A 144,179-nucleotide genomic window follows, 5' to 3' on the forward strand; every position below is an offset into this window, starting at 1 on the left:
TCACTCCTACACAACAGTGCAAGTCCTTCCCTCACTCCTACACAACATTGCAAGTCCTCTCGTCACTCCTACACAACAGCGCAAGTCCTTCCCTCACTCCCACACAACACTGCAAGTCCTTCCCTCACTCCTACACAATACTAAAAGTCCTCCTGTCACTTCTACACAACATTGCAAGTCCTTCCCTCACGCCTACACAGCCCTGCAAATCCTTCTCTCACTCCTACACAAACCTGCTAGTCCTTCCTTCACTCCTACACTACCCTGCAAGTCCGTCTTTCACTCCTACACAATGCTAGAAGTCCTTCCTTCATTTCTACACAACACTGCAAGTCCTTCCCTCACTCCTACACAATACTAGACATCCTTCCCTCACTTATACACAACACTGCAAGTCCTTCCCTCACTCATACACAATACTAGAAGTCCTTCCCTCACTTATACACAACACTGCAAGTCCTTCTCTCAATCCTACACAATACTAGAAGTCCTTCCCTCGTCTTCACAACCCTGCAAGTTCTTCCCTCACTCCTACACAACACTGCAGAACCTTTCCTCACTCCTCCAAATCACTGCATGTCCTTCCCTCACTCCTACATAATATGGCTTGTTCTTTCCTCACTCCTACAGTGCTACAGTATCTCTACAGTAGTCAGTAGATCAGATTTCAACACACTGTTATAATCTGTTTTAGTATTTATGTGGACGTATTTAACCAACACTTACATATATACAATACAACTTCCTGTCATGTTTGGTAGACTGAGTTATTTAGAGAATGTTCATCCTTTACTGTACTCTTGATCGTTTCTCTTGTTCATCTTGATGTTGCCTCGTCATCTGTACACCAAGCTATGGTCCTCATCCTCCCTGGAGTAGTATTTTCTGTTAATACCTGTAAAATTAAACTTTATTAACCAAAAATAGTTTTTTTTTGTATATATTGCAGAGAGACAAGAAGTAAAATAACTCTTTCTTCGTACTGTTATGCCAGCACTCCTCTTTATCAAGAATTTACCACTAGTTAAGTCACACGAGTGGTCACAACAACAAGCAGGGTAAACACTATAATGACTTATATTATCTCCACCACGTTCTCAATAATAACCCTCAGATTAGCTCAAAATATAGGTAACATGTTGAAGATGAATCTTGAAATGCATAACTTAGCATTATAAAGTTAAGAGACCACAAACAAAGGTCAAGTAAAGGAACAGTTTAAGTACAGTACAGATGACCACAGCCTAAATTAACCCAAACCCGAACCTCAGCGTCACCATACACTAGAAAAGTACAAAAATATACACCACTTATCTCCATATAAATATATCCTGAGCCCAGACATATTGTACCACACTTGCACCACACACTATCGCCAGCCAGGCTCGTCTACCTCCCTGCACTTGCCGTGACCCACACAATGTGGATACCATGCCGCCAATTACCATACTATTTTACCTAACAAATGAACAACGTTAAGCTGATTTACTTATTACATACTTATTATAAATTAATATATATAACATACTAGACAATGTTTACATAGAGGAAAATATACAAAATATAGCCCTACGTACTGAAGAAGCAGTGTAATTTACCTCTCAATCAAATATATTCAGTGCCTTATAAAACTCCCTCCCCAAACATAAAACACTTGTGTTTTATTTTCAGTTTGGTGAATGAGATAGAGCATTTCCTACGAAATTCTCTCACTCCTACACAACATACCAAGTTCATCCCTCACTCCTACACAATATTACAAGACCTTCTCTCACTCCTACACAATAATACAAGTCCTTCCCTTAACTCCTACACAATACTGCAAGTCCTTCCCTCACTCCTATACCAGACTGCAAGTCCTTCCCTCATTCCTACACAATACTACAAGCCCTTCCCTCACTCCTACACAATACTACAAGACCTTCCCTCACTCCTACACAATATTGCAAGACCTTCCCTCACTCCAACACAATATTGCAAGAACTTCCCTCACTCCAACACAAAACTACAAGTCCTTCCCTTACTCATACACAACCCTGCAAGTTCTTCCCTCACTCCTACACAATACTACAAGTCCTTCTCTCACTGATACACAACACTACAAGTCCTTCCATCACTCATACACAACACTACAAGTCCTTCCCTCACTCATACACAACACTACAAATCCTTCCCTCACTCATACACAACACTACAAGTCCTTCCCTCACTCCTGCACCACACTACAAGTCCTTCCGTCACTCATACACCACACAACAAGTCCCCCCCTTATTTCTACACAACACTGCAAGTCCTTCCCTCCCTCCTACACAATACTAGAAGTCCTTCCGTCACTCCTACAAAATACTAGAAGTCCTTCCCTCATTTCTACACAACACTGTAAGTCCTTCCGTCACTCCTACACAATACTAGAAGTCCTTCCGTCACTCCTACACAATACTAAAAGTCCTTCCCTCATTTCTACACAACACTGCAAGTCCTTCCCTCACTCTTACACAATACTAGAAGTCCTTCCGTTACTCCTACACAATACTAGAACTCTTTCCCTCATTTCTACACAACACCGCAAGTCCTTCACTCACTCCTACACAATACTAGAAGTCCTTCCGTCACTCCTACACAATACTAGAAGTCCTTCCCTCACTTATACACAACACTGCAACTCCTTCCCTCACTCCTACACAATACTAGAAGTCCTTCTCTCATTTCTACAACACTGGAAGTCCTTCCCTCACTCCTACACAACACTAGAAGTCCTTTCCTCACTTATACACAACACTACAAGGCCTTCCTTCACTCCTACACAATAATAGAAGTCCTTCCCTCACTCCTACACAATATTACAAGACCTTCCTTCACTCCTACACAATACTACAAGTCCTTCCCTCACTCCTACACAATACTGCAAGTCCTTCCTTCACTCCTACACAATACTACAAGTCCTTCTCTCACTCCTACACAATACTACAAGTCCTTCCCTCACTCCTACACAATACTGCAAGTCCTCCCTTCACTCCTACACAATACTACAAGTCCTTCCCTCACTCCTACACAATACTGCAAGTCCTTCCTTCACTCCTACACAATACTGCAAGTCCTTCCTTCACTCCTACACAATACTACAAGTCCTTCTCTCACTCCTACACAATACTACAAGTCCTTCCCTCACTCCTACACATTACTGCAAGTCCTTCCTTCACTCCTACACAATACTGCAAGTCCTTCCCTCACTCCGACACAAAACTACAAGTCCTTCCCGCACTCCTACACCACACTACAAGTCCTTCCCTCTCTCCTACAACACACTACAAGTACTTCTCTCACTCCTACACAATACTACAAGTTTTTTCCTCACTCATACACCACACTACAAGCCCTTCCCTCACTCATACACAACACTACAAATCCTTCCCTCACGCCTACACCACACTACAAGTCCTTCCCTTACTCATACACAACACTACAAATCCTTCTCTCACTCCTACACCACACTACAAGTCCTTCTCTCACTCCTACACTACCATGCAAGTCCTTCCCTCACTCATACACAACACTACAAGTCCTTCCCTTGCTCATACACAACCGTGCAAGTCCTTCCCTCACTCATACACTACCCTGCAAGTCCTTCCTTCACTCCTACACAATACTACAAGTCCTTCCCTCACTCATACACAACACTACATGTTCTTCCCTCACTCCTACACAATACTACAAGTTTTCTCTCACTCATACACCACACACTACAAGTCCTTCCTCACTCCTTACACTTACTACCGTCCTTCCCTCACCCCTACACCACTACAAGTCCTTCCCCTTACTCATACAACACTACAAATCCTTCTCTCCTCCTACACCACACACTACAAGTCCCTTCTCTCACTCCTACACTACCCTGCAAGTCCTTCCTCACTCATGCCTGCCTACAAGTCCTTCCGTCACTACTACACCACACTGAGGTCATTCCCTCACGCATGCACTACCTACAATTCCTTCCCTTGCTCCTACACCACACTACAAAGTCCTTCCACTCCTATGCCACACTACAAGTCCTTTCCTTGCTCTACACCACCCTGCAAGTCCTTCCCTCACGCATACACCACACTACAATTCCTTCCCTTACTCCTACACCACACTACAAGTCCTTCCCTTACTCCTACACCACACTACAAGTCCTTCCCTTACTCCTACACCACACTGAAAGTCCTTGCCTCACACATACACCACACTGCAATTCCTTCCCTTACTCCTACACCACACTTCAATTCCTTCTCTTACTCCTACACCACACTGAAAGTCCTTCCCTCACGCATACACCACACTACAATTCCTTCCCTCACTCCTACACAATACTAGAAGTCCTTCCCTCATTTCTACACAACTTTGCAAGTACTTCCCTCACTCCTACACAATACTGCAAGTTCCTTCCTCACTTCTACACAATACTAGAAGTCCTTCCCTCATTCCTACACAACTTTGCAAGTACTTCCCTCACTCCTACACAATACTACAAGTCCTTTCCTCACTTCTACACAATACTACAAGTCCTTCCATCACTCCTACACAAAACTACAAGTCCTTCCCTCACTCCTACACAATACTACAAGTCCTTTCCTCACTTCTACACAATACTGCAAATCCCTTCCTCACTCCTACACAATACTAGAAGTCCTTCCCTCATTTCTACACAACTTTGCAAGTACTTCCCTCACTCCTACACAATACTACAAGTCCTTCCATCACTCCTACACAAAACTACAAGTCCTTCCCTCACTCCTACACAATACTAGAAGTCCACTCTCATTTCTACACAACACTACAAGTCCTTCCGTCACTACTACACCACACTGAAAGTCCTTCCCTCACGCATACACCACACTACAAGTCCTTCCCTCACTCCTACACCACACTACAAGTCCTTCCCTCACTCATACACAACACTACAAGTCCTTCCCTTACTCCTACACCACACTACAAGTCCTTCCCTTCCTCCCACACAACACTACACGTCCTTCCGTCACTACTACACCACACACTACAGTCTTCCCTTCCTCCCCTGGCTACAAGTCCTTCCGTCACTACTACACACCACACTGAAAGTCCTTCCCTCACACATACACAACACTACAAGTCCTTCCCTTACTCCTACACCACACTACAAGTCCTTCCCTTCCTCCCACACAACACTACACGTCCTTCCGTCACTACTACACCACACTGAAAGTCCTTCCCTCACGCATACACCACACTACAATTCCTTCCCTTACTCCTACGCCACATTACAAGTCCTTCCCTTCCTCCCACACAACACTACAAGTCCTTCCGTCACTACTACACCACACTACAAGTCCTTCCCTCACTCATACACCACACTATAAGTCCTTCTTTCACTTATACACCACACTACAAGTCCTTCCCTTCCTCCTACACCACACTACAAGTCCTTCCGTTACTCCCACACAACACTACAACTCCTTCCCGCACACCTACACAACTCTGCATGTCATTCCTTAACTCCTACAGAACCCTGCATATCCTTCCTTAACTCCTAACCAACCCTGCAAGTCCTTCTTTCAATCCTACACAACAGTGTAAGTCCTTCCCTCACTCCTACACAACAGAGAAAGTCCTTCTCTCACTCCTACACAACATTGCAAGTCCTCTCCTCACTCCTACACAAAACTACAAGTCCTTCCCTCACTCCTACACAACCCTGAAAGTCCTTTACTCACTCCTAAACACTGCAAGCCCTTTCCCCTCACTCTTACACAAACCTGCAAGTCCTTCCTTCACTCCTACACAAGCCTGCTCGTCCTTCCTTCACTCCTACACAACCTTGCTAGTCCTTCCTTCACTCCTACACAACCCTGTTAGTCCTTCCTTCACTCCTACACTACCCTGCAAGTCCTTCCCTCAGTCCTACACATTACTACAAGTACTTCCCTCACTCTTACACAACCCTGCAAATCTTTCCCTCGCTCCTACACAATCCTGCAAGTCCTTCTTTCACTCCTACACAACACTGCAATTCCTTTCCTCATTCCTACACAATACTAGAAGCCCTTCCCTCACTCCTACACAATATTGCAAGTCCTTCCCTCACTCCTAAACAGTACTAGAAGCACTTCCCTCACTCTTACACAATACTACAAAACCATCCCTCACTCCTACACAATACTCGAAGTCCACTCATTTCTACACAACACTGCAAGTCCTTCCCTCACTCTTGCACAGCCCTGCAAGTCCTTCTCTCACTCATACACAACACTGCAAGTCCTTCACTCACTCTTACACAACCCTGCATGTCCTTCCCTCACTCCTACATAACATTGCTTGTTCTTTAGTCACTCCTACAGTAATACAGTATCTCTACAGTATCTCATTAATTTATACTTGTTATAAATTAATATATATATCATACTAGACAATGTTTACATACAGGAACATATATCAAATATAGTCCTATCTACTGAAGAAGCAGTGTAATTACCTCTCAATCAAATATATTCAGTGCCTTATAAAACTCCCTCCCCAAAGATATAACACTTGTGTTTTATTTTCAGTTTGGTGAATGGGATAGAGCATTTCCTACGAAATTCTCTCACTCCTACACAACATACCAAGTTCATCCCTCACTCCTACACAATACTACAAGTTCATCCCTCACTCCCACACAACATACCAAGTCCATCCCTCACTCCTACACAACATACCAAGTCCTTCCCTCACTCCTACACAACATACCAAGTCCATCCCTCACTCCTAAACAATATACCAAGTCCTTCCCTCACTCCTACACAACATACCAAATCCTTCCCTCACTCCTACACAACATACCAAGTCCTTCCCTGCAGAGTTAATCACCATCTATTAAGTCCCTGATTCTTGTTTTTCATTCTACTTCTGAACTGTAATAAATTATGGTCACTGTAAACTACAATTCTCTGGTAGGTGTTGCCAAGATATATGTTAAACTTTTCCAGTGCCATAAGCAGAGCCACAGCTTCTTTCTCTATAGTAGAGTAATTCCATTGCACCAGCCCCAACATCACTGGTAAAACATAAATTTTACTTACGAACCATTCAAAATCCTGTCTCTGCCTCGTCCAGTTCAACACGACTTCTGTCCATCTGGCAGTCGAACCCGAGGCCTCCATCAACCACAACAGGTACCTTGCCAGTGAGCCACCATACTGTGTTGAATAGTATATACACCAGTGTCAACATTAGATCGGGTCAAAAAGGGCATACATATTGTAAATTGCAATTTAGAATTTATAAGAGACTAGAAAAGTTGCTTCTATGTAAAGTTTATCAAACTCCAACACATGGTATTAGTCTTGTATTATTACAGTAAAAGATGGCACCAATTTGCAGCCCTTAACTAATACTACGTAGATCTATCCATACTATTAATACTGTGTATGGCAGCTCCTGTCGAGTTACTACCACTCTCTATCATCCATGAATCTCTCTAGCCTCCTTTTAAAACTTTCCAGCGTTCCAGCACTTACTACAAAGTTGCTAAGATTGTTCCACTCGTCCACCACCCTATTTGTGAACCAGTTTCTTCCTATCTCCCTCCTAAACCTAAACTTATCCAACTTAAATCCGTTGCTACGAGTCCTATCCTGCTCGGATACTATAAGAACTTTATCTATATCTCCTTTATTGATTCATTTCACCCACTTAAATACTTCTATCATATCTCTCCGCACTCTTCGACTTTCTAGGGAATGCAAGTTTAGTTTATTTAACCTATCTTGATATGGAAGGTTTCTAAGTCCCGGAATCATTTTCGTCATTCTTCGCTGCACCGACTCCAGTGAATTGATATCCATTCTATAATGAGGGCACCAGAACTGAACCGCATAATCGAGGTGCAGCTTGACTAGCGCAAGATATAGTTGCAATAAGACCTCTGCACTCTTATTACTTACACTTTTTGATATAAAAACTAATACTCTGTTTGCCTTATTTCGAACATTAACACACTGTTTTCTAGGCCGTAGGTCCGGGCTTACAAGTACCCCTAAGTCTCTTTCACAAGTCGACTCCTCTAGGTTGATGTTGTTAAGGCTGTATATATTGACAGTATTTGTTCTTCCAATATTAAGTACGCTGCACTTGCTGGTGTTGAATTTCATTTGCCATTTTTCTGACCACTCCTGCAGTTTATTTAAATCCACCTGTAGTGCATTTGCACCCTTCCCTGAATTAATCTGCCGCCCTATTTTGGTGTCATCCGCAAACTTACATTTGTCACTGCTGATACCAGTATCTAGATCGTTTATGTAGATTATGAACAAGAGTGAGCCCAGTACTGACCCCTGGGGTACCCCACTGGTTACACAGCCCCACTCAGATTTAACACCATCTACGCTGACCCTCTGTGTTCTATCGGTAAGCCATGATTTTATCCAATTAAAAACTTTCCCCTCGATGCCATGAGCCTTAACTTTTCTGAGAAACCTCTGATGCGGTACTCTGTCAAACGCTTTGCTAAAGTCTAAGTAAATAACATCATAATTTTCGTCATTATCTGCTACCTCGAAGACTTTCCTAAAAAAAAAGTCAGCTGATTTTTAGACAAGATTTTTCCCTTTGTAAACCCTTGTTGAGAATCGTATATTAATTTGTTCTTCTCTAAATGCAATCGGATGTTATTTGCTATAATTGATTCAAGAATTTTCCCCACTACTGACGTCAAACTAATCGGCCGGTAATTTGACGCTGATGTTCTGTAACCCTTTTTTGAATATGGGGACTACATTTGCCTGTTTCCACAAGCCTGGCACAACTCCCGTGTCTAATGACTTTGTAAATAAACTTGCGAGGGGTCCGCTAATCTGTTCCTTGCACTCTTTCAAAACTCGAGGAAAAATTTCATCAGGTCCTGGGGATTTTGTCTTCTTTAATTTATTTATCTTCCTAAGAACGTCCTTAAGAACATCCTCTTTTCTGATAGTGATATTCTTTAATTTCTCTTCTTCATTTCCCTAAATATCAGTGAATATCTTGCGAAGGTCACAAATATTTTTTCCCAACACAGTAAATACGGTGATAATGGAAAGTAAACTATTTATTTGACCATTATACTTCACTTGACTATGTAATAATTTATAGCACAAAAGTATAATATTCTACTTGTCGAAAATATCACCTTTACACTGGTGATTGGAGGTTGGCAAGTGAGTTACCTACCACCACCACAGACACTTCCCCACCACCACCATTCCTCCAGTGACCAACTGATGTACTCAAGATGGATCTGATTGTTCCTGGCCACAATATTTGACTGTCAGGTGAACAAGGTAACACCGCCTCTTACACTGGGATTTAAAACGCTCATAGAAATCGTGTTTGGTTTAAAGAAGATAAATTATGAAATCACTAAGATATGGCAGCAGCCCATCTTATATCACCTGAAGATTAACTACCCTCCCAACCAAAAGTGGCACTTCTGTGTATAACAAGTAAAATCTGATTGGGTGCCTAATCTTCACGTGATGGCTCATGTCGAGCTGTGTTTGGCTGTTCTGAGTGGTTAGCTGCTTATATTGTTGCATACGTTTTGGCCTAAAGGTGCTGTTTACATTTTGTTCCCGACAATCATAGACCACTTAGAACACTTATGAATACACCAATGAAGACTGAAGGCATAATGTACACAGTTGAGACTCTCTATTACGTCGACTGGGAACAACCACTTATAAGGTTTGATCATGGACACTATTAGGTGTTAATCTAATGCTCATAATCCTCTAAAGCCGTGTTAAAGGACTCCGAATAAATGCTAAACCGGATAATGGTCTAGGGGAGAAGGTCGGGTTAATCAGCGTGGGTGGTCGCCTTGTTCTGGTACCTAACCTTAAACTCCTACAACCAAATCAAGTTGAAATGGATTTCTACCCCAGTGAAGCTGTCAAGATCATTCAGAATAATTGAGTCCCAGTCATCAACATTTCTATACAATTAATTGGCTATCGAATTGACGTAGAATGGAGAGAGAAACAAGTTGTAAGGGAAATATACACAGCGACATACCTTATATTTTTCAACATCAACACACACATGATGGCGTCTGTATTTTATAATCCTTGACAACTGGATGTATTCATTTAGGAGCATTTTGTAAACGTTAACTTCCATCACACATCCACCAATCGCCTCGACCGTCTCACTACTGGCCAGCTCCCTCCCTCCACGTCTGGCTGTCCTTGGTCTAAAATTCATCCACATCTCCACCACACACTGAACCATCTCCAGTACGAACATACGCTCTTGTGGTGTTGAAGCACATGATATAAAGCGTCACTTGCGAACCTTAGTAATAACACTTAATCGGATGGCTGGCGTGGCCATCTTTGTTTTGCTTAATTTGACACCACAAGAAAGTCCTGATACCTTCCAAAGTGACAACTGAGAGCTCGACTCCCAGACACTGAACCACCCGATCGAAACTTCTATCTAACCGACGCTCTTGTAATGATAAGGACCGGATATTACATGTAAATGCTCACTAACAGAAAAACTGAGTTGCTTCTGCAGGAAATAACGGGAAACGTTTTTTATTCAGCTGATCAACAAAAATCACAGATGGTTCAGAGAAATGTGGCTCCAAGCTCGACTCCTGATTCAGCGCTTCGTTTGTGGTGCCCAGCCACTCAGAACTCTCGATACAGATTCAGCGCTTCCTTTGTGGAGACCAGCCACTCAGAACTCACGATACAAACGACAGGTTGACATATTCCCAAAGGTAGAGGTTCTGCACGATGAATACATTCTGAATATATTACACGTAATGTCATGTAGATAATCAGAATTTATTGCATATGCCAAACAAAGATTTTTATTTGGTATATTACGATATATTTATTTTTATGAGAAAATCTACAAAATGGCGTAAACGAACCGAAATAACCACTAATTTGTACCAACTGACACTGCTGGTAGTCAAGGCGGGCGGGGGAGAGGGCTCAGGGGTGGTAATGTGTGGTGTGTATGATGATGGATGATGATGAATGATGACGATAATGATGGCGTATATGTGATGACGACGATGATGATGAATGATGATAAATAATGAATGATGGTGATGGTGAATAATGATGATGATTGATGCTGCTGAATGATCCCCAGTTATTATAAGACAATTCATCATCACTACAGACACACTTGGTTTGATGTACAGGGGTTAGGTTAGGTTTCATTTCACCCCACATTATGGCTTCGTCCCCGTGCAATAATAACCTACCTCAGAGTTCCTCATTTATTATTTATGAATGTTCAGTCAAACTAATTCCCTCAGTGGCAAACCTCTGGATGAAAGGCTAAATATAAATTGATAATACACGCGTAGTTGCTAGTGGCGTGGTTCCTAGGGGATGGAAAGAGAGAAGGAGGAGGAGGATGGAAGGAGAGGGGAAGGAGGGAGGAGAGGGGAAGGGGTGAAGGAGAGGGGGAGGGTGGAAGGAGGGAAGGGGGTAGAAGGAGGGGGGGGGGGAGGAAGGAGAGCGGGTGGAAGGAGAGGGGGAGGGGTTGAAGGAGAGGGGAGGGGTGGAAGGAGAGGGAGAGGGGGGTCGATGGAGAGGGGGAATGGGAGGAATGAGAGGGGAGAAGAGGGGTGGATAGAGAGGGGGATGGGGTAGAAGGAGAGAGGTTGGCTCTTGACTGTCAATTAGTGCTAAGTATACTGTACATAGATCGTCATTATAGGCATCAAACACATAGGCTATTATGTGGGTATCAATTAAGTTACACATGAGCCATGATGTGGGTGTATCCAAGTTGATCAGTTCATCACAAGAGGATCATATACACTTCGCCTTCATGTTTCAAGTTCAGTTTACATGTAGTTCTGTAGCTGTTATACCTTTGATGTCTTTCTGTGATGAAATTCTTTAAGATTTAGAAGAATAGGTTATATCAAGGCCATGGTACACTTATTCTATATGTTTTTGTTATTGAAAAAATAAGTGAAGTGTTTACTAACCATATTCTTAAGAACTGACTGACAGAACAGACTTCAGTACACATAACATGGTGACATCATGTTAGTTTTCCTAGTGTAATTAATTATCTCATCCTTTGGTTTTAGGTGCACAGGATGGGGCCGTTCTGGTTTGGGCCATTTTCTCCTGCTACCTCCAGTGACGGGAATATACTGAAGGAGACAAACTGTAATGTTAATTTACAGTATTGTGAAATTTAATGAGTTCATTGATGATACCTATACTTGATATCACTTTACATTATATCCTCTAAAATAGGATGAAATTGACTTAGTATGTAAAGGACCTAAATACACGTTTATACACAATGTATACACTAATATGAGGTCCACCCACCTTGTGCATCACTGACCTTCTGCAGCTTCCTAGGCATTGAGTTGACAAGGTTCATGCAAATATTGGGGCAATGGTGGACCGTGGATGACTTTTCACACCCTATGTTCTGTCACCTCGATAACTCCCGATTTGCACTGTCAACTCTCCACTCGTTGACACATTATGGACCACAGGTTCTCAATAGGGTGTAGATATTAGTATCTCTATTTCAGGGTGTTGACGAAGCCAAGCAAAACAACCCTGGAGGTATGGATTGAACTTCTATCCTGAACAAAGATCACTATATCAGGTGCAGGAATGGCCATGGGACGGCCTCTAAGTAATACCATTTCCTCCAGGATGTTGACGTAGTGGTGAAACGCCCAGTAATATTAACCAACTGATTCTCCTTATGTGCAGCAGTAAGCATACTCTTCTTGGCTGGGGTAAAACAGTGTACTTGCTGGTCGTTCCAGTATCTGACATGTTTTTACATAAACAGTAACGGTGACAATTTCCAAGACAGTTCTACTGGACTCCCACATTACTATGATTTGACCTCGGTCGGCTAAGACCTCCGGCGCGTTGGCCCTTCCTGTTACCATTTCTGTCTAAAATGCACTGAGGGCAGTAAGGCATGGGAAGTAAACTACGTGAAATTAAAGAATTCATAAATGGAAGAGAATGAATATGAGGAATGAACCGTAATGCAGAATGGTCCGAGTATCTCTTCTGGCTAGGCAACAAGTTCAGGCGCCATCTTTTGTGCGTCATTCTACAGTAATGGCTTCAGCGAGGAAAGTTCAAGGATTTTAGACCTCGGTTGGATACTGTTGCCTTCATTTATAACTGGTACAGTGGCTGTCGTGTATTGTGAGCTGTGGTAATCTATGAACATTGTTTATAGTGGACAGATGGTAGTGTGGTAGTGAAGGAACACGACTAAGAGATGGTACCTTATTCCTGACGTTACGCCACAAGACAATAACCACACAGGATATGCGCGCCTTGACAGATAGTGGGGTGGTGTGGGGGCTGTTTATTTACCATCCTTGGTCTGGTTACTATAGTGTGGGTAGTTCTGCCCATTTTGGTAGTTTTACTGTGATGTAAACAAACAGTGGTGCCACACCCACAAAACACGCCAGCCACTGTACCCGTTAGTAATGGAGGCAACTTACACTGCGCAGTAGATGTTTGTTGGGTTTCTTTACCTTAAAACTCTTCTGTAGTGTTTGAAACCACAACTGGCTGAATACAATTTACAATGATGTAGAACAAGTGCAACAAACTCCTAATATGACACTACCTGTAGGGTGATGTCAGCTTTCGCCACAGAGACGTTTGTTGTAGTCAAGTTTCAACAAGTGATAGATATTTGTGGTAAATTATAAAGATTGAGGAACACGAGAAAAAATCATCATCTCTTAAACAGCTTTTATTGCTTAAAACAACGTAGTTATATACACTATACAAAATTCTTGATCTCCTACGTCCCTATAGAGTGCCTAGCAGGGGGGTGGGGAGGGGGGAGGGCAAGTAAGCCTCGTGACGGTAGCACAAGCCGAGGGAGGGAGGGAGGGGAATGGTCTGGGGGTTGGGGAGGGATGGCCGTCGCGCCCTCAGGGTAACGCTTGGGGACGTGCCTTACCCTGGAGGCGTCAGGGCAGGGGAGGGAGGAGGGCGGCACGGGGTACCTTCCTCCATTCGGCAGAACAAAGGCGCCCGTCCCATAGAAATCTGGCTTCCCCGGCCAGATAATAATAAGACAAAAATAAGAAAAATAACAAAGAAAAATCACACCCAATTAAAGCCATAATGACCCAATTGCTACATTCGGGTCGGGCTTTGTTTGGGTGGATGTGTCTGGCGCGGGGAGCCAGGTTGGACCAGCTCCAACACTGGTTTGGGGGAGAAATAGGAAATCATTGAGCAGTGAGTTCCATCACGTAGCATACTTGATGAACAGAGATAGCCGTTTTTTAGTTTTTCTTATCATATTCCATGTAATATATATCAAAGCCCACTATTTTTTTTTTCATGCGCTCTACATTAATAAGAAACAACTCAAATACTGTTCACTCAAAATTCAAGATAATAAAAAAATAATGACATGGATGTCCGTGTAAAAGGGGTTAATATCGCTTGAAATTGAGAGCTGGTAGTCCAGTTCTCTATGAGCACTCCAGAGCGGTAAATTATACTAAAAGATAACAGCGATTCTTGGTAGTTTGTGGCTGTGTCTGTCCCAACGACTGGGAGAAAGACAACAAGTATCAACTTTTGTTGGTGTCTCACGCGGCGAGGCTTCCCAAAATGAGAAGCCTCAGGTTGAGTCTCAGATCGGAGCTTCCACTATTGAGGTAGACAAAAGAGAAGGAACCAATGGAGCCTCATAAGAAAATCGAAAATATTGGAAATTTCGAGCGTAAAATTTGTTCCAGGGAGAACCTCTTGATGCAGTCGACGTGAACAAAAAGCTAACTAAAAACTTGGTGAGGGTGAATTAACACAACAGACCCAGAGAGAAGGGAAATTCCACACTTAAGATTCAGTATCAGTCTTGAAATCTTACTAACTAAAAATCGACAGTAATAAAAAAAATAAAAAAAAATCCGTTGTCTTATACATAACGAGACAATTATATAGTTCGCAAGAGTAAACCGACAGACAGACTACCTAAAGTACACCCTGACACTAAATATTACCAAGTCAATTAAAATAATCAGTTAAATTAAAATAAGAGATTTTCCGATGAAGTGTTTTAACAGTTATGACTAACATGAAGGTCGAGGTACTGTATTAAAGTGGTGGTTGAGGGAGACATGACCCGTTATGAAGGGCTCAACTCAGATATACTTCATCTCACTTAACCAGCAGTCTGACGCAGCAAATACTGAGGATTTTTTTTCTGAAAAGTAAAATGACTCGGGTGGAAGCGATAGACCAAACCTAAGAGCAACAGATACTGGGTTTTATATATTATGTAGTACCACATAAATTATAAAACTGAAAATCCCACTGTAAGAGAAGATAATACAGAGAAAACATTGTATCTTGACTGTAACCTACGGTCCTCTCCCGCTGAAGAAGACTATAGGGTACAGTCAAAATATATAGCGTTACTCTTACTGAATACTTTAATCGAAGTAATCCATTACTTGAATCAATATTCGTAGTTGCTTGTTGTTATAATGTTATTACTGCGCTCCAACAACTAGGTAACAAGGTTAGTAATTAACACCAGTCCAACAACAATTAAAAATTATGAGATAAAACTCTTGGGTTTGTTGCTGTTACTTACGTCTAACATAACTACTGATGACTCCAAATAAACCCTTTTTATATGCTACTGAATAGTTAATTTAAAAGAAGTGATTACTTACATTTAAATAAAGTGTTCTTAAAGAACATAGGCTATTATCTACTTCCACACAGTTCACAATAGTTATTCAGGAAGGAAACTAAAATGATACAGGTCCTCACTATAAGCAAGCTCGTACTCAGTTTAAATACAAATAAATTTTCCTTTAAAAGTTGTACATAGAAGAAGCTCCTATTCACGCATGGGATCGGATTATTAAGTTGAAGCTGAATACTCGATGTCTCAGTATTGAATAAGCTGCCAGCGAAGAGAGAGTTGGAAGAAGTGTGGCGTCATGTGAGACCTTCCTTCCCGCCACAGTAAACAGATGGTTGTTGAGGGAGGCAGACTGTTGTAGCATGATTGTCACTTTCGTAATGCTTACTTAAGAACTGAAATAAGTAGCCTGTACAGTCGCCAGTGCGTGTGTGTGTGTGTGTGTGTGTGGAGTATAAAATGCTACATAGACTCATAAGTCATGGGCGTATACAAGTTAACGTACAGGAAATAGTCATGAAAGTAAAAGCCATGTATGCGAAGTGGTTGTGTGTGTACGGATGAATGTATACCAAATAGTGGTGTGCACAGAAGAGTATTGAGCACAATGTATGGCACAGAAACCCAGAAGTGTGGACAGGAACCATTGAATGTAACAAGAAAACAACCCGTAACAGCTTCTTTGTCTCTTGTTAAATTATATTGCGGCTTAAAACAAAAACAAAGCAATACAAAAATTAATACAAAATAATGCATTAAATCTTTTGCCACCCACAACTAATGAATATACCGGCAAAAGGGGGGCGATATTGTTGGATATTTTGTGTTTAACAATTAACTGAAACATCCATATCAAATTGTAAACTCGGATTGTGGGTGAGGTGTTGACGCGCCCACAAGGACTTGGGTGGATGGCCTTGTTGTGTTACTCCATACAAATCACCGCCGCCACTCATCACCACACGACTGCTCAGGTCATCCGCTATAACAAATCTCTATAAACTTTCACTAAGATGCACACAGTCGCGGAGTCACAACACCATAGTAGGCAATAAAAACAGTAAAGAAATTATGGCGGTTGGCTGGTGAGTGTGGTGGAGGGAACGGAGCCGTGTGGGCGGGTGAGCTGGTCCCCGACGAGCGGGAAACAGGACTACAATGTTTAAGTCATCAGAGTAGACTACGGACTTGACCGACTGTTGACACCAGTGTGAGATTGGTTATTTTTCTAGACCCTGAAGGGATTTCACACTCATCTTTACTCGATTTCATTATCAGTCCCAAAAATGTGTTGTAACACATTTACAAAAATACTTAAAACAGGAAGTGTTGAAATGTTGTGAGTACCGAACAACCTTGAACGACTTACTCAAGCGATAATGTAATGATGTTGGAAATTATACCTAAAACTGTGATGCTTTGTAAATCAAGAAGGGGGAACTGATACTGTTAGATTCGTCTACATCCTCTAAAGTTATTTTTTTTTCAGATAGGTAGTTCTAACAAACAAACACTAGATAATAAATCTATTCCTAAATTAGAAAGCCTTTTAGCATTTACAGCGTACGCGGCGGGAAGTATATGAGATATTATTATAGAAACCCAGATCTAACTTAGTCTACTGACCCGAGTCACTGTCAGCCCAGCGTGCGGGGGTCTCTCCCAAGCGGTGTGTTGGAGGAGCTTCAGTGACACTCCGCTGGTGGTGTGACGGAACTTTGAGACAGTTAGAAGAAGTTTTCTATAGTGAAAATATAAAACAATAATAGATGAACTTATAGACACAATACACGTCTGGCCTTAGGGCACATTCCCTCTCATCATAGGGTCGTAGCCTCCACTGATTTCCCGTTTCAAGAATTTTCTATAACTTGCGAGAGCCTCTATAGCGACCGTTCTTTCCGTTTAGCCTTATCATTTGAAGCAAATATTTGGTTATCTCATCTACAGTATCAAAATATTCATGTTCTGAAAATCACACACACACTTGCGCACTACAAATTTCTCAATAGTATCCGTATTCTTTGCTATGTGGAAATTCTGAATAAATAAAAAGCAAAGGAACTTCCTATTCTTCAAGATAAATAGGGCAATATATATATATATATATATATATATATATATATATATATATATATATATATATATATATATATATATATATATATATATATATATATATATATATATATATATATATATATATATATTATGTAATGGATGAATGACGTATGTCTTTCTAAATGGATGATGCCCACATTTGTTTGTTATCTTGTATCAGTTCTGTACTGTATAGTTTTCATTCAGTAAAACATAGTAACAGCTCCTGTATTGGATCCATGTTTCATCCTACACTTCACTCTATAAAAACACTGATAACATGAGCCAATTTGGCCAGTCACTTAAAAATTGCAAGATTCAGCTGCTGGATTAGGCAAACACCTTATCACAAACAAACAAACGAATACAACACACAACGAAGAAAGAGCTTACGATATATTCAGCTCATTTAAGCATCATCGTGGCAAATAAAATCTTTCGCAACAGACACGTATAAATGGATTGAGAGGAGAGGCTTGTTATTTTGATTCCACTAACAGTACAGACATAGCGGGTAGCGGGGCGGGGAGTTTATGATCCAAGCACTCGCCTCTTGAGATGGAAATATTACAATTATTTAGTTAGCTGTGTTTTCTGAATCAGGATGTCACACTCAAGTTTTTAATGATCAAAACTTAACCAGTGACTTGAAATCAACATTACGTGTCTATCTAAATGTTGATAACAGATAACACACCCGCGAAAAAATGAGTTATGAAAACTTAGACTTGACAAGAACCATCAGCGCTTGTGTTTCTTAGCAGTTAAAGGTACCATGGCATTGATAGGAAAATCCAGTACCCGTAACCTCTTGAGTACCACTTAAAACTAGCCGCGAAACTTTATCAAGGCTCACGCAATATACTGCCTCAACCAAGTCTAAAACAGTCAAAGACCCCCAAGGGTTATATAACACTGTTAGAGAAAACTGAAGAGCTAATGATTATGTAACCGAGATTAATCACACCATATAAAGATATCTTCGCAATGATACAATGCTTCGTATAGTCTCTTCTCTTTAAAAATACTTTTAATTCCATCAGGAATTGGGCGCATTCGAAAAAGAATCCCTGATCAAGCGAACGATTCGCTGACCTATCGGAGGGCTGTCAGAAGCTAGTGGCACACGCTGGGAGTTCTCTGACTGATCAAGGAACGATCATGTTGATAAAGAATTCAGCTTTCGGAGGCACCTGAAGACAGAAGCATGAAGCAAGCTCCTCGGAGCAGGAAATGCTAGGTAACTTACACTCGTTAAAGCATAATAACTATCCAAGACCAAATGAAATGCACTAATACTTGTGAGCAAGACAATAGAGAGTTCTTCTGTATCTCTTTCTCTTCATTTAAAATAATGTTCTATTGTCCATGCTAATAATGAAAAGACAAGCACTGCATTCCACCAGGCGTCTACCCGAGCAAGCCTCTTGCGTACCGGGGGGGTGACGCTCCTCTCGCCTCACCCGAGGAGTGCCATCAAGTATGACCTTGAGCATGAACTCCAAACCATGTAATAATTTACATACAAATTTACTTAATACCTATTTATATATGTAAACATATGAAACATGTCGCTAAAGTTCGCACCTATGAAAACTACAAATATCTAATCATTATCCTGATTGTTCTGTTCTGGCCTGACATACACATGATCGCGGTGGCCTGCGTCTGGAGCGAGCTCAGCCACGCTCACCACAACAAAGAAACAACAAAAATGTTAATATTGATTTTCTGGCAATACGTGCTCCACTTCCACGATTATCTGCGACACAGACACTCACACATGTATACACTGATACATATATAACACTCACGAATCCACGGACACTCGTTCTTGCCACCAAAATTTCTCACACCCACGGAGGCACACGTAAACCATCGCTGGCTCTGCTGTCTGTCTTGAGCAGTGATGCCAGAAGAGTTGAAGGTTAGAAATACTTATTCATTTTTGGTATAACGAATATTAAAAACAAGGATATACACCCTCTGTGTACTGGGTATACCTCATGACATCTTTGTATTTTACCGTTGTTATAAATGTGATATATATATATATATATACTGTATGTGTATATTTTTTTTTGAAGGGGAGAATAATACATTTGAGAAGCTTACACAACAGGGTGAGCATCTTCAAGTTGTCCATCATGTGGAAAATACGGGTTAAGGGTATTACAGGTAAACTCTCACAGACACCTGGCGGTCATCACGACGAACCAGGAGGCGGCTGGGACCCCAAATGGACCCTGAGGACCCTAGAAGGACCTCGAGGACCCACAAGCTGAACTGCAAGGAATCTTGGAAAGCCCCGGAGGACAATCAGAGGAACCCCGAAGGCTCCAAGACTCCAAGAAGACCCACAAAAGAACCCTCAGAGGACTCCAGAGTCTTAACAGTGTGTGTGTGTGTGTGTGTGTGTGTGTGTGTGTGTGTGTGAGGACTCGTTGCCTCACCACCCATAATACTGATTTAACACAACCAAAAGCACAAATACAGAATTGGCACCATGATAAAAGAGTACTTTGAACCTTATATATATATATATATATATATATATATATATATATATATATATATATATATATATATATATATATATATATATATATATATATATATATATATATATATTCTCTTAAAATATTTGGTGTTGTGTCAGCGACCATTGCACACGAGATATCACATTTCTTTATTTCTTTCCTTCATTTTCTTTATTTCTTCATCTCTTCTAAAGCACGAGAGCAATTGTTCTTTTTCTCATGCTTCTTCCATAGAGAGGAAATGAGAGGGAGAGTGTGAGAGAGGGAGAGAGAGAGAGAGCAAGTGAGAGATATATACACAAGGGTTTACATCCTTCAGCATCCTGGGACTTCAATCTCCCTCGTTACCTACACACCTCCACTCCAGTGTAAAAACATTTTCATTTTTTATCAGTATTTTTTTTTTTTGCATTTTACATTATACACGTTGAACTCCAACACGATAAAAGTTTTCTCTCTTCACTTCCCTCTATATGTGTCAATAATCTTATCCTGGTCAACGTATTCAAATATATGAGGAGCATCCATTAGTATACCAATCGTCCCGGCGGTGGTCACGGCGAAGAAGATATACAATTGGAGACGATCAATCACCATGGCGACGTATTTCCAGTCTTCTCGTATCTGAAAGACAAAGATAAAGAGAGAAGAAAAGATGGAAATTATACACAAATGAAGAAAATACTGCGATAAACATCAACAGTGACCCAAAAAAATCGGATACTATTTTCTTCTAGACTCTGTAACCTCAAATGTTACGTTGATTGGCGTTCATATACACATCTTTTATCAGGGATCACATGACTTGAATGATTTACACACAGTAGTATTGGTGACCCTCACTACACCCCACCATCAGACAATATCTCATCACTTGAAGATTAGACACCCCAGCTTATTTCACCGAAGATTTGACACCCCAGCTTATTACACCCTTAGATTAAGTACCCAGCTTATTTCCCTGGAGATTAACAACTATAATGCTAACTTAACCTAACCTAACTTAACCTCCAGAACTTACCACCTGACACTCACCTAGATGTACTCATACCTCCAGCACCTGACACTCACCTAGATGTACTCATACCTCCACCACCTACCACTCACTTGGATGTATTCTTACCTCCAGCACCTGACACTCACCTAAATGTACTCATACCTCCAGCACCTGACACTCACCTAGATGTACTCATACCTCCAGCACCTGACACTCACCTAGATGTACTCATACCTCCACCACCTACCACTCACTTGGATGTATTCTTACCTCCAGCACCTGACACTCACCTAAATGTACTCATACCTCCAGCACCTGACACTCACCTAGATGTACTCATACCCCCACCACCTACCACTCACCTGGATGTACTCGTCTTCATTTCTCAGGTGCTCAGCTATGAACTCCACCGCCTCTGTCGCTTTGTACGCCTCCGGAGTAATGAACAGCGAGTCTGAACTCTCAGACTCGCGACGCGGCATCTGCAACAGTGGAGACTACTCCATTAGGACCAATATCTTACCCGAACCTGTAGGACCATGCCCCCCCCCCTCCTCCCCCCTCTCCTCAACTATCCTACAGCTTGTTAAGTGTTATAGCTTCTGTATGTAAGTTAGTGTCGAAACATTGTCAAGCCAATTCTTTCAATTCTTCTAATTTACATTTTGAATTAAATAGCAATTAGGTTTATTTCTTTATTAAATGTAACGATTCAACAAATAGTAAAGATTTACACCTAAGCGTGGCGTTATGATCACTGCTTACCTCTCTGTTGATCTTGCAATTAGGGTGGTGGAGATTGGAGAGCTCCATCTGCTCGATCTTACTGGTTCCTTTGTCGACCTCTGGGGAGCCGTAATGGTGATGTGGGGGAACTCCTGCCGTGACGGAAGGATGTTCACATTTAATAGTATCTTATAATTCTAAGGGAAGTTTAAAAAATGTTCTGCTATTAATTGTCCACCTTCCAAAACAACAACACCAATATTTTCGGAAACTGGAATCGGTTGCATAATTTATGTATTCAATAAAGGCGTATAAGTGTTTTATTGATGGTCAACGTGAGAGCCTCTGTTTTTAACGTTATAAACAGTTGTGTTCATGATACCAAAGTAAATGCTTGTCTCAATATCTATCATCCGTGGACTCAATGTTTTACACAGTGTGAACAGTTACTTTTCTGAGATACTATACCATCGATATATCAGTTATTGTCACTCATTACATGTGATCAGCTGCAATGAACCTTATCAATAAGCTCCTTACGGCAGTATGATCAGAGACTTTTACCTGACTAACGATACTTCTAAAAACAGCAAGATATTGGGATCACCTGAAGATTAGATATCCTAACTTATTTCACCTTATTTTAACTGACGAGTGAACACCCCAACGCTAACCTAACCTAACCTAACCTAACCTAACCTAACCTAGCCTAACCTAACCTAACCTAACCTAACCTAACCCCCCATCCCAAGTGGCTTTAGGTTGTTTATTATTTAATCATTAGATGAAATAAGCTGGTGTGTCTAATCTTCAGGTGATGTGGGTACTGTTAAATGAAGCTGAGTGATATAAGAGTCTCACCATAGCTGTATTTTCTAAAGTATATTCCACCATCTAAAAAAAAATAAAAATAAAAATAACTCCTTTTATGCCTACTGTTTTTTTTTTCATAGAGGCTGTCAAGCAGTAGAAAATTTGATTTTTTTTTACCCCTTTGTAAAGTTGTCACGGGGGTTCCATACCACCAGCCGCCTAGTTCACGTTTCATCCACTAGACAAAGCCGCTAAAACTGGCATAATAGAATGACAAAAAGGTGATAGTTGAGTTGCTCTATGATGCTGAGAATCTAACTCGTGCATGATTCTAACGAGTATATGATGATTCTAACTTGTGCAAAATTCTATCTTACACATGATTCTGAACCTGTGCATGATGCTAAACTCGTGTGCTTGATGTTGTGAGATTACTGACCGGTCATCTCATTCATCCAGTGTAGGCGAGTCTTCTTGGGTCGCTTCATAAACAACATGATGGGAAGGTACTTGAGAAACATTACCCTGATCCAGTTGGGCATTCGATGAGTCCTTGGACCTCTGTAGGGAGAATGTGTGGATTAGAACGACAGGAATGATAATTAACTTGCTATTCTCATCTGTACGGTACATTCTCAGACAAATGATACATTATTAATGATAACTAACAATCTGTAGACTTCTCTGTCCCTCACAATCAATATTGTTTCTTCCCTTCTTCCTCCCTTTATCCTTTTTTTCCTCCCCTGTCTCTTTCCCTTCCGTAACCGTAACCCATCTGAAGCAACCTTTGTCCAATTCCTTTCCTTCCTCCCTACTTCACTCCCTCTCTCCCATGCGCCGTAACCCACCTGAAGAAACTCTCGTCTACTCACCTGAAATTCCAGTTGATGATGACGACGGTGACGAGGATGGAGACGGTGTTCATGACGAAGGTGAAGAGGAGATATTTGGCGATCAAGGGAAGCACCAGCGATGTGGGGGGCAGGATCTTCGATACCAGCAACAGGAACACAACCAGGGAGAGCAAAATGGAGATACCCAGCGTCACCTGTGGGTGTAATTTGGTCCTGTTAGAGGTGTTGAAGGGGAGAGGTGAAGGTCTCGAAAATTTAGTGTATCTGGCAGCGAGATGAAACAAGTACTTAAGAGGGTTGTGAGTTTATGAGACACGAACAAAAACAAAAAGGCATCTATATACAAGAAGATATATTGACATCCACCAGTATCTGTCAGTCTCAACTTCCTTCCCACAAATTAAACAACAGATGTCCACCATAAAAAAAAGAGATAATTTTACATGCTTCATAATTTGTATCTTTGGATTAACGAATTATAGTTTCTGTCTTTCTTAATTAAAGGTGCACTCATCTAGAGGTAAATGTAAAATCAGAATTATTGAAAACTATTAAGATTTGATTTCTGTAAGGAAACCCCTGTTAATCCTTTTGAGTACCTTCCCACATTACCAGACGGATTGGGTCATTATATTTAAGGAATTAAGACAATGTACTCAAGGGATTAAGTTATTGTACTCAAAGGTTAAGTCATCCTACTCTATTGATTAAGTTATAGTAATTAAGAGGTTTTAATAACTTAATCCCCTGATATATCATATTCAAGGGATTAAGTTATTGTACTCAAAGGGTTAATATATCGTACTCATGCACTGGTCATTGTACCCGGAAGGTTAGGATATCGTACTCAAGGGGTTAAGATTTCGTACTCAAGGGTTAAGATATCGTACTCAAGGGGTTAAGCCCACAGCGGTAATACTGTTCTGAGGTGATGGACTGTGGCTGAGATAAATATGCGAGTCTTCCATAAATAATGTTTGATAGTGGTGACTCCGTCCTTCCTGTGAGCCATAGTGGTGACTCTCTCCTTCCTGTGAGCCATAGAGGTGACTCCCTCCTTCCTGTGAGCCATAGTGGTGATTCTCTCCTTCCTGTGAGCCATAGTGGTGACTCTCTCGTTCATGTGAGCCATAGTGGTGACTCCCTCCTTCCCGTGAGCCATAGTGGTCCCTCCTTCCTGAGTGGTGACTCCCTCCTTCCTGTGAGCCATAGTGGTGACTCCCTCCTAGAGTGAGCCAGTGGCACTCCTTCCTGTGAGCCATAGTAGTGACTCTCCTTCCAGTATAGTAGTGACTCCTCCTTCCTGTGAGCATAGGTAGTGACTCCTCCCTCCTGTGAGTTAGTGGCAGACTCCCTCCTTCCTGTGAGCCATAGTGGTGACTCCCTCCTTCCTGTGAGCTATAGTGGTGACTCCCTCCTTCCTGTGAGCCATAATGGTGACTCCCTCCTTCCTGTGAGCCATCGTGGTGACTCCCTCCTTCCTGTGAGCCATAGTGGTGACTCCCTCCTTCCTCCCTGTGTTCCATCTTAGTCTGGAGGACAATTATCTTTAATGATGTCCTCTTTAAATTACTTCTCTGTGGTGCGGTACACTGGCTCTCTCGCTCTCTCTCTCTCTTCCCTTTTCTCTGGAGGTATTCTTCTTTTCTTAATCTTCCTATAATTATTCACCCCCTTCTGTATTCTTTCTCGTTTGCCTATTCCCTTCTCCCTCTCCGTCTCTTTCCTTTCTCTCTTTATTCCTTATTTATTATCATATTATTCTTAAACTGTTCTTTTATCTTTCTTTCTGCCCATTCCTTCTATTCACTAGCTGACTTTTCCCTCCCTCTCTCTCTCTCTCTCTCCAACTTTTCTCATCGTATTTTCCCTCTCTTCCATTCTCCTATTTCTAGTGTCTCTTTCTCCCTCTTTACTTCACGGTTCTTCCTTTCTCTCTGACCATATTTCTCTTTTTATTATCTTTACACTCTCTCCTCCTCTTCCCCCTCTTCCTTCCTTTTCCATGTTTCTTGGTTCCCTTTTCCCTCTCTTGTCTCTCCCTCCTTCCCTTCCCTTCACATTTCTTTCATTAGTTTTCATCCTCTCCCACTCTTTCTTCTTCGTTCTGTCTTTCTCCTCTCCCTCACCTCCCCTTTTCTCCCTCGTTCTTCCCGCATCTCTTCTCCTGTACCACTGTTTTCCTAATCTCTTTCACCTTTCCTCTCCCCCTCACCTTATTTCCCTCTCACTCTCTCCCACTCTCCCTCGCCTATGTTGAATCGGGGGTTCTTGGGGACATTCTTGCTGTTTCTCCCAAATTTGCTAGGCCACACTGATTAGTCTTCAATTAGAATATGACGACCAATGTATATGAACCACTGTCTTGCATGGCAGTGAACAGTGACATTACCCACATGATTCTGACCTATATGCACTGTCAATAAATATGATGTATTTCTTTGTGTATGAACCTCTGTCCTGCGTGGCAGTGAGAAGTGACACCAACTGACTGAATTACTCACAATAGGCAAACTGTACTCCAAGCTTTGTCAATAAATTTGTTAAACTAAAACTTAACTCTCCCTCACCTCACATCACCACTCCTCACCATTTCTCTCCTTCAACTCAACTTCTCTCCCTCATCCCTCCTCACCTCACCACTCCTTACCCTTTCTCTCCCTCACTTCACCTCCCCCTCTCCTTTACCTCACCTCACACTCCTTCTCTCCCTCACCTCACCCTCCTTGCCTCACCTTCTCACCAGCCTCAGCAGGGAGGTAGAAGACGAGGATGCAGAGGAAGGAGATAAGCACAGTAGGCAGGATCAAGTTGACGGTGTAGAAGAGGGTCTTCCTCCTGATGGTGATGTAGAAAGTGATATCTGTCTCCGTGGGGTGAGGCGTGTTGTTAATTACGTTCAGGAATGCCGGCACCTGCAACATAAAGTAGAGTGTTAGTTGTTTGTGTTACAGTCATTGTTGTTTTGGTTGTTTGGTTACGTACATGAAATAGAATCTCTCTCTCTCTCTCTCTCTCTCTCTCTCTCGTACCTCTACAATATCCCAGGTGCCGGACTTCCAGTAGTCGGAAAGGTCGACGAAGTTCTTGGCGTTGTAGAGAGAGAGGGACACTTGATCCCCGTTGAACGTCCACGAGCCGAACTTCATGAGGCAGGTCTGTTGATCGAAGGGGAAGTAGGTGACGTCGATGGTGCAGGAGCTCTGTGGAGGAGACGAAGGAGTTAGTGATGCTGTGGGCAAGGGAGGGCAGGGGACGGGAGGGGAGAGGAGGTTGTCATTATTACCACCACTACCACACTTCAACTCAGGCGTGAAACGGAAGCTTAAAGACAACAACAACCAACAAAAAACACCCAGAGAATATCAACAAACCTGACTGTACGTTTCAAGCGGATCAGAGCCCACGAGGTCAAAGGGAGGGAATAATGGACGGGAGATGAGAGCCTACAGGATTAATTCTTCCTTCGGTGGACTCCCTAAAGACGACCTACTTCACTAAATTCTTCCTTCGGTGGACGCCCTAAAGACGACCCACTTCACTAAATTCTTCCTTCGGTCGCCCTCACAGTAGAGTCATGATGGTCTGGCACTGATATATTAATAAATAAAAATCAATGGGCGGGCCAAAACAGAGTCAAAACAAGGGATCCATTAATCATTTACCCCTGAAGGTAATGAAGAATGGGAACATGTCCTGCTGCCAGGGATTTAGGGCGGCCACTCACCGAGCATTGATAAACAATCCCTCCCTCCCAGGCCACCTACCGAGCATTTTATAAACACCCATCCTCCCTCCCTGGTCATTCTCTGGCTACTCATCAAGGATTTTATAAGCTCTCGTTCTCCCCCTGGTCACTCATCGAACCTATATAGACCTCCCTTGGTCACTCATACAGTTTTTCCATATCCACTGGCCACTCACTGAGCCTTTCATACACATTTAGTCCCTCAACTGTCGTAGCTAACTGAGGCTAGTCACCGAGCTTAATAGTTACAGCCATATTAATAAGGTTAATAGATGTAACCAGCTAGGGAGATCAAGCCTGAGCCTGTCCTTGTCACCGAGCGAACTCAACCAGCCCGGGCCACTCAGTGAGCCGAACCCTCCTCGACCACTCAGTGAGCTGAACCCTCCTCGACCACTCAGTGAGCTGAACCCTCCTCGACCACTCAGTGAGCTGAACCCTCCTCGACCACTCAGTGAGCTGAACCCTCCTCGACCACTCAGTGAGCTGAACCTCCTCGAGTGAGCTGAACCTCCTCGACCACTCAGTGAGCTGAACCCTCCTCGACCACTCAGTGAGCTGAACCCTCCTCGACCACTCAGTGAGCTGAACCCTCCTCGACCACTCAGTGAGCTGAACCCTCCTCGACCACTCAGCGAGGTTAATATAACGGCTTTGTCAAAGAAGTCAAGAGGTGGACTTAAGACCGCCTTATAGAGCCACGGAGCTGAACGAACTCTTGGGTCTCACCGCAAGTTGTGGCTACTCGCTCCTCCTCATCTCAGAGATGAGAAGAAGAGTCTAATACAATTAATCTCAGCTGGAAGTGAACTTTGCTCACACCAGAAACTTTTGAAATTAACTCCGGGTTGAGATGGAGCGGAGAGCGTCTTGTGTGGGTACTGGGCTCCTGACGACGGCGGTATTACGGCGCGTGAGGGAGGGAGGGAGGGAGGGATGGATGGATGGATGGATGGATGGATGGATGGATGGATGGATGGATGGATGGATGGATGGATGGATGGATGGATTAATGGATAGGTGGGTAAATTGAATAATGGGTGAATAGAAAGATAGATTGACATGAATAATTGGGTAGCAAGGTGGCTAGATTGATAACTTAATAGATGGCTGGATGGGTGGATAGGCAGAATAAATCTAGTAGAACGACAAGGGATAGGTGAGGTGAGGTGAGGTGAGGTGAGGTGAGATGAGGTGAGGTGAGGTGAGGTGAGGTTAGGATTAAATTAGACTAAGTTAGGAAGGGATTAGGTTAGGACCAAGTTAAATTAAGTTAGGTTAAGCTAGAAACAAGATACATAGATAAATTAAGATTAATTATTTTTAGGATTAGATAAGTGAATAAGTGACTTATACCTCAGTAGATAAGTAGCTAAGTGACTTTTACGTCAGTAGATAAGAAAATAAGTGACTTTTACCTCAGTAGATAAGTAGCTAAGTTACTTTTAAAGCAGTATATAAGTTGATAAGTAACTTTTACCCCCATTAGATAAGTTTTTAAGTAGATGATTTACTTAACAGAGTAGAAGAGTCGATAAAATAGCCCCATTAGACGGGTAGATGACTGACCTGGTAGATGGCAGGAGGCACCCAAAGGACCTCGCCGTGAGGGTAGATAAGTACGTTGCTCTTGTACCGAACCTCGTAGTTCCCGTCGGCGCTGTGGACAAAAGACACGCATTAACCCATGACGTAGTTGGGTATGTCTTAGGAACCCATGACATTGCTGGGTGTGTCCTAGGAACCCATGAAATTGCTGGGTGTGCCCTAGGATCCAAGGCCATTGCTGGGATCTTGAGAAAAGGTGACTAACGGGGGATTCCTCACGATAAACGCATAATTAATTACCCTGATGCTAACCTAACCTAACCTAACCTAACCTAACCTTCCGTTATAACTTCCATTTTTCATACCGTAAGAACAATAAACACTAGCACACACCTGACACACAGCAACACACACCTGACACACACACACACCTGACACACACAGCAACACACACCTGACACACACACACAGCAACATACACCTGACACACACAGCAACACACACCTAACACACACACAGCAACACACACCTGACACACACAGTAACATACACCTGACACACACAGCAACACACACCTGACACACACACAGCAACACACACCTGACACACACACAACAACACACACCTGACACACACAATAACACACCTGACACACACAGCAACACACACCCAACACACACAACACTTACACACCTGAAACACACAGTAACACACACCTGAAACAGCAACACACATGACACACACAGCAACACACACCTGACACCACACACCTGACACACACAGCAACACACACCTAAGACACACAGTAACACACACCTGAAACAGCAACACACATCTGACACACACAGCAACACACACACTGAAACAGCAACATACATCTGACACACACATCAACACACACCTGACACACGACACCACACACACACAGCCCCCCCACCCCCCCTGACAGCGTCCCTTGACTTCCTCTATCGACCATCCGGGACCGCGTACGTCTTGGCTCTACCTCCCACTGACACTAATTTGAGGCCACTGAGCTCTCTCTACCTCTGAGGCTTGACCTCCTAAACTCTGAATCTCTGGAAATTACAGAAATGACTCCACGGTTGATCAGAACAACGATCGCCATTCACTAGTACAGCTGCGGCCCTGACAGTCCCTTGGCACCATCTGGTTGATAGTTTGGTGGACGATATCAACCACAAAATCACCGAGACAAAGAAAAATATGAGGAAATAGACAATGAAATCAAAACCCTATTACTTACACGACTCCTCCCCCCCGCACCACCCCCAGGGAGACGCCATAACTCAGTCTTTACAAATGAAAGTTTGGAGTGAATTATCTTTTTTTTCTTCAAGCTGTGGAATCGAGAACAGTATTAGGCTTCAAAATATCCCTCGACAAAATTTAATCAGGAACAATGGAGGGATCCTACACACGCTACTGGCCTCCTCCCCTCGGCCTGAACACCTCTAGTGGAAGGACCATTAGGTAAATAGGTAAGGTAAGGTAAAATACTTCCTTACATAGATGAACAAGAATTCACATCACAATATAACCAGTTGCATTAATGTTGCGATCATGTGTACTCGACAAGGACTCCAGTATGGATTATTTTAATAACCTTTTGTTTATTGATTCGTGTTTTCCTGACCCCTGACACCTACTATCCTGATACCTACTACCCTTTGCACCTGACACCAAGTTTCAGGTCAGCTTCAAGTTTACATGATGGTGTCTTATCTTGGTTCGTGACTAAATTTAGTTTCTTAGGGAACATAACCTTGGTCAGGCCGCGAGAGGTGAACTGGCACGCGCGTCTCTGTGTCACCCACCCACTGTGTTGTGTAGCCAGGTGTGTTGTGTAGCCAGGTGTGTTGTGTAGCCAGGTGTGTTGTGTAGCCAGGTGTGTTGTGTAGCCAGGTGTGTTGTGTAGCCAAGTGTGTTGTGTAGCCAGGTGTGTTGTGTAGCCAAGTGTGTTATGTAGCCAAGTGTGTCGTGTAGCCAAGTGTGTCGTGTAGCCAAGTGTGTCGTGTAGCCAGGTGTGTCGTGTAGCCAGGTGTGTCGTCTAGCCAAGTGTGTCGTGTAGCCAAGTGTGTCGTGTAGCCAAGTGTGTCGTGTAGCCAGGTGTGTTGTGTAGCCAGGTGTGTTGTGTAGCCAGGTGTGTTGAGTCTTGCCCACAATATACTGCTCTGTCTCCAACAACCAACGTTTACTGTACACATGAAATAAATATATAATGTGTACTCTTAATGTTATGTTGTGGTAAAGTGAGTAACGTCTTTACATTAACTAACGCTATACTAAGATATATATTAAAACTAATAATATACCACAAAACAACCCGGGTCAAGTACCGTATGACCTTTGACCCATAGGATGACCCCTCACCTTAACTCTGCCACAAGTAAGAAGAACAAATTCAGGTGTTCATGTAAGAGGTCAAGAGGACAATTAAAGGTCAAAGGTTAAATATATAACCTCTAGTGTTTGACATATATATATATCGCTATACGCTCAGTCATAGTGTGTCAGGTGGTGGGTCATAAATCAATAAGTGTCAAGGTCTTGTCACTCACAGCTGCCGGTTATGTCACTCTAGAACTCAACATTATAGTAAAAGAAATTATTTGTTTGGTGAGCCTGTGTGTGTGTGTGTGTGTACTGGGGGTGTGTGTGTGTGTGTGTACTGGGGGTGTGTGTGTGTGTACTGGGTGTGTGTACTGGGACTGTGTGTACTGAAGGGACACACACACACACACACACATTTGGTGTACAATATTGCTCTTGTCCAAAAACTCAAACTGTAACCTATGTCCGTATTAACAACAAGAGCTCTTATACTATAGGAATATATATGTCAAACTTTTATACTTTCTCTCTAACTTTTATCTTTTAATATTATTGCGCTCGGAAAGTAATATTTTGAATATTTTTTTTCGATGGGAGTGAGCTGTTTGAACGCGTTTATTGCTTGCTCTCTCTCTCTCTCTCTCTCTCTCTCTCTCTCTCGCTCTTTCTCTTTCTCTCTTCTTTGTGTTTTTGTCATATTCTTTATTGTATTTTATTTCTAACTCTTTCCCGTTTTCCTGTGTTATCATTTTCGTTGTTCAGGAGATTTTTTTTTGGGGGGAAGGAGGGAGAAGGGAAGGAGGGAGAGGGAGAGGGGGAAGGAGGGAGGGGGAGAGGGGGAAGGGGAGGAGGAGGGAGAGGGGGAAGGGGAGGAGGAGGGAGAGGGGGAGAGGGAGAGGGGGTGGGGTTCACATAATTAATCGTCTCCCCCATAACACCACCCGACTCCATGCTATCCACTCCTTCACGCACACTGTTGCTTCCTGGCTGTCCACCACCCTCACCATTATCCTAGGCGCCTTTATGCTTATTACTTCCATTCTTGGTTTCTCCCTCTTCTTCCTTTTATTCATCTCTTAATTTTATACAATCTTCTGACCCATTTTTCACTATATTTATTCTTCTTCTCCATCTTTTTACCCTTTTTTCCCTACCATGTCAGATATAACAAGTGTCTAGGGATTTTTTGTTTTGGTAACATTGGGATAGATTCGTGTCGCGTTATCTTCTACCCTCCCCACAAACAGAGGGTCATAAGGTCGAAACTCACTTGTTAAACAGTACGATGTCCGGCTTCCATACTTTATCGGGCGGAAGGCGAAGCACTTTGATGCCACCATAGTCGGCTGCGTCCCATCTAAGCTGGTAGTCTTTCCATACCTGTAAGGAGGAAGACAGTGTTATTCAGAAAAGCTGGACTCACACAGGTGAATACAGGTAAGGGCAAGAGGTACAAGCATTAATTAGGTAGTTGATTTAGGTCACCAGGTGTTTCTTGTGACCGAAGCTAACTAATGCTAACTTTACCTCACCCAACATTATGTAATCTAAATTGATCTTATTTAACCGAATCAAACCTCTCCTAACTTAATGTAACCTAACCTAACCTAACCTAACCTAACCTAACCTAACCTAATCTAAACTAAACTAACATCATGTAACCTAACTTAACATAGTCTTATATAACTTAACCTCACGTAACTTAATCTACTCCAAGTACCTAACCAAACCTAGTCCAACTTTACCTAAAACTAATATAACGGAACCTAACCTAACCTGAACTACCTTAACCTAACATAAACACAAGCACATTAACCCAAGTATTACCCTCGTGTCTGCAGGTTGGCGACCCCGGCCCGGCCCTCCACTCCAAAAGTTTTCGGATTGTCCTGAGCTAAATTTTTAACACCTTTACACATATGTCGCATAAGTAAGTGGCAGACATTATGCGACGTCCTGAAGGTGTTGGTTAGTTACGCAGAATAGTGACGTTTTGAAAACATTGGTGAAAGAAAATAAAAAATAATTTGTTTGGGAATAAAAAAAAAAAGTTGGTGATTTTTTTTAAAAGTAGAAATGTCTCATAGGCTGTAAGACACTGAATACTAAACCTCGGTGCAGAAGTGAACACTGAGGACCGGTACGGCAATTTTCAGCCTTCATTTTTCCCAACTGTAAAATGACCAATTCACAGCTGGGTGAACTGGAGGTGCCACGGGCGGGAAACAACGACACTTAAGACAGGAGGCGACAACTGTACCTTAATGGACAAGTTAAATAAGACGGAAAATCGATCGTAAGGACAAAAATCTTCTCCAGTTCCCAATAAATTTCAAATCTGTATTACTGGAAATTGTAGTCTGGTTATAATTATTCATGAATGAGAGAGAGAAAAAAAGCAGTAAATAAAACACTTGCATCAGGAATTTTTACCTCATTCATGATTTATTTTCTCTGCAACAGTTTGCAAGACGTTGGGAAAAAAATCGCAAATTGACAAGGGTCAGCTTTTCGCAATGATAATTAGTAGCGTCAGAAAAAGGTGAGTTTTACCCAATTTTAATAGTTGGTTCATGAAGCCAACAATTAGGACTCGCTATTGAGTGACAACAATGGCGGAGAGGAACAATGATAGTGGTCGTTGGACATATAGAAAATAATACTTTTAAAGCTGATCATTAACTTCCATAAAGGATCAATGAGTGTCACATAAATCAATATATATATAAAACCATTCAATAATTCTATAATATTTCAGGTTTGTATCGTGAATATACGACAGACAAGGGAACCATATTCACGTGCCCACAAGGTGTTGTGTCGTCAGCTCATACAACAGTTGGCAGGACTCCCAGGGTAGGTGACCGGGTCCTGGGGCTGAGGACTGACACAGGACCTCTTCTGAGATATCCTACACCGCCTTAACCCAACGCTATTCTTAACAGTAGGAGTGACATGGTGAGATAGATAGATAGATAGATAGATAGATAGATAGATAGATAGATAGATAGATAGATAGATAGATAGATAGATAGATAGATAGATAGATAGATTTACTCGTGAATTGAGCATAGTCCAGATTATTCACTATTCATTCATTTTTAACAAGTTTTTCCTCTAGTATGTAACACAAACACAACACAGAAAACAACACAAAAAAAGCAACTCGTATGTTTCTCTATATAGGAGGAGGGGCATTTTGTTTTTTATTGAAGATATTTTGAAAATTTCTGAACGCACGTACGGACATATATATGAGGGAAGAATGGATGGAAGGACTGACGGAAGGACTGACGGAAGGACTGACGGAAGGACTGACGGAAGGACAGACAAACAGATTTACTCCATCTTCCTTCGGGTTAAAAGTCTCTGTCGAGGGATAATAAAAAAAGTCCCTCTTAAACATTAAAAGAAATTCATAATCCCGACGGGAACAGAACGATGGTTTCCTGGACCCCAAAAGAAGGGTCTCTCCTCCAGTAGGACTAGGCGAAGGACACTCTGGTCACAAAAAAAAAGATCTTTCAGCGAGTTAGAATGGTATAAGGACTCTCCAGGTTCCAAGAGGGATCCTTCACCCAGCAGCGGCAGGAGGTAGATGGTGGAGGGGGGGGGGGGGCGATCCTGGGTTGTGGTTCCTGGGACACTACAGTAATAAGGTCTCACTGGAAGGACATCAACACCAGCTAGGACTCCTTAAAATACAGCCGCTCTTATTACTAAAGTTTGCCCCCGTTTTCTATTGATACACAAAGAGAGAAAATGGGAAACTTAATACGACGAACTTGTAGTGGATTCCTCCCCTACAAGCGCCGTTTGTCACTCAGCCGACCCTTTTCGAATTCCCCAGCCTACGCCTCCAGCGCCGCCTGACGGAGCGGGGGTCAACTATCAACCCACGCCTACCCCCACCTTATAAGACCTCACCCCGCTGTGACCAGCCTCATTCTAACTACTGCCACCAGCAAGCAACACCTCCTCCTCCGCTCCAGCCTGGCGGCTCCCGCTCCCGCCGGCGACCTTGACGGCCCTCAAGCCGCGTGCCCTCCTCTGGGCACCCTCACCAACCAGCTCTCTCTACTCAACGCTTATAACCATGCTGCTTACCCAGTATCAAGCTACATTGTACATCCAATACAATATGTATACAGAGAGCACAATGTGAGTTTCCTTTCTCCATCCCATCCTGAGTGTGAACCAATATCTCATAACCCCACAAACTAAGTGGATGTGCATGAGACTTCTGTTATCTTATATCGGACGAGTCTTTAGAGGAGTGCTGTTTCCTGGTTGAATTTCTTTGCTTAATTAATTTACGATCTATCAGCACATATATCAAGTCACTGCTTACACTAGACAACAATTAGTAATTAACTCTGGTGGTCTTTCACGAGGATAATAATTCATGTACCTTTGTCACGTCTGGATTAGTTGAGGCTGTGAAGAAGACTATTAAATATAAAACCCAAGTGTTTAAAAAATCCCCCCATTTGTTTTACTTAACCATATTGTAATGATTTTTAATTTCAATACAAGTAATTATCACTACTAATTGACCATTTTGAATTATTTTATTACACTCGGTTAGCTTTGTAATTCCTATCCACATTTATGTAAGTATATCACCCTATTGAAATATATTACTCAAAAATATACTTCACATGTGATAGATATATCCCCCCCCCCCCAAAAAAAAATACCCAACATGTGAAAATATATAACATGAATGAAAAAATATCACACCAGAAAAAAAAAATATCGTTCAGAGGGACAAAAACATCGCGTTCCAAAGTGAAATTATTACACCCCAAAAATAGTAAACGACATTTGTAGGTGAGAGACTTGATCGAGGAATAAGCGATCATAAACATATACAATAAAGCAGAAAAATAAGCCAGAGGAGAAAAAAAAGTTTGGCCAGAGGTGTTAAACTGCTCAAGGTGTTTAAAGGGGAAATAAACTAAAGAGAGGGCGGTAAAGTTTCGAGTGGCTGTGAAGTTCTTCCTTACCACACTAATTAAAACTTCAGCATTTAATTTTTTTCGTGTTTTTTTTTTTGGGGGGGGGGGGGGTGATTTTCCGATCTCTTCTCATTCTTGTTTATCGTGATTCTCTTAATCATTTATATCTTCCTTCTCTCTATTCCTCTTTTCTCTCTCTCTACGTCCTCTCTATTCTATCATTTCCTTCTCCTCCTCTTCCTCTCCTTCCCTCAATCTCTCTCTCTCTCTCTCTGTACCCACATTTTCCTCTCTATGTCCTTCCTTTACTTAACTAACTTCCTTCCTTCCTTCCTTCCCTCCCTTCTCTTTATCCCTTTCTCATTCCCTCACCTCCCGGTTTCTCTTTCTCTTCCTCTCTTCTCTGTCCCTCCCTTTCCTCTCTCTGCCCATCCTCTTTCCCTCTTTCTCCCTTCCTTTCCTTCTCTCCCTCTTATTTTTTCTAGTTTACAGAAATAGAACACACACACACACACACACACACAGCACTAAGACGGTAAAGTATTAGTGTACATGACTGTATGATAACCACCATGTACACAGAGAAACAGTACAGGTTATTACAGTACATAGTAGATCTTATCATTGTACTGTACAACGTTTTGTTAAAGATACGATTGTCTTGTTTATTGTAGATAATAAGGCGTTCACTTGGTTTAAGGCGTTCACTTGGTTTAAGGCGTTCACTTGGTTTAAGGCGTTCACTTGGTTTAAGGCGTTCACTTGGTTTAAGGCGTTCACTTGGTTTAAGGCGTTCACTTGGTTTAAGCGTTCCACTTGGTTTAAGTTTACTTGGTTTTACTAGGTTCCTTGGTATTGTTCGGTTTACGTTCACTTGGTTTATAAGGCACTTGGTTCACTGTTCGGTTTAAGGCGTTCACTTCGGTTTAAGGTATTCACTTGGTATAAGGCGTTCAAGGCGTTCACTTCACTTGGTTTAAGGTATTCACTTGGTATAAGGCGTTCACTTGGTATAAGGCGTTCACTTGGTATAAGGTATTCACTTGGTTTAAGGCGTTCACTTGGTATAAGGTATTCACTTGGTATAAGGCGTTCACTTGGTTTAAGGCGTTCACTTGGTTTAAGGTATTCACTTGGTATAAGGTGTTCACTTCACATAAGACGTTCGCTTGGTATAAGACGTTCACTTGGTATAAGGCGTTCACTTGGTATAAGGCGTTCACTTGGTATAAGGTGTTCACTTGGTATAAGGTGTTCACTTGGTATAAGGCGTTCGCTTCATATAAGGCGCTCACTTGGTATGAGGCGTTCACTTGGTATAAGGCGTTCACTTGGCACAAGCGTTCACTTGGTTTAAGTTCACTGGTAAGATAAGTTCACTTGATATAAGGCGTTCACTTGGTATAAGGCATTCACTTGGTGTAAGGGGTTCACTTGGTATAAGGCGTTCACTTGATATAAAGAGTTCACTTGGTACAAGGCGTTCATTTTATAGGCGTTCACTTGGTCAGTTCACTTGGTATAAGGCGTTCATGGTACAAGGCGTTCGGTAGGCGTTGCCCAGTAACATAAGTTCACTTGGTATAAGGCGTTCACTTGGTATGAGCGTTCACTTATATATGGCGTTCACTTGATATAAAGGCGTTCACACTTGATATATTAGGCGTTCGTTGGTATTAGGCGTTAGCGACTTGATATAAGGCCTATTCTAATTTGGATTCACTTGAACTGGGTTCACTTGGTATGTCTTCACTTGGTATAAGGTTCGGGTATAAGCGTTCTTAGTATAGGTTCGGGTTTAATTCACCAATGGGTATATATTCCACTGGTATAAGCGTTCACTTGCTGGTAACATAAGTTCACTTGATATAAGTTCACTTGGTGTAAGGGGTTCACTTGGTATAAGGCGTTCACTTGGTAACATAAGCTCACTTGATATAAGGCGTTCACTTGATATAAGGCGTTCACTTGATATAAGGCGTTCACTTGGTATAAGGCGTTCACTTGGTTTAAGTTCACTGGTAACACAAATTCACTTGATATAAGGCGTTAACTTGGTATAAGGCGTTCACTTGGTATAAGGCGTTCACTTGGTATAAGGCGTTCAGTTAATATAAAGAGTTCACTTGGTATAAGGCGTTCACTTTGTATAAGGCGCTCACTTAATATATGGCGCTCACTTAATATATGGCATTCACTTGGCATAAGGCGTTCACTTGATATAAGGCGCTCACTTAATATATGGCATTCACTTGGTATAAGGCGTTCATTTAATATACAGTAAGGCGTTCACTAAAATATGCCCTCACTTATCCTGGTAATAACAGCATTTTACAAATATAAAAATATCACAGAATAATGAATAATAAATGCCATTCACTTATTAATGTCTCTTTTACACTCTACTTCCACGTAAATTCATAATATATAGACATTATTTTGCATTATACCACCGCATCATGACCTTTGACACCATCTCATTATAGGTCGATCATTCCATCAGATTACACCGACAGATCACCACAATTCACAGTCAGCCGTTGGTATGAAGATGGGCGTCTCGAGCAACAATAAAAAGTTGTCATAAAAGATTAAAAGGAACAGACGAGAAAACAATTATAAAATATGCAAAGGAAGTGAAAAAAAAATGTGTAAATGGTGATAAAAAATAAGACAATTCTCCAATAATAAATCAGACGAAAGTTAAGTGAAGAGGGCTTACAAGGGACAACCAAAATACCTCCTCTTCCCCCTCTTCCTTCTCTTCTTCCTCTTCCTCCTTCTCTCTGCTCCTGGGTCAGATTCACCGTTTTACAGAAATCCTAAGACGTCAGCCTGTCAGCCTCTCGAACCAAGCAGTCTTAGGGAACCTCTTTCATCTTATCCATCACCCTCCTCTCTTTAATGGAAGCGGCAAAAAAAAAAATCCTTTGGTATTATGCCGCCCTGATATTATCGTCGCTCCACACACACTCACACAGACACCGTAGTCATGCACATCAATACCGCCACCACTCCAGTGCAAGCTCCAGCAGTTACAGTGGGTGCCCAATGCCCATCCTCTCCAGTTAGTGCAGTCTGCCAAACTCCTGGGTGTTACCATAGACCACAAACTGGACTGGAAGGCCCATGTAAACAACACAATCAAGGCAGCCTCGTACCGACTCTACATGCTACGACGACTCAGGTCACTTGGGGCACCCACGCCACATCTGAGGACTATCTACAACGCATTTATACTCCCCAAATTAGCGTATGCGTCACCAGCCTGGTCGTCTTCTCTCAACTCTACCCAACAACGTCAGTTAGAGAAGGTACAGAAGAGGGCCTGCAGAATCATGCTCGGCGCAGACTACGACTACAACAACGCTCTCTCCACCCTGGAAATGCCATCCCTCAGTGACCTCCACCACCACGACTAGTAGGGTTTGGTAGTGGACTACTGCACCATCCTCGTCATCGCCACCTACTGCCACCAGCTGTCCCCCGCCCACCTTGCGCAGTCCGCCACTACAACAAAATTCAGCCCATAAGAGCCGCACCGATAGAGATATAAGAATAGCACCATCCCATCTATTGTTAAATTAATAAACAGCTCCTGATTTATGTACTGTGCAGCCCTGTATATGTATTGAACGTATATCATTATGTCAAAATCACATGTAAGTTTGTATATTTGCAGCCACCGGATGCAACTCTATTAATAAACCGTTTATTATTATTATTATTATTATTATTATTATTATTATTATTACTATTATTATTATTATTTTACACACACGGACACCTTCCTTCCTTCCTAGAACTGCATTCATGACCCTCGTTTTCTTCATGAGGGGAAAACTGAAAAAAAATCTCTGTTCTTATTTTTCTTCCCTTTATTATTCTATGCTCGTCTTCCTCTCTCGTTTATAATAGTTACGGCCCCAAAAAGAAAACAAAATATATTAAAAACAACAACAAAAGTGTAAGTATTTCAAAGTAACTAAAGTTATTATTGATTGTATGTTGGGTAGAATTATTCGTTCGTTTTGTTTGCATCTATCTATCAATTTGTCCCTTATTCGTCATTGAGAGAGAGAGAGAGAGAGAGAGAGCTCGTGTTTAGAAATGTTGTAAGTGTCTTGCAAACAAATGGAGGTAGAGGCGGCGTGCTTGGGAGAGTTGAAGAGAAGGGAGAGGGATACTGAGGTGTGTGTGTGTGTGTGTGTGTGTGTGTGTGTGTCTACTTGTTATAGCACTCTTCTGTCATTTTCTATACTGTCTACTTACTGTCACAGCACTTTCCTGTTCCTTTCTACGATTATCCGGCAAGCTCTTACTTTTTATTCCTACTTGTAATCATAATACTCAGTAGTTTTCAATATACTTTCTCTAATTTTTACCTTGGTACTTCCCTCCCACTTTCTATACACTACTGTCTTGACACTTCCCTCTTGTATTGCATCTCACACCCTCCCTTATCATCTGTACTAATAAAAATAATCTTACTTTCGGTCTTATCACTGTTTGGTATTGGAATCGATTTAGAAAGCTAATCAACTTTCTCCAAGAGCACATGTACATAGATTACATGTACTTAGTCACATATATACTGTTTATATATGTTAAATATTATTATACATATATGACACAATGTTATTCATTTCTTACGGTACAAAAGTCTCCATAGAGTATAAGATGAAGTCTCGTGTTCATTAAGGTGAAGAACCGTGTTAGCGTGTGGTAAGTTGAAGCCCCGTGTTAGCGTGTGTTAAGTTGAAGCCCCGTGTTAGTGTTGGCCTGTGTTAAAGTGTGTAGTTGAAGCCCTGTTAGCGTGTGTTAGTTAGCCCCGTGTGTAGTGTGAATGAAGCCCCGTGTTAGCGTGTGTTATTGAAGCCCCGTGTTAGCGTGGTGTTGGAAGCCCGTTAGTCGTGTGTTGTTGAAGCCCCGTGTTAGCGTGTGTAGGAAGTGTTATGTGTAAGTTGAAGCCCCGTGTTAGTGTAAGGTTGGCCCCCGTGTTGGCGTGTGGAGTTGAAGCCCCTGTTAGCGTGTGTGTTGAAGCCCCTGTTAGCGTGGGTGTTGCCCCTGTGTAAGGTTAGCCCTGTAAGCTAGCGTGTGTGTTGGCCCCTGTGTTGAAGTGTGAAGTGTGAAGCCCCGTGTTAGGCGTGTGGTTGTGAAGCCCCGTAGTAGTGTGTGGTGTTAGCCCCGTGTTAGCGTGTGTGTTGAAGCCCTGTTAGAAGTGTGTTGAAGCCCCGTGTTAGGCGTGTGTGTTGTTGGCCCGTGTTAGCGTGTGTTAGCCCCGTGTGTGTTGGCCGTGTAGTGTTGTAAGCGTGTGTTAGCTGTGGTTGAAGCCCCGCGTGTGTAGTGTTGGAAGCCCCGTGTTAGCGTGTGTAAGTTGAAGCCCCGTGTTAGCGTGTAAGTTGAAGCCCCTGTAAGAAGTGTGGTGTTGAAGCCCCGTGTTATGTGTAGCCCGTTAGCGTGTGAGCCCTGTTAGCGTGTGGTAAGGTGAAGCCCCTGTAGCGTGTGGTAAGGTGAATGTTAGCGTGTAGTGTTGGCCCTGTTAGCGTGTGGTAAGGAAGCCGTTGTGTGTAAAGGAAGCCCGTGTTAGCGTGGTAAGTCCGTGTTAGCGTGGTAAGGTAAGCCGTTAGCGTGTGGTAAAGTGAAACCCGGTTATGTGAGGAGTAATGTTAGCGTGTGGTAAGGTGATGCCCTGTGTCCGTTAAGGTGAAGCCCGAGCGTGTGTGGTGTGAAGCCCCGTGTGGTAAGAGAGGCGTCAAGTCACCAGGCTATGGAACACATTCCTACCTGGTTCATCATCGTGCCAATATTGGACTCTCCGGCACCTCCAAGTCACAAACTCCCAACACGTCTCAAACTCGCGTGTAAGTTTGGGAGAAATGTGTCGGATAGGCAGGCGTCTCCCACATACCAACCGAGGCGAACCTGAGGGGGTTATGGAGGAGGGGGTGACTTTTGTGTTTACTGTTCTTAAGTTATATAGTATTAAATATATATCTCTATACATAATTAAATATTGACAAATTAACTTTACAACCCCTATATAAGAGAAGAGTGTTGCTGTTAACCGTGACGTCTCCTTGTTAAAAATGAGGATATTTGGAGTGGAGGTTTTGAGCAGTAGGCGGTTGTATGGCATAGGACAGACAGTGTTTGTGCAGGTGGTAAGGAGTTCAACGCTGTGTTATTCCGGGGAGTACAGGTAAAGTTTTGGTATTCAAGATGTCCTCGACGGCCTATGGCAAGTGTGTGATGGCACGTTTGAGTGTCTTGATGGTACTATTGTAGTTCGGCACAACACTGACTGTGAAAGTATCTAAAACACACTCAGGGTCATTATTATTGATTGTTTTGATGAGCTTTCTCCTGTACCGAGTCGAGGAAGTAAAGTACCCCAGCACCTCGGCCAGCCTAACAGATGGCCAACACGATATACATAAACGGCTACCCCAACTGTTCACCAGTAGAGTAGCGTCTGGCTCTGAACACGAGTCCAAGCTCTACTGTAACAAGTTCGACCAGAGACTTGACGAACCTTGCTTTAGTAACACTTAGAGAGGTAATATGTCTCGATGCCGTGTGATGCTGGGATGATGCTATGCGATGCTGGGATGATGCTGGGACGATGTTGGGAGGATGATGGGACGATGTTGGGATGTGTGTTGTTTACAGTGGTGCTGAAGACCATTATGTTGGACGCACGCCACTAAGCTACGTGTCTCAGGTCTTACTATGGGGATGAGGGTGTCCGTAGGGTATAGAGTGTCTAGTGTGTCTGTAGAGTGTCTAGTGTGTCTGTAGAGTGTCTAGTGTGTCTGTAGAGTGTCTAGTGTGTCTGTAGAGTGTCTAGTGTGTCTGTAGAGTGTCTAGTGTGTCTGTAGAGTGTCTAGGTGTGTTCTGAGAGTGTCTAGTGTGTCTGTAGAGTGTCTAGTGTGTCTGTAGAGTGTCTAGTGTGTCTGTAGAGTGTCTAGTGTGTCTGTAGAGTGTCTAGTGTGTCTGTAGAGTGTCTAGTGTGTCTGTAGAGTGTCTAGTGTGTCTGTAGAGTGTCTAGTGTGTCTGTAGAAAGATCTGGTAGGAAAAACGAAGAGGGGAGAGGGAGACCAGAAAAGGAAAAGAGGAATAAAAGAAAAAAAAGGATAGAGAGAGGAGAAGAATGGGGGAAGAGAGAGAATGAAAGAACAGTGAGAAAGTGAAGGACTAAATCAGCGTATGAAGAGAGGTAGAAAGGAGAGGAAAATGAGAATGCAGAGACAGAAGGGATAACTAGGAAGAAAAGTGAGTGGAGGGAGGTAAAAAGGGGAGAGGGGAGGTGAGGGAGAGTAGGGAGGTGAGGGAGAGTAGGGAGGAGGGAGAGGGAGGTGGAGGGGAGAGTAGGGGAGGTGAGGGGAGAGGGAGGATGGACGTAGGGGAGGTGAGGGAGAGGGAGGTGAGGAGAGTAGGGGAGGAGGGAGAGTAGGGAGGTGAGGGAGAGTAGGGAGGTGAGGGAGAGTAGGGAGGTGAGGGAGAGTATGGAGAGGAAAGAGTCATTAACCTTAGATCGTTACGTCAAGATAGTGCGGGAAAGTGGGAGGGAGTGTGTGGGTGTGTAGAGGTAGAGGTAGAGGTGTGGGAGGGGAGTGTGTGAGTGTGTGAGGGGTAGAGGAGTGTGAGAGTGTGTGAGTGTGTGAGGGGTAGAGGTAGAGGTGAGAGTGTGTGAGTGTGTGGGAGGGGTAGAGGTATAGTGTGTGGGAGAGTGTGGGAGTGTGTGAGGGGTAGAGGCAGAGTGTTTGAGAGTGTGTGGAGGGTAGAGGCAGAGGTGTGGAGAGTGTGTGTGAGTGTGAGGGGTAGAGGTGAGAGGTGTGGGAGAGCGTGTGGGAGTGTGAGGGGTAGGAGGCAGAGGTGTGAGAGTGTGTGGGAGGGGTAGAGGCAGAGTGGGTGTGAGAGTGTGAGGTAGAGGCAGAGTGTGAGAGGTGTGAGGGGTAGAGGCAGAGTGTGTGAAAGTGTGTGAGGGGTAGGGCAGAGGTGAGAGGTGTGAAGGGTAGAGGCAGAGTGTGTGGAGAGTGTGTGAGGGGTAGAGGCAGAGTGTGTGAGAGTGTGTGAGGGGTAGAGGCAGAGGTGTGTGAGAGTGTGGAGGGGTAGAGGCAGAGGTGGGAGAGTGTGTGAGGGTAGAGGCAGGTGTGAGAGTGTGTGAGGGGTAGAGGCAGAGGTGTGAGAGTGTGTGAGGGGTAGAGGGGTAGAGTGTGAGACTAGTGAGGGGTAGATGTAGAGGTGTGAGAGTGTGTGGAGGGTAGAGGTAGAGGTAGAGTGTGTGTGTGTGAGGGGTAGAGGTAGAGAGGGACTATGTGAGTGTGTGAGGGGTAGAGTGTGTGAGACTGTGTGAGGGGTAGAGGTAGAGTGTGTGAGGGGTAAAGGTGAAATGTGTCAAAAATCTATCAAATTAGCTCTAAGAACGCACTCGCAATGCATTAAAACACACTTACAATATCTAAAACATCCTTCACACTAAGAACATACTTTATAACAATCCAGTACACCCTGACAATATTATCTACACAACTTATAATACTTAAGAACACACTTATTGTACTTTCAAATACTTACAATAGTTTAAAACACTTGAATATTTTAAGACTTCAATTCCATTACTTTTTCAACTTATTTTCAATAGTTAAAGAAGCACACACACTTACAACTATTACTCACACCTTCCTTTCCTTCCTCTCTCTCTCTCTCTGCTTCCTTCTTTTCCCTCACTTTTTCCTTCCATTCCTTCCTCCCTCCCTCCTTTCCCTCACTCTCCATTCTCTCTCCCCTCTCTTTCCCTCACTCTCTCCCTTCTTTCCCTCACTCTTCCTTCCATTCCTCCTCCCTCCCTCCCTCCTCCTTCTCACTCTCCATTCTCTCTCCCCCTTCCCTCACTCTCTCCCTCTTTCCTCACTCTCTCCCTTTCTTCCTCACTCTCTTCCTTTCCTAACTTCCTCCCACTTCCTCCCTCCCTTCTCCCCACGATGGAGTAGTAAACGCCAGAAGAGTGAACGCCAGAAGAGTGAACGCCAGAGGAGTGAACGCTGTAGGTGTTAGGTTCCAACTTCCATTTTAGTGAGAACAGAAGGAAACAATTATATTCACAACAGTACAAGAGGCGAGAGCTTTCTGAGTGGACGATTGGAAGAGTTGGAATGATTGGTGGTTGGAATGAATGGTGGTTGGAATGATTGGTGGTTGGAATGAATGGTGGTTGGAATGAATGGTGGTTGGAATGATAAGAATGGTGGTTGGAATGAATGGTGGTTGGAATGATTGGTGGTTGGAATGAATGGTGGTTGGAATGAATGGTGGTTGGAATGATTGGTGATTGGAATGAATGGTGGTTGGAATGAATGGTGGTTGGAATGAATGGTGGTTGGAATGATTAGTGACTGGAATGAATGGTGGTTGAAATGAATGGTGGTTGGAACGAATGGTGGTTGGAACGAATGGTGGTTGGAATGAATGGTGACTGGAATGATTGGTGACTGGAATGATTGACAATTAGAATGAATAATGAATGAGAAGAACCAAACCAAACCTAACCTAACCCAACCTAACTTTTTTACCCCATAACTAAGAAGGGCGAAATCTGTGGCTCTTCCCTGTAGAGTATACCACTATCTTGCCCTAATGGTAGACTTTATAAGAGTTTTTCGATAATGAATGTTTGTCGGGGTTGGAATGAGTCTTATGGTTTAAATATTTTTCATTAGATAGATAGATAGATAGATAGATATAGATAGATAGATAAGTAGATAGATAGAACGATAGGTAGATAGATGGATGGATGGATGAAAGAAGAAGAATGCTCAACTACCTCGGTAACTTATTCAAAACTGCAAAGTCAGGGAAGACGAAAAGGAGAGGAGGAGGAGGAGGAGGAGGAGGAGGAGGTGAGGAGGAGGAGGAGGATGATAATGATGACGATGATGACGAGGGGAGGAGGAAGAACATAGAGGGAAGAGGAAGAAGAGGAGGTGGAGGAAGAAGAGGAGGTGGAGGAAGAAGTAGAAGAGAAAGAAGTAGAAGAGGAAGAAGTAGAAGAGGAAGAAGAAGAAGAAAAAGAAGAAGAAGAAGAGGAAGAAGTAGAAGAGGAAGAAGAGGAGGTGGAGGAAGAAGAGGAGGTGGAGGAAGAAGTAGAAGAGGAAGAAGTAGAAGAGGAAGAAGAAGAAAAAGAAGAAGAAGAAGAGGAAGAAGTAGAAGAGGAAGAAGTAGAAGAGGAAGAAGAAGAAGAGGAAGAGAGACGAAGAGGAGGAGGAGGAAGGAAGAGAAAACAGTGCTCCTCTTTATCCAAACACATTTTAAGAGGCTCCCAAATCGTGGTCGTGTTTTCTGGTGCAACGTCGACACTGTTTCCTGGACCAGACCGCCTAGTATAGGATTGGTCGTGTGTGTGTGTATGTGTGTGTGTGTGTGTGTGTGTGTGTGTGTGTGTGTGTGTGTGTGTGTACGATATCATGATGCACAATACATAAATCGTACTTTGTCCCTCCTCTCTCCTTCCCCTTCCAAAATACTGGCTGACTCTCATTTCTTCCTCTCATTACCATTCTATGACACTCCCTCCCTCACTCCCCACTCAATTACCCACATTCTCATTACACTCCCCTCTCACTGTCGCCTCTCCTCTCAAGTATGCATTCCCACACTCATCCACCTTTGATCTTTTTCGCTCTTCTTATTTCATTATATATAAATTAATGGCTGCGGAAAAAAGAGAGAAAAGATGATCTATCTCTATTTAATTCTATTTATTTAGTTAATTATATGAATTATTATTTACATATCACATACACGTCAATTCTTTTTCGTCTTCATTTGATTCTTTCGTTAGTAATATTTAGTTCATTTCAGTTTTATCAACCTTTATTTTCATGTTTCCTTCGTTATGTGACTAAATATTTTTCATATATTTTCTTATCTGATACTGATTGGCATCTTCGTCTGATACAACCTGACACGAGGTGACCTAGCATGACCTAACGTGACCTAGCATGACCTAACGTGACCTAGCATGACCTAACGTGACCTAGCATAACATAACGTGACCTAGCATGACATGAGGTGACGTAGCATGACCTCACGTGACCTAGCGTGACATGAGGTGACCTAGCATGACCTAACGTGACCTAGCATGATATGAGGTGACCTAACGTGACCTAGCGTTACATAAGGTGACCTAACCAAGCATGACCTGAACTTAGGTTACCTGACCTGACCTAACCTGACCTTATTACTTAATGATTGACCTTCTATACCATCACCCTCAAGATCCCACGCACACGACTCTCTCTCTCTCTCTAAGTATTCATCCACCTGTCCACTCATATCTATCTATCTATATTATCTATCCCTCTATTTATATATCTATCTCTCTTTCTACTAATTTGTTTATCTCGCTATCAATCTCCCTCGCCCCATCCATCGATTCATCCATCCATTCATCCATCCATCCATCCATCCATCTATCTATCTATCCATCTATCTATCTATCTATCTATCTATCCATCCATTGATCTATCTATCTATCAATCTATCTATCTATCCACCTGTGTATCAATCTACATATCGCTCACACATAAAAATTGGCATATAAAACTTTCACTTTGACTGAGGCGACCAACAGCACTTTCCCTTTAAAAGCGAACAGTATAAATTTCACAACGATCTGACTCTCACTTTCACAAACAATGGACTTTCACTTTCACAAACAATGGACTTTCACTTCACAAACAATGGACTTTCACTTTCACAAACAACTAACTTTCACTAACAACGGACTCTCACTTTCACAAACAACGGGCTCTCGCTTTCACAAACAACGGACTCTCACTTTCACAAACAACGGGCTCTCGCTTTCACAAACAACGGACTCTCACTTTCACAAACAACGGACTCTCGCTTTCACAAACAACGGACTCTCACTTTCACAAACAACGGACTCTCACTTTCACAAACAACGGGCTCTCGCTTTCACAAACAACGGACTCTCACTTTCACAAGCAACAAACTCTCACATTCACTAACAAGTCCTGGCTGTCACAAACGCCCCAAAACAGAACTTTCTTCAAACAATAAACTCCAATACGATAAACTTATTCACGACGTCACAACATATCCTTCGCTGATAAACACAGAGTTGTCACTGATGGTGTTAAATACTGACGATGTATATAAGGTAAATGAACTACCAAAACAATAAACGTAAGAAAGGGATTCAATTAGGTATCTAAACTATCAAATTAAAACAAAAGACGTAAGAATGGGATTTAATATGGCGCTAAAAGTGTTAGGAATGATGACAAAACTAAATTAGACAGGGAGTTAAAACCTAAACGCGGTAAAGAGAGGACTCAGTACACGACTAACTTAAATGTCTACTACGCGAACAGTAGAAGTATGAGAAACAAAATGGATGATATTAGGGCCTTGGTATGTACCGAAAAAATCGATATAATAGCATTCACTGAAACATGGATCAACCTAGACTCACGTGAGTTATCGGTCGAATACCAAATTGCGGGTTACAAATTGTTCCATACCGATAGGCAGACCAGGAAAGGAGGCGGGGTAGCAATCTATGTCAGGGATAATCTGAAGTGTGAAATAAATAAGGAAATAAAAACTGAGCGGAATACAGAAACACTTTGGATAGAATTAATCGACGGTAGGGAAAAATTAATCATAGGAGTAATATATAGACCTCCCAATCTTGATAGAGTTAATGAGCGACTTATCTGGGATAAAATGCGCAGGGCTTCCATACACAACAAAGTCTGTTTAGTAGGCGATTTTAACCTTGGCCAAATAGATTGGACTGACCTTAAGGGTAACTCAGTAGCAGAGGATTTCCTCGAAACGATCCAGGACTGTTTCCTAAGTCAACATATAACCGAACCCACCCGGGGTAATAATATACTCGATTTAGTTCTGTCGAACAGTGAAAACCTCATTAGCAATGTCGAGGTAGGGAACGAACTTGCAAACAGCGATCACAAAGAAATTAGATTCCAGCTAGATTTTCAGGTCAGACGTAAGGAAAATTCCAGTAAAGTCCCAGATTTCAGAAGGGCAAACTTTGATAGTTTAAAGGGGCAGCTGAGAGAGGGGGTGTCGCGCTTGGGCGTGAACCTGACAGATGACACCGACCTGATAACGAGATCTGAGATTGTCGAGTTCCACGACAATTTAAATAGTGAATTACTTAATGCACAAAGGCAGAACATACCATACAAAAAACTCAGATCAGACAACAATGACCCTAAATGGATAAATAATTATTTAAAGAACAGTATTGGCCAAAGGAAGGCTATAGGTAGAAGGATAAACTGTGGCGAAATTTACCTCCGGGAGTATTATAAGGTATTGGCCGGTAGGGTTAAGACCGAGATAAGAAAAGCATAGAGGAATAATGAACTGAAGATAGCAAGGGAGGCGAAGACAAACCCCACAGGATTCTACCAAATGTATCAAACTAAAACACGAGATAAGATTGGACCAATACAGTCAAATACCGGCGAGCTAACTGATAACGACAGAGAAATGAGCAATAATCTGAATAAATATTTTTCAACAGTTTTCACCACCGAAAATTTAAACATGATACCCGAGGCACCGACTCTATTCAGAGATAGTGAAGAAAATAAATTAATCGAGATAGTAGTGACTAGTAACAATGTTAATAAGCAAATAGACAAACTGAAGCCTAATAAGTCACCTGGTCCCGATGAGATATTTGCCAGAGTATTAAAGGAATGTAAGGAAGAGCTTAGTATGCCCTTAGCAAAGTTGTTTAACATGTCATCAAAAACAGGTGTAGTACCAGAATCCTGGAGGATAGCAAATGTAATTCCAATTTTCAAGAAGGGGGATAGATCACTATCCTCTAACTACCGCCCAATCAGTCTAACATCAATAGTAGGCAAATTACTAGAATCAATCATTTCAAACTCTATTCGAAACCACCTGGAGAAGCACAAGTTGATCAATGATTCCCACATTGGCTTCACAAGCGGGCGTTCATGTCTAACTAAGCTATTAACATTCTTTTCATCAGTTTTCGAATCGGTGGACGAGGGGCACAATTATGATGTGGTATATCTCGAGTTTAGCAAAGCCTTCGACAGAGTCCCCCACGAAAGACTAATTAGAAAGGTAGAAGCGCATGGCATCAAAGGTAATATCCTTAAATGGATTAGGGCGTGGTTACGGGACAGGAAACAGCGAGTGAGCATAAACTGCACTAAATCGCATTGGAGCAACGTCACTAGTGGAGTTCCCCAAGGCTCAGTACTTGAACCATTATTATTTATTACATATATAAACGACATAGATATCGGCATAGACAGCAACATTTGCTGATGACACTAAAATAGGAAGTGTAATTAAATCTTACGAGGACTCTGCAAAACTACAGGAAGATCTAAAAAAAATTTTCGAATGGTCAGAAAGATGGCAGATGAAATTCAATGTGGACAAATGTAAAGTACTCAGTATAGGAGATGTAAACAGGGAAACCAGTTACCAGATGAACAACGATGCCATTGTGGAATCCGACTGCGAGAGAGATTTAGGAGTAATGATAAGTAGGAATCTTAAGCCAAGTAAACAATGTGTTTTTGCTCGTAACAAGGCTAATAAAGTACTTGAGTTCATACAAAGGAGTGTTAGTTACAAGACTAGCGAGGTCATCTTAAAATTATATCTAGCCCTTGTGAGACCTCACCTGGATTACGCAGTTCAGTTCTGGTCACCGTATTACAGAATGGATATAGAATCCTTGGAAAGAATCCAGAGGAGAATGACAAGACTAATCCCGGGCATTAGGAACCTTGAGTACAGAGACAGGTTAAAGCATCTTAATTTGCACTCCCTCGAGAGACGTAGAGTGAGGGGCGACATGATAGAGGTGTATAAATGGAAGTCAGGGTTAAACAAAGGGGACATTACAAAGGTACTCAAACTATCCAACCAGGAGCGAACTCGTAACAATGGTTTTAAATTAGACAAATTTAGATTTCGGGTTGAAATAGGTAAACACTGGTTTGGAAACAGAGTAGTGGATGAATGGAACAAGTTACCAAATATCATCATTAACTCGAATACGCTGGATAGCTTCAAACATAGGTTGGATGCTTATATGAGCAATAGGGGTTGGGCATAAACGGGACTGCCCAGTAAGGGTCAATAGGCCCGCTGCAGTTTCCTCCATTCTTATGTTCTTATGTATCAAATCAAATCAGTAAACGTAAGAAAGGAATCAATAAGGTATTGAAACTATCAAATCAAAACAAAAGACGCAAGAATAGGATTTAATATGACGCTAAGACTATCAGCTCAAAACAATAAACGTAGCAAAGGAATCAATAAGGTATTTAAACTATCAAATTAAAACAAAAGACGTATGAATAGGATTAAATATGGCGCTATGAGTATCAAATCAAAACAAATAAAATGTGTGTGGAAGAATTGGATACAAGGGACGAGCCTGTCAAGTTCTAGATTAATTGACCGAGAACTGAAGGAGAGATGATTAATAGCTTATTGTTTGAGAGAAAGAAAGAAGAAGAAATAATATTACGATAACACTTTGTCACTCTCTTAATAATGGAATGGTATTTATCCAACAGCTAAAATGCCTTCACCTTAAATTCCTACAGCTAAAATTCCTTCACCTTAAACGCCTACAGCTAAAATTCCTTCACGTAAAACTCCCACAGCTAAAATTCCTTCACCTTAAACTCCTACAGCTAACATTCCTTCACCTTAAACGCCTACAGCTAAAATTCCTTCACCTAAAACCCCTACAGCTAAAATTTCTTCACCTAGAACCCCTACAGATAACATTCCTTCACCTTAACTTCCCAAAGCTAACATTCCTTCACCTTAAATCCTATACCTTAACTCCTACAGCTAAAATTCCTTCACCTAAAACCCTTACAGCTAAAATTTCTTCACCTAAAACCCCTACAGATGACATTCCTTCACCTTAAACTCCCACAGCTAACATTCCTTCACCTTAAACTCCAACAGCTAAAATTCTGGCAGCTTATGACCCAGTCTTGACGTTCTGATTGTTCATCTTCGTCTTTTATAGCTTTCGTCTTCAACAGCCAACCATACCAAGGTTGAGAGCCCCCACAGCTAAAACTTTCACAGCGCTAACCTAACCTGACTTATTATTAAGCTAACAACCATCCAGTTATCATTCCACTAACACTCCCAGAGCTAGAATGCACAGAGATAAATTCACCACAGCTAACAGTATCACAGGAAACTCTCACAAAGCTTCCACTTCCACAGCTAAAACTTTTACTCCCCGAACTCGTTAACTTTTATTCAGGAAATACTCGTTCAGCTCATATTCCTAAAAAAAAAAAAATATAACAGCTATCACTACCACAGCTAATACTACTTCCATACAGCTATTTTTATCACCAGTGACTCTTCCACAGCTAATGTATAGTAAATCCAAAGTAAACTCTCTTACAGATTTTCCACTCCCTCAGATACTCTCCTAAAATTATACCATAGTTTTCACTCCCACAGCTTATATTATCACCAGTGACTCTCCTTCAGCTAATGTATCCACTGGTAACTCCAAAGAACTCCCTCAGTTCCTACAGCTAACACCGCTACACTTAACAATACCACACCTGAGGCTCTCCCCCAATTAAAACTTCCATAACGACCATTCTTAAAGCTAACGTCCTCAAAGCTAACACTACCTTAGCAAACACAGTAGAGGTAAAAATCCCCCACAGCTAACACTCCCACACCCTAACACCGTATAACTTTCACAAAGCTAACCCTCTAACAGCTAACACCTACAGATAATTCACCGGCAGCTAAAGTTCCCGTGATTACTACCCTTACAGCTAACACCTCCTACAGCTTAGACTCCCACAACTAACACTCCACAGCTAACACTCCCACAGCTAACACTCCCACAGCTAGCACTCCCACAGCTAGCACTCCCACAGTTAACACCTTCCACAGTTAACACCTCCCACAGCTAACACCCCCCACAGCTAACACTCTCACAGCTAAGAGTGACGTCCTCGTAGTGAAGGGGTTACCGTTAGAGTGCAGTACTCGTAATATAGCGACTAATATAATGATAAGATATGTATTCAGCCGGCCCACGCCATGTTAATACGCCAGGTTAGGAGGCCGTAGTTGACGTGTTTTGTGAGAGCTGCCCGCCTCTTGTACGTCCCTCTTTCGTGGTTATCACTTGGGAGTGGTATTTTTTTGTTTCTTGTTAAACACACCGCAACTAACACCACCACAGCTGACACCACCACCGGTAACATACCACCACAGCTAAATACGACCACCGCTACCACAGCTAAACACCACCACCGCCACCACAGCTAAACACCACCACCGCCACCACAGCTAATACCCCCCCTCTCAGGTCCTTAGGGCTTGGGGTCGCCTCTGTCGAAACGAAACTTGCTGAGAGCCAACCAGGCGACCGAGGCGACCGACCAGACGAGTCCAGTAAGCCTAGAGTCGGTCGTTCCCCTTGAAGAGACCAGCCGCGGGGGACGAGGAAAAGTGGGGAGAGAGAAGAGGGAGAGGGGAGAGGAGAGGAGAGGGGGAGGGGATGGAGGAGGAAGAGGAGGAGAAAGAGGGATAGGGTAGAAAAAGAAGGGAGAGGGGAGGGGGAGGAAGGGTGAGTGGGAGGAAGGGAGGGAAGATTATAGGACAAGAGTAGCGGAGAGAGAAGGGGGGAGGAGGAGAGAGGAGTGTGTATATATATGTATGTGTGAGAGAGAGAGAGAGAGAGAGAGAGAGAGAGAGAGACGGTGGGTAGATGGATGGTATAAGTTAATGGTAGTAGTAGGATTGGCTATGAAAGTAGCAGTGATAGTGGTGGTCGTCGTAATGGTGGTAGTAGTAGTAGTAGGTGTAGTAGGTAGTAGTGGTAGTATTGTAGTAGGTGTAAAAGTAATAAATTAACCGTGGTGGTGGTACTGACGATGGTAGTGGTAGTGTTGGTGGTTGTTGTGGTGGAGAGGTTCTCACCCCCACCACCAGGGGAAATAAGAGGGGAAGGCCGATAACTTCAGTCTTAAATGACACATCACTTAGCCTCTAGGTAGAAAGGTAAGAGTAGCTGACAGTGAGGGGAGAGTGGCTGACAGTGAGGGGAGAGTGGTTCACAGTGAGGGGAGAGTGGCTGACAGTGAGGGGAGAGTGATTCACAGTGAGGGGAGAGTGGCTGACAGTGAGGGGAGGGTGGTTCACAGTGAGGGAGAGTGGCTGACAGTGAGGAGAGTGGTTCACAGTGAGGGAGTGGCTGACAGTGAGGGAGGTGGTTCTGAGTGAGGGAGAGTGGCTGACAGCAAGGTGAGGAGTGACTGACAGTGATTGGAAAGTGGCTGACAGTAAGGTGAGGAGAGTGGCTGACAGTGATTGGAAAGTGGCTGACAGTAGGCTGACAGTGATTGGAAAGTGGCTGACAGGTCAGGTGAGGTGGCTGACAGTGAGGGGAAGTGGCTGACAGTGAGGGAGGGGAGAGTGGCTGACAGTGAGGAGAGTGGCTGACAGTGAGTGGCTGACAGGAGGGAGAGTGGCTGACAGTAAGGTGAGAGAAGTGGCTGACAGAAGGTGAGGGGAGAGTGGCTGACAGTGAGGGAGAGTGGCTGACAGTAAGGTGTGAGGGAGTGGCTGACAGAAAGGTGAGGGGAGAGTGACTGAGAGTGAGGAAAGCGGCTGACAGTGAGGGAAGAGCGGCTGACAGTGAGGAGAAGCGGCTGACAGTGAGGGAGAGCGGCTGACAGCAAGGTGATGGGGAGTGGCAGACAGTAAGGCGATAGAAGTGGCTGACAATAAGGTGAGGGAGAGTGGCTGACAGTTAGGTGAGAAATGGCAACATCAAGATATGGACAGGGGAAGGAAGAATGATTGAACGATGATTAGGAAGTAAAAAAAAACAGTTGATAAATTAGAGGAATGACAACAATGTTAAATAATAATAATAATAATAATAATAATATAATAATAATAATAATGTAATATTCGTCAGAGGTGCGCGGGGGAATCTGGGAAAAATCTGGGAAACTGGGGAAGATGTGAGGTTTTAGGAATGAAGGAGTTGGTGTGAAAGAAAAAAAAAATCTAACATTTCTTTCACCGTGAATTTAATCTGTCGTGTGGTGTGTGTGTGTGAGAGAGAGAGACTCAAATTACAAAATAACTGAGATCCATTGCCTTATTTTACTCATTTAAAGTCTTACTACGTCTCAAAGCTGATCTTAGCTTCCTAGAGTGGTGACATATCTGCTCCCACACCGCCCACACCTCCCGCCCACACCTCCCGCCCACACCGGTCTAGTCAACAAACTTCACTCACCACCGGGCGTCATCTATCGGCAGACGGAAGACAGTCACTCGGCGGAACTACTGTGTCCTGTCACTCATTTCCGTCACCTTTCATACTGCTATTGACGTGACTCGCGGAACTCTGAGTAAAATATCTGACGAGTTTGTTGTTGGTTGAATGTTTTAATATAAGCATGACTACTTGAGGTCTTCAAACCAAACCTAACCTAACCTAACCTAACCTAACCTAACCTAACCTAACCTACATTGGATATAGTTTTGTTATGCTACGATAATTAATGACGTCTTATGTATAACGAAGCACACTTTAAACCTCACATGAATTTCTTCTCGTCAAATTATACAAATATACATACTATACATAAACAAACAATACCTCACTAGTCGGGAATCGAACCCTGGACCTGTGCGTGTGAACAGGGATCGCTACCACCACGCCACAAAGACAACAAAAGCAAACATACATACATACAGAACATACATACATACATACATACAGTGACCTTACTATTAAACAAGGCCATTAAATATAACTACCATTACCTCCCCTAATACCTCGCCATGACAATTACCTGACCTTATTTTCTTTCACCTTTTGACATTCTTAACAAGGTCAGACCAGGTGTGAAATAATTAAATAGTATTTGCATGTTTGTCCGGATTCTACACTTGGTATAACAACACACACACACACACACACACACACACACACTCGGAAAAATACATATAAACACACACACACACACACACACATATATATTCAAGCAGATATACACACACATACAGAGAGAGAGAGAGTTGAGGGCAGTGGGAGGAGCTCTAGGGTTAAGCTACACACGGTTGACGTTCCATCAATACAACAACTGGTGGGTCCACCCATTGTACTAACACCCCTGGCCAACATACACAGCTTTTCTCACATCTACAATCCTGACCCAAATCTGTTTTATGTTTATACAATTATTCTTTTCCTGTGAGGGATTTGTTTTGGTTTTTCTTTACGTGTTTTTCAGCCTTTAAATGTAAAATAAATAATGAATAAATAATAATAATAAAAAAAAAGTTAATGATTATAGTTTATGAAAGATTGGTGTAGAATGTAATAGTTTTGTGTTTGTTAAAGGGAATGATGGGATGGTTTTTGTTTAATTTGTCTGTCTGTCTGTCTTTGTCTAATTCTCTATCTTTGCATTTGTTTCTGTTTGTTTCTGTCTATTGGTTTCTCTGTCTCTCTACATGTCTCTATCTGTGTTTGTCTGCGTGTCTGTCTAAAACTAAGTCTCCCTGTCTCTGTTTCTCTCTGTCAATCTGTCTGTCTGTCTGTCTCGATCTTCTTCCGTCATCTCCTTTCCCATTTGAGTGAATCGATTTTGCTTCTCCAGATGAGGTACGTGTGAGAGAGAGAGAGAGAGAGAGAGAGAGAGGGAGAGAGGGAGAGAGAGAGAGAGAGAGAGAGACAGAGAGAGATACTGTAGCTCTACTCACCAGTCTCAACCATACGTTAGACTTCATAATCTGGTTCTTCTCATTCTGAAAGAGATAATATCATATTATAGACGCCATCAGAGAATATATATATCATGGTAGAGAGATATCATGGTAGATAGAGAGATATCATGGTAGAGAGATATCATGGTATCATGGTCAATCCTGCTATCAAAATTATCATTATATTATATATTGGATGTAAGAGTTCCCGTAACACTGGACCCTATTACAGGTTGAGAGATAGAGAGACAGTTAAGGTTGAGAGATAGTGACACAGTTAAGGTTGAGAGATAGAGAGACAGTTAAGGTTGAGAGATAGAGACACAGTTCAGGTTGAGAGATAGTGACACAGTTAAGGTTGAGAGATAGAGATATAGTTAAGGTTGAGAGATAGTGACACAGTTAAGGTTGAGAGATAGAGAGACAGTTAAGGTTGAGAGATAGAGACACAGTTCAGGTTGAGAGATAGTGACACAGTTAAGGTTGAGAGATAGAGATATAGTTAAGGTTGAGAGATAGAGACACAGTTAAGGTTGAGAGATAGTGACACAGTTAAGGTTGAGAGATAGAGAGACAGTTAAGGTTGAGAGATAGAGACACAGTTCAGGTTGAGAGATAGTGACACAGTTAAGGTTGAGAGATAGAGAGACAGTTAAGGTTGAGAGATAGAGACACAGTTCAGGTTGAGAGATAGTGACACAGTTAAGGTTGAGAGATAGAGATACAGTTAAGGTTGAGAGATAGAGACACAGTTAAGGTTGAGAGATAGTGACACAGTTAAGGTTGAGAGATAGAGACAGTAAGGTTGAGAGATAGAGACACAGTTAGGTTGAGAGATAGAGACACAGTTAAGGTTGAGAGATAGAGACACAGTTAAGGTTGAGATAGTGACACAGTTAAGGTTGAGAGATAGAGACACAGTTAGGTTGAGAGATAGGACACAGTTAAGGTTGAGAGATAGTGACACAGTTAAGGTTGAGAGATAGTGACACAGTTAAAGGAGAGATAGAGACACAGTTAAGGTTGAGAGATAGAGATACAGTGTAGAGATAGAGACACAGTTAAGGTTAGAGATAGAGACACAGTTAAGGAGAGATAGAGACACAGTTAAGGTTGAGAGATAGAGACACAGTTAAGGTTGAGAGATAGTGACACAGTTAAGGTTGAGAGATAGTGACAACAGTTAAGGTTGAGAGATAGTGACACAGTTAAGGGAGAGATAGTGACACAGTTAAGTTGAGAGATAGAGACACAGTTAAGGTTGAGAGATAGAGACACAGTTAAGGTTGAGAGATAGAGACACAGTTAAGGTTGAGAGATAGAGACACAGTTAAAGGAGAGATAGTGACACAGTTAAGGTTGAGAGATAGTGACACAGTTAAGGTTGAGAGATAGTGACACAGTTAAGGTTGAGAGATAGGACACAGTTAAGGTTGAGAGATATGACACAGTTAAGGTTGAGAGATAGAGACACAGTTAGGTTGAGAGATAGAGACAGTTAAGGTTGAGAGATAGAGATACAGTTAAGGCTGAGAGATAGTGACACAGTTAAGGTTGAGAGATAGAGACACAGTTAAGGTTGAGAGATAGAGACACAGTTAAGGTTGAGAGATAGAGACACAGTTAGGTTGAGAGATAGTGACAGTTAAGGTTGAGAGATAGAGATACAGAAGGTTGAGATAGAGACACAGTTGGTTGAGAGATAGAGACACAGTTAAGGTTGAGAGATAGAGACACAGTTAAGGTTGAGAGATAGAGATACAGTTAAGGTTGAGAGATAGAGACACAGTAAAGGAGAGATAGAGACACAGTTAAGGTTGAGAGATAGAGACACAGTTAAGGTTGAGAGATAGTGACACAGTTAAGGTTGAGAGATAGAGACAGTTAAGGCTGAGAGATAGAGACACAGTTAAGGTTGAGAGATAGTGACACAGTTAAGGTTGAGAGATAGTGACACAGTTAAGGTTGAGAGATAGAGACACAGTTAAGGTTGAGAGATAGAGATCACAGTTAAGGTTGAGAGATAGTACACGTTAAGGTTGAGAGATAGAGATACAGTTAAGGTTGAGAGATAGAGACACAGTTAAGCTGAGAGATAGAGACAGTGTTAAGGTTGAGAGATAGAGAGACAGTTAAGGTTGAGAGATAGAGAGACACAGTTATAAGGAGAGATAGACACAGTTAAGGTTGAGAGATAGAGACACAGTTATGCTGAGAGATAGTGACACAGTTAAAGGAGAGATAGAGACAGTTGTAGAGATAGAGACACAGTTAAGGTGAGATAGAGAGAGAAGGTTGAGAGATAGAGACACAGTTGGTTGAGAGATAGTGACATAAGGTTGAGAGATAGAGACACAGTTAAGGTTAGATAGAGACACAGTAGTTGAGAGATAGAGACACAGTTAAGGTTGAGATAGAGACACAGTTAAGGTTGAGAGATAGAGACACAGTTAAGGCTGAGAGATAGAGACACAGTTATGAGAGATAGAGACACAGTTAAGGTTGAGAGATAGAGACACATAGGTTGAGAGATAGTGACACAGTTAAGGTTGAGATAGACACAGTTAAGGTTGAGAGATAGTAGACACAGTTAAGGTTGAGAGATAGAGACACAGTTAAGGTTGAGAGATAGAGACACAGTTAAGTAGAGATAGACACAGTTAAGGTTGAGAGATAGAGAGACAGTTAAGGTTGAGAGATAGAGACATTCCCCAAATTTGATGCCTCTGACACGATCACCTAAATGGAAGACTAAACTTGGTTGATTCTTTTATAATGTTTGCATAGTTCTCCATCAACGTAGTGGGGCAAGTTCAGTGCCCTAACTTAATACTACTTTACTGTGATTATTTCCGTCTCTCTCTCTCTCTGTCTTTCTGCTCAAATTTACTCTTACAAATATATTTTTTTATCAGGTGACGGCCAAGAAACACACAACTTTAAATGAAATCTTCCACAAGAAATTTACTATCCGAGTATCTTGTGTAGTTTCAGATTTGGTTTGGAGGCTGAGGTGGAAGTTTGGAGGTTAGGTGGGGGTTTGGAGGTCAGGTGGAGGTTTGGAGGTCAGGTGGAGGTTTGGAGGTCAGGTGGAGGTTTGGAGGTCAGGTGGAGGTTTGGAGGTCAGGTGGAGGTTTGGAGAAGGCCAGGTGGAGGTTTGGAGAAGGCCAGGAGGTCTGAGAAGGCTAGGTGGAGGTTTGGACGTCATGTGGAGGTGTGGAGGCCAGGTGAAGGGTGGAGGCCAGGTGAAGGGTGGAGGCCAGGTGGAGGCTTGAGGCCAGGTGAAGGGTGGAGGCCAGGTGAAATTATGGAGGAATGTCTATGTGGAGGTTTGGAGAACAGGCGGAAGTGTGGAGAGGTCAGGTGGAGGTGCTGCACACTATCCCTCCCACCACAGCACACTATCCTCCTCACCAGAGCACACTATCCCTCCCCACCACTGTACACTATCCCTCCTCACCACAGCACACTATCCCTCCTCACCACAGCACACTATCCCTCCTCACCACAGCACACTATCCCTCCTCACCACAGCACACTATCCTCCTCATCACAGCACACTATCTCCCACCACTGTACACTATCCCTCACCACAGCACCATCCCTCCCCACCACAGCACACTATCCCTCACCACAGCACACCATCCTCCCTCACCACTGTACACTATCCCTCCTCACCACAGCACACTATCCTCCTCACCACAGCACACTATCCCTCCTCACCACAGCACACTATCCCTCCTCACCCCTCACAGCACACTATCCCTCCTCACCACAGCACACTATCCCTCCTCACCACAGCACACTATCCCTCCTCACCAGCACACTATCCCTCCTCACCACAGCACACTATCCCTCCTCACCACCACACTATCCCTCCCCACAACAGCACACTATCCCTCCTCAACACAGACACACTATCCCTCCTCATCACAGCACACTATCCCTCCTCAACACAGCACACTATCCCTCCCCACCACAGCACACTATCCCTCCTCACCACAGCACACACAACCTCCCTCACCACTGTACACTATCCCTCCTCAACACAGAACACTATCCCTCCTCACCACAGCACACTATCCTCCTCACCACAGCACACTATCCCTCCCACCACAGCACACTATCCCTCCTCACCACTGCACACTCTCCCTCCTCAACACACAGCACACTATCCCTCCTCACCACAGCACACCATCCCTCCTCACCACAGCACACTATCCCTCCTCACCACAGCACACTATCCTCCCCACCACTGCACACCATCCCTCCTCACCAGCACACTATCCCCTCACCCACAGCACACTATCCCTCCTCACCACAGCACACTATCCCTCCTCCCCACAGCACTCTATCCCTCTTCACCACAGCACACTATCCCTCCCCACCCCTGTACACTATCCTCCTCACCACGACACTATCCTCCTCCCCACAGCACTCTATCCCTCTTCACCACAGCACACTATCCCTCCCCACCACTGCATACTATCCCTTGCCTCTGCTATGCTTAAGGGTGGTAGAGCAGAGCAGTGGTGGTGTATCACTGAGGGTGTGGCGTGTCTCTTGTTTCACCAACTATCGAAAATTTAATCTCATTTTTCGTTTTTAAGTAATTGCAGTTAGGGTGGGTGGGTGTGTGTGTGTGTGTGTGTGTGTGTGTGTGTGTGTGTGTGTGTGTGTGTCCTGGTTTGTAGAAAGGTCATTGATTTATGGGATTTTATACACAATTTTTTTCAAATTTGGGATAAGATTTTTCAGAACTATGTAATTAGTTTTTCAGAACGTTGGATTAATTTTTGTTTGAAAGTGGTGATAATTTTGCTGTCTTATCATTATTATTTTTAATTTATAATATTGTAAGAATTATTGACTTTATTTATTTATTTATTTTATTTTTTTTGGTTTGAGAGTTCTGATTTTTGGGGGAGGGGGAGGGGTTAGGAACTACGTAATATATGCTATTTCCCAGAACCATTATTCCTTCCTTCAAGAACTATGAATTTTTAACCAAGCGTTTCCCAGAACTCTGTGGACCTTACCATTCTTAGAACTAAGAAAACTTTGTATTTTTAAAAAATCATGATATAGTATTTTCCTTTCCTAAACAATTACGAAATTTTTCCCCTAAACTCTTAAGAAATAATACATAATAACTCTACTATAATACCAATATTAATCACTACAGCACCTAGCAGAATACATACGGTTACAGTACATAGGGGGTTTCAAAACATATCAAATCCATCATCTTAGAGCACTTGTTATGTGTTTTGTGTACACGAGAAGTCACACTATACTCACCACATTGATCAACTGGATGAAAGCCAAGCCAAAAGCCACATCCACGTTGTATGTCATATTCTCCACAGGGCGGATGAGTTTGTTGTAGCCACGGAATAAATCCCTTACCAGTCTCTCTTCGTCCTCACTGCACACGCCTGCACGGGGGAAGACAAGAGGAAACATTAATAGTGGAAATTAATTAGGGCATAGAGGGAGGGGGGTAATTAGGGCATGGAGGAGTAGTTCAGGGTATAGGGAAGGAGGGGAGTAATTAGGGCATGGAGGAGTATTTCAGGTATAAGGAAGGGGGGAGGAGGTAATTAGGGCATGGAGGAGTATTTAGGGTATAGAGGGCATTAGGGGCACACGACGAGTCCGACATTACAAAACACTTAAAATGTAGTTAGGACTGAGACCCATACTGTATACCACAACACTCTGAGATGGCTGGAGGGGAGGGGGGGAGGATGGGGAGGAGGGAGGAGGGGAGGAGGAGGAGGAGGAGGGGGGGAGGATGGGTAGGAAGAGTAAGCTGCAGTTGGGAGAGGAAAGAGAGGGAGAGGAAGAGGACACAAAGAAAACATCCAAATTAAACATTATTTGAACATTTGTAAACATTTCTGAAAATTCTAACCATTAACAAGAATTAAAACCAAGAACCAAAAAATCATCACCATTACCTGCATCAATTAAGCCACAATACAGGTGTAAAGTAACTCCAGTGTGGTTTAGTTGACGTTAATATACCATACACGTCTCAACAAACATTCATATTTTATCAGTTGTATAATTATTATTTATTTGTGTCAGTCGTTCATTCCAAGCCTGAGTGAGGTGATTCATTCATATAATACTGAAAACCACAACGACTTATGTGAGTCGGTCGTGAGTTTTGACAGCATCGATTAGCTTTGAGAGAGAGAGAGAGAGAGAGAGATAACGGGAGGAGGGAGGGAGGGAGGTGATGGCTGGCCGTCCAACCGCCTTTCAACATCCGGGTAGGTGACCTGCGCTGAGAGAGAGAGAGAGAGAGAGAGAGAGACAGAGACCTTGCTGTTGATAACGAGATAGGAATATAACTCTTGAAAGAGGTAGAGGAAACGGAAGGGAGAGAAGGGAGGCAGGGAGGCGAGGGGGAGAGGAGGGAGGGAAATAGGGAGGGAAGTGTTACTTTTGCTCCCTTGTTCCTAGATGTCTCCTTGTATCGATAATAATAAGAGCAATAATGATAATAATAAATAATAATAATAATAATAATAAACACAATAAGAACTGAAAATAATAAATAATAAGAAATAACGAATGATATCCAAACGAGACAGATAGGCGAGAGAGAGAGAGAGAGAGAGAGAGTTTCATCTGACGGAGGAGGAGGTGGAGGCGTTGATGACAACATCCTTGTAACAGGTCGTCTGTCTAATGGAATTCCACCGTGGAAGATTTCATCGACATTATTTCCTGTCAAAATTGTAGCTTTCGAGTCCTTTTTATTGGGGAGCCCCATTGGGGAGTCCTTTCATTGGGGAGCCCTTCTATTGGGAGTCCTTTCTATTGGGAGCCCTTCTATTGGGGAGTCCTTTCTATTGGGAGACCTTTCTATTGGGGAGTCCTTTCTATTGGGAGCCCTTTCTATTGGGAGCCCTTTCTATTGGGGAGCCCTTTCTATTGGGGAGCCCTTCTATTGGGGAGCCCTTTCTATTGGGGAGCCCTTTCTATTGGGAGCCCTTCTGGGGAGCCCTTTCTATTGGGAGCCCTTTCTATTGGGGAGCCCTTTCATTGGGGGGAGCCTTTCTATTGGGAGTCCTTTCTATTGGGGAGTCCTTTCTATTGGGGAGCCTTTCTATTTGAATGTGTGTGTGGTAGCATACCACACACACACACACACACACACACACACACACACACACACACACACACAGGAAGACCTTACGGAAATGAAGAAAGTCTCTAAGGGTGTGCCTCAACCTTCTCCTTCTCTCCTCTCTCAAACCCTCCCTTTACCATATCTCTCCCTTCCTATTTCTCTCTCCATCTCTATCTATCTCTCGTTCTGTCTTACTCTCTTCTCGCTTGCTTTCTTTAGTGTTGCTTATCAATTTCTCTCTCTCTCTCTCTCTCTCTCATCATGTTTACACCACCAAGGAAACCCAAGTGACATTCAGCGTATTTTAAAGGACCCAATACTCCCCCCTGAGGAACGCCCGATGGTACCCCGGTAAATCCAGATTGGTGGGAGCATACAGACCGCTTCAGTAAACATCGCCTCTGGATATCCACACACCATATCCCCCCATAACAGGAAAAATAAATACGAAAAATAAAATAAAAATATATGTAGGGATTAAAAAAAAAATAATAAGAAAAACCTACACTTTTATACGAAAAACCCCGGAAAACGAAACGTGAGAATTTGATTGGTTGACGCCTGGAAGTATTATGTTCCTTTAGAGCCAACCAGGGCCCAGAGTTTTATATTTTGGAGAAGGAGAGAAGAATGTCAATTACAGTTGAAGTTTTCTGTGTATTTTCGACGCCATCTTGCAGTGAGTGAATGGTTTAGTTAGGAAGGGAAAGGCTAGGTAAGGAAGGTGGATAAGGAAGGGAAGTGGTGTGGTGAGGATAGAAGACGGGGAGGAAGGAGGTGGGTAGTAAAGGGGTGAGGATGGAATAGGAGGCTGTGGATGGGAAAGGAGTGGAGGGGATGGGAAGGTAGAGGAAGGGGAGGGTCGGTAGTAGAGGGATGTGGATGGAAAGGAAGGAGTGTAGATGGGAAAGGAGGGGATGGGTTGGGAGGGGAGTATTGGAAAGGATTTAACTCACGACTCACTGAGCATTAAGACTCACACTTCCGGTCTGGTAACTGGGTGTATAGGTCACCTGATGGTCAAGTGTAGAGTGAGTGAGTGAGTGAGTGAGTGAGTGAGTTATTTATCATCATGTGAGACGGAGAGACGGAGATAAAGACAGAGAGATAATTAGGATGAACGAGAGAGAAAGAGAAGAGGATAACCCGGAAAAAAAGAGACAGACCTCAACTTGGAAAAAGAGAGAAGCTATAAGAAAGAGACAAAGAGAGGGAAAGATAAAGAGGAAGAGAGAGAGACAAAGAGTGGGCGTGGTGTGTTGGGGAGAGTGGCGGTGTGTGTGGGGAAGGGGGCGGGGTACGTACCTACTAAGGACCCCTGTGTGTACCCTGTGTACCACCGGTCTCCTCACTTGCGAATGTGTACCAACTCTCTTAACTCTCTCTCTTTCTTTCTTTTACTCTCTCCCTGTCTCTTTCTCTCTTTCTCTCCTTTCCTCTCTCCCTGTCTCTTTCTCTCTCTCACTTACTCCTACTCAGCTTCTCGTTCTCTTTAATTTTGCCTCCCTTTTTCCTGTCTGTCTGTCTGTCTGTCTGTCTGTCTGTCTGTCTGTCTGTCTGTCTGTACCTCTTTGTTTCTTCCATTCTCCCTCTCTCTTTCCTTCTCTCACTCTTCCTCTCCCTCTCATTTCTTTTTATTTTTCTCTCCTTTGTTTATCTGTTTCTTTTTCTTTCTTTTTAACTCTTTATTATTCACTTTTTATTTCTATTTGTTGTCTACTTTTTCCAGTTTCTTCTCTCTCTTGTCTCCCTCTTTGTTGACTATCTCTCTCTGTCTAATTCTGTCGTTTTACTGTCTGTAACGCCAGAAATATATCCCAGAGACCCCCAGAGATGCACCCCCAGAGACACCCTCAGAGATGCACCCCCAGAGATACACCACCAGAGAGACACCCCAGAGATGCACCCCAGAGAGACACCCCAGAGATGCACTCCGAGAGACACCCCAGAAAGACACCCCAGAGATACACCCCAGAGAAGCACCCCAGAGAAGCACCCCAGAGAAACACACCCAAAGATACACCCCAGAGATGCAACCCACTAACACACCACACCACCTCCTCTTCCCCCCCAGCATGTATGTTAATCCCACCTAACCCTAGAGTCTGGAGTAGGGGAGGGGGGTGAGGTTGACTTATCCGGGGAGGGGGGGTGATTTATCCGGTGGAGGGTGATTTATCCGGGGAAGGGGGTGATTTATCCGGGGAAGGGTGATTTATCCGGGAAGGGGTGATTTATCCGGGGATGTTGATTTATCTGGGGTGTTGATTTATCTGGGGGGTGAACTTAATCGGGGGATAGTTTGGGTGCGTCGGTAGCCACTCATAAGACTCAACTGTTGATTCCACATTTCCTGATAATGGAGCCTCATGGAGACTCACATTCCAGCACTAAGTAATGTCTGGCCAGCTTGACAAATTAGTGTGTGTGTGTGTGTGTGTGTGTGTGTGTGTGTGTGTGTGTGTGTGTGTGTTCTCTTCATTTTTGTGTTCTTTCTGTCTGTCTGTCTCTCTCTGTCTTTCTTTGTCCTTCTTTCTGTCTGCTTCTGTCTCGTTCTTTGTCTCCCTTCTGTCTCTTTTATTTATTTTCTCTATCGTATTCCGTCTTTATTATCTCTCTCTCATTCTAACAACTATCTATCTATCCACATCTATTTCCTTCTTCTCTCGTTTCCCATTGTCCTTTTCGTTCCTTCGCTGTGGAGAGAAGGAGGGGGGAGAGGAGAGAGAGAGAGAGCAAAGGAGGGAAGGAGGGCGAAGGAGAGGCTACATGAAGGACCTTCTCGTTCCTATGCAAATACCTAAGGACACCCTAGACATGATAGCCTTTGTTAGATCTCTCTCTCTCTTTACCGACACATAAATATGGCCATGGCCCCTTATGTTCTGTGCTGGCCGGCCCTAGGCTAGGTTAGGGTCATATTACCTCATTTCAATAATTAAAGTCTTATATCGTAATTAAAATATCACGTTATTATGGGGAGGGTGTGTGGGTTAGGGTGTGTGGGTTAGGGTGTGTGGGTTAGGGTGTGTGGGTTAGGGTGTGTGGGTTAGGTGTGGGGTTGTGTGTGGGTTAGGTGTGGGTGAGAGTGGTGACGAAGACAGGTTTAAGATATCAAGCGGGAAAATTGTCTTAACATAAAACAAAAAACAAACAGCTTTCAAAACTCTTAAGTTTTTCTTCTGCTAATCCCAGGAAGGAGGAGGAGGAGGAGGGGGAAGAGGACGAGGAGGAAGAAAATAAAGAGAAGGAGGAGGAGGAGGAGGAGGAAGAAAAGCAGAGGGAGGAAAAAGCCCTACTCGGATAAGGAGTAAAAACAGTAGGAAGTAACTTTTAATAAGGTCAATACAAACACCGTGACTCATTAACATTAACCTCAAGTAACATTATCAAAACAAAAAAATAATGTACTAAAAAGCTTAATTTATTTTAGTCATAAGCTTATCTGTCAATGTCAACATAATCTTCTAAGCTTTTTTGGTATGATTCATGACAAGCTTAAAGTCTTAGCTCAGTCAAAATTGCCAGTGAAAGTAAAAGGGGATATTTTTAGCTCTCCCTTTCACTCTGTTTTAAAAGCTTTCTCTCTACTTAAGCTTAAAGGGGTTAATAAATACCCAAAAATTGTCTACACTTTCTCTTGTGCGCTTTCTCCGTCTCTTTTTTTTAATTTTTCCTTTCTATTTAGTTTTCTTTTTCCACTCTTCGTTCAGTTATACGACATAATGTAATAATTTCTTCACTTTTTTTTCTAATTACACTTTCTATCTTGTGTTTTCCCTTTCCTCTCCCTTGTCTGGTTTATTGCTTATTTATCAATTACCTTCGTCTTCATTATCAGTTATTGGTTATTACTTATTGTTGCCCGTTATTTATTGCCATTTATTTATTATTATTATTGTTGATGTTGTTATTACTTGTTATTGTTGTTGTTGATAGTTGTTATTAGTTAATATTATTATTATTAATCATCATCCTAATTACTCTCTTTTATTGATAATTAACATAATTTGTTAAGTCACTCTGATAATTATTTAAGTTAGTATATTTTTCCACAACACGTCACCACTTCCTGACCACTACTGCCATTTCTCCTCGCTGCTGCCACTTAAACACTGCCATTGGCCTCTTGCAACACTACCACCTTCCCCTTCCCTTTACCCGCCACCATGACTCCCATAACTACTACCATTACCACTGCCCTCAAGTACCATGGTTAATTATTTGTATGGTAGTAGTTCTGTTTTCCTTGTTTGATTGAGATTTTCTTATCCCTGTCTGCTGTTTATATTACTTTCACTGCCCCACTACCGTCACCACCACCGTCACTATCACCACCGCCAGTATCACCACCATTAACCACCGGTCAATATTAACACCACCACTACCACCGTCACTACCACCACGCACGCAGGTCCCCCAAACAGTATCGTGTCCATCTCTTTTCTAGTCGTCGTTTACAGTTTCAGTTCTTTATCGAAGTACCCGGATGTCAGTTCTCGTTTTCTTTATGATATTCTTATGTTTAGTGAATGCCCTATCAGCCTCTTCTCTCTCTTCCATTTGCTTTCTTTTTCTTTTCCTTCCTCCTCACCAACCTCCTCCTTCCCCTCACCTCTCCCAACCTCCTCCTTCCCCACCTCTCTCCCAACCTCCTTCCCTCACCTCTCGCCTCCTAACCTCCTCCTTCCCTCACCTCTCTCCCAACCTCCTTCCCTCATCCTCCCCCCAACCCTCCTCCTTCCCCCTCACTCCTCTCTCCCCCAACCTCCTCCTTCCCCCCCCCTCACCTCTCCCCCAGCCTTCCTTCTTCCGCCTCGCCTTGGGGTCGTGTAGGCTGCCAGGGGTTTAGGCGTTTTGTATCATTTGAAGGTTTGACATTAAGACGTGGCAGCTTGGCACACATCACCCCCTCTCCTTCCTCTTCCTCCTTCTACCTCCTCCTCTTCCTCCTACTCCTGCCTTCTACTCCTCCTCCTCCTCCACCTCCTGCCTTCTACTTCTCCTCCTACCTCCTGCACATATTTTTATTCCTATTTCTCTTCTTCCCCCTGTCACATTAATCCCTCCTCCCTCTTCCTCCTACCCACATTTTTATTCACATTTCTCTATTCCCTTCCCTTCTCTCTCCTCCTTCTCTTCGTGCTCCTACTCCTCCTCCCCACATGTTTATTCCCATTTCTCCATCTCCTTAACGTTATTTTAATTCCCTCTTATTAATTTTCACTCTCGTTGCTCTCTTTCTTTTTGCATTAGTTCCTTCATTTATCACATTTATTTTTATTCTCTCCCTAAATATTTCTCTCGTTGTGTTTGGCCTTTTCACTAAATTTCTTAAGAGGTCATAGTGTGTGTGTGTGTGTGTGTGTGTGTGTGTGTGTGTGTGTGTGTGTGTGTGTGTGTGTAATACCCCCAGAGTCGAGTTACCACGGAAGGGTCACCGCTATACACCCAATGAAGTATCGAAGAGGTTAAACTTGAAGGAGACTTTTGGGGAACATTCCTCAGGTATTAAGGGATATCTACCTACCTACCGAACTGAGGAGAAGTTATCCTAGAGATGAGAGAAGCGAGTGAAGCCAATGGAGGAAGTTTAGTATGAGGAACCTGACACTTAACTTTATCGAGGCTTTTGTTTTGATGTTTCGAGGAACATGAGAGAGAGAGAGAGAGAAAAAAAACCCTTCTTAGATGAAACTCAAACACTCAATACGTGTCACATAACCTAACCTAAGAACACGTGTTGAGAGACATATGTGTACCTGTGTGACGGAGCAGCTCAGGTCACCGCTCTTAACAGCACCTTCCCAAACATGACAGACAGCGGGAGGTAAAAATCAATACTATTCAGTCATTTACTAGTTTGTATTGACAGGTTACCAGCAGGTGAGAGATGGTAGTGTTTGCTATTGAGAGAGATAGAGAGATTGAGAAAGACCAGAGATATTAAGGGAGACTGAGAGATACTGAGAGTGCGACGTCTCTCTCTCTCTCTCTCTCTCATGACAATTATTTCTTCTCTTCTGTATTTTCTCCTCACCTTTACTCCTCACCTCTCTCTCACTTTTGACCTTTTCCTCCTTTCCTTTCCACTCCATATTTGAATCATCTTTATTCCTCTCTCTCTCTCTCTCTCTCTCTCTCTTATTGCCTTTCCCATTCTTGTTTCATTTTTGTCTCTTAACTTTTTGTTTTTATTTCCTTCTCTTGCGTTCTCTCTATTCTCCTATTTCTTCTCCATCATCTCCTTCTCCACTCTACACCTTGTTCTCCTCCACCCACACACCCTCACCCTCCACCCACACCCTCACCTCCACCCACTCACCCTCACCCCCCACACCCACACACCCTCACCCCCTCCACCCACCCTCCCACCCCACACACCCACTCTCTATCTCTTCTTTCCCTCCACCACCCACCACCCACTCCACACCCACCACCCTCCTCCTCCACTCCACCCCCTCCCTGCAGGTGGGGAGGAAGACGCCAAGTGAGTATTGACAAATGTGTCTCCTGCTTGAGCCTTAGTATAGCTGGGTGGGAGAGGGGGTATGGAAGGTCCAGGTATCCCCCCACTATGTATGTGTCCTTGTTATTCATCTTCCCCTCTTATGTATCTTTCTTTACCTCTTTCTCTTCCTCCCTCATCTATGTGTCCTTAGTTCAAGTCCAACCTATGTATGTGTTCTTGTACGTACATAAATTTTTTGTACGTGTTTCAGCTAAGGAGAGAAGTTGGTGACGTCACACAAGTACCACAACATCAAGGACACGTCAGTCAGTCATGTTACCACAACTAGACAAAAACAACCTGTCCCCCAACCCAAGGCTCCTACCTCCAACAACAACAACAACAAAAACAGGAACAACAACAACAACAAAAACATAAACAACAAAAACAGGAACAACAACATAAACAACAAAAACAGGAACAACAACAACAACAAAAACAGGAACAACAAAAAGCGAAACAACAATAACAACAACAAAAAACAGGAACAAAAACAGGAACAAAAACAACAATAACAACAACAAAAACAGGAACAAAAACAACAGGAACAACAACAGGAACAACAACACAGAAGCGGTGAGTGCGAGTGTTAGTAGTTAAGTAAGAGTACAAACACTTAAGATGAATTTAAGTCCTTGGCAGCAGTTGGAACGTCAATTAATTTCTTTTCCTCTTCTCATTGTTATTTTACCTCCCTCCTTCCCTCCCTCCCACGTTCTCCATCCTCTTTCTCCTCCTCCTTGCCATCCTTCTCCTTCCACCTCCCTCCTTTTCTTCCTTCCCCTCCTGCTCCTCCTTCCTCCTTGCCATCCACCTCCTCCTTCCTCTTTACCCTCCTTCTTCCAACGCCCTCTCCTCCTTTTCTACTCCTTTCCCCTCCTCTTCTTCCCAACCCTTCCTCCTTCTCCCATTTCCTCCTCCTCCCACCCTTCCTCCTCTCCTCCCACCCGTTCTCCTCTCCTCCCACCCTTCCTTCCTCCTCCCAATTCTTCCTTCCTCCTCCTCCTCCCACTTCTTCCTCCTCCTCCCAACCCTTCCTCCTCCTCCTCCTACCCTTCCTCCTCCTCCCTCCTCTCCTCTCTTCCTCCTCCTCCTACTCTTAATTAGAGCCACGAGAGAGAGAGAGAAAAGAAAAAAAATAATACCACAATCTTAATGAGTTTAGATAATAGAATTTCAACCAAAGTGGCCCTCCTCTTCTGCCTCCTCCTCCTCCTCCTCCTCCTCCTCCTCCTCCTCTCTTCCTCCTCCTCCTCCTCCTCCTCCCCCTTCGATAATTCCTCCTCCACACCACCACCCTACTTTCACTTCCTTTCTCTTTCAGCTTTATGTAGAATCGTAAATGAATAATAACAATTTCCTTTCTTAGCTTAACTTGTTTTGTTTTCATTTTAGCTGAATAAAATAGTTGAGATAGTAGCTGAATATTAATGATTTAGCTTTCTTGGGGAGAGGTGGAATGGGATGAGGGAGGAAAATGGGAAGATTTACCTGGTGTTTGGGATTTTAGCTGCATATTGTTGGTTTAGCTTTCTTGAGGGAGGGACTAGGGGTTATAAAATGCCATGGATCCTAGCTTTATATCTTAGCTTTATATGGAGTCAAAAGCTAGATATAAATGGGTATCTTCCTTAACTGAACTATTAAGGTTTAGCCGTGTACAAAGCTGGTAGTCTTAGCTGTCCAGGAACGAAATTAATGTACAAAATCGTGGTGACTACAGACCGTTGTGTCGAGATGGCTGTTGGTAAATGATTAGCTCTCCTCAACGTCTTCTATCTACTCGCTGTGGTAGTGATGGTGGTGTGTGGTGGGTGTGGAGGTGGTAGTGTGGTGGTGTTGTGTGGTGGTGGTTTGGTGGTGTTGTGTGGTGGTAGTGGTGGTGTTGTGTGGTGGTAGTGGTGGTGTTGTGTGGTGGTAGTGGTGGTGGTGGTGTGGTGGTGGTATTGTGGTGGTGGTGGTAGTTTGGTGGTAGTGGCAGTGTGGTAGTGGTGAGTCTCATAATGGTGGTAGTAGTGGTGGTAGTGTGGTAGAGTTTTGATTGCTAGTGGTGGGTGTGGTAAAGATATGACTGTTGTAGTGTGGTTGTGGTGGTAGGTGTGGATAGAGGCTTCATACTGATAATATGGCTTCATTATGGTTAAAAGTGTGGTAGAGGGCTTCACTGTGGTAGTCCAGTCGTAGCTTCACCATGATAACGAGATACGGAAAAGAGAAGCCTCCCCTACAAACACCTGACGGAAGCCTCAAGATGAAGGCTTCCTCAAGGCTTCCCACAGGCCCCCAAGGCGTAGGATCAAATCTAATGGTATTAACAATGCAGAAGGTCCTTATTGTCATGATAACTCGTAACAGGTAGAGTGTGGGGAGGTGGTGGGGGAGGTAGAGTGTGGGGAGGTGGAGGTGGGGAGGTGGAGGTGGGGAGGTAGAGGGGAGGTGGGAGTGTGGGAGGAGGGGAGGTGGAGGGGAGGTGAGGTGGGGAGGTGGTGAGGGGGGAGGTGGAGGTGGGGGGAGGTGGAGGTGGGGGAGGTGGGAGGTGGGGAGGTGAGGTGGGGAGGTGGGAGGTGGGGAGGGAGGTGGGGAGGTGAGTGTGGGGAGGTGGAGTGTGGGGAGGTGGAGGTGGGGAGGTAGAGTGGGGGAGGTAGGGGGGGAGGTGGAGGTGGGGAGGAGGGGAGGTGGGAGGGGGAGGTGGGAGTGTGGGGAGGAGAGGGGGGAGGTGGAGGTGAGGAGGGGGAGGTGGAGGTGGGGAGGAGGGTGGGAGGAGGGTGGGGGGAGGGAGGTGGGGAGGGAGTGTGGGAGGGAGGTGGGAGGTGGAGGTGGGGAGGTGGAGTGTGGGGAGGTGGAGTGTGGGGAGGTGGGAGTGTGGGGAGGTGGAGGGGAGGAGTGTGGGGGAGGTGGAGGTGGGGAGGTGAGGTGGGGAGGTGGAGGTGGGAGGTGAGTGTGTGGGGAGGTGGAGGTGGGAGGTGGAGGTGGGGAGGTGAGGTGGGGAGGTGGGAGGTGGGAGTGAGGAGTGAGGGAGGTGGGGAGGTGGAGGTGTGGGGAGGTGGGAGGTGGGAGGTGGAGGTGGGGGAGGTGGAGGTGGGGGAGGTGGAGGTGGGGAGGTGGAGGTGGGGAGGTGGAGGTGGGGAGGTGGAGGGGAGGTGGAGTGGGGGAGGTGGGAGGTGGGAGGTGGAGGTGGGGAGGTGGAGGTGGGGAGGTGGGAGGTGTGGGGAGGTAGAGGTGGGGAGGTAGAGGTGGGAGGAGGTGGGGAGGTGGAGGTGGGGAGGTGGAGGTGGGGAGGTGGAGGTGGGGGGGAGGTGGAGGTGGGGAGGTGGAGGTGGGGAGGTAGAGGTGGGGAGGGGTGGAGTGTGGGGAGGTGGGAGGTGGGGAGGTGGAGGTGGGGAGGTGGAGGTGGGGGAGGTTGAGGTGGGGAGGTAGTGGTGGAAGGTGAGTGGGGAGGTAGTGTGTGGGAGGTAGAGTGTGGGAGGTGGAGGTGGGGAGGTGGAGTGTGGGGGAGGTGGAGGGGAGGTGGAGGTGGGGAGGTGGAGTGTGGGGAGGTGAGTGTGGGAGGTGAGTGTGGGGAGAGGTGGAGTGTGGGAGGTGAGTGTGGGGAGGTGGAGGTGGGAGGTGGAGTGTGGGGAGGTAGGTGTGGGGAGGTGGAGTGTGGGGAGGTGGAGTGTGGGAGGTGGAGTGTGGGGAGGTGAGTGTGGGAGGTGGAGGTGGGGAGGTGGAGTGTGGGAGGAGAGTGGGAGGGAGGTGTGTGGGAGGTGGTGGGGGGAGGTGGGTGTGGGGAGGTGGAGTGGTGGGGAGGTGGAGTGTGGGAGGTAGGTGTGGGGGAGGTGGAGTGTGGGGAGGTGGAGTGTGGGGAGGTGGGTGTGGGGAGGGTGGAGTGTGGGGAGGTGGAGTGGGGAGGTGGTGTGGGGAGGTAGTGTGTGGGGAGGTAGAGGTGGGAAGGGTAGGTGTGTGGGGAGGTGGAGTGTGGGGAGGAGGTGGAGTGTGGGGAGGTGGAGTGTGGGGGGTGGAGTGTGGGAGGTGGAGTGTGGGGAGGTGGAGTGTGGGAGGTGGGTGTGGGGAGGTGGGTGTGGGGAGGTGGAGTGTGGGAAGGTAGAGTGTGGGGAGGTAGGTGTGGGGAGGTGAGAGTGTGGGAGGTGGAGTGTGGGGAGGTGGAGTGTGGGGAGGAGGTGGAGTGTGGGGAGGTGGAGTGTGGGAAGGTAGAGTGTGGGGAGGTAGTGTGTGGGGAGGTAGAGTGTGGGGAGGTAGTGTGTGGGAGGTAGAGTGTGGGGAGGTAGAGTGTGGGGAGGAGGTAGAGGTGGGGAGGTAGAGGTGTGGGAAGGTAGAGTGTGAGGTAGAGTGTGGGGAAGGTAGTGTGTGGGGAGGTAGAGTGTGGGGGTGTTAGAGAGTGTGGGAAGGTAGTGTGTGAGGAGGTAGAGTGTGGGAAGGTAGAGTGTGGGGAGTAGAGTGCTTGTGGAGAGAGAGAGGAGAGGAGAGAGAGAGAGAGAGAGAGAGAGAGAGAGAGAGAGAGAGAGAGAGAGAGAGAGAGAGCATCCAATATTCAGTATCACTCGAGACAAAATCTTATATCACCTACATATATGTATATCATAATATAATCCTGTAAACCTTTCTCTCTGACTCACCTTAAAAAAATATACATACAAACATACATATATACATACATATATTCATACACACATACATATAACAGACGCAATATAGCACAGGTATATAGATGTAAAAATTTGATAAGCCCATCCGAACAGGTGTTTGTCAGGGCGGCAAACTGGTGCGGGACCCCGAGGGCAGACAGGGCTGCCAACCTCCATTCATCGGAAGGTTAGAGTTCGCCCCCTGGTAGCTGTCAACACGCACACACGGACGGACACACACGGAAACACACACACACACACACACACACACACACACACACGGACGGACGGACGGACGGACGGACGGACACGCACGCACGGACGGACGGACGGACGGACACACACGCACGCACGGACGGACGGACGGACACGCACACACACTATATATGACGATGGAGCTCTGAACTACTGTATAAAAACGGGGCTCACTATATATTAGGTGTGTGGCTGCTGGGACTTTTATCCACACAGCACACACTTCTGTATACATCATGTTGAAATTTAAGATTGAGCGCCAGAACTTTAATGAACACACACACACACCCATTGAGCATCGTAAAATGAAAACTCTAAAATCAACATACGACTACTGGAACACTAAACTGAGCGCCGGATCTCTTTAGTGAACACACACCTACACCTCTACAGAACACCAGAGTTTTAATTAAGGACACCTTCGTACAGTAACGGTGCTCAAACTAAACACACTTACACCACAAGAGCACCATAAACTCACAAACTTCAGAGTGAGCGCCGGATCTCTCTTATTAGCATACGGACTTTTAACTTAAGAGCCTCCACCCCCAAGAGGATGGGGCAAGAGGCAGGCACCGATAACACCGGAACTGCAGTTATAGAGCCGGAACTTTGATTAAATCTGAGCCGGTCGATTATTAGTTCCGGGAAGAGAGGAGAGAGGGTGAAGGGGGGGTGGGGTGGGTGAAGGGGGGTGGGTGGAGGGAGGGGTGGAGGGAGGAGGTGGAGGGAGGAGGTGGGGTGAGGAGGGAAGGAGAGGGGGTGGGGGGCTTTATTCTTAAGAGTCGGCACCCCTAAATGTCAGGTTGGAAATCAGGGGGTCGTAGGGGTGGGAGGGAGGGGGGGGTCGTCGTCGGGGTGGGAGGGAGGGGGGGGTCGTGGGAGGGTCGTGTTAGGGGGTTGTGGTTGAATATTGTTTTCGGGAGTCGTACAAGTGTCGTCACTACCACTACTACCACCATCGTCATCACTACCAACACCATCATCACCACTACTACTACCACCACCGCCTCATTCACTTACGCAGTTGTACTTGTTTGTAGTAATTATTGTTTCATTATCTTTTGTTTAACTCTTTATCAAATCTTCTTCTTCTTCCTTCCTTCCGTCTTTAATTTTTTCTTTCATTAATTTTAAGGAACCACATTATCTCTTTATAACAACAACAACAACTACTACTATTACTAATAATTTTCGAAAGTTGTTAATAAACTTGTACACTGGGAATGACGGGACAAATGGTGGTAGTAGTGGTAGTGAAAGTATACGACGATGGTGGTAATTGAGGTGGTGGTGTATACTCGTATGTTTGGGAGTAACAGTAGAGGAGGAGAAGGAGGGGTAAGAGGAGGAGGAGGAGGGGTAAGAGGAGGAGGAGGAAGAAGGGGAAGAGGAGGAGGAGGAGGAGGAAGGGGAGGAGGAAGAAGAGGAGGGCCGGGAACGTTCCCATGGTTACAAGACTCGGCCTGGCCGGGTGTGAGCATCAATACCTCACTCCACCTCGCTGGCCGGCCGAGCTCTCCCTCGACCACTGATGGGCCGAATGTTGGTGAAGATGGGCCGAATGTTGGTGAAGAAGGGCCGAGTGTTGGTGAAGAAGGGCCGAGTGTTGGTGAAGACGGGCCGAGTGTTGGTGAAGACGGGCCGAGTGTTGGTGAAGACGGGCCGAGTGTTGGTGAAGACGGGCCGAGTGTTGGTGAAGAAATCGGGGCTTAAGGCTATAGAGAACAAACTTACGTAGAGAACCATATTGAAACCCACACGAGACCAAACTAAAAACCAGCTAAAATATATTATTTACCTCGGAATCTATGAAGAGGGTAGAGAAATTGAGGGAGGTAGAGAGATTGGGGGAGGTAGAGAGATTCGGGGAGGTAGAGAAATTGGGGGAGGCAGAGAAATTGAGGGAGGTAGAGAGATTGGGGGAGGTAGAGAAATTGAGGGAGGTAGAGAGATTGAGGGAGGTAGAGAGATTGAGGGAGGTAGAGAGATTGAGGGAGGTAGAGAGATTGAGGGAGGTAGAGAGCTTGAGGGAGGTGAGATTGAGGGAGGTAGAGATTGGAGGGGAGAGAGATTGAGGGAGGTAGAGATTGGGAGGGAGAGAGATTGGGGAGGTAGAGAGATTGTGGGAGGTAGGAGAAATTGAGGGAGGTAGAGAGATTCGGGGAGATAGAGAGATCTGGGGAGGTAGAGAAATTGGGAGTAGAGAAATTGAGGGAGGTAGAGAGATTGAGGGAGGTAGAGATTGAGGGAGGTAGAGAGATTGAGGGAGGTAGAGAGAAGAGGGAGGTAGAGAGATTGAAGGAGGTAGAGAAATTGAGGGAGGTAGAGAGATTGAGGGAGGTAGAGAGATTGAGGGAGGTAGAGATTGAGGGAGGTAGAGACACTGAGGTTGAGAGGTCGAGAGAGGAAGCGGCAGGCGCATCGTGGCTTCCAGTGCCTTGTCTCCGAGTTAATTGATTTACAACAGCTACCACAAGGCTTCCACCACAGCACCTACCACAAGGCTTTCCCCACAGCACCTACCACAAAGCTTTCCCCACAGCACCTACCACAAGCCTTCCACCACAGCACCTACCACAAGGCTTCCACCACAGTACCTACCACAGAACCTACCATTGCTTTCCCCACCGCATCTACCACAAACCTTCCACCACAGCACCTACCACAAGGCTTCCACCACAGCACTAACAAAAACTTCCACCACAAACCCACCACAAAGCTTTCCCCACCGCATCTACACAAGGCTTCCACCTCAGCACCACCACACAAGCCTTCCACCACAGCACCCACCATTAAGCCTTCCACCACAGCACCTACCACAGTTTCTTCCACCACAGAACCCACCACAGCCTTCCACCACAGAACCCACCACAGCCTTCCACCACAGAACCCACCACAAGCTTCCACCACAGAACCTACCACAACCTTCCACCACACCACCTACCATTAAAGGCTTCCACCACAGCACCCACACACAGCCTCTCCACCACAGAACCTACCACAAGCCTTCCACCACAGAACCTACCACAAGCTTCCACCACAGCACCCACATGCTTTCATTAACAGGCTTCCCACCGCACCTACCACAAGCTTCCACCACAGCACCTACCACAAAGCTTTCCCCACCGCACCTACCACAAGGCTTCCACCACAGCACCTACCACAAAGCTTCCACCACAGCACCTACCACAAAGCTTCCACCACAGCAAAGGTTAAAAAGAAGAAAACGAGCAATAAATATCAGGGGTCCCGGAGGTGCGTCACATCTGGGCGACTATTAGGATGGGTCACATTTCCGAATCTGAATTAAGGTTTCTTATCATAGCAGTGACGATGACGGTGTGAGTGTGTGTGTGTGTGTGTGTGTGTGTGTGTGTGTGTGTGTGTGTGTGTGTGTGTGTGTGTGAGTGCGTGCGTGTGTGTGTGTGTGTAGGAGATCCACCCACATTGATCTAAGCAAAGTTCTACAGTGACATGCAGTATTGAGAGAACCATCACACAAGTTTGCATAAAGTGACAATTTTTTTTAACCTGGATAATCTTATGAAGTGAAATCAATCACAGTAGCCAGAGATTTAGCAGTTGTTTAGGAGTTATTAGTACGGTAAATGTTTGTCTCCTCTTCCATAGGTAATGAAATATTGACTTTACCCGAATATTAATAGAAGATCCGTTTAAAGATGTTCCCACCTGAAGAATCCAATCGTCTCTATTTAGTGTGTGTGAGTTAAACAAGTGTCTTAAAGGCATTCAATATTGCTGTTTTTTTTTTAGTTCTGTCTTTACGAGTCCACTAGATGTTGGGTGATATCTTAACACATTACCTTTCCTTATACTGTTTACCAAAATATATTAGCGTGAGAAATGATCAGGTCTCACATACAAATATTCGTTTCCTATTTCGTTGTAGGCTTTTTATGAAGGTTTGTGGTAGCCGTATCCCATGGCTCTATATTATTAATGCGCGGTAATAGACGAGTTCACATTCCTACCTGGCCTAGCAGCGGCCCGCCCACACACATGAATTATAACCATGTACACAATGCAACAGGTGAATGAATCTAAGGAAAGAGCTAACGACATTGTCATTGCTGTCGATACGAGAGGATCAACCACCAGTAGCAGCTAGACTTTTATTTGATTGATGATCCTTAAGGTAGACTCACAGTGTGGGTCATAACGGTGCTGGCAGGACTGTATCCGCCTTGAAGGTAAACAACACAGTACAGGGGTTGTCGGGTCATGTTCTCACGTCCTAGTACCTGACTGAAACTCTGCCAGATAAGCCTGACCTAGTGCTGACAAACAGGCTTCCATATCTTAACCATCAGCTACACTAACAGAGATAATCACGCCTCCAAATTGGGATGACTTCAGAGATGTCATGTCACAAATCATACAGTTTAAACAGTTGTCTTGTAGGAGGTCTACTTAGATGGAAGACTGACTCAGTGAGGCGTCCTGAAGAGGAGTTAATGGATCCTCCCACATACGAGTATTCTACAATGAAGGACTCCAGGGTTTCCAGACTCAGCGTGAAAGTGAAGTAAAAATGGATCCTTTTGGTCTAGGCAGTGTGGATACAACACACTGTATGCTAAGGAGGCAGCATGGCCGGCACTACACTCGACCGTCTTCACTTCCCCCAACTGTAAAGTTAGGACCTATTACAGTTAAGTGGACTAAGGGTGCCCCGGGATCAAACCAACGACCCTGAGGATAGGAGGCGAACGCTGTATCTACTCGGCCGCGGCCCCTGTAACCTCAGTATAACAACATGTTATTCCCCAGAGCAGCAGGAGACAGACCCGGAGTCAAGGTATAAGAGCAGGCGAGTGGATATAAACCCCCTTCTTATTCTAAGGGTCGGTGGTTCGAGCCCGGGGCACCCCTAGTCGCTCCAGCTGTGAATCGGTCCCAAGGTTCGGTTGAGGAAGTGAATACTGTCAAATGCTGTGCTGGCTTCATTGCCTCACTGCCATTAGTATTCAGTATGGTGTATCCGCACAGCCCCTAACGGGCCTTCAGGCCTATTGGGGCCCTCTTTTACTCTCATAACGATGGTGCTGAATCTCATCCAATATATCCACATCATCCACCGCCATCCACACTATTCATCTTAAAACACCATAATATTCACAACATCCACCTCCCACCCATAATCTCCATAACACTCCCTCCCACGCCCCTCCTATATCACTTCCCACCCCCTATCCCTGAGCATCCCCTCCCACCTATCACCTCCCTCCCACACACAAACCCGCTCCCCCTCCCCCCATCCCTCCAAACCATCCCTTAACTCCTCTTGAGGCGAAATCTGACGGAGCTACGCGGCGGTACATATAACGGAGGAAATGGAAGACGATGAATCAGGAAGAGAATCACGTTTCAATATCGCTGAGGTAAACACAACCAGGTCCCTCCCCCGGGTAAGAGGAGGCACCACCACCACCCACTGCCTCCTCCACACTGCTTCAGGTTGTCATCGTCTTCTGCAGGAGGCCATGTTTGTGTGGTCTTTACTGACGTTGGATATTTTTCGACAATTTGCTTCCTGGTGTAGATTATTGGTGTTGGTGTACAGGTGGGGATGGGTGTGTTGGGGATGGGTGTGTTGGGGGATGGGTGTGTTGGGTGTGTTGGGGATGGGGTGTGTTGGGGATGGGTGTTGGGGATGGTGTGTTGGGGGATGGGTGTGTTTGGGGGGTGTGTGTGGGATGGGTGTGTTGGGGATGGGGATGGGTGTGTTGGGGATGGGTGTGGTGTGTTGATGGGGTGTTGGGGTGTTGGGGATGGTGTTGGGGGATGGGTGTGTTGGGGGATGGGTGTGTTGGATGGGTGTGTGGGGGATGGGTGGGGGGATGGGGGATGGGTGTGTTGGGGATGGGTGTGTTGGGGGTGGTGGGGATGGGTGTGTTGGGGTGTGGTGGGGATGGGTGTGGTGGGGGATGGGTGTGGTGGGGATGGTGTGTTGGGGATGGGGTGGTGGGGGATGGGTGTTGGGGGGTGGTGGGGAATGGGTGTGTTGGGGTAGTGGGGGATGGGTGGGGGGGGGTGGTGGGGGGGTGTGTTGGGGGATGGGTGGTGGGGATGGGTGTGTTGGGGATGGGTGTGGTGGGGATGTGTTGGGGGTGGTGGGGGATGGGTGTGGTGGGGATGGGTGTGGTGGGGTGGGGGGTGTGGTGGGGATGGGTGTGTTGGGGGGTGGGGGGCTGGGTGTGTTGGGGTAGTGGGGATGGGTGGGTTGGGGTGGGGATGGGGTGTTGGGGGTGGTGGGGGATGGGTTTGGTGGGGATGGTGTGTTGGGGTAGTGGGGATGGGTGTGTTGGGGTGGTGGGGATGGGTGGTGGGGTGGGGGTGGGGATGGTGTTGGGGGGATGGGTGTGGTGGGGGATGGGTGGTGGGGATGGGTGTGTTGGGGTGGTGGGGGATGGGTGTGGTGGGGGATGGGTGTGTTGGGTGTGGTGGGGGGATGGGTGTGTTGGGGTGGTGGGGATGGGTGTGTTGGGGGGGGGGGGATGGGTGTGTTGGTGGGGGGATGGGTGTGTTGGGGTGGTGGGGATGGGATGTGTTGGGGGTGGTGGAGGATGGGTGTGTTGGGGTGGTGGGGATGGGTTTGTTGGGGTGGTGGGGGATGGGGTGTGGGGGGTGGGGGGGATGGGTGTGTGGGGTGGTGGGTGTGTTGGGGGGTGGGGATGGGTGTTGGGGGTGGTGGGGATGGGTGTGTTGGGGGTGGTGGAGAGAGAGTGTGTGTGTGTGTGTGTGTGTGTGTCTCAAAAATTGGAGTGAATGACCCATCGGGGCCCAGTCCTTATAGGCCCCTAACCTAACCTAACCTAACCTAACCCATACCCACATTAATCACATCGGGTGGAGGAACTGGCGGTAGTGAGACGAGTGGATGACATTTCCCAGCCCACCTCTCTCACCCTGGCAGCTGAATACACCCCCACCTCTCCCCAGACACACACACACACACACCACTGGTTAAAGAGGAGCCGCTATCACACACACACACACACACACACATCTATCTATATATCTATCTCTCTCTCAACACCTACGTGACATCTTGAGGGAGGGAAGGGGAGATAAGGCCATTTGTCCTCTCCCCTTATATTTTCCTTCCTCCCCCTCTTCCTCTATTCTGTTTTTCTCCACTTTCCCCCTCTCTTTCCCTTTCCACTTCCTCCTCCCCATTTCCTTTTTTCATTGTCCATTCCAACCCTTCTCTTCCCATTCCCCCTCCCATTTTCTCCTCCTTTCCTCTTCCTTTGTCCCTTCTCCTCCTCCTCTTACTCTTTCATTAGCCTCCCCTCTCCCCCAACAGAAGGAAGGAAGGAGGTCTGGTTGATGTTCTTGGAGGTAAGGAAACCAAACTTTACTAACTTGGGACTATTGGAGAGAGAGAGAGAGAGAGAGAGAGAGAGAGAGAGAGAGAAAGAGAGAGAGGGAGAGAGAGAGAGAGAGACTGAAATATAATCAGCTAAACAATTCCAATATTTTTTCGTAATATATGATGAGACACGGAGAGGTCACACGCGAGTTGGTGTCACGTGTGTTCACCGTGACGTCTTCCCTCACCGACCTTGTTGATGTGTGAAGTGATGGAGGATGTAATGTACACAGGACACTCTGTAGTAACGAGTCTTCCTTAGGTATTATGATATTTGTTATAATTACGTATTGTTATTATAATTATCCAATAAAGTGTTTATAATTTTCGGACTAAAGAAAAGAATAACACCTGGTGAATATATATTGTTGGTAATGATAAAGTTTTGTTGATATTGTCGCCCGAGGCTAGTGAATCTCGAAGGCCTGATGGTCAAGTCTCTTTTTGATATACAAGGAGACAGTGTGGCCGGCACTCCACTAGACCGAGTTCATTTCTCAACTGTAAAGTTAGGGAGCCAGTCACAGTTGGGTGGACGTGGGTGCGACCAAGAGGTGTATCTTGTGGTCCGCAGCTCCTGTGAGGCAACATAACTTACCTCAAACATCGTCTTTGACAAAATTACAAAACTACAACATTTCCACATTGTTCACTCAGAGTACAGCAGACACCTTCCCCGTGTTAGATGTCTGAGGCTGGAGGGTGACACCAGCCACCACGTAGGTACAGTTGGCTTCCATCACGAATTTAATATATATCAACTTACGCTACAAGACAAACCTTAAAGTATTTTATCATTTCAAATATTACAGTAAAACAGAGTCGTTCATTATCTAAAACGAAACAAGAATTAATTCATTCACATGTACAACACCCAAAAACCGCAAAGCACAAACGAATAAATTAATGTTTCATCTGTCAAACAGCCTTCGACCGGAAAAAAAGAAAACACACACACCACAAGTCGCCGCTGCAGAGAATACTACGGCGAATTCAGGGCGCGGGCCAGGGGCAAAACTCGCCAACTTATGGCCACATAGCCAGCCATCTGTATCCATCCGCACGACGTGTAGCCAGAGACCCCGCCTGTGTCCATAAATCCAGAGAGCATCTCGTAAATGTTGTGCAATGGAGCAAGGTGGAGGTGTGGCTCTCAGTGAGCAGGAGGCTGAGTGGCTATACACACCTGGCGATATATGTTATGTGGAACATTAAGACGATGAGACAGGTCGAGGAGATCATCAGGATGTCATTGTGGGCAGAGGTGTAAGGTGATAGACCGCTCATGAGTTTCTTTTAAAATATCAGCGATGATCACTTCACCTTCAACGGCAAGAACACGACGGAGGTCTCAGCACCGATGGTGGTAACACAGGAGGTGGTGGTGTTGATGGTGGTAACACAGGAGGTGGTGGTGTTGATGGTGGTAACACAGGAGGTGGTGGTGTTGATGGTGGTAACACAGGAGGTGGTGGTGTTGATGGTGGTAACACAGGAGGTGGTGGTGTTGATGGTGGTAACACAGGAGGTGGTGGTGTTGATGGTGGTAACACAGGAGGTGGTGGTGTTGATGGTGGTAACACAGGAGGTGGTGGTGTTGATGGTGGTAACACAGGAGGTGGTGGTGTTGATGGTGGTAACACAGGAGGTGGTGGTGTTGATGGTGGTAACACAGGAGGTGGTGGTGTTGATGGTGGTAACACAGGAGGTGGTGGTGTTGATGGTGGTAATACAGGAGGTGGTGGTGTTGATAAGAACATAAGAATGGAGGAAACTGCAGCGGACCTATTGGCCCTTACTGGGCAGTCCGGTTTACACCCAGCGTATTCGAGTTAATGATGTTGTTTGGTAACTTGTTCCACTTATCCACTACTCTCTTTCCAAACCAATGTTTACCTATCTCGCTCCTAAATTTAAATTTGTCTATTTTAAAACCATTGCTACGAGTTCGCTCCTGGTCGTATAGTTTGAGGACATTTGTTATATCACCTTTGTTTAACCCTGACTTTCATTTATACACCTCGATCATAATATGATGCTTATTATCGCCCATCACTCTACGTCTCTCGAGGGAGTGCAAATTAAGATGATAACACAGGAGGTGGTGGTGGTGGTAGCCTGTTGGTTGTGTTGGAGGTCAGGTCAACTTAAGGGCTTGAATTACGTAGTGGGTCAATAGCAGGTCACAGAGGCATCCCCGGCAGGTCAGAAGAAACCTTTAAAGAAGTTACCTGGGTGACTTTAAGAGTGTCGCCTGTAAACCTGAAGAAGGTAATTTGGAGGCCTTTATTAGGTAGAGGGAATCCATCGATCTTACTTAAGGTCGTCTGGAATTTCCTAAAGTGGTCAACTGGGAGTCATGTAGTTTATCAAGAGTCCCTGAGAAGGATCCCTCATAACCCCCGAAAGATGGCAAGAAGGACGTGAAGGTCATCTTTTGGTGGTGAAGGAGAGGCTCTCAGGGCACCATGGTGGCTCCTCCTGGTCACCGGCCAACAGGTCTTCCACACGCTGAAAATTCTCGGCGAGGTTGGAGTGAGAGGCTGGGAACTCTCGCGCCTCCGAGACTAATCCTCGGCTTTTATTCTTTGTCGTATTTCTTTACTTTGGAAAATATTTCTCATTTCTGCCACCGTCACCAACATCTTCTGAAACCACACGCGTATAATATTTTTCCTTCGCCAGGATTATCTCTTGGGCGTGAATGTGTAAATATATCCCCGTGTGTTGTGGGTAAATACCTAACACTACACATATGAAAACTCAAATGTTAGGTCTTTATTATTTCTTTTAATGTGAGTGTTGACCAGGGAGGTGACGGTTCTTTTATCCTTTATAAAACTAAAAGCCGGCCTCTTCCTGCTTGTCATGCGTAATACATGACGACCTGGAGGTCGCCGGCCGCATCTTTTATGCATGAGACGTTGTGAAGGCATAGTGAATGCTAACACGCCCTTTCCTCCCGACGCTGCTATGATTTGCTTGTGCTTAGAATCACATGAGATAATTTTCTGAACAGACGAACTGAGTCTTACTTGAGCTTAAAATCACGTGATATAATCCGCTGAACACACAACGGTTGAGTCATGTTTGGCAGTCAGCAGGACAAGCGTGGCCTGATCAGGTGACCGACAGATTCAACAGATGTCATAACACAGTCGAGCACACCGTCGTGACACACCTGTAGTGAGTCAGGTGAGGTAGTTAATTAAACAAACGTGATAAACTGGCGAGCAAAAAAAAGTTCGAGTAATTCCCACACAGTTAGGATAATATTTACTACAATGACAGTGGCGTGTAAAGGGATAATTGGTGAATAATCCTGACAAAATTACAGTAATACATAGTGATAATGACTACAGTATACTGTACTGTAATAATACATGATATAAAGACTGAGAATGTGACAACAAGTCTCTATAACTGGTCTATTAATGCTACCCCCCCCCACACGCGCTCATAGACACGCACAATATTCCTTTAACTTTCTATTTAATATATTCTCTCTAAAAAACGGATGATATAACAAAAAAAGAGATAGTGGGCGGTAGTTTGGATACAGTACACTACACCCTCCAGTACACTACACACGAGACAGTCTGGCCGGTACACTCTCACTGCCCCAGGTATGGTCAGGTACGGTAGGCTGCTGTACCTATACAAACCTTGTTGTACTGATGGTCCCTCGGGCGAGCACCAGGGAACCTTATGATACAAAACAAGTACTGTATCCACTCGGCCACCGTACCACACAATACACCGAGCTTTATTCCAGTGTTGTTATGATGTCTCACGTGAACAAACACTATACTATTGTTCACTCCCTCTACTGTTACTGTCTCCTGTTTGTCCACTGAACCTGTTACGTAGTTTACAAGGTGTCTGGTATACACTTACACTCAACATAAATGATAAAACACCTTTCACTGAATATCTTAGGATAAGTTTACTAACACCTTACACTACCCCCCTCTCCCGTCCATGAACAGAGTGAGCCACAGAACAGCGTCATTTGACTTATTCTCACCCCCCTCCCGTCCATGAACAGAGTGAGCCACAGAACAGCGTCATTTGACATAATTCTCACCCCCTCCCGTCCATGAACAGAGTGAGCCACAGAACAGCGTCATTTGACATTCTCACCCCCTCCGTCCATGAACAGAGTGAGCCACAGAACAGCGTCATTTGACTAATTCTCACCCCCCTCCCGTCCATGAACAGAGTGAGCCACAGAACAGCGTCATTTGACATAATTCTCACCCCCCTCCCGTCCATGAACAGAGTGAGCCACAGAACAGCGTCATTTGACATAATTCTCATAATAATTATCTTTTTTCATCTCCTAAAGGTCAAAGATTTATCACCCAGACGCAAAAGAATGAAAACAAAAAATTATACTCTGGGATTTCGTCATCATTTTAAGAGTGTGTTAGTGGTTGAGCGGCCTCTACTGTGGTGCAGCCGCCGCCTGAGTGCTGCCCTCATCAGCACACACACCTGGAGTATACTGATGCTAGGTGGGAGGTGCTAGGTGGTGGTGGGAGGTGCTAGGTGGTGGTGGTGGGAGGTGTTAGGTGGTGGTGGGTGGGAGGTGCTGGTGGTGGTGGGTGGGAGGTGTTAGGTGGTGGGTGGGAGGTGGTGGGTGGGAGGTGCTAGGTGGTGGTGGGGTGGAGGTGCTAGGTGGTGGGTGGTGGTGAGAGGTGCTAGGTGGTGGTAGGAGGTACTAGATGGTGGTGGGTGGTGCTAGGTGGGAGGTGCCAGGTGGGAGGTGCTAGGGTGGTGGGTGGACGAGGTGGGTGGCGGTGGTGGGGCAGGTGGGTGGTGCTGGGGTGGGTGGTGCCAGGTGGGTGGTGCTAGGTGGGGTGCTAGGTGGGAGGTGCTAGGTGGGAGGTGCTAAGTGGTGGTGGGAGGTGCTAGGTGGGTGGGACGCTAGGTGGTGGGTGGGACGTGCTAGGTGGGAGTGCCAGGTGGGAGGTGCTAGGTGGGAGGTTCTGGGGTGGAAGGTGGGAGGTGCTGGGTGGGGAGGTGCTAGGTGGGACGTGCTGGTGGGTGGTGCCAGGTGGGAGGTGCCAGGTGGGAGGTTCTAGGTGTGGGAGGTGCTAGGTGGGAGGTGCTAGGTGGGAGGTGCCAGGTGGGAGGCAGGTGGAGAGGTGAGGGGAGGTCTCTAGGTGGGAGGTGCTGGGAGGTTCTAGGTGGGAGGTGCTAGGTGGGGAGGTGCTAGGTGGAGGTGCTAGGTGGGTGGGACGCTAGGTGGGTGGTGCTAGGTGGGAGGTGCTAGGTGGGAGGTGCTAGGGGGAGGTTCTAGGTAGGAGGTGCCAGGTGGGAAGTTCTAGGTGGGAAGAGGTGGGAGGCAGGTAGGCACTAGGGAGGTGCTAGGTGGGAGGTGCTAGGTGGGAGGTTCTAGGTGGTGGTGGAAACTTAACCTAACCATTAAAATTTGGGTCCATCAAGATTGGTGTTAATTAGCATTTGGAACTATTAGGACCTGGGTCAATCAGGACTGGTGCTAATTACGGCTAAGCTCACCTGGCTTATTTTACCTGGATGACGCCATAACACCAGCACGAGAGAGAGAGAGAGAGAGAGAGAGAGAGAGAGAGAGAGAGAGAGATATCTTTACTTAACTCACTCAAAGATGGATGCCAGGTGAGCCTTCTCCTTTACTGCCTGGGTTAAAACACTCACCTATGGAAGAGAAATAAACACAGTGTTATTATAGACAGACAGACAGACAGACAGACAGACAGACAGACAGAGAGAGACAGACAAATGATCACCTAATTTGGATTCCAGTTAATAAGAACACGATGATGAGAAAGATATGATGATGATGATGATGATAATGATAATTCTCTCTTTATTCATCTCTTTCTTTCACTCTCTCTCTCTCTCTCACTTTTCCTATTCGCCTTCTTTTACATTTGTTTTAATCATCTAAGACTTGAATGTCTCCAGTTGCACACACACACACACGCACACACACACACACACACACACACACACACACCCTACTATTCACGACTCAGCCCATGTAAACAGTTTAGAGAGAGCAGCATCAACGTAGTACTTATCCCCCACATTTAACACACGAGTATCGCCTCTATGACCAGATAACATTAGACTCACTTTACCTTCTACCTGGCTGAGGGTCTATAGTATACCACTTTTATGCAGGTAACTTATGCCTTTGTAGGGAGGAGACGGCATACACAAGAAGAGGAAGGAGGAGGAGGAGGTGAAGAGGAAGGAGGGAGAGGTGAAGAGGAGGCGGTACTACACTTTCTCCCCTTCGTGTGTGTGTGTGTGTGTGTGTCTCTGTGTGTGTGTGTATCAATAACTGCCCTGTACGTCTTCACTTAAGGGTTGTGGCTCATTAAGGATTTAGGCTCAAGACTCACTGAAACAAACGCAGACTCAAGTGGCTCATGAAGTTACTGACGGTATTTTCTTGATTTGAACGATACTTCTGAAGCACTGAATCAAGGGTCTCGAAGCACTTGAATTCCGACTAATTTATTTCTTTAAATGCAAAATGAACATTCGTATTCACCTGCTTAATAAAATAGCAAGATAACAGTTTTTTGTTGGTTTGGTTAGGTTAGGTTAGGGTTGGGTTGGGTTAGGTTAGGTTGATCTTAGAGTGAAATAAACCTGAAGTGGACTATTTTTCAGGTGATTTCAAACGCATTGTCACTCCAGTTTTAAGAATTACTAAGTGCCATAAGCCTCTACTAAGAATTAATTGGTTTGTTTACATTGTCTTCACCTGGGTTAATTTACCTGGAGGCGGTGTGGGTCTTACCTGGCCTGGTGGGAGGAAGTCTTTTATAGTCTCTTTGTCTCTCCTTATTTATCAGCCGTTTCTTCTTCCTTGTTTATTGGTAGTGTCTTGTGTCAGTGAATATTTGGTCTCTCTCTCTCTCTCTCTCTCTCTCTCTCTCTCTCCGTAATCCGATATACCTGAAGGGTTAGACCGAGTACCTGTAGAAGACCAATTAAAGTACCTGAAGGGGAGGGATTATCTCAACTGGGAGTACTGTTGAAGTGAACCAATGACGACACCGATACGCCTTCACCTCTCTGGTTCTCTGGTAGGAAGGTTCGAACTCTTCTCTTAAAAGCTCAGTAACTCATGATGAAAAGGTTCGTGGGTCGTATGTTTTGAACCTTAAAATATAAAGATTCATTGATTTCTCTCGTTTTGGTGAAGTTTTTCTCTTAAGCTTCCAAACTTATGGAGGTGTGTGTGTGTGTGTGTGTGTTTGATGATCACTGTCGTTTGTGCTGTCAGGATTATATTGTCAAACTTCTGTGAACCAGTGACTGATTCACAGAAGTTTGCATTTCACCCAATGAGTAAACACCTTAACGCAACCTGGGGGTGGTAAGGTAAGGTAAGGTAAGGTAAGGTAAGGTAAGGTAAGGTAAAGTTCGATTAGCGTTGAGGGGTTAATTTTAAGGTGAAATAAGCGAGGGGTTAATCTTCACGTGGTCAAAAATTCCTCATAAATGAATACAGAAAACTATACCTACACTACCTGGTTACCTTAAAGTAAATTACAAAATTAACACTACAATATGGCCTCAGATCTACTTTGAGACTCTACTTGTAACTATATACCTTTATTTTACGCTAATTGGGGGTCATTACCCAGGCAGATAATATTTTAGGGATGAATCTAACTAAACAGAGTCGAGTGTTGAGTTAGCGTGACAACTTAAGACAGTTCAAGTGTGCTATTGATGCTATTTCAGGAGAAGTTATTTTCACCGTTTAGTATTGTGTATCCAGTGAGGTGCATTCTTGCTGCTTCACTTACGATGATTATTCACGGTCCTGATCTGTGTGTACCTGGACCGTGTACCGATCTGTGTGTACCTGGGCCGTGTACTGATCTGTGTGTACCTGGGCCGTGTACTGATCTGTGTGTATCTGGGCCGTGTACTGATCTGTGTGTACCTGGGTCGTGTACCGATCTGTGTGTACCTGGGTCGTGTACCGTCATGTGTTTACCTGGGCCGTACCGTCATGTGTTTACCTGGGCCGTGTACTGATCTGTGTGTACCTGGGCCGTGTACTGATCTGTGTGTACCTGGACCGTGTACCGTCATGTGTTTACCTGGGCCGTGTACCGATCTGTGTGTACCTGGGTCGTGTACTATCGAGTGTACAGAGCAACACGATCGACCACGGTCAAGGTCACCTGCCGACACGCACCCTAGTGTTGAGGTGAGGCGCTTCGACGTGCGTCACTTACCCATCACGCCGTCTATCATGTCATGCAGCGGTAATCAATCTCGTGGAGGAAAAGAGAGAGAGAGAGAGAGAGAGAGAGAGAGAGTATCCCTGCCTTACAAGACAGTTTACTGCCCTGCGTGATCAAGTGGGGTTCGATTCCATGCAAGTGGCAGGTAAGTAGGACTGACGTGCCCAAGTGGACGCTCTCTTTGGCTCCGCCGCTGAAGACCCGCCAAGGAATTAGCAACCAGGTCAAGTGGCGACCTGCAATGGTGGTGTTCACGGCCACGGGAGAGGTCCTCTCTCTTGTGTTTGTCTGCATGTTTTGGTTCCTCTCTCTCGTTTTATGATATAAATACTCACTCACACACACACACACGCACACACACACACGCACACGCACACACACACACGCACACGCACACACACAATGCCGGGACCTGGACCACCCCCATTCCTAAAAAAATGGTTTGGTTCCATTGGTAAAATCAACTATGTAACAATGACAGATCAAAGTTAGTAACCACGCCTTCTAGGATTATTGAACTACGACCTTTTTCGACTAACGACTCTCACGATGATATCACGAATTATGTGATAGACTACACAAGAGTCATTTTTAGATTATTATATATCAAAGTAAAAGTAAATCAAGACGGGGAGGTTATAATGAGTACCTAATATTGAGAGACGTGAGGTGGATGGGGAGACAGGTTGCGGGAAGACCATTGACGGGATTCATATACAAGATTTAGTTAGAGGATAGAAGAGATAATTAAAGGAAAATATGAACTACCAAAAATGAATGGAAATAGAAAGTGAATGATAGAGATGCATGCTTAGAGTAGATGATTAATGAAGTGACATATGGTACAATGAAGAAGATATTAATAGGTAAATGTGAAGGTAAGATAATAAGGGATAATAAAGGAGTGTAAGTTTTTGTGTTAGTAAAGTGATGAGTAAATAATGTAAGTATAATCATCTGAAGATATTTTTAACCATTAGCTTTCTTAACTTAACGATTTATCATCCTAATGGTAACTTTACCTAACCTAACCCCAGGTAGTGTTTAGGTTAGGTTAGGTTAGGCCAGGTCAGGTCAGGTCAGGTCAGGTCAGGCCAGGTTAGGTTAGGTCAGGTCAAGTCAGGTTAAGTTAGGTCAGATTTGGGTGGTAAATTTTAAAAGTGAAATAATTCTGTGAGCTAAAACTCTTCAGGTGATCCTTAAAGAGAAAAAAAATACTAAGAACAACGAGACAAGAAATATCTAAGCACTAAAAAGGTAGATGCAGGTGTGTCAGTTCTCATTAGTGTTTATTATCCGAGTCTTCTCTTATAACAACTGATCTGAATTGTTTACGTCACGCCCTCATAAAGCCACCAAAAAGCCAACATTTTCACATGGCTTTTGAAAGTTTGAGACCTCGAACTGTTGGAACGAATCTCTGAACATCTGGTACGAATATCTGAACAACTTGTCTTTACCTATAGATGACGCTGTTCTATCTTATATGGTGGTTTGGTACAGTTTGGAACACTAGTATAAAGCAAGTAGATTTTCCACCATCACTAAGTACAGTTAAACTACTTAAAAGTACTTTCGCCTCTCCAACCTGAACCAAGAACCCAGAGATTCAGAACTCGTGAATCCGAAGCAGTAAACTGTTAACATTATTCTGTCCATAAATGCTTTGGATTCATGAGTCTGAATATGAGGGTTCGGGGTTCAGGGGAGAGAGGCGAATGGATTTGTGTAGTTGTATAATAAATTCCTCATCTCTGAAAATTCCTATCTGTCAATGTTTTCTAGGAAAGCCAACAATATGAATGAAAAAGAAAGAAAACATGAAAATCCTTGATGCTGAAGATAGGAGGGAGGGTGGGAGGGAAGGTAGGAGGAGGGAGGGAGGGTGGGAGGGAAGGTAGGAGGGAGGGAGGGAGGAAGAGTAGGAGAGAGAGAGAGGGGGATGGGAGGCAAGTTGTAGCGAGCGCCCCCCCCCCCTGCCTGCACCACTTAAATACCTACACTGCTAAAACTGGGGCCCAGAAATGTGGCAATTATGCTCCCAACAATGATGAATTATTACATTAGGGGGCGCCTCTTGTGGCTCTCACATGATGCGCCTCCTCTGGCTCTCACATGATGCTTCACTATCTGTAATGCAATGCTTATCGTGTCAGAGTTTAATGCCAAAATTATAACTGTGAGAATTGCAATAGAGGGGAAAGGGAAAATGAGGCTTTAAATCCCATGATAAATATGTGTAAAATATCTATGAGGTCGGAAATTATAATGGACTTGAAGGCGTTGTGGATATTTGGCTGACGAGGAGTGTAAAAGATTTAGTGGTAAACAAAATGTAGGTCTTTAAATAATTGAAAATGAACACTGGCTTGTACTGTATATAGGGGTATTGAGAGAGAGAGAGAGAGAGAGAGAGAGAGAGAGAGAGAGAGAGAGACCATAATATACTAGATGTGCTCTGTATTTTGTCACACACACAAAATTATACAGTACACATATATTAACAACAACAACAACACCAACAACAACAACACCAACAACAACAACACCAACAACACCACCAACAACACCAACAACAACAACAACACCAACACCAACAACAACAACAACACCGTTCTCCAGCCTACCACTTACAACGCTGCATATCGTTAGGGCGGCGTCAACACTGGATGGTCATTGGTTAGTCAAGAGTGAGATAACTTAACTACCTATTATATATTACAGTGTGGAGTTTATAACATTATGGGGTACCGCTCTTGCCTCGCAAGCAAGATGTCACGGGTTCGATTCCCGGGCAGGCGGAAGTTGTTTGGACACTCTTCCTAGTCCCCTTCGTCCCTGTTCCCCTAGCAGCACAGTAGGTACCTGCTGTAAGTCGAAAGCTGCGAATTCGTATTCAGGGACAAGTTGTTGGAGCTTCCAATAACTTGCTTAGACATAAACCATTGACTCTTCAGGCTTCTACGCCCTTAACTCTTGAGACATAAAGGCAAGCATGAACTTAGCATGCTTCCCTGTTGGGCACTGTAAACGCTTCTGCGCTTCACCTTACAAGGATGTAGGGTGGGAGGGGCGGTGTGTGGGGGGAGGGGGGAGTGTGTGGGGGGAGAGCGAGCAGAGTGTGTGGGGTGAGCGACAGTGTGTGTGGGGGAGAGCGGCAGTGTGTGGGGAGAGTGTGTGGGGGAGAGCGGCAGTGTGTGGTGCGGTGTGGAGCGCGAGGCAGTGTGTGGGGAGAGCGGCAGTGTGTGGGGGAGAGCGAGGCAGTGTGTGTGGGGAGATGGCAGTGTGTGGGGGGGGAGAGCGGCAGTGTGGGGAGAGGCGAGCGTGTGGGGAGGCGAGTGTGTGGGGAGAGCGACAGTGTGTGTGGGGCGATGTGGGGGAGAGCGACTGGTGTGGGGGAGAGCTGTGTGGGGGGAGAGCGGCGGTGTGTGGGGAGTGTGTGGGGAGAGCGACAGTGTGTGGGGGAGAGCGACAGGTGTGGGGAGGAAGCGACAGTGTGGGGAGAGCGACAGTGTGTGGGGAGAGCGACAGTGTGTGGGAGCGAGAGCGACAGTGTGTGGGGAGAGCTGACAGTGTGGGGGAGAGCGTGGGGGAGAGCGACAGGTGGCAGGCGACAGTGTGTGGGGAGAGCGACAGTGTGTGGGGAGAGCGCAGGGGAGAGCGACAGTGTGTGTGGGGAGGCGATGTGAGTGCTGTATGTACTGTTGGTAACAGAGTTGAGGTGGACGGTGACGGGGTCGACATTACCTCTGCAGTAGCAAGACGTCGGGGTATAGGATGTAAGAGGGGGTGGGGGGAAGGGGAGGAGGTGGAGGGGGGGAGGGGGTGGGGGGGGTAGGGGAGGAGGTGGGGGAGGTGGAGGAGGTGGGGGGAGGGGGGGGGGAGGGGTAGGGAGGAGGTGGGGGTAGGGGGGAGGAGATGGGGGAGGAGGTGGGGAGGGGGGTGGGGGAGGGAGGAGGTGGGGGAGGTAGGGGAGGACAGAAGGGGGGAAGTACCAGGGGAGAAGGAGGTGAAGGAGGCGAAGAAGAAGGAGGAAGTAGAGGAGGAAGAGAAGGAGGTAAAGAAGGAGGAGGAGGAGGAGGAGGAAGAAGAGACAACATCATACGCCTTGAGTGACAAATGGTACTCAATCTCGGTTGCTGAGTGCCGGGGAGATTTTCTTAGCGTTGAGTACAGTGGGTGATGGTCTTTTACAGGTAGTGATCGATGTAGGGCGGAGGAGGAGGAGAGGAACGGGGATAAGGAGGAAGGAGGAAGGAGGAGGAAGAGGAGAAAGACGAGAAGAAAGAAAAAGAGGAGGAAAAGAAAGACGAAGACGAGGAAGAGAAGGAGGAAGACGAGGAAAAGGAGGAGGAAGAAGGAGGAAGAAGGAGGAAGAAGAGTAGCTTAATTACTCGGTACTTGGCATTAGTATACATAATCTAATGGGAAAAGACAGATTAGGTTAGGTTAGGTTAGGTTAGCGTGAGGGTGATTAATCTTCAGGTGATCGGGTCCCTGGTGGTCACGAGGAGCTGACCGACAGGATGACGTCATGTGGTCCTCTGGGGGTCGAGGATACGATGACGTCACTGATTCATCCTGGGTCACGTATACGTAATCAACAATAGCAACAGTGAACAACAACGGCAACAGTGATCAACAACGGCAACAGTGATCAACAACGGCAACAGTGATCAACAACGGCAACAGTGATCAACAACAGCAACAGTGATCAACAACGGCAACAGTGATCAACAACGGCAACAGTGATCAACAACGGCAACAGTGATCAACAACGGCAACAGTGATCAACAACGGCAACAGTGATCAACAACGGCAAATTGAAAGTGATCAACAACGGCAATAATAGTGATCAACAACAACGCACAGTGATCAACAACGGGAACACTAGGGGACGGGTGAGAGGTGAAGGAAACCAGGCCAAGGACTCCAGTTCATCTGTAGGAGGAGGAGAGGAGGAGGAGGAGGGGAAGGGAAGGAAGGGGAAGGAAGAGACTGAAGTAGGGGAGGTAGGCGTGGGAGATCTGGACACCTAAGGGAGGGGAGGAGGAGGAGGCAGGAGGTTAGGGGAGGGACAGAGGTGGGTGATGAAGAAGAGGAGGAGAGACAGGAGGTGGAGGATGAAGAAGAGGAGAGACAGGAGGTAAGGATGAAGAAGAGGAGGAGGCAGGAGGGGTAAGGATGAAGAAGAGGAGGAGGCAGGAGGTAAGGGATGAAGAAGAGGAGGAGGCAGGAGGTAAGGATGAAGAGGAGGAGGAGGCAGGAGGTAAGGATGAAGAAGCAGGAGTGAGTGCAGGAGGTAAGGATGAAGAGGAGGAGGAGGAGGCAGGAAGTAAGTGATGAAGAGGAGGAGGCAGGAAGTAAGGATGAAGAGGAGGAGGAGGCAGGAGGTAAGTGATGAAGAAGGAGGAGGAGGTAGGAGGTAAGGATGAAGAAGAGGAGGAGGCAGGAGGTAAGGATGAAGAAGAGGAGGAGGCAGTGGAGGTAAGGATGAAGAAGAGGAGGAGGCAGGAGGTAAGGATGAAGAAGAGGGAGGAGGGGCAGGGAGGTAAGGATGAAGAAGAGGGGAGGAGGTAGGAGGGGTAAGGATGAAGAGAGGAGGGAGGCAGGAGGTAAGGATGAAGAAGAAGAGGAGGAGGCAGGGAGGTAAGGATGAAGAAGAGGAGGAGGCAGGAGGTGGAGGATGAAGAGGAGAGTGAGGCAGAAGTAAGGATGGTTAAAGAGGAGGGGAGGCAGGAAGTGTAAGGATGAAGAGGAGGAGGAGGCAGGAGGTAAGGAGTAAGGATGAAGAGGAGGAGGAGGCAGGAGGTAAGGAGGAGGCGTGGGAACTGTCATCATCTTGACACTATAGGGTGCTACTAACTCTGCCTCTTCCCCAATCGGTTAAAGGGGAACCCAGGGTGGCGCGGCAGGTGATGGTAGTGGGTGGGTTGGGAAGTAGGGAGGGAGGGAGTGAAGGGAGGGAAGGAGGGAAGGGAGGAGGGAACCCCATATGAAAGATGACTCGGTATATTTTTTGTTTCCAGGAGGGATGGCAGTTCGTGGCCAGAGAGAGAGAGAGAGAGAGAGAGAGAGAGACGGCGTGCTAATAGTCAATATCTTGTTGGCTGGGCTGGTCTGGTCTCTTATTACTACGGGAAGGTCGTCGTTGCAACACCGCCTTAAGGATCACTCTCAGAAGTGAGTATAAGCTTGTACTGAAATTGATAAACACACACACACACACACACACACACACACACACCGTTAATTTTGTAATTTTGCCACTTACAGCGACTAGTTTAATGTGCACCCCATAATTATCCTGTGGGCTGTAGGGGATAATGCGGGGATTTTAACGAAATTGACACCACTGATATCTAGGACCAGCTGTCACTATCACAAGTTGTGACCTTCCCCACACACGGCCAAAATGCCCTTGACCTTATCTTAACTGACTTAACGGACCAGTACCAACCACCTCAACCAATGCCTCCTATCAGGTGTAGCACACACCTATCAGTGCTCTGGTCCCCAGCTGCCACTCCCACCCAAGTACAGAGACCCTACATCAAGACCTACAGGCCGATTACTGACTCTGCAGTACGTCTCTTCGGGCAGTGGATAGTTCACCGTCCCTGGACTGAAGTATTTAGCGTGGATGACGTGGACACCAAATGGATAAATTATACCAACACCACCACGGAAGCTCACCACCACTTCTTCCCCGAGAAGTCCGTCAGATCACACCCAGCTGACTTGCCCTGGATCACACCTCGGATCAAAAGACTTATGCAACAGAGAGACAACGCCTTTTATCTCAATGACCACAACCGCTACAGGTCCCTTCACAACCAAGTCATCCGTAAAATACGCACTGTAAAGAAGTCCCACTACCCAACCGAGTTGCAACACTTGAAGCAGACCAACATCAGTCAGTGGTATGGTAAGCTTAAAGAACTCTGTGGACTAAACAATAAGACACACCCCCTCCCCTTCCTTAGCCATCTCACTAATGGTGACGCAGCTGAGCACTCTAAAACAACTATGTTGCAACTATAATGCCAGACGCTCCCCGGCTTGACACAACCAGTCTCCCCGCTCACCTACCAGCCTCCTTTCCCACTGACTAAGTTGAAGAATTTGAAGCAGCAAGACACACACACACAGTACCGTATACAATCTTTAAACTCATTAAGAATTATATCTACGACCTTTATATACAATAATTCTAAACTAAGTTGTTGTAGACCAAGACAATATAACATGACTAAATATTTCTTCACAACATGTTTATTTTGGCCATTGTGTGACAAGTTAGAGTAAAGTGAAAAGAACACAAAACGTTAATAAAATGACTAAAATATCCGCTAAACTGTCACAAGAGTATGCTTGAGATGTTAGTGCGCACTCCCTCTGCGCATTTAGGTCAAGCGTGTTAGGCGCGTATTTCAGGCGATAACGGAGGATTGCCTGGAATAGCTTGGCTGGACCGTCGCGTCGCCTCCTCTGATCCCGACCACAAGACCAAAAAGATTTACCCACAAAATGAAAATAACGAGCGGCATATATAGGTGATTCTCACACACACACACACACACACACACACACACACACACACCATAAAAACAGAGAAAAAACTAAAAAAAAGAAACTTAATTTATAAGATGAATAAGACCTTATGTGTGGGTAAGGGAAAACTCTGATGTGGGTTACTATGACACCCGTAGCTGAGGGAGTTGGATCGTCCAGCTCCACACGATGAGAGAGAAGGGAGTGAGGAGAGGGAGAGTGAGGAGAGGGAGAGGGAGGAGAGGGAGAGGGAGGAGAGGGAGGCGAGGAGGAGAGGGACAGGGTGGGGGAGGTTGTGTGTCTACTTCATGTTGTGTTGTGATGTTAGATCTGTTCACATTGTCTTTCAAGTCCAGTGGTTGAGGCAGTTCTGTGTAAGGCGGCGTGTACCTTGTTCTCCAATCGTCTACCTAAACTGCCTTAACCAAACTATCTACCTACACCTCCTCCCCACCCATCTACCTACACCTCCTCCCTACTCATCTACCTACACTTCCTCCCCACCCATCTACCTACACCTCCTCCTCACCCATCTACCTACACCTCCTCCCCACCCATCTACCTACACCTCCTCTCCACTCATCTACCTACACCTCCTCCCCCTCATCTACCTACACTTCCTCCCCCACCCATCTACCTACCTCCCTCCCCACCCATCTACCTACACACCTCCTCCCCACCCATCCACCTACACCTCCTCCTCCCCCAAGCCACTACCAACCCACCACATGCCTCAGCCTCCAGTGCAACAGGTTTCAGGTAGACAAGTACAAGGTGCGTTAGAGTGACTGTGAGAAAGGAGGTGGGTGGGCAGTGGTGGGCGTTGGGGGGATGGTGGGCAGTGGTGGGGGGGTGGTGTGGGTGAGTGGTGTGATAGTGTGGGCGTTGGGGGATGGGCGTTGGGGGATGGTGGGCGGTGGGCGGTGGTGGGGGGTGGTGGGTGGTGAGGTGGTGTGGGTGGTGAGGTGGTAGTGTGGAGTGGTGGTGGTGTGGTGTGGGTGGTGGTGGGCGGTGGGGATGGTGGGCGGTGGGGGGTGGTGGGTGGTGGGTTGTGGGCGGCAGGGGGGTGGTGAGTGGTGGGAGGATGCCATGGATCTAAAAAAGTACACTACATTACAGCAGAATTTATGTAAACGCTCTTACATGTGGGGGGGGGTGGGGGGGAGGGGGAGGGGTGGGGGGAGGAGAGCAACTAAATGGAGAGAGAGAGAGAGAGAGTTCATCAGCACTTGCATTTATTTCACTCTTCACTCCTCACCTCAACTCCTCCATGGGCAACCTCCTCCCCTCTCTCTCTCTCTCTCCTCTTCCCCTCTCTCTCTCTCTCCTCCTTCCCTCTCTCTCTCCTCCTTCCCCTCTCTCCTCGTCCTCTTCCTCCTCCCCCCACTTGTCCTGATGGTGATCCTTCCCGACATAGGCAGGAACCTCCTCTCAAAGGATCAATTCCTTCTTCTGAACTACACTGAAATCGTTCTGACAGGCCTCGATCCTCCGTCGGTGTCGGGGTGTGTGTGTAGTGACAGGTGGAGGGAGAGGGAGGGATGTGAGGGAGGGATTGGGAGTGATGCAGGGAGGGAGGGAAGCAAGGAGGGAAGCAAGGAGGGAAGCAAGGAGAGAGGCAGGGAGGGAGAGAGGAAATAGTAGGTCATTGTACTCTAAGGTTTAGTCCTCAGGAGATAATGTGTTCGTACTCAAGAAGGGTTCAAACATCTTGCACAGGGGGGGAGGAGGGGGGTGGGGCCCTACAATTCATCGTACTCAAGGGGTTAACACCGTACTCAAGGGGTTAACACCGTACTCAAGGGGTTAACACCGTACTCAAGGGGTTAACACCGTACTCAAGTGGTTAACACCATACTTAAAGGGTTAACACCGTACTCAAGGGGTTAACACCGTACTCAAGGGGTTAACACCGTACTCAAGGGGTTAACACCGTACTCAAGCTGAGAGAGAAGGCGCAGGATGTTCTTCAGGGCTAGGAGCTGAGAGAGAGAGAGAGAGAGAGAGAGAGAGAGAGAGAGAGAGAGAGCGCTAAGCCTAGTGACATCCTTCCCGGTGCCAAGAGGCGAAATTCAACAATTAATCAATAATGGTATGGCAGGCGAGCGTGTGACGAGGCAGCCAGGTAATATGCTACACCTGCCCTTGTCGAGCTCACCTGTTTAATTACCTGTTGTGTGTGTGTGTGTGTGTTATCAATGTTTGGTTGTCTGGGTGTAGTAGTAGTGGTGTTGTGGTGGTGATGATGGTGTAGTGATGGTGAAGTAGTGATGGTGAAATGATGGTGTTGTGGTGTAGTGGTGATGGTGTAGTGGAGATGGTGTAGTGGTATAGTGGTGATGGTGTAGTAGTGGTGATGGTGTAGTAGTGGTGATGGTGTAGTAATGTAGTGGTGATGGTGTAGTGGTATAGTGATCACTGGAGCATCGTTCAAGGACTCAAAGTAAAGCTGGATCTATTTAAACGTGTGATAAATAAACTCGATCATTAATCCACAAATAATCTGCTTAAATCCAGGTTATAAATCCCTTAAATTTTACTTAATGAGGTCCTTTTAGTGTGAGGAAGAACGGACAGACAGACAGACGGACAGACAGACAGAGGAGACAATGTGGAGTTAAGGTGAAAAATGAGTGTTTTTGTTTGTGTGTGTGTGTGTGTGTGTGTGTGTGTGTGTGTGTGTGTGTGTGTGTGTGTGTGTGTCCGAAGTGTATGTGTCAAACTATTTATATGTGTTTATATATATATACACCAATGATTGACATAAAACTTAATAAAAACACGAAATAAAAACACCCATCCATCACTTTACCCCCCCCCTCTCCTCTACCAAAAAAAAACCACCACGCACAAGTACGTGCTCTAACCAACAGGGTGAGTCATATAAAAAAAGCTGCCGAATATTGACGATAGGGTATACAAGAGTCAATTAAGCGAGATAAGAAAAAAAAAAAAAAAAAAAAAAAAAAAGAACAGACAGGGTGAATAATAACAGGTCCTTATAACACACACACACACACACACACACACACACATATATATATATATACACACACACACGGTAAGCACCATCAACCAAAACACTGGGGGTGGGGTGATAAAGTGCCACCTATCGTCTACAAATATACACACATACAGTCCGACACACACTTGCAGCCATCTTGTCTGTATTGCTCTCTCTCTCTCTCTCTCTCTCTCTCTCTCTCTCTCTCTCTCTCTCTCCTACTTCCTCTCAATTCCACCAAGAAATATGTGTGTAAAATGTGTGTGTGTGTGTGTGTGTGTGTGTGTGTGTGTGTGTGTGTGTGTGTGTGTGTGTGTGTGTGTGTGTGTGTGTGTGTGTGTGCAGGTAGATATATCTTAGTGTACATCATATATATATATATATATATATATATATATATATATATATATATATATATATATATATATATATATATATATATATATATATAGATATATATGTAAGTTTTTATATACACATACTCTTTCCAGCCTGTACATAAATCACATAATAAAATATGCATCACCTATGTGTAAATATTGAGTACATATTAATCGTCTTCAAAGTCATTCATCTTCCCTTCCACATATACAAGAAATATGCTACTTTTCTACATATTAGTTCTCAAAGTAAAACGATCCTTCCCACACCTAACCTAACGTAAACCTGTAATGAATGATATCAGACCATAGCTTGCAGCCCAGAGAATTACAAACACATATAACAGTGAGTGTGTAGACCTTGTGGTACCCCTGCATACCAGGTAGACACACCTTGAGTCAGGACCCAAGGGACCTGACCTCGTCCGCTGAGTACTTGAACTAGCGGGGGGGGGGGACTTGACCTACAACCACACCTCCAAGACACACCTGGGCATGACCACACCTGAACACAGCTGTCCAGATCTAACCAGTTTAGTGTTAATTGACAGAGGTCAAACGCCGGCTGTTCCTCCCCCATATAAAGGCCCTACAGTCCCGTCCACGGGCCTATTCTGATTCTCAGTCTGGTTACTGTCACCTATCTCCCGTCCGGGTCGTCTTTCTGTTCACTCGCACAGAGTCACGCTCGTCCTCCCCCCCAGGTCAGGAGGGGGACTTCCCGACCAGACCCCAGCCTCACCAGCTAAGCAGTCTCCCACAAGAGGCAGCCCAGCCAGCACCCACTGGGCCTATGTTAGGTTTCACGTGAGTCATTGTCAGAGCGATCCCTAGGGTGAGTTACCTACTGTGGGAAGTGTATTCCTTTCATGTTTGTGTCCAAGTCAGTGGCGAGTAACGTAAGAATAATGTGCTAGGAACTCCGATATAATATTGATGTGTCCATGTCATTGAGTGAATTAATAAATAGTTGTATCGAAGTGGTGTTTGAGAAGTTGTGCCTTAAGATCGTGATATATGTGTATTGACTTATGAGATAAGATAAGTGCATTGATGCAGTGTAAATAACTAACCAGCCACGCTACCAAACTTTCCTCTCTTTATATTTCCTTCTCCTACTAATATTCTCTCTATATCTCCTACCATCTTAACCCCCCCCCTCATTACAAACCTAACCTAACGTAAACCTAACCTAACGTAAGGCTAACCAAACTTAGTGTTGACCTGAGTGTGTCGTTTGATAGCGTAAGAGGAAACTCATGACCAGACAACACGAACAATATTCATGAGTTGTGTCGGAGGACTTCTGCCAGGAGGGATTACTGCTTCATGTTTACTTAACTTCACAAGCCAGCTGGACCTTAATAGTGGTTAGGGAGAGTGGGTGGGAGGGTGTCGGTGGGTGGGTGGGAAGGTGGGTGGTAGTGGTAAGGTGATGGTGTGGTGAGGGTGTGGTGGTGGGTGTGGGTGGTAGTAGTAGTAGTAGTAGTAGTAGTAGTTAGGTGAACGAGTGGGTTAGCGAAATCCATGCTCTATCGGAGATTGCTAACACAGAGCCACATGCGGCCTTTGCAGCATTCACACATGGAGTCAAGCATCGTTGGAACTACCTGATGCGTACCATCCCTGAGATCCGACCCCTCCTCCACCCTTTGGAAGAAGCAATCAGTGTCAAGTTCATTCCCAAACTAGTGAAACACCACGACTTAACCCCAGTAGAAAGAACACTTCTTGCACTTCCACCAAGACTGGGAGGGATGGGACTAACTAATCCAGAGGAGATTGCTGACTCTGAACATCAAAATTCACTTAAGCTCACGGCAGCCCTCACTGACCACATAATAGCCCAGAATGCAACAGGGGAAGTGGACACCAGCGAAGTTAATAAGATCCGTAGATCCATTACAACAGATCAGCAGCACTGCCAAAATGACATGTTGCAGCAACTATTGCTGCAGGTTCCAGAAAATTGACAAAAAAAGTAGCTATAGCGCAGGAGGTGGGCGCCTCGAACTGGTTAACTACGTTACCGATAAGGGCAAATGGTTTCAGCCTTAACAAACAAGAATTTACAGATGCCATTGCTCTAAGGTACGGTTGGCCAGTAGATGGTTTGCCCTCCCAATGCGTGTGTGGCTATTCCTATGATGGCGATCACGCCATGGTTTGCAAGAAGGGGGGCTTCATATGCATGAGGCATGACGAGGTAAGGGATCTCACAGCAAATATGTTGAAGGAAACCTGCCGGGACGTCATGGTAGAACCGACCCTCCTTCCACTGGATGGCGAGATCCTCCAACACAGGACTTCAAACACATCTAACGAAGCCCGTGTGGACGTCAGTGCTCGAGGATTCTGGACGCGGGGACAGCGAGCCTTCTTCGACATCAGGATTTTTGATCCCATGGCCGTTTGTCACCGTAACCTAGCTCTCGATGCTGCACATAGGAGGAACGAGAACGACAAGAGAAGGGCATATGGGGAGAGAATTCAAAATGTCGATCAAGGCAGCTTCACTCCGCTAGTGTTCACAACCTCTGGTGGGATGGGCCCAAGCGCAAGATGTTTCTACGCCAGACTCGCGGAGCTGATCTCCGAACAGAAGCAGCAGCCCAGAAGTTATGTCACAGCCTGGATGAGATGTCGACTGTCCTTCTCTCTCCTTCGGTCGGCTTTGCTCTGCCTCAGGGGAACGAGAGCTTCTGCCCCTACTCCGTCAACTGCTGCAGATATCGACTATGAGGCTACAGTCACCGAATGCCGCATCGATCTGCGGCTCAACTAATTTAACACAGATAGGATAGTTGCTTATGTATTAGGATATTTAATATTAAGGTAAATAAATGGTGGCGAAGGTGTGGCTATTGGGGGAGGCTGGAGGCCACGTTTAAAAAAAAAAAGTAGTAGTAGTAGTAGTAGTAGTAGTAGTAGTAGTAGTAGTAGTAGTAGTATGGTCGTCATTCTATCATCTCTCTCCTTTGTTTCATTCATTATTATTTCTCAGTTTCTACATTTCTCCTTTCAGTTCTACTTCCCCTACCCCTCCTTTCCCCATCTCTTCCATCTCCCCCTTTATTTCTCCTCTCTCTCCCATCTCCAATTTCTCTCTTGTTCCTCTCCCTCTCTCCCTCCCTTCCTCCGCTGGGAAAAACATGGGGAGAGAGAGAGAGGCAGACACAAACAGAGAGAATGGCAGTGTAGTAGAAAAAGAGAAAGAGAGAAAATAGAGGGAGAAGGGAATTGGGAGAAACGAGACAGAGAAGAGGGAGAGAGCAGTGAGAGATGAGAGAGTGGAAAGTTCGAGATGGAAACATCAGAGCCAGGACAGGGTGCCACATTAGCCGGGGAGGGAGGGAGGGGGCGGTGCCAGAGTCAGTGCCAGTTTGATGAATGATCAACATGAAGTGAACCGGAAAACTAGAGAGAGAGAGAGAGAGAGAGAGAGAGAGAGAGAGAGAGAGAGAGAGAGAGAGAGAGAGAGAGAGAGAGAGAGAGAGAGAGAGAGAGACTTACACCTCCCAGTAACTGTCTCATACTCTCCCACATTACTATATTTACATGACAGGGGTCTCAGGGCAGGTGAAGCCACAGAGAGTCTCAGGGCAGGTGAAGCCACAGAGGGTCTCAGGGCAGGTGAAGCCACAGAGAGTCTCAGAGGGGGCAGGTGAAGCCACAGAGGGTCTCAGGTAGGTGAAGCCACGGTCTCAGAGGTGAAGCCACAGAGGTCTCAGAGGGGGTGAAGCCACAGAGGGTCTCAGGGCAGTGAAGCCACAGGGTCTGAAGCCACAGAGGGTCTCAGGGCAGGGAAGCCACAGAGGGCAGGGCAGGTGAAGCCACAGAGGGTCTCAGGGCAGGTGAAGCCAGAGGGTCTCAGGGCAGGTGAAGCAGGGTCTCAGGTGAAGCCACAGAGGGTCTTCCCACAGGGAGGTGAAGCCACAGAGGTCCAGGGCAGGTGAAGCCACAGAGGGTCACAGGGCAGAAGCCACAGAGGGTCACAGGGCAGGTGAGGTCACAGGGCAGGTGAAGCCACAGAGGGTCTCAGGGCAGGTGAAGCCACAGAGGGTCTCAGGGCAGAGGCGGCTATTCTGAGAAAATTTAAGGTTTATTCTGTCGCTGTGAGCGCTCATGGAAAATTCATGTTGAGGACCACAGAAAGAAACAGAGAGAGAGAGAGAGAGAGAGAGAGAGAGAGAGAGAGACCTTCCTGACTGAATCCCTGAATTAACTTTTCCATACGAGGAATTAAATTTTCCTCCATGACCTGCATCGCGTTACCAAACCTCGCTCTAACACTCGTAACTAAAACCTTGATCAACTTTAATTATGTCTATTATGTAACCCGTTTATAAGGAGATACTATACTCAACTAACATCATCCCCCAAGTAATTAAATCCAGGTAACAGGTGAGTGGATTACAGGTGTCAAGGACGAATATCATCCACCGTTTCTAATCAGTCCACTGCTCTAAAAAATATCTTGTTTATAGGCCCTCAGCTTAACCTTGTACAAAAATTCAGGTGTGTGGGTTGACAGATACAGTTTATTTCACCACAACACACGTTAAAGTTTTCGTATAGTCTTAAGTTAATGTGATTTTAATGTTTAAGTCCACAGCTACTTTGGTTAAGGCAGGAGGACCTAAGAGTATACGAACCAACGACTCTTAGAACGGGAAGCGAGTACTGTATCCAGTCTGCCATCGCTTCTCTCTTAGTCATCAATAATACTCAACTTAGACCAAAAAAATAAACAAAAGAAATCATCATAATATCGCTAAACAAACTAAGAACTTTTAACAACTGCATGTCCCGGATATAGCAGCGACATATATATATATATATATATATATATATATATATATATATATATATATATATATATATATATATATATATATATATATATATATATATATATATATATATATATATATATATATATATATACCCGGGTTGTGTCGTGGCTAAGTGCCTTGTAAAAAGAGTCAACAAAAACACCGGGAAATAAAGTTTAATTTTGTATCTGGGGAGAACGGTAGACCTTCTTGTTAATGGATTCTCTCCCCTAACTGAGACGAGGTAAATACAACTCTCTCTGTCTCTCTCTCTTTTAAAACTACACGCATCCATATCTAAGACCAGCCAAACCTAAAGACCCAAGACCCCAGAAATAAGACCTAAGCCCAACAATTAAGACTTAAACCTCCACATATAAGACTCACACCCCAGAAGTAAGACGTAAACCCCGGAAATAAAACCTAAACCCCCAAATAAGACCTAAACCTGAGAATTAGGACATAAACCCGAGAATTAGAGGAATATCTCTGCTGTGGGAGTTAGTGACAGAGGCACTCACTGCTTTAAAATTCTTAACTAAATTACACGTATTTTCTCGGGGAGAGAGAGAGAGAGAGAGAGAGAGAGAGAGAGAGAGAGAGTAGAATTAATTGCTAGAGAAACGGGGCAATATACTAAAAAAAAATTCCTCTCTTTCATTTCTCATGAGTTGGGGCCGCCACAGACCATCACTATATCCATCACTCAACCATAGTAATCAACCATAGTAATCAACCATAGTAATCATCGTTATTAATCTCTATTCACAGGTGAGAGAGATTGGTTGAGGTGAGTCAATTTTTTTGGGGGGGCAAGGGATGAAAAGGCGACTCAGGTGATAGTGTATGTATGTTCATCAGGTGTTCATCCGTTCATGGTAATTAGGTGAAGGTGTTTTACATAGTGTGTTGTCACGTTGATGAGATTGGAACTATTTAAAATGTATTTCTTAAAAAAAATAAATCATTTCTATACCTTCCTAAAAATGTGTTAAACAAGTGTAAAACTATTAAACCCTTTAAGGACGTTGGTTTAAGTTATAACCCTTTGAGGATGATGGTTTAAGTTATTACCCTTTGAGGATGATGGTTTAAGTTATTACCCTTTGAGGATGATGGTTTAAGTTATAACCCTTTAAGGACGATGGTTTAAGTTATTACCCTTTGAGGACGATGGTTTAAGTTATTACCCTTTGAGGACGATGGTTTAAGTTATTACCCTTTGAGGATGATGGTTTAAGTTATTACCCTTTACGGACGATGGTTTAAACTGTTTAGAGGTTAAACTATCATCGTCAAGGAGTTAACTTTGTGGTGTGTGTGTGTGTGTGTGTGTGTGTGTATGTTGCTGGACCCATAAAATTGATATACAATAAAACCAAACTGCTTTTCAAAGTTCCAATCTAGAAAAAAAAAATATCCGCCTCATTCTCTCCACGTAAGTTAACCTAACCTATCCTAACCAAACCTAACCTACCCTAAACTAATCAACCTAACCCACCCAAGTGCCGTTAACGAGTTTAATCCCCAGATGAAATATGCTAGGGTGTCTAATCTGCAGGTAAAAATAAACTGGGGTGTCTAATTTTCAGGTGATTCCAACTTTACAGTATTCAATTCAGTATAATTAAACATCTCATTAATGATTGACACTGTACTCGACTCCCTTCACTATCCAAATGGTAAAGTTAGGCTAGGTTAGGTTTGGTTAGGTTAGGTTAGGTTCGGCTAGGTTTGGTTAATAGGTTGGGGATTAGGTTTGGTTAGGTTTGGTTAGGATTACTTGGGTAGGTTAGGTTAGGTTAGGTTGAGTTAGGTTAGGATAGGTTAGGTTTGGCGGTTAATAGGTTAGGTTAGGTTTGGTTAGGTTAGGTTAGAGTTGGGTTTGGTTTGGTTAATGGTACTTCTATGTTACTAAGAAATCTGGGTCACTTGGGAACGAACCAGCAACCTTTAGGACTGGAGTCAAGTGTGGTATTTACCCGGCCCTGCCCCCCCCCCGCTAAATGTGTTCTATCTGTAATTCTTGTTCAATCAATACATGACACTACATAACAACAGCTGACGTCATAACTCTTCATATCGAACTTGAGTGTAGGTTGTAGTTCATAACAAAGCGATACATAAACTCACACACACACATGCTTGTTTATGAGTACTGTGTGTGTGTGTGTGTGCGGGGGCTGGTGTGCATATGTTTGTGTGTGATGCGAGGCTTTCCGAGCAACGTGACTCGAACCTGTTTCTGAACGGTTGGTAGTTCTACATCGGCGACCTTTGAGCATGAATGTTTATATTCGTTTTATACGATACATATATTAATATAGCTTAATGAATTTCTTGTTATATTGAAGTATTTAGTAAGGCATACAAGGACGACCCCCTCCCCCAATCCTACCCCTATCTTTAGCTGTTGTTGATATGCTGAGCAGGCGTACCAACTTATGGTGAGCAAGCGTACAAACTTATGGTGAGCAGGCGTACCAACTTATGGTGAGCAGGCGTACCAACTTATGGTGAGCAGGCGTACAAACTTATGGTGAGCAGGCGTACCAACTTATGATGATGAACTCGGGATCATATCAAAACATTTCGTCTAGCTTTTCAAATTGTATCGACGGAAAATCTAATGATAATTATTTGGGGGTTACTGTACAGTCACCCCACACAGGTCCTGTTGCCTCTCCTGCTGATCCACGAACCCCGAGATTCAGACTTGTGAACCCGAAGCAGTAGACAATGATGCATTTTCTGTCTATAAATGATTCGGACTCCTGAGTCTGAATCTCGAGGTTCGTGAAGCAGCAGACGAGGCGACAGAACCTTTGGTGGGTGACTACACATGTGTGTGTGCAGGGGGGACGTATCTCTCACATAATTAGAAACGCAAATGCAACATAATCCGATTTCACAGTTAATTCAGTTTACCCTATTAGTGACTGCCTCCGACTGGCTTCCTACATAGCGCACTACCTCTGACTGGCCTCCATATAGCGCACTTTGACTCACAGCATTACTCGATTATAACATACGATAAAATAATATGTACTCACCATGGGTCAAGACGATCCTCTCCCCGAAAATTGTGATAAAGTTCCATATATGTTGATAACTCGCTAAATCACTGTTATCTCAGGTTACAGTCACGGGTTTATGCAGTGTTCACAGTTAGTAAGACACAGTTAACACGATTTACGTTTGACTATCACGGATAACCACGTCGTAAAATAACTGACGCATAGTAAGTCTTTCATAGGTCCTCAAATGTCTTTTATACATATTTCCTCTTAAATGTTGATAAATCACATATTTGTCCCGGCATTTAAGAGTAAATATCTAATTCCTTCACCTATATACACAGCCACTGACATCATCGTCCACAATGCTAGAAAACGACTTGTTGTTTACATCTAATACAGGTTTTATCATCGGCCAATAAGATCACAAGTCAGTAACATTCAACCAATAGGAGAATACGGTATGCAGAATACCGTATTTTTTGTTTAAAAGAAATGTAACTTGCGGAGTAAATCTGGAAGACGTCAAAACTACGCCATCTGTTGATTGAAATTAGCAACCGACTGCCTGTAAGCCAATGAGAACAGAGCTTCGTGTAGCAACTTCTATGAAAGTTTTTTCTATGACCACGTCTTCATTGGGCGGAATCTCGGGTAAGTAGATGGTTTGCCGTACTTGTTACTAAGCTTCTAAACACGTGCTTGAATTGTTCCTTTATGGGCTGAATGTTCCTGAGCTTTTATTTACTAGCCCTACTGACTGCACAGTTTATAAATTTACCGACAGATGGCGCTGATGCACTTCACGAGGCGACGTAGTGCGATCGTCAGCGCCCTCTTGTGACGGAATGATATATAACACTTTTCCAGCGAATTTTTTTCGACATATTTGATACAATGAGTTATATCTTTTAAGTGCTTGTAGTGGACGTCTCCCCTACAAACTGCGTAGCACCGCCACCCCTGCCTATCACATGCCAACGTGCCGTTGCCTAGCAACCAAGCGAGAGCTGTCCCCAGATGTTACCGTATCTTAGCAACGAAACTATTCACCGGCGACTTTCGGGTTTTCCCAACATGACCATAGCGGCTGCTGGGTATATAAGCTCTGTCTCTCCATTGAGATTCATTCTGACCATTCTTCCTGAACAAGCAACACCTCCTCCAGCAAGCTCCTAGCTGTTAACATTTATTCAACCAGGAGGCCAGCAACAGGCAACATCTTCTAACAGAAGCTCCTGCACATCTACCTCCTTCAACACGCTACTCACCGAACGTCTTCTACTGAGCAGCTTCCCACCACACGGCATCTCCAGCACCAGACTGTCTACCATATAACTTATATTATACAAGAAAACCACATTAGAGTTTCCTTCCATCCTGAGTGCTAGACAACATTAATATCTCGATACCCCTACATGCTCATGGACTAGTATAATTACTAACATTTTTGCACACTTAAAGACTTTATCACTGACAGCAAGGGACCCTAGTTGAGGTGTATAAGCATCTCAGGGGGCACTACTCAGTTGAGTGCCTAACTTGGACTGGACCTCAACACTCAACAGTTCAGTAGTAGTTTACCAGCAGACGTGAGGGAATGTGTCATAATAATTCCTGTGTTTTCACTTAAGTTGCTTTATTACACGATTATGGATGATGTCTATGGAGGTTTATCTACTTAAATAAATAACTTTATGATTTTATTCAGTAAATTGGATAAAATACGTTCTTTGATGATTCGTTTATCATAATTATATCTTAGAGAGAGAGATAATAACTTGAGAGATAAGGGAAAGTCCTACCAATTATAGCAAAGTTATTACCACTGATGATAGCTATGACTGAGGCGACAAATAATGATGATAATAATTCCCGGAGAGAGATAGAGAGAAAGAAAGAGAGAGAGAGAGATTTTGGTACGTGATGCTAATAATAATAATAATAATAATAATAATAATAATAAAAGTTTAGATAGCGGATAACAGATTTATATATATATATACCCCACTGTTTACGACCAACTTGAAGTGAGAGACGAAATTCCCTTGTTAGTTAATGGTGTTATCAACCTTATCGCCATAACGCATTTGAGGATACCAAACCTAACCTAACCTAACCTAACCTATCACAAAACTTCACTTATTGGTTGTGGCAAATTGGGTTGTGATTTCTATACGAGTTGTTAATGATTTATCACTTATAATTCTTTACTTAAATGTTATACTTCAGTCGAAAATGATGCTGGTATGTATTTACTTTTGAGGGGGTATTTGACTTAAAGTAATACAGTTGGTTTTTAAAGAGTTAGGAAGGAGGAGGAAGGAAGGAAGAGGGAGGAGGAAGGAAGGAAGAGGAAGGAAAAGGAAGGAAGGTAGGAGGAGGTGACATTGTGTGTGTGATGTTGCTTAGTCTACAACACACACACACACACACACACACACATATAACTATGCAACTAATAACAAACAATACATACATCCAAACATACATATATACCTGTACATACATACAACTGAGTTAATATCATTGGTAATGCGTTATTCAGTAACAAAATATCTTGTACTTGTATAATCGCATTAAATACACCTGTAAATAAACGATAATTACCCCCCCCACCCCCTATAACACCACCACCCCACCCACTACCACCCCACCCATTACACCACCACCCCCACCCCACCCATTACCACCACCACCCCATTACACACCTAAATTTACCCCACCCATTACCCCCACCCTACCACCCACCACACCACCCCACCATACCACCACACCCCACCACCTTCCCCCCACCCCTATAACACCACCAACCACCACACCACCTCTATTACACACCCCACCCCCACCACCAATTCACATACACAACATCATTACCACAATCTTCTACCACCCCCCCACCACCCAAACAAACACAAATCCTCAACACACTCACGAAAACAAAACACAAATCCTCAACACACTCATGAAAACAAAACACAAATCCTCAACACACTTACGAAAACAAAACACAAATCCTCAACACACTCACGAAAACAAAACACAAATCCTCAACACACTCACGAAAACAAAACATAAATCCTCAACACACTTACGAAAACAAACACAAATCCTCAACACACTCACGAAAACAAAACACAAATCCTCAACACACTCACGAAAACAAACATAAATCCTCAACACTCATGAAAACAAAACACAAATCCTCAACACACTTACGAAAACAAAACACAAATCCTCAACACACTTACGAAAACAAAAGAAATCTTCAACACACTCACGATAACAAAACCTGGATATAGACACAGTAACTTGAACGTCAGTCTCTGGAACTCAAGCCGGCGTTAGCGACACAGATTGCTTTAAACACTACAATACCTGGTCTATCTAATTAACCTTCTCTACAGGTATGCACTACAAGGAGACACTGTATACTCACTCTACTTAAGGAGTCACGAATCAGTCACAACAAACATTACTACCTCCACTATAAACAACAAACATTACTACCTCCTCTACAAACATTACTACCTTCTCTACAAACAACAAACATTACTACCTCCTCTACAAACAACAAACATTACTACCTCCTCTACAAACAACAAACATTACTACCTCCCCTACAAACAACAAACATTACTACCTCCTCTACAAACAACAAACATTACTACCTCCACTATAAACAACAAACATTACTACCTCCTCTACAAACATTACTACCTCCACTATAAACAACAAACATTACTACTCTCTATAAACAACAAGATATTTCTATAAACAAACATTACTTACCTCTACAAACAACAACAAACATTAATAATTTATAAACAACAAACATTACTACTCCTCTACAAACAAATAAAAACATTACTATATTCTACCATGAAAAACAAATAAAACATTACTACTTTTAAACAAATTAAACACATACCTCGAAACAAATAAAACATTACTACCTCTATAAACAACAAACATTATCACAACACTTCCCACAAACAACAAACATTACCACCGCACAAACAACAAACATTACTACCTCTATAAACAAATAAATGATACATTACCTCTACAAACAACAAACATTACTACTTCCTACAAAACAACAAACATTACTATCTTCTAATAAACAAATAAACATTACTACTCTCTATAAACAAATAAACATTATTACCTCCTCTACAAAACAAATAAACATTACACTTCTATAAACAACAAAACACATACTTCTCTCACAAAACAAACAAACATTACTAATTTATAAACAACAAACATTACTACCTCCTCTACAAACAACAAACATTACTACCTCCACTATAAACAACAAACATTACTACCTCCTCTACAAACATTACTACCTCCACTATAAACAACAAACATTACTACCTCTATAAACAACAAACATTACTACCTCTATAAACAACAAACATTACTACCTCCTCTACAAACAACAAACATTACTACCTCTATAAACAACAAACATTACTACCTCCTCTACAAACAACAAACATTACTACCTCCACTATAAACAACAAACATTACTACCTCCCTCTATAAACCCAGCAAACATTACTACTCCTCTATAAACAACAAACATTACTACCTCCTCTATAAACAACAAACATTTTACCTCTATAAACAACAAACGGTTCCTCCTCACAAACAGCAAACATTACTGCTCCTCTACAAACATTACTACACTCCTCTATAAACACAACAAAAATATTTACCAATTCTATAAACAACAAACATATCTTCTATAAACAACAAACATTACTACCTCTATAAACAACAAACATTACTACCTCTATAAACAACAAACATTACTACCTCCTCTATAAACAACAAACATTACTACCTCTATAAACAACAAACATTACTACCTCTATAAACAACAAACATTACTACCTCCTCTACAAACATTACTACCTCCTCTATAAACAACAAACATTACTACCTCCTCTACAAACAACAAACATTACTACCTCCTCTATAAACAACAAACATTACTACCTCCTCTACAAACAACAAACATTACTACCTCCTCTATAAACAACAAACATTACTACCTCCTCTACAAACAACAAACATTACTACCTCCACTACAAACAACAAACATTACTACCTCCTCTATAAACAACAAACATTACTACCTCCTCTATAAACAACAAACATTACTACCTCTATAAACAACAAACATTACTACCTCCCCTACAAACAACAAACTATTTCAAACAACATCCGACTTTCTGATAAACAAAATGGTGATTAATTAACGTATGCAGATCATGTCGAAACACACACACACACACACAGACACACACACACACTCACACACACACACACACACACACACACACACACACGAATCATAATAACCGGGTCCCAATAACAAATAATTCCACCATCTCATTCTTAAGAAATAAGTAAACAGTTAACATATCTCCAAGACCACTTTTATTATCGTGGTGTAAACATTCGTATTTCGCGTCTATAAACATTAGTGATTGTAAACACCTTTATTATGGTTTTATAAACAATATAAACATTTGTGGGATGTATATAATGTTTAAGGTATCCGTAAACACTGTTATAGTTGCGTGTGATGATTATTGGAGTAGAGAGGAGGAGGTAGGGAAGGAAGAGGAGAAGGAAGAAGGAGGAGGAGGTAGGGAAGGAAGAGGAGAAGGTAGGGAGGAGTAGTAGGAGAAGGAAGAAGGTAGAAAGGATGTAAAAGATGGAGAGGGAAGAAGAAATAAGAAGGAGGGAAGAGGAGGAAGGAAGGGTTAGGAAGGAGGAGAATGAAGGATGAAGGAAGGAGATGGAAGAAAGAGGTGTGTGTATGTATGTATGTATGTGTATGTATGTGTGTGTGTGTGTGCGTGTGTCCGTACCTTATTGTGATATGGTCGGGTCCGTTCCTATTAATTGGTGAGAACGTTAGGGTTGGCTGTCCATATGAACGGCCTCCGGTCCACTCTCTCTTTTTCTCTCTCTCTCTCTCTCTTTTTCTCTCTCACTCCCTCTCCTTCTCTCTCACTCCCTCTCCTTCTCTCCCACTCCCTCTCCTTCTCTCCCACTCCCTCTCCTTCTCTCTCTCTCTCTCTTCCACACTTCTCTCTCACTCCCTCTCCTTCTCTCTCACTCCCTCTCCTTCTCTCCCACTCCCTCCCTCCTTCTCTCCCCACTCCCTCTCCTTCTCTCTCACTCCCTCTCCTTCTCTCCCACTCCCTCTCCTTCTCTCCCACTCCCTCTCCTTCTCTCTCACTCCCTCTCCTTCTCTCTCACTCCCTCACCTTCTCTCTCACTCCATCTCCTTCTCTTCCACTCCCTCACCTTCTCTCCCACTCCCTCTCCTTCTCTCCCACTCCCTGTCCTTCTCTCTCACTCCCTCTCTCTTCATCTCTAAAGGGAACACCTGCAACATATGCCCACGAAGGAACACTCGGGGCGTCCCAAAGACTCTTCATCATCTACCAATCGACTTGTGAATCTACCTGCCCCATCTACTTTAAGAGGAGGGGGAAAGAGGAGAGCGGAAGGGGAGGCGGGGAGGGGGGGAGGAGGGAGGGGGAGGGAGTGGGGGAAGTTCCAACATATAATTCACTGTAAAAAATTGACACCTTTTTTTCTTCACCTTTTTTGTTGTTGTTGTTGTTGGTACGTGAGGAAAGGTTTGGAGGCTCTGGGAGGTAGAGAACGGGTTGTTGGAGGGGCACAGTCAATGGGTATTTTCTCATAACGGAGCAGTAATGGATATTTATTTATATTATATTCCCAACCTGTAGTCTAAACCAACTTGAGGTACTACAGCCTGGCTTCAACAGTATGGAGACTCGTTCCAGCTGTTCAGTGAGTCCTAGCTGTTGAGAGACTCGTTCCAGCTGTTTAGAGACTCGCCCCAGTTGTTCAGAGACTCGTTCCAGCTGTTTAGAGACTCGTCCCAGCTGTTCAGAGACTCGTCCCAGCTGTTCAGAGACTCGTCCCAGCTGTTCAGAGACTCGTCCCAGCTGTTCAGAGACTGTTCAGAGACCTCGACTCCCAGCTGTTCAGAGACTCACCATGAGACCCGTGATAGACGGATGCAGCCAGCTTATTCAGTATGTATTTTCGTTGCGCCGTATATGTGCGGTGGGACTACGTGAAGATTGGACACCTAGATTATTTAACCTGTTTCTTTATGGCCCTAATGTTACCTTAGCTATAACAAGGTAGGTAAGGTAAAGTAAGGTAAGGTAAGGTAAGGTAAGGTAAGGTAAGGTAAGGTAAGGTAAGGTAAGGTAAGATAAGGTAAGGTAAGGTAAGATTAGGGTAAGGTAAGGTAAGGTAAAGGTAAGGTAAGGCAAGGGTTATAAGTTATGTTAAGGTTAAGGTTAAGGTAAGGTAAGGTAAGGTAAGGTAAGGTAAGGTAAGATTAGGGTAAGGTAAGGTAAGGTAAGGTAAGGTAAGGTTATTTAATCATTAGGTGAAATAAGCCGGGGTGCCTAATCCTCATGTGATCCATACTATATACCAAATAAACAAACATTTTAATGCTTATGTGTTTTATTATGTGTCTCAGTTAAAGATTACAAGCTGTCAAACTTAACCAGAGAGTCACAGATTTTAAGCTTCAATCAATCCATCCATTAAGGTAAACAGTATCACCTCTGAGGATAGTCAACCACGGCCCTCCACTCCCTAATGAAAAAAACAACAACAAAAGAGTGGAGGGCCGTCGTCACCAACCCTCAGATATAAGAAATAACACCTTGAATGGTTACTAATTACCCTCCTTAACTCTCAGGTGAAGTAAACATCAACTGACGACCAAAAACACAATGACATTTACCCAAAACAAAACAGGTAATGTGTAACCCAGAGGCTGTGAAGGGACCCAGATGGCGTTACCATAGAGTGAGTCTTAAGTATTAATTAATAGTGTAGAGGTGTGTGTTGGGGGGGTGTATGTGTGTCTGGGGTGTGTAGATTTGTATGTGTATGGGGGGAGGAGGAGGAGAGGTGTGTGTGTGTGGGGTGGAGGGCGCAACGAGTGTACTAATGTTATTGGGGTTGGGGTGGATAGTTAGGGTTGGTGGGGCGAGGAGGTGGATGTGTTGAGGTTGGAGGGACGGTAGGGTGGGTGAGTTAGGATGGGGGGTTGGGGTGTGCTGTTGAGGTGATAGGGGTGATGGGGTTGGTAGGTGGGGTTGGAGGGGTAGTGGAATGGGAATGTGAGGTTGTATAGGTTGTGGGGAGGGGAGATTATGGGGGAGAGGAGGTTGTAGGTTCTCAGGGAAGGTTGTGGGTTACAGGGGGAGGTTGTGGGGGAGGGAGATTGGGGTGATACAGAAGGAACACGTTACCTGTGTGTAGACTGGCTGTGAGGAGCAGGAAGATTAGGACAGGAGACAGCAGAGGGGGCCATAACGGGGCCACGGTAGTAGCGCCCCTGGCCGCCATCTTGAGGGCCCAGCCTGCGTCCTGCAGCTCTCTGGCGTCACTCGAGGCTACGCTTGACTACAGCCTCATGGGCAGTCATCAGCCGACACTTACACCCACTAGCACTCGGGGGCAGCGCGCCCCACCCCCGCCATACGCTGGCTGTGTGTGTGCTGGGCAGCACAGGTCATGCAGGGCGGCTGGGGGTCGCGGAGCTTGACACAGAGCGGGCGGCGGCGACACACTGAGCGCCGCGCACCCAGCCTCCCGCGACGCGCACCAGCACACACGCACCATGTATTGACGCCGGCACGTCGATACTCTACCCCGGCCCCCCGCCTGCACCCGCGCCACACACGCCCGCACGCCCACACCGCGAGCATCACCACACACCCGCATGCCCACATCACGAGCATCACTACACGCCCGCATGCCCACACTGTGAGCATCACCACACGCCCGCATGCCCACACCACCAATATTACCACATGCAAGCATGCCCACACCGCGAGCATCACCACACGCCCCTGCATCACTACACGCCCGCATGCCCACACCGCGGGCATCACCACACGCCAGCATGCCCACACCGCGAGCATCACCACACGCCAGCATGCCCACACCGCGAGCATCACCACACGCCAGCATGCCCACACCGCGAGCATCACCACACGCCAGCATGCCCACACCGCGGGCATCACCGCACGCCAGCATGCCCACACCGCGGGCATCACCACACGCCAGCATGCCCACACCGCAAATATTACCACGCTCACATATTCACACCTGGGTGACCATGCCCGCACTGCGTGAATTATTGTGCCCAACCGCCCACTCCATGAGGATTATTGCACCAACACGCCCACCATTACACCCACACTCCTACCACTTACCCACACTCCTACCACTTACCCACACCACTACCCCCCATACCCATAAAACCATGGAGACTATTACCCCTCTTGTCACCCCCTGCTTGGCCACCCTACCCATGGCCATCACCCTCTGCTTGGCCACCCTACCCCTGGCCATCAGCCCCAGCCTGGTAACAATCACCCCCCTTGGTCATTACCTCCCCACTCCCCGATCTCCCCTCCCCTCCTAACCACTTCCCTCCCTTTTCCCCTGACCAATGCAGTACTTCGACACTTTCCTCTAACTACTTCCTCTCCCCTTCCGATTAGGAACTATCCTACTTCCGTTTATTGTCATCTACTTTGTCACTACCCCTTTGGCCAGACATCCCCGGGCCACTACCCTCTCTCTGGTCAACATCACCTTCCCTCCACCCCTGGCCACCACCTCCCATCCAACCCTGGCCACCACCTTCCATCCACCCCTGGCCACTACCTTCCATCCACCCCTGGCCCACTACCCTTCCCTCCACCCCTGGTCACCACCTCCCCTCCACCTCTGGCCACCTACCTCCCTCCACCCCTCCACTACCTTCCCTCCACCCCTGGCCACCACCTCCCTCCACCCCTGGTCACCACCTCCCTCCACCCCTGGCCACGACCTCCCCTCAACCCCTGGCCACCACCTCCTCCACCCCTGGCCACCACCCCTCCTCCTCCTCCACCCCTGGCCACCACCTCCCTCCACCCCTGGCCACCTCCCTCCACCCCCTCCACCTCCCTCCACCCCTGGCTCACCACCACCCCTCCACCCACCTGGCCACCTCCCCTCCACCTCCACTCCCTCCCTCCACCCCTGGCCAACACCTCCACCCCTGGTCACCACCACCCCTCCACCCCTGGCCACCACCTCCACCCCTACCCCACTCCACCCCTGCCACCTCCCCTCCACCCCTGGCCACCACCTCCCTCCACCCCTGGCCACACTCCCCCCCCCTCCACCACCTCCCTCCACCCCCCACCACCTCCCTCCACCCCTGACCACTACCCTCCCCTCCACCCCTGGCCACTACCCTCCCCTCCACCCCTGGCCACCACCTCCCCTCCCCCTCCACCACCTCCCTCCCACCCCTGGTCACCACCTCCCTCCACCCCTGGCCACCCCTACCCCTCCCTCCACCCCCTGGCCACTACCCCCTCCACCCTCGCCACCACCTCCCTCCACCCCTGGCCACCACCTTCCCTCCACCCCTGGTCACCACCTCCCTCCACCCCTAGCCACTACCCTCCCCTCCACCCCTTCACCACCCCTCCACCCCCACCCTCCCTCCCTCCACCCCTGGCACCCTCCCTCCACCCCTGGCCTCACCACCTCTCCACCCCTGGCCACCACCTCCCTCCCTCCACCACCTCCCTCCACCCCTGGCCACCACCTCCCTCCACCCCTGGCCACTACCTCCCCTCCACCCCTGGCCACCACCTCCCCTCCCACCCCTGGTCACCACCTCCCCTCCACCCCCCCACTACCCTCACCACCTCCTCCCCCCCCACACCCTCCCACCCCTCCACCCCTGCCACCACCTCCCTCCACCCCTGGCCACCACCTCCCTCCACCCCCTGGCCACCACCTCCCCTCCACCCCTGGCCACTACCCTCCCTCCACCCCTGGCCACCACCTCCCTCCACCCCTGGCCACCACCTCCCTCCACCCCAGTGGCCACCACCTCCACCCCTGGCCCACCTCCCTCCACCCCTGGTCACCACCTCCCTCCACCCCTGGCCACTAACCTCCCCTCCACCCCTGGCCACCACACCTCCCTCCACCCCTCAACCTCCTCCACCCCAGCCACTACCTCCCTCCACCCCCTTCCTCACCCCTGGCTCCACCCCTACTCTCCCTCCACCCCTTCCCCTCCCTCACCTCCCTCCACCCCTCTTCCCTCCTCCACCCCTGGCTACCCTCCCTCCACCCCTGGCCACCACCTTCCCTCCACCCCCCACCACCCTCCCCTCCCACCCCTGGCTACCTCCACCCCTGGCCACCCTACCCCTGGCCACCCTCTCCCTCCACCCCTGGCCACTACCCTTCCACCCTGGCCCTACCTCCCCTCCACCTCCTCCACCCGTGTTCTTATATACCCACCAACCTAACCGCCCACCTACCACACCTACCCTGTCCAAGTGATACGCCGCCCACCTACCACACCTACAAGTGATACGCCACCCACCTAACACACCCTTCACAAGCTATACGCCACCCACCTACACATCACAACACATCCCGAGTCAACATATCCCGGTAACTTCCTAGGCACAGTTGAGCCTAGCCGGTGACCAGGTGCTAGCTAGGATCAAGCCAAGAACCTCCTCAGCCAGTCTTTAAACTTGGCCTCCAGAGTCTGTGGTGCTGACAGTAGGGCGAGGTCACGAGAGGACAAGCCTTACACGGACTGATGATGATGTGTGAGTGAGTGTGTGTGTGTGTGTGTGTGTGTGTGTATTATACTGATAAACGACGTCTTAAATGAAAGATAACAAAGATTTGCATATATGACCTTATTTCTCCTCAAGTTATGACCATATTAACAAATAGTTGTGTTGTAAGGTTTAACATTGGGTCGTTATCCTTATTTATCATGACACACACACCCACACCCACACAACCACACCTACATCCACCCACCCTTACCTAGGACCACCCACCCTTACCCACACACCCTCACCCACACCCACCTACCCTTACTTACACATCCACCCACACCATTAACCAACCACACCCACCCACTCACCCATCCACACGCACACACACACACACACACACACAGACAGACAGACAGACAGACATACATACATACATACATACATACATACATACATACATACATACATACATACAGTGCCTTTAGTACAAACTAACCTTAGTTTTCAAGAGACAATCGGGGTGTAAACACGTATTATTAAAGACCACTATTTGTGTTGTCAAGCTGCCCCACACCGTGTTCTACCCTGGCAGCCGACCAAGAGACGTGTCCCCTCCACCACACTGTGTTCAAGACTAATCCATTTTGACCAACCTAACCCTCTTTATATGGTCACAAAGAAGGTGATTCACATTCTCAGCTAACGATCGTTGCTTATTTATGATCGTACGTTGAGTTTTATTACTAAACGGTTAACGAGACGCTGCCTTAACTAGATACGTTCACTTGAGCAACAGTTTAAAGACAATATTTAAATAACAAAATAATTCAAGAACAGGAAAATAACCTTAGAAAAATAAAATGGGACGAAGGAGAGAAGAAGAAGGAGGAGGAAAATAATAATAAAAGTAGGAGATTGTAAATTCAGATAATGAGGGAATGAAAACAAAGAGATTAAAAGGTTTGAGTTTGTAATGCGTAGTGTTGACACAGGAGAGGAAAAAGAAAAAAAAGTAAATATTACAAGAGAATGGATAGCAATGTTACTCTCTCTCTCTCTCTCTCTCTCTCTCTCTCTCTCTCTCTCTCTCTTTCTCTCTCTCTCTCTCTACTCAGCTATATATTTATTCAATCATCATCATCATCATCATCATCATTTACCTTTACCTCGTCTGAGTCATCTGTACACCTGTTAATCACCTTACCTGTCGGGTCGTTCCTTAGGTTGAAGTATATCCCATTGAATCTCCTCCTGGACCAGTTCTCTAAAAGCCTGTAACCTGAATGACTGAAATGACAGGTAATGACAGGTAATGACAGGTAATGAAGGAAGAGTCTTTGTACTACAGTGAAAGAAAACGTGTGAGACGAATACAAAAACAAACGGTGTTGGTGACTGTTTGTGTGATTTTTTTTTGCATGTGTGTTTGTTTGATGAGATTGACGTGTTTGTAAGTATGTCCTTGGCTACCTTACCTGGGTGTTATGCTGTTTTTAAATATCCTTCAATATTATTATGGTCTTTAAGAGTGTGTAATGAAGTTAATAATTAATTACATAGGTCTATGAATAATTCCTAATTATATATCAACCTTCTATTACACAAACGATTATATCTCTCTGTGTGTCTGTTTGTTTTTTCCACTTTTGAGTTTTATACGTCAGTTAATAATGCAATTTTCTGGTTTTTTTTTTCTTTTTACCTTCTTGGATTATTTGTCTGTTTAATTATTTTTTCATTGGCTCTAAGATATTACATTGAAATATTATCATCATTATTGTGTTTATTTTTTAATTATTATCATCATGGTATCTTTCATTAATGTTTTATTAGGTAATATTCTGCATAAATCAACAATATTTATTTATATATTAGACTGTTCTTAATATCATCGATCTATTATCTGAAATATTATCATACTAATTTAGTGTTGATGTATAATTTCTAAAAGGTCTTTACTATATTAGAAAAAAGACACATTATAATTATTTACCATTTTCCTTCAGTGGTTCATTGGGGTCAGTTTTCTGTACTATGACTAATTACCATAGCCAGCGTAATTAAGGAGTTTCGATGATATTAAGTGATTAGAATTGTATTATGTATGCGTTAAATTGGCTGCTTTAATTGTGTTGTAGGTTTAATATGTGTAGAGTGTAGAGAGAGAGAGAGAGAGAGAGAGAGAGAGAGAGAGAGAGAGAGATTACTCCATGACTGAAGGTTTATTTTCTTCTCTCTCTATATCAGCCTCTCTCTCTCTCTCTCTCTCTCCCTCTCTCTCTCTACACTGACTTTTTGATGTGTTGTGTTCGACAGTTCTTAGGTGTTGCAGGAACCATTTTTGTGTTACATGGGCCATTTAGGTTATCACAGAGCCTTCAGTGTGTTGCATGAGCCATTAATTTTACCATAATAGCCATCATTGTGTTGCATGAGCCATTAATTTTACCATAATAGCCATCATTGTGTTGCGGGAGCCATTAATTTTATCATAAGAGCCATCATTGTGTTGTACGAGCCATTCTATGTCATAATTTCTGTAATATATTTTTATTGTATCATTACTTTTTGCATCTGTTATGTGAGCCAGTTCATTGTTTCTTGAACTATTCGTGCTGGACTTTTGAATAATAATAATAATAATAATAATAATAATAATAATAATAATAATAATAATAATAATAATAATAATAATAATAATAATAATAATAATAATAATAATAATAATAATAATAATAACAATAATAATAAACAAACTGTTTTTTGTTTAGTGTTAAAATTTATTAAGATACAATAGAGTATTATTAACCAATTATACATAATACTTTATATATTATATATATGTATAGTCCAGCCTGGAGCAATTAAATAATAAACATCTATATATATATACAACAGGTAATTTCTCTCTTCAACACACAAAAGTCAACATCAACATGGAATAGAAAGTGATAAGAAAACACCAGAGTTTAATCAGAAGTCGGCAATCTTTATTGAAAATCTAAATTACAGATACAAATCAAACAACAGCAACTTCTCTGCACATGTGGAACCAAAGTTATTTTTTTTTTCGACAACGCATATTAGCAATGGTGTTAATCAAAGCAAGATACACACGTAGCTTCTACCACAAACACAAGGTCTTGCTCTCGTCAAGTGCCAGGTCCATCATCACAACTAACCAAATCAACCAAACCCAACCAACTAACCCAACCAATCAACTAACCAACACACTTTCCTTCCATTGTCACTCTTCTCCTCCTCCTCATCCTTCATCCCCTCCTTTGAGTCCTTCCTTCTCCTCCTCCTCCTATTACTACTCTTCCTTCTTCCCCTCCACCTCCTCCCCCTCCTTCTCCTCTTCCGGTATATAGTCTCGTGGGGTCTTTCTCATTTTTTTTCATCTCTCTCTCTCTCTCTCTCCCTCTCTCTCTCTCTCTCTCTCTCTCTTCTCTTTCTCTCCCCTTCTCTATCTCTCCGCTAACACCTACTCCATGTCCTCCAACACTCATTTTATCTCCACCAATATCTGTTGTTTCTCCACCACCAACAACAGCTGTATCTCCACCAACATCCATTGCATCTCCACCAATATTCACTGTATCTCCACCAACCTCCACTGTATCTCCACCAACCTCCACTGTATCTCCACCAACCTCCACAGTATCTCCAACAACCTCCACTGTATCTCCAACAACCTCCACTGTATCTTCAACAACAACATCCATTATTAGTTTCCATTAACAACTTCAGCATTCCATCCCTATACAGTTCTAAAACACGACACACAGACTGACAAAAGAAACCAGGTACAGCCGCGGTTCCACCCTGTATTTTTTGACGAAGAGTGTCTGGAGGCTTAGCTTGTCGGCCTTCATGCCCTCCTGGAAGACGATCATTCTCTCAAGACAAGAATCGTTCCCGAGAAGAAGTAGCCACAAGTATGCCTTAACTTGACCTCTGACGTCCTTGAGCATAAGGGTGAAGTAGATTCGTCTTCTCAACTACTATGTGGCACACGGAGATGACCGCAAGACCTTGGTTTATTTAAAAGGACTAATAATGTATATATTTATATATTTACATATTTTAAGCATATTTCAGGAGAATCACTTTCTAGATTTTGTAGTTTTGAGGGAATTAACAGGTCGAGACTTATGTTACATCATGATGTACATTGATAAACTCTTGAAAATGATGGAATGGAACAGATTTGGTTGAGGTATCGTCGCGAGAGGGTGCAGACTTGGATCTAATTATGTATAGGTGGATGTCCTGGCGCAAGTGGTTTATTCACAGTGAATAATAATAATAACAGAAGAACACGTCTAGCTTACTCATAATGAACAAGGAGGAGAAGACCCCCGGGTGAAGCACCGCAGGGGATGAGGAGTAGCTCTCCTCCCCCTACGGCGCGTCACCCGGGGCTCTCAGTAACCATTGGCTAACGCTTGGATGTTCCGTTATGAAAAACTGTTTGATGTATGACATACATCAGGAGACGAGGCTCATGCGTAGCTCATGTTCAGTTTTATTATATAACAATAACACAACCTGGATGTAATCTGTTTAGCAATATCAAAAAATTTATGACTATAATAATCAATGTGTGATGAGTTGTGCCACGACGAGGCAGCTTAACGTTAAGGAGTCTTGGTGGTGGTAAGATATTTGGTCTCCGGAACAAACTAGTGTTTCGATCGCGCTGCAAGCACCAGGAAGCAGACCCGGCAAGAGAAATCAGTAATACTGCAGTCCTGCCTTACTCAGGTAATATGACAAGAGCTTTGACAAACAGCAAATCTTTATGAGAGTCGCCCGTCAGCCGCAACCGCTGCTACAGTTGTTCCATCTCTGCTGTACGCAGCTGCTGCAGCTGCTGCTGCGACTTTCAAGGTATACACATGGGTCTTCCCCAACCAGGAAGAGGGACAACGAAGTAAGGGGTTCAAAGAGCGGTCGCAGACTGAGTATATAGTGTTTCCTGCCACTGGATGAGTCGCGATAACTAGAAAACTACCTTATAGAAAGCACCCGTTCCAAAAGCAAAAACAAATGTAATAACAATTGTTTAATTAATGTTAGTATGATAGGTTCGTGAGCTCGTGTAACTAGTTTTCATTAAATAACTAATACTAAGTAACAGTAGCAATTATATCCTAACCCTTTACATACAGGATTGTCAAGGTGGCTTAGGCGTCCCCTTGTTGAACCCCAGCAGCGCAGCGCGCGTCTCGAGGGGTCGAGGCGGCTGCGCGCTGGGTCCAGGAACTGCCATGCCCGAGTCTTGTAAAGCATTCTTTACCATTATATCGTTATGACGACAAATTATAAGGTAGAAGAAATATTACATATACAACTAACTGGGACCCAGCCTTTACAGAGTGTCGTTATACAATCACAAGGTTGAGAAAAATCATCGACAGAACCAATTTTCTTCTCCATTTTTTTTTCAGATTTACGGTCTGGTCTGTTAAAGGTGGCGGGCCCATTGTTTTTCTAACAAGAGAAAACATGAAGAAGAAGAAATTGTGCCTCTCCACACGTCAGCTGACAGTCGAATGTCACTATCACAGTTATGGTGCCATAGATGCCTCTTGTTGGCAGCAAGTGTACCCGCCGAGGGAGGCCACTCACTCATGTTCATGGGGGTACTAGTACTAGTTTTCGTTATGTTATCACCGGTATGAACAAAAATTTCTACCATTTTTCTCACTCGTGTAGTTTCACTCAGCAGTGTTTGGTTTTGGATTTAGAGTTGACTAATTTCATCTAAGAGTCCAATGATTCATGTGTCTACAGCAGATATATCGGCCTGCGTCTACAGCCTCGCGTACACCAGAGGTCACTGTTTCTGGGTCGTGGCTGTGGCTTCAATTATTTCGTGTCTGATGAACGTTCATTACCCGGGTACCACTCTATACATGCACATAAGGCAACCATCCGTTTTTTTTAATGGTACAGTCTGTCAAGAAGTCAAAATTGCTTTACTGTATTCTACCGTCCTGTGCTTATAGTTATTAACAACCAAAAAACGCTCACTCCAGCTGTAGGCTCCACACACCTCCTGCCGTTACTAATATTGTCACAAGAGTCGTTTCATCGTGGATAATACAACTGGCAGTAATATATGTTGTTTTGTTTCTCCGGGGATGGCTGAGAACTACAGAAAAAGAGACAATAGGGTCTTAATAGAGAAACATTGAGATTTACAAATACCAACACAAGGTTTTCCAAGAACGACTTAAAAGTAAACAAAGAGTATACAGGTAATGTGAGCACAGCGCCGCACTGACCAAACAGGAGTACATGTCTTAAGTTCAACAGTAATCATGTACGGAGAATGTAGTACACAAAATAAGTGAAAGACCTTCTTGTCCAAATACACATAACACCGCACTTGGTAAGTATATGACCCCCATCCAAAACAGGTCACCTCCCGCCACCACCCGAGTGAGCAAGAATTAATGGGTGTATAACTTCCCACTTATTCCTTGAGGGTAAAAATAACTGATTATCAAAAATTTACAAATGAGTGAGAGCGAGACTGTGGCATGGTAGGGGGTCATATTTACAGATCAGTTTAGTAGTTCAATAATAATAATAATAATAATAATAATAATAATAATAATAATAATGACAGACAAACAACTCAACAACTGATACCAGCGGTCGACACAATTCATAACAGGTCAGGAGAAGTGAGTAGAGGAGAACAGCAGGCTAGCAGTCTCCTCTTCCCAGTAAAGCAATTGAGCTTGCTTGATAATCTTCTTTGTAATGAAAGCGAGTTCATATATGTATATGTATATGATATATTTATATATATATATGTGATAGGTATAAAATCAAAAGTTCAAATGCCTAACAACAACGTTTACGTGTCTACTAAACTATCAACAAGAGATATTCCTTAAAATACTGCAAGTGTAGGAGAAACCGATAATTATTGAGGAAGCGAAATACCCGTATGTACAGCGATGTTTAACACAAGCAGAGAGTTACACAAATAAAGATACGGGAGGCATGTTAAAGAGCCGCGTGATCAAGAGTTAGAGAGCCGTGTGATCAAGAGTTAAAGAGCCGTGTGATCAAGAGTTAAGAGCCGTGTGATCAAGAGTTAGAGAGAGCCGTGTGATCAGAATCAGAGAGCCGTGTCAAGAGAGCCGTGTGATCAAGAGTTAAAGAGCCGTGTTGACAATAAAGAGCCTTGTGATCAATAGTCAAAGATAAAGAGCCGTGTGATCATGAATTAAAAAGCCGTGTGATCAAGCGTTAAAGAGCCGTGTGATCATGAGTTAAAAAGCCGTGTGATCAAGAGTTAAAGAGCCGTGATCAAGAGTTATAGACCAGCATGATCAAGAGTTAAAGAGCCGTGATCAAGAGTTAAAGAGTCATAATCAAGAGTTAAAGAGCCGTGATCAAGAGTTAAAGAGCCATAATCAAGAGTTAAAGAGCCGTGATCAAGAGTTAAAGGGCCTTGTGATCAAGAGTTAAAGGGCCGTGTGAACAAGAGTTAAAGAGCCGTATGACCAAGAATTAAAACCCATGCGCACAATTTAAAACTACTGATCACACAATAAACCCATGATCCCACATTAAACCCATGATCACACATTAAACCCATGATCTCACATTAAACCCATGATCACACATTAAACCCATGATCCCACATTAAACCCATGATCACACAATAAACCCATGCTCACACATTAAACCCATGATCACAGATTAAACCCATGCTCACACATTAGACCCATGATCACAGATTATATCCATGACCACATTTTAAGCCCATGATCTCACATTAAACCCATGACCACACATTAAGCCCATGACCACACATTAATCCCATGATCACACATTAAATCCATGACCACACATTAAACCCATGACCACACATAAAACCCATGATCTCACATTAAACCCATGATCACACATTAAACCCATGATCTCACATTAAACCCATGACCACACATTAATCCCATGATCACACATTAAACCCATGACCACACATTAAACCCATGATCACACATAAAACCCTTGATCTCACATTAAACCCATGATTACTTTTTTAAACCCATGATAATAATTTCGCACTAAGGTTCACAAACTCATAATTGGTAGTTCAAAATTAATATATATATATATATACGCAAATTGGCGGAATGGGGGGGGGGAGGTGGGGCGTTCAAAAGTCTTCTACGTTGAATTCATAAATAAATAATAATATATTTTGGGTTTTTTGATGCGCGTGGTGACCAAACAAGGCATTTAATAAGGAGTCTAAGCTAGTATGTTTAGTTGCATTACCCCAGCCCTTGTGAATCTCCACCGCCGTCCTATCGAAACCTTTCCAAAACTCCGCCCGGGAGTAGTTCTCAAAATCCACCGAAGGAAAAAAATAAATAAATTGGAAAGAGAATGAATGATGTCTTTTTCATTATTTAATAGTGTTTGTTATTTTTCTCCCCCGTCTTTTAAACTAGTACTAAAATTACAACAATTTTTAACTAGCAGATATACACAGACATACACAAACGCACAAACACACTCTTTAACAAATCGTCTAGGGGCGTAGAAGAGCAAAAAAAAAAAAAAAAACATAAGGGAAACATTATAAAATTTGACGATTCCTATTTGAAACTCGCTTACCAGCGCTGCCGTTGTCGCCACCACCACCACCACCGACACACACACACACACATGCACAGTCTACACACACACACACACACACACACACACTAACTCGTTAACACACACACATGATAAAAGATTCTTTAAAAAACCTTTGATATTTTTGATGATGCTAAGGTCAAGCCCCTTCACCTTGTCTACTCGAGGCTGTACATTGAGGACAGTAATCCTCACACGTAAAGATTGTTTATCATAGAACACACACAGTTGGGGAGGGGGCATCACTGTGGCTCACCTCCTTCTTCTTCTTCTTCTACTTCTGCTGCTGCTGGTGGGGATGGTTAGTTCCTCGGCACCGTACCTCACGAAGGCCTCCGGGCGGAGATAGGCAGCCGGTGGGTCGTAACTGCTAGGAAATTGATCACTACAGTGGCCTTCAACTCCTTCTCTTCTCTCAAGCGGAAAGATGATTTTCATGGAGGTAATTTGTGTGGTGGGGGAGAAACATTTCAAAACCCTCCTTTGCTTTATCACTTAAGATGCCTCGAGAACCTTTTTTTTTTGTTTTCCGGTGTGAAAGTAGCCATCACTTTCTCACTTGAGTTGCCCCGAACTTTTGGGCGTGAAAGTGTCCATTTTTAAATCGATTCTTTCTCTCTGTTGTGTTTTTCGTCACTGAGCCTGAAGGAGTTGGGGATCACCAAGAATTTCTCTACCATTTGTAAACCTATGATTGTGAAGAGAATTTTTTAAAACTATGTATTGCGCAGAGGTTTTCAGTAGTATACGAGTCCACTCTAGATATTTTTTACTTTGGATGCGCTGTTTATATGATTAATATTTTTTTTTATAGATTATTATTATTAATAGTATTATTGTCTTTGGTATGGGGAGGGAGGGAGGATTAGTTAAGTTTATTGTCACTAGGTGGTCATAGAAAATGGGTAAACAAAAAAATATGATATGATATGACATCCACATTTGTTTTGTTTTCAGGTTTAATAACAGCTTCTTAAAACACTCTGGTTAAATATTAATCCTCTAGCTTTGTTATGAGTCTCTAATCCTTATTTTTGGTTTTGCTGCTTAAGTTCGTCAGAGTTTATTTAATATATGTATATATATATGTATGGCGAGTCATTTGTTCTTTCGTAAATGGAGATAAAATGAGCCACTCGGTTAACCATCCTAAGGTCGATAAATAATACAAAAAAGACGCTTATGTACATCAACACGAGAATGGGAGAACAAACCTACATTCTGCCTTTGAAACAGAAAGTGTTTGCCGAGGAGCTTGTAGCGTGACGCGTGGGGGAGGGTTGAGGCTGGGTGGAGAGGTTGAGGGGTGGGTGAGGATTGGGTTAAGGATGGAATGAAGACTTGTAAGGTGAGGAGGAGAAGGAAGAGGATAGTGGTGACTAGGATTTAGGATAGGTCTGAGAGTAGGAAGGGATTGGCAGTGAGGAGGAAGACTGGAGGCCAGAGCTGTGAGAGAGATCTGTGGAAAAGCCTGGGAAAAAGGGCTGTGACGGTGTGAGGGCTGGGTAGTGGTGAGGCTGGAGGGGTTGGGGGATGGGTGGGGGTGAGGGAGGGACCGGGCCGCGCTGCCAGCTCCCAGGCAAGTATAGATTATTGCATGGAGACTCAACTTGCTTCAACAGCTTAAGAGAAAGGAAGATAACGCTTAAACGTTATTTTAAAGAAGTATGTAATTAATTATTTGATGCTTACAATAATCTCAGAATCACATAATACTGACGCATGAGCAAGGGAGCAAACGTGTGTACTCGGCGTACAGATCTGCGCACATTTTTTTTTTGGCGTATAATTCATGTGGCGAAAGTAGTACACTGAGGAGCCCTTTTCCGGGAGACGGCGATGGCTGGAGAGAACCCTGCACTGCCGCCGACCCTACATACACTGTTGTACCACCGCGACCCTCCACACACTGCCTCCTGCCGCCCACCTCACTTCCCGCTCCCTCTCCACACACACTTCCACTTTTTTTCTATCTTCGTGCCGGCGCCCCTTTAGCTGCTGGTTGCCCAAGCTTCACAGTCCCGCCGGTGGGTCATGGTAGTCCTAGCTACACCCCCAGCAAGATCATAGGGGAAGGCAGGGCAGGGCGTGAGTGTGTGCCAGCGAGAGGGGGAGGGTGGATGCTAAGGCGAGCGTTTAGTGCCATGTGAGGCCGGTGTGGGCGTGTGGGAGGACCATGGCAGTCTCACGAGGGCGTGGGCTTGAGCGAAGGTGTGACACACTGTCGCCGTGAGCCAGGGAACGTGCCGGCCCCTTTGGCACTTATGGAAGCATCGTGACTAGAACGAGGAAGGGGATGTCCACGCCTCGCTTCCTGGAGCTGACCTCTTTACAGAGACCAACCCACAGGCGCTGAAGCACTGTAGACAGAGACACCGAGAGCCAGATGATGGAACTGTATGGAGACGTTACTCCACACAGCCCAGTTGGAATAGCAGCGCTTAAGGTACACCTCAAGGAAAGGCGTACCACACGCGCCACCGTATCCAACTTATCCTTCATCCGGCTGGCTAATTATTAGGGAACTATAATGTGCGGAGCCGATAAGAGCACAGCGACGGTGGCAGTGATGGTGAAGAATGTGAAGATGATGAGACACAAACGGTCGACCACCATCGCCGCGAACTTCCAGTCGTTCGCCACCTGTAGTGAGAAAGGCCAGGTTAATGAGGAAGGGTCCCACACACACACACACACACACACACACACACACACACACACACACACAATGTAAACAATTAAAAAGTATTTCTTTACTCAATCATTTGTCATACAAGTTACATGAATAAAATAGAATAAGGATACACTCGGGCGGCCGCACATTGTCGACCGAGATTGAGGCATGATGCTGAATGCTGACTGATCTACAACACCTCAGAGATACCCAGTTATCCTTACCTCTATCTATCTGTTACTTATACCTATTGATTTCTTTCTTATTTTCTTATTTTCTTTCCTTATTTCACATACATAAGTCGTTGATTTATTTACACTTCATTTATATTTACAATTTTCCTCTCATTCGTGTTTCTATCTCTATTTATTTACAGTTTACATTTTCACATCTCCTTCCCCTTCTTTCCCTTGTGCCTTAAGTCTTCTCCTGACTATCCACACACTCTGACTATCCACACTCTCCGAATATCCACACACCCCCTGAATATCCACATACCCCCTGACTATCCACACACTCCATAACTATCCACACACCTCCTCACTATCCACACACCTTCTCACTATCCACACACTCCCTGAATATCCACACCTCTCTGACTATCTAAACACCCCCTGACTATCCATACACTCCCTAAAAATCCACACACACCAGAATATCCACAAACTCCTTCACTATCCACACACCTTACTATCCACACACTCCCTGAATATCCACACACTCCCTGACTATCCACACTCCTTGACTATCCACACACTCTCTGACTATCCACACACTCTGAATATCAACACACCCCCTGACTATCCACACACTCTCTGAATATCCACATACACCCCTGATTATCCACACACTATCCACACACAATATCATGGATAGTCTATATTTCTGACCACTAGACACACACACACACACACCTTCTCCTCATCTCCCCTCCCCACTCCTTACCCAAGACAATCACTCACCTCCCCATCCTCGTCGTCTTTCCTCATCTTGTCGGTAATAACACGGATCTCTTTGAGGATTAAGTTAAGCTCCCTGGTACACGAGGACATACAGGTGTGTACCAGGTGAGAGTCATCCACCGAATGCCCACCGTGAGGCACTCTGATATACCCAGCCGTGTTGTTGGTATTGGTGGTGTGGGTGTGAGGCAGAGTATGGGCACGGAAGTCGTCATCGATGTCCAGCACATTGGCCAAAAGCGATTTCGACGATCTCTCCTGGAAAAAAGAGACAGCAGCTCTCAGTGGGTATTGGTTAAGGGTAGGTGACCTGATAAATCAATGTTGGTGAGTTTTATATTGATGTCTCACTGATCGTTTGGTCTGAGTGGTTTGTTTTCATGTATAGTGGGTTTTTTTTTACATTTTATTTCAATGGTTTTTTTGGTTTTATTTTTTTATTTTTTTTTTTTTGCGGTGATAATTTTTGAAATTTTAGGATCTTTTAATATTATGAGAATTTATATGAAAGGATATTGTACAGTCATAAACCTTTAGTTGTTGTGTATATTAATAATTATTTTATATACATTAGTCATTGTTATCATTATCTTTTAATTTCTATAACAATTCAAATATTATGGATGTTAATTGTAGGAAAAAAATTATGTTGTTTATGATGTTTAATATGAAATCTATTACTGTAAAAGATTAGGTATAATTGATGTGTTTCAGCAGGTGAGAGGCGTTCACAGGTGCTTGTGTCAAACGCTGGAGTAAGACGCAACACAGAGTTACTGAAGTTATGTTAAGGAGAATAATTGAGGATGTCATCAAGAAAGGTTTATGACGGAGACTTAACAGATCCAGGGGCGGCCATCACCTCGCTCATTGTTTAAACCAGATTAGTGAATTCGTTATTCTCTTAATAACTCTTGAGAAATTCAAGCTTCTCTTAAGTGATGGACCAAAGAGTGGCAAACATTGAAGACTTTACTTGTGTACAGTACAAAACAAGAGGAGGATTCTTGATAACTGGAGTGACTCTTGTTGACTCTTTATACAACAACGACATAAATGACTTAAAACTGATTTTTATGTAATAATCAAGAATTCTTCCTTTTGTGTAACGAAACTTTATACTTCACCTTCGACCATAATTTATCCAGTGGCAAGTGGATACCACATTGTAGTATATATATATATATATATATATATATATATATATATATATATATATATATATATATATATATATATATATATATATATATATATATATATATATATATATATATATATATATATATATACTACTTACAAATAAAAAGGGTCGAATACTAAGAAAATTTAATGAAGAATCATTAACAAAGAGATGATAGAGTAACATGCAGCTAGACTCACTACAAACACCACTAACAACAACATCATCTTCCGCTCTAACACTAATAGTAGTAGTAGTAATAGTAGTAATAGCAGTAATAGTAGTAGTAGCAGTAGTGAAGAAGTAAAGAGAGGTAGTCTAGCCTCGCCCTGCTACAGTACTTACCGGCTCTTCACCACCACTAACCACCTCACTCACCACCTACAGTACAGCACTGCGTCACACACAACTTTACCAAGAACCTATGTTCACTACATGTCAACCAAAGCACTAGGAAATAAACAAGTCTACACAAGTAACGTACTAGAAATGAGAGACAAATAAACACACAGGTGATAAGCTCCGGTAGATGTGTGTATAGCAAGTGTTAACAAAAACAATAACAGTTAATATGTTTGAGAAGTTCTGAATTAAAGCCAAATAAAGATTACTAATGAACTGTAATAACTATATGTGATGATACATTAAATATAAAGCGAATAATTTAGCATTCATGAACATAACACCAGCAAGAAATTATATATATACATATATATATATATATATATATATATATATATATATATATATATATATATATATATATATATATATATATATATATATATATATATATATATATTGTGATGAAATTAGAGTAAATAATTTATCTCTTTTAAAAGATACTACGTGAAAGAAAGTCATTATACCAATTACTAAATCAATTACTTCATGAATAGAATTAAATATAATTTTATGAATGTGCTAATAATAATAATAATAATAATAATAATAATAATAATAATAATAATAATAAAACAAATAATAATAATAATAATAATAATAATAATAATAATAATAATAATAATAACAAAACAGGTTAGTACTACTGCAGTACATCTTTACAATACTGCTACTGTTACTACTACTACTTACTAAACGTACGACTAATAATTTTGGCAATAATAACATTCATAACAATAAAAATAATAATATTAAAAAATAATTGTAATAATTTTAATATTGCTCCAACTTCTACAGCTACTACTGCTAGTAGTAATAAGAATGATAATAATTACTATTAATATAATATTTCTATTACTATTTATACTACTACTACTATTACTAATGAAATTAAAAATGATAATAATAATAATAATAATAATAATAATAATAATAATAACGATAATAATAATAATAATAATAATAATAACAATAATAATAATAATAATAATAATAATAATAATAATAATAATAACGATAATAATAATAATAATAATAATAATAATAATAACGATAATAATAATAATAATAATAATAATAATAACAATAATAATAATAATAATAATAATAATAATAATAATAATAATAATAATAATAATAGTAATAATAACATATTTAACGGATCATGATAATAAAAATAAAAAATAAAGACAAATGATATAAATTATAAGTGAATCATGTAGAGCTGACCCCCAACTCGGAATAAGTTTTTAAGAGACTATATCCGCAGCCATTGGTGTGACGAGCACCAATACTACAGTACAGTAGGCCGGTGTTGCCAGTCCATCTCATGTCAGCCAAGTGGCATACGATTTATACTCGTTCATTAACTATGTATTTAATCAACTTGTGAATTTGGGCCGAAGATGCATTTATGGTTAATAACAAACATGAGCTTTGCGTCTAGCCTGAGTATGTGTGATTAAATATACTGAGCAGCAGTTCAGGTTGAGTCAAGAATACCACTTTCTTTTTTAAAACAGTTGATGGATGGTGTTGGGGGGAGGTGAAAGTTCGTGTGTTAGTCTTGGGTGATCATTCGTGTGTTAATTTCTATGGCAATTTTGTCTATGTTTTTCACCATTATATGAATTTGTGCTTCTGTGTATTTTTTCTATGATTGTTTTTGTGTCTGTTCAGTACTCGAGATGATCTTGATGTATTGTCAACAGGAAGAATTGGTTAAAATTATATATCATTTGTATAATCTCGTTATAATATTAATTTATAATCATCTTCAGTATATACTCGTAAGTTATTAATCGCATAACTTGAAATAAACTTAAAACGAGTCAATAAAAACAAAATCACACTGAAACCTTATTCGTCGATACATCATTCGAATCGATTCATTAGTTTTGTATTTCAGTAAAAGTGGCATTCCGGTCAACACCTTCTGAAGTTCAGTTGATGATGCAAATATTTCTCCACGTGAGACACAAAGCTCACTTTTGTTATTGTTTGCAGGTCGGTGGTGGTGTTCTGATGCCTGGTATACTGCCTCGGTCTGGTCAACCCTGGTGTGAGGAACAACAGCATGGTCCTGACTGAGGCAACACATGATGATATTATATTGGTGACTCAACAAGAAAAGGTCTAATGTATCTTACTCTTCGTGATCAAATATTGTACAAACACTAACACTGATCTTTTACATTAGTCAGAAATAGATTTGTTAAACGATTTTGAATTGATTATATAGGATTCCATGAAATAAACAAGAATATCCTTGGAATTTTTCACTAAGTGCACCTCGGCATAAAATCACCACACGACGCTGTGACTCTCGACCAACTCTACGCCACTACCTGATGTGCAAGTCTCAAATGGCAATATTGACAGCTGCCCAAAGACAAGAAGGTCACTGAGGAAAATCTCTAACTACGAGTGACGAGTGCTTGCTGAGAGGTCCTTCAAGGGAGGATACAGAGAGGGTACAAAGTGATACAGAAGGCTGCTATGCCATTTTTGCCAGCTGAGGTGTCTTTCTCAAAAAACAGTGCAATATAAAGGGGGCGCTGCAGTTACGGTCATAAAGAAATATTCAGATGTCTTGATGGAGTTTTATTTAAGAATGCACAGAAAAAAAAATACTTTAGCCTATGCTTCTAAAAACCTCTCAATGGACGTTCAAGTGAAGCAGTAACAAAATGTAAACAAGATGAACTATGTTATATGTATCTCATGTAAACGCAGAATGACATTGGCATAAAAGCTCTTACCTCCAAGGGGCACTGTCCAAACGGAAGTTCCAGTGAGAGGCGAATTGTAAACAGAGGGGCCGTTAACTTGGGAATACAGATGTGAGGATATTGACTCGTAATGGTCTGAATTTCTCGACAATGTTTTATAATTCTTGTGTTTTAATCTAAAATCTTTCTTTGGTTACTGAGAAATTAATTCATGATGGTTAAAACAAATACAAATAAAGAATTATTCATTAGCTTAACAAGGAAACATGATTTGCTAGTCTTTGTAGAGTTAAATATGTAAATATATAATATATCTATGCATATCTATACAATTTTGGCTTTTCTAGAGTAAAATGACTTTCTTTCGTCAATCTTGGAAGGTGTTCACTCTAGTGTCTAACAGTGTACCTATACATGGAAAGTGAGCGACCATTTCGCAAGAGATTAAAAAAAAAATAAATATCCCTGAAAAATACCATGCTAGGGCTTAAGAAACAAGAGCCCTTAGGGATAGATATCATGACTCTCCCAGAATTCACCAAGTTGGTTTAAAAACACACTACAGTATAAAGTCGAAAGTTTAACATCCAGCAAAACTCTGGAAGGATAAACCACAATGTCCTGGTATAATTTAGAGTTAGGTTAGGTTACAAAAAAAACAAAAAAACAAATGCACGTAGAGTGACCAATAACGTTCAGAACAAAGTAAGGACATGGTTGGACATCTTTATCAATGACCCCATGTCTTGATGTCTGAGGCACACCCCCTACATTATCTTCACTCAATGATTGTGTCAAGTTAGTTAATAATTCTTAAGTACAATAATTCCAATATCATGAACCAGTGAGAAGTATTTATGGAATCTACTACAATTAGATAACCTTGCCACTACAAATATCTAAAAAAAAAAAATACTAAAGGAAAAAAAAATGTGAACATGTGATCTACTGTGCATTCTAAGACCCACCGACCACTGGGTAAACGTTTCTGTAAAATACGTCTCAGCGATTTCATTATAATTTAGTTTACGGTTATCTTGTACCAATGCTCCAGTGTATCATATGCTGCTAATAAGAACATATACCACGTTAAGTAATAAAGGGCAGTAACCTCGAGAATATTACATACACGTCTACAGGGAACTCCAGTTAAGAAATCATAAGAGGTATTAAAGTCGTTGGGTCATCGCTGCGATTACTGGTTATAAGCCAGAGTTTAACTTCTTGGTCAAGTCTAAAACCGTAGTCTCGAACCCCTGAATCTTTTTGTGTGTGGAGATTACGGAGTGGCGCTCAATCCTGAATGGCAAAAAATATCAGCAAAAATCACGGTATCACAACAGAACTATGGCTCCATTATCTCTAGGAGGAGGCACGGTAGTCGGCTTGTAGACTTGACCAAATATATCGGCTCTTACGTCAAGCTGGTAGGGACACTCGCTAAAGGGGAGGCAGTTTACCGATTTTACTTTCGCTGGACAGTAATCGTGTCCATGATAAGAGACTGAACTGTTGTCCTCTATGTCAACACTGAATGGTAAAATGTTCTCTTTTTGATCAGTCTCTTAGTACATCCTCTGTGTATTGACAATATTTGATGGATGATTTTGCGTTTTAACATTATAAATTGTTCTCAATTATTTATTATTTTAATTTAGATTAAGGAAATTAATTAAAAACGTAATTGTATTCATTTCTTTTACAATAATTGTTGGATCAAATGGATTTAAAAGACGAAGACATTAAGTAGACGGGATTATTAATGAGTCATCAACCACTCCTGACGAACACCATAACAGGTGTATGTTAGCTGGTTTATGTTTACTTAGTCGGTTACATTGCCTATTCTGGCCTAGATAGACACGCAGAAATTTACATCCGCGCAAAATCTACAAAGAATAATTAAAATTTCTTTGAATGTAAAGGAAAATAACTAATATATATTGAGTTGTAAGTGACTAGTGTGGCCAACGGGTGAATTGGTCATCCACACAATACTCTTAAAGGCTTTGAGTGAGAAGGATGTTGAGGAGCATACTTGTTCGTGTCACACCATCAAGGTTTGGGCAGCTGGGTCGAGATTTGTGGATTAACGCGGAATTAACAAAAAATCTACGGTCGAATGCTTAGAAACCCGAGTCTTCCGTGTGTTATGGAGACCCGCCGAAAGCAAATTGCAAGGGACACTCTACGTTAAAAATGGATATTTAACTTAACCTAACCTAACCCAACCCTTTGGTCTCACTTAACCCATTAAGATTAAGGCCCAGATCAGTTCAGATTAAGTTGGGTTGGGTTAGGTTAGGTTAAGCAAGGTTAATTTAGATCAAGTAAGGTTAAATTAGGTTAGATTAAGTTAGAGCAAGTTAGGTTAGATTAAGTTGGAGTAAGTTAGGTTGGTAGATTAAGTTACTTTTAGTAATTTGGTTAAAATAGATTAAATTAGGTTGTTTGCTTAAGTTAGATTAAGTTTGGTTATTGGTTAAGTGAGGTTAGGTTAGGTTAGGTATTAAGTTTAAATGGGGCCTAATTAACCAGTCATTTCCTCAACAGACCGGGGTGAGGCAGGTGTGACACAGGCCAGGGCGAGGCAGGTGTGCCGCAGACCGAGGTTAGACAGGTGTGACAGACCGAGGTGAGACAGGTGTGAGACAGACCAAGGTGAGGCAGGTGTGACACAGACCGGGGAGAGGCAGGTGTGACACAGACCGGGGTGAGGCAGGTGTGACACAGACCGGGGTGAGGGTGTGACAGACCGAGGTGAGGCAGGTGTGACACAGACCGGGGTGAGGCAGGTGTGACAGACCGAGGTGAGGCAGGTGTGACACAGACCAGTGAGGCAGGTGTGACATAGACTGGGGTGAGGCAGGTGTGACACAGACCGGGGGCCCGGCAGGTGTGACACAGACCGAGGTGAGGTGGTGTGACACACAGACCGGGGTTCTGGCAGGTGTGACATAGACCGGGGTGAGGCAGGTGTGACACACATTGGGTTGCGGCAGTGACACAGATTGGGCAGGTGTGACACAGAACGGGGTGTGACACAGACCGGGGTAAGGCAGGTGTGTGACGTAGACCGAGGTGAGGCAGGTGTGACACAGATTGGGTTTGCAGCAGGTGTGAAAGACCGGGGGTGGCAGGTGACACAGACCGGGGGGTGCAGGTGTGACATTGACCGAGGTGAGGTAGGTATGAAACAGACCGGGGTGTGACACAGACTGGGGAGCGGCAGGTGTGACACAGACTGGGGTGCGGCAGGTGTGACACAGACTGGGGTGCGGTAGGTATGACACAACTGGGGTGTGGCGCGGCGGGAGTGGTTGACTCATTTCTGTACTCAGCGTTACAAAGGCTGTTCGCTCGGAATCGTTGGCAACTCTGATTGGTAACTGCAGCGTCCCACTACCTGTGTTGGTGTCCCGCCTCTTATGTCCCACTACCTGTGTTGGTGTCCCGCCTCTTATGTCCCACTACCTGTGTTGGTGTCCCGCCTCTTATGTACCGCTACCTGTGTTGGTGTCCCGCCCCTTATGTCCCACTACCTGTGTTGGTGTCCCGCCCCTTATGTCCCACAACCTGTATTGATGTCCCACCCCTTTTGTTTCTGTTCCACCCCTTGTGTTGATGTCCCACCCCTTGTGTTGATGTCCCACTCCATGTGTTGGTGTCCCACCCCTATGTTCTACTACCTGTGTTGGAGTTCCAGTGTCCCACGACCTGTACTGGTGATTCTCACACTTCACTTTCCCTCACACCTCACCTTCCCTCACACCTCAACCTTCCCTCACACCTCACCTTCCCTCACACCTCACCTTCCCCACCCCACCTTCCCTCACACCTCACCTCCCCCACACCTCACCTTCCCTCACACCTCACCTCTCCCTCACACCCCACCTTCCCCTCACACCTCACCTTCTCACACCTCACCTTCCCTCACACCCCACCTCACACCCCACCTTCTCACACCTCACCTTCCCCTCACACTCCCACCTTCCTCACACACCCCACCTCACACCTCACCTTCCCTCACACCTCCTCACCCCTCCTCACACCACACCTTCCCTCACACCTCACCTCCTCACACCTCACCTTCCTCACACCTCACCTTCCCCACACCACCTCCCTCACACTTCACTTTCCCTCACACCTCACCTTCCCTCACACCTCAACCTTCCCTCACACCTCACCTTCCCTCACACCTCACCTTCCCTCACACCTCACCTTCCCTCTACCAGCTATCTAAATACCTTTCCTTCCTCACTGGTTCACTGAGAGGTGTCGTTCTTCCTAGGTGTTGCTGGTCGGCCTAAACTGACCCATGCCCAATACACAGTGACTCTTGAGGTGTGTGACAAGTGTGGATGAAGATTGAGGAACAAAATAATGATGTTGTCTACCCTAAATAGCGTTACTGTTTGGTGTTGCTAGTACATCCTCACCTCATTATAACTACCCCATTGTTTATTTATCTTCTACTATTGCTAGTTTGTTTTTGTTACTTCATATTTATCCCCTTGTAGGTATATATAATTAAACCAGGTTATAGGATAATTTGTCGTGTTGTTAAATCAGTGTTTGTGATTATTGTGATTAATCCAGGTTGTATCGTCGATAGTCACTAATATAATGACACCCATTAATGTTTATCATATTAATTATCTCTTAAAAACACTTGAAATAATAATAACAATAATACAAAAACACCTGGAGAAAGTTTAATTAAGAGTTACACCTGAAGTAGCTACAGCCGCTTTCCAGTCGTCTACAGATAATTACTAGCAAACAAAGACTAAATATGTATCTATTGACCTACTATTGTATCCCTAAGTACTGTACTAATTTGAACACTAATCAAGCGTTTAATGAGCATAAACTAAAGTTAGCAAAAGGTTTATCATCATTTATACGTAAGTTCATTCCGACAAGTTTCATTTAATCTTATAATGTCCAACCAATTCTGATAAGCTTCATCCATTCTGATAAGCTCCATCCATTCTGATAAGCTCCACCCATTTTGATTTACTCCATACCACTCTAATTAGCTCCATCCACTTTAACAAGCACCACCTGATAAGCTCCAGACACTTTGATAAGCACCAACCAATTCTGATAAGTTCCACGCACTCCGACAAGCTCCACCCACACTGGCACACTCCACCCACTCCAATAAACTCCACCCACTCCAACATGGCTCCGTCCACTGGCCCAAAAGCAATGTAAACAAAAGCAGAGCATCCATACTTGTTTTATAATACCCTCTTTAACTATATGATCAACACTATAATCCACCTTCTCTCTGTCACCTTAACTCATTGTACCACTATTAACATCATTCATTGTACCACTGTTAACATCACTCACTGCACCACTAACAGTTAACATCACTCATTGTACCACTAACTGTTAGCATCATTCATTGTACCACTAACAATTAACATCATTCATTGTACCACTAATAGTTAACATCATTCATTGTACCACTGAAAGTTAACATCATTATATGTACCACTAACAGTTAACATCACTCATTGTACCACTAACTGTTAACATCATTCATTGTACCACTAACAGTTAACATCACTCATTGTACCACTAACAGTTAATATCATTCATTGTACCACTAACAGTTAACATCATTCATTGTACCACTAACTGTTAACATCATTCATTGTACCACTAACAGC

At 44.2% G+C, this 144,179-nt stretch overlaps 2 protein-coding genes across 22 annotated transcripts in view; both read right to left on the minus strand.

Moving 5' to 3' along the window:
• Positions 1-13,749: 13,749 nt before the first annotated feature.
• Positions 13,750-118,825, minus strand: LOC121856644 (acetylcholine receptor subunit beta-like 1). 3 transcript variants are annotated; one of them, XM_042352314.1, is made up of 12 exons: positions 118,516-118,825; positions 62,481-62,617; positions 57,177-57,221; positions 32,639-32,748; positions 29,038-29,128; positions 26,753-26,923; positions 26,456-26,635; positions 23,739-23,914; positions 23,303-23,424; positions 22,090-22,202; positions 21,687-21,806; positions 13,750-20,951 (listed from the first exon to the last, which is right to left on the minus strand). In XM_042352314.1, the coding sequence occupies exons 1-12, from the start codon at positions 118,610-118,612 to the stop codon at positions 20,787-20,789; spliced, it is 1,527 nt and encodes a 508-aa protein (XP_042208248.1). In that variant the 5' UTR covers positions 118,613-118,825; the 3' UTR covers positions 13,750-20,786. The 3 variants fall into 3 exon arrangements, with proteins under 3 accessions (XP_042208248.1, XP_042208247.1, XP_042208249.1); XM_042352313.1 differs by having other exon boundaries at positions 21,687-21,821; positions 118,516-118,823; XM_042352315.1 differs by lacking the exon at positions 13,750-20,951 and adding an exon at positions 20,975-21,567 and having other exon boundaries at positions 21,676-21,821; positions 118,516-118,824.
• Positions 118,826-130,023: 11,198 nt separating this feature from the next.
• Positions 130,024-144,179, minus strand: part of LOC121856643 (neuronal acetylcholine receptor subunit alpha-7-like) — a 128,069-nt gene continuing 113,913 nt past the window's right edge. For 13 of the 19 annotated variants that reach the window (XM_042352297.1, XM_042352302.1, XM_042352300.1 and 10 more), the window contains 3 exons: positions 138,526-138,591; positions 134,179-134,436; positions 130,024-133,185 (listed from right to left, as the gene is read on the minus strand). In XM_042352297.1, the coding sequence (XP_042208231.1) occupies positions 133,060-133,185; positions 134,179-134,436; positions 138,526-138,591 (450 nt within the window). In that variant the 3' untranslated portion in view covers positions 130,024-133,059. The remainder of the gene's footprint in view (positions 133,186-134,178; positions 134,437-138,525; positions 138,592-144,179) is intronic. The other 6 variants (XM_042352308.1, XM_042352307.1, XM_042352306.1 and 3 more) reach the window with 2 other exon arrangements.

The sequence above is a fragment of the Homarus americanus genome, unplaced genomic scaffold, assembly GCF_018991925.1.
Source record: "Homarus americanus isolate GMGI-L3 unplaced genomic scaffold, GMGI_Hamer_2.0 scaffold13603, whole genome shotgun sequence".
NCBI lineage: Eukaryota > Metazoa > Arthropoda > Malacostraca > Decapoda > Nephropidae > Homarus > Homarus americanus.

Coding starts and splice junctions, on each gene's coding strand:
- LOC121856644 (XM_042352313.1), bottom strand. CDS start 118,612: ATGGCGGCCAGGGGCGCTACTACCGTGGCCCCGTTATGGCCCCCTCTG. Junction 32,749..57,176: donor CTAACGTATGGTTGAGACTG/GTGAGTAGAGCT, acceptor TCCTCCTTACAG/GTATGGAAAGACTACCAGCT. Junction 29,129..32,638: donor GACATCGTACTGTTTAACAA/GTGAGTTTCGAC, acceptor TTTTGTCCACAG/CGCCGACGGGAACTACGAGG.